This window comes from Neovison vison, chromosome 2 (assembly GCF_020171115.1).
Source record: "Neovison vison isolate M4711 chromosome 2, ASM_NN_V1, whole genome shotgun sequence".
NCBI lineage: Eukaryota > Metazoa > Chordata > Mammalia > Carnivora > Mustelidae > Neogale > Neogale vison.
In genome coordinates, this window is record NC_058092.1 from 20,492,899 (window position 1) to 20,619,519 (window position 126,621).

Below are 126,621 nucleotides of genomic sequence, written 5' to 3' on the forward strand. Positions count from 1 at the left end.
TCCTTCCTCCAAACCCCTCTTCAAGTTAATGAGCCCCCTCGCTGGGCTATAATCACCTCCCTAAACTCCCATTTCCTTCATGGGTTGTCCCTCCCAACCCCCACCAATTCCTGGGCACACAAGCTTTCATTCCTTCTCTCCCCATTTCAAGTAGAGCCCTAGTCCCTTCCACTGAATTCCCCCTCCTGCCCCTTTCCTCACAGAAACTCCTCTGGGCACCCTCCCCCTACGGAGCCTTCAGAGCACCGCCCCCCCCAACCTGCCCCAACCTGGACAGTGACCCCAAGCTGCTTCTGCTTCCTCAGCAGTGCCGAACACACTTATTTTCTCCCTGTAGGCGATTCAGGGGCTGAAAACAAGCTTCTGTCACCTCCTGCACTGGTTTCTTCCATGCCACCTACTCCAACCAGCCTCCGCTGGGCCCCAAAGTGACCTTGCCAAAGCCCTCTCCCTGTCCTTTCCCCTCTGCACAAAGTGCAGACCTACCTACTGTGGTGGCCACCTGCCCCACCGCCCCCACCCCCAGGTCTTTGCACATGCTGTTTACTCCTCTGGGAACAAAGATCCCCTTCCCGACTCTTACTGGGTCTTACTGCTCCCTGCCTCCCCTTGCAACAGCATACTGGATTGTGGCCTTGAGCTTGTGTTGTTGTCTTTGCCTCACCAGGGAGTGTGGTGACAATGTTTTCATCTGAGAGTTGGGGACACACAGAGGGGACTTGGGGGATGGATAAGCCTCACATTCGGCACAGAGGCTGTGGTTTTGGGGGATTGTTTTACCTGCCCCATCTGAATCCTCAGACATCCTCTCTCAGGTATGGGTCCCCAGAAGCTGGGGGTGTGTGTCCCTCAGAGGGTTCCTCAGGGTCTCCCTGATCTTCAGTGGGGAGACAGAGAGCCACAGTCACCAGGGGATCTATGGGAAAAGCTTCTTGCTAAAGACCAGGCAGCCCAAAGTGGGCATGAATTTGATTAAGGGCAGCCAAGACCTCCCAAAGTCAGGGAGTGGGGAACAATTTAGCCTTTCCAGGTCCACCAGAAATAGGCACAGGATTGAGTTTTCTTTATACATAGTTTACAAATGCTGGGAGGAAACAGACCCAGCATTTGGGGTTCAGGGTAAGAACGGGGAAGGCAGAAATATTGGGGTTACTGGCCTAGTCAAACTCTGGAATTTGCACAGGCAGAAACAGGTACATCAGGTGTGCTGAGGCAAAATGGGGGCCTGGAGGCCAAAGGACCTGGGGTGAATGAGAGATAAACAGGGGGTACTCCAGTCCTTGTGGGAAAAGGGGCTCCCCCATAAGAGTTCTTGGGCTTAGGAAGGCATGAGCATCTCAAAGACAGGTGTCCCTGAACCAGAGGAGAACTGTAGGGCCCAGAAGCTGGGATGACACAGTACAAATGAAAGGGCTGGAGTCGGGGGTGGGAGGTTGGGGGAACCAGATGGTGGGTATTAGAGAGGGCACGGATTGCATGGAGCACTGGGTGTGGTGCAAAAACAATGAATACTGTTACGTTGAAAAAAAAAATTAAAAAAAAAAAAGAAAAAGAAAAAAGAAAGGGCTGGAGTCAAGAGACCTGGGATCTGGGATGGAATGAGAGGGTCCAGAAGCAAAGAAACTTCGAGACCTGATTTATAACAGGGATCCCTCCAGGAGAGGACACATAGGACTTGAGGGGAGAAGGGGAGAAGAGGGGTCTAAGAGGCCGGCATTCCCGTACTTGTGGGATCCTGGGGCATGGGACACAACATGGGTTTCAGAATCAGGGGAGACCCAGGACCAAGACAGGGTTTAGGAGGCAGAATCCCTGGGTCTGGGACCTAAAGCATGGGCAGGGGCCGAGAAGCCCTGGGGTGCAGGCTGGGGATCCCCTTGTGGCAGGGGAGACCCAGGGCCTGGGCTGTAATCTGGGAGGGGTCTGGTACCCTCCAATGCAAAGCTGACTCAGATCTCTGGCAGAAGGTGGGAACACATGAAGGGGTATTTCAACTCTGGGGAGCCAGTGTCTGGTGACAAAACCCAACCATGCCTTCCATTCCATCCACCCTTCACTCACCCCCTCACCCCCTTTCACAAGACACGAGGTGGTTTTTTTTTTTTTTTTTTTTTTTTTTGCTTTTTTTCATTTCTTTTTAATACAAACTTGGATCTTTGGGTGTGTCCTGCCAAAACAGAAAACAACAACAACAACAGAAGAGAAAACCCAAAAGAGTGAAAAATAAGAAAGAAAGGGAAAAAAAAAAAGCTCCCGCAAGAGGTTCTGCCCCTCCCCCCCACCATGCGAATTTGCACACCACGGGACCACAGCAGGTTTACAGAATGCAATATACAATCCACGATTTATAATAAAACAGTATATACAATAAATAGGATATTGTTCATTTTTGTCAAACGACCTGTAGATAAATGTCTCAGTGCATACTTGCAGGGGCTCTGGACACCTCGGGGGGGCCCCCGCTCGCAACCTCTTGCACACGCTCGCGCGCTCTCTCGCTCTCTCTCTTTTTTTTTTTGTCTTTTTCTAAAACTGTGTTTTGTTTTTAAGTTTTGTACATTTTTAAAAAGTATTTACAATTGCTGGTTTTGTGCAGAAAGGGCTCACCTTCGGCTTCTGCGTGGAGGAGATGGGCGGGAAGGGGTGGGGGTGGAGATGGTAGTGCAAGGGGGACAGGTGGGGTGGGGGGGGGAGGTGGAGGGGCAAGCGCTCCTGCCAGAGGACAATGCGGACGCTGGGAGGGATCTTGGCGTTGGTTTTCTGAAAGCTGCAAAGAAACACAAAAGAAGAAGCAGAAGTCAGTGGTGGGCACAGACACTGAGCTCTAAGAACAGGGAGGCTAAGAGTGGGACCCCCACTCAGTTCCTACCAGGATTCTGGGAGAAGCTAATCACACTGTTCCTTCTCCCAGAGCACTCCAAATAGCCCCTCGTGAGACAATGGACTGTTCCTGGTCTTCTCTGAACTCAGTTTCCCCATTTTTTTTTTTTTAAAGATTTTATTTATTTATTTGACAGAGATCACAAGTAGGCAGAGAGGCAGGCAGAGAGAGAGAGGAGGAAGCAGGCTCCCCGCTGAGCAGAGAGCCCGACGCGGGACTCGATCCCAGGACCCTGAGATCATGACCTGAGCCGAAGGCAGCGGCTTAACCACTGAGCCACCCAGGCGCCCCTCAGTTTCCCCATTTGTAAAACAGGTCTGTATCCACAGCCTGCCTCCCTGAGAGGTAAAGGAGGCTCCTGGAGAGAGGTTGGGTTTCCAGGCAGCACAATCTGCCAGAGACTTGGGCTCTTGAGTCAGACACAGCTGAGTTCGAATGCCAGCACCACCCCTGGACAGCTCTAGGATGCTGGGCAAGTCAGTGAATCTCCATGAGCCTCAGTTTACTCATCTGTAACGAGTTGATAATCAAACTATCCCATAGGTTTGTTGGGAGGATTCAGAGGCTTAAGATGGCTTAAGCCTGGTACAGGAAACATAAGAAATGATGCTGATTATACACCATTATTATTTTCCTGGGGCCTGAGCCAGCTAGGTGCCCCAAGCCTCGGTTTCCTCATATAACAATGAGTTTAGTACTTCCTGCAAGCTAGGCTATTTGAGGAATGACACAGTGGGGAGCAAAGGGCTTGAGCACAGACAGGTATGAACTGCACACCTGTGCACTTTCATTTCTTCTAATTCCAGCCCTTTCCCTGTGCCCTCCAATGCCGTTTGGTTCCTTCCAAAGGCAAGGTGACCGGGATGTTTGTCTGAATAAAGGAATAAAGAAATGGCCCAACACAATACCATCTGTGTTTGGCTGCTGAGGCTCAGAAACTTCCAAGCTCCCAGACCCTACAGTCACCAGATGCTGGAGCTCTGAAGTACCCCTTCTCCAGGCTTTGCAGAGGCTAGTGGGAAGATGCCCAGAGGGACAGCGATGGACTCCATTATTCTCAAGACCCTGTCCCTGCACTCGGTGAGTGACCAGCCCACCAGAATTAAGGGGTGGGGGGAGCTACAACTGCCTTCTAACACCCCCTAGCAGAACACCCCCCCTCCCCCACGCCTGCAGGAAGCAGGCGGCCACAGAAAGCCTTTCCTCTCTTGTCCTTTCTTGGCTCCCCTTCCCAACAGGGCCACATTTAAATTCTGCTCAGCCTCAGCTGCTGTCTGCTGGGCAGTCAGCCCTGGGGAAGACTTTTGTCCTGAGGCTGGACTTGCCAGGACTCCCCCCACCCCCGACCCAAGGCCAGGGGAACCAGGTGGGCTCCCAATAGGTAGAGGCAGCCCCCATCCCAGTCTATCAGCCCAGGTGGCAAGCAGAGGCTGGAGGGAGCGAGGGAGCAGAGGATGGGGGAAGGGGTGCGCCTCTTAGGGTGCAGTTGTATCAGAACCAGGGCAAATGGTGGAAAAGCAGCTCTTGGGGCCAGGGGTGCCAATAGGATGGACAGTCCTCCAGTTTGGGTGATAAGCAGACAACCTGGAGCCATAAGGAGGGTATCCATTAGGGCCAGGACGACTGTATCTGGGGAATGTGTTCAGCCAGGGCGGCGGGGGGGGGGTGCGGGCGGGGGTGCGGGCTGGAGGCCTTTTCTGTAGGGCAGCTTTACTTCGGCTGAAGAACAGCTGCCAAGCTAAGGAACCTCTGCTGGGGCGACAGGTAGAGTGTGCCTGGGTGACAAGTGAGGGGGAGATTCAGGACCGGCTGCCCCAAACCACTCAGCAAGTGGACTATACTAAGCCCCAGCCTTCCCTGCTCCCCAGAAGGGCCCCGGGGCAGGCTGGGAGCCTCTGCACAAATCCCTGTCGCCCCCGCCCCCTCCGGCCCTTAGCCACTGCCAGTGACCCTCTCCAAGCCAGGTCTCCATGGTGATCTCAGCCCAGCAGGCAGCTCCTGCCAGAACTGTTCCCGCGGTGCCTGTGGCCAGGCAGCAGGGAGGCTTTTTCGCCCTCTGCTCAGCCCTCCCTGTCTCACCTTCCTCCTCCCCCTGCCCTCCCCACCTTTCAGGACTTGGCCAGCATCGGGGGATCGTGGGGATGAGGGCTGAGGAGAGAAACAAGTCCAGAGGGTCCTGAGCCTGGAGAAGGGAGGATGCCCCGTAGCCCCGCGAGACCCTGACCTCACTGGGTTCAACTCCACAAAACAGAACTAAGGCTGTGGTGCCAGGTGAGGCCCTGCGCTGGGCACTGGGGACACAGCAGAGGAGGCAGATCTGGCCCCTGCCCTTGAGGGGCTCATGGAGTCTAGAGGGAAGCAAAGCAGACCCCAGAGCTGGGAGTCCCAAGGCAGAGAGATGGGGGCAGTGCCAAGGGATGTCCGGAGGGCTCCAGGAGCACCAAGCAGGGCACCTAACCCTGCCTTGGCAGGAGGAACTCTTGCTTTTCAGGCCACTGTTGAGCACGGTGCCCAGCACACGCTGGGGTCGAGACGGTGCTGACTGAATGCCAGAGTGATGACCGCTCTAAGTCTGAGCGGCGCAGCATGGTCCAGCTCAGGTCTTGCACACCTCCAGGATGCCTCCTAAGGCCACCCTGTTACCATAGCTACTGGTGCACTTCTCATTCCCTTCCACGCTCCTCCAGGGCAGAGACCTGTATGCGGTACCTCTCTATCCCCAGTGCCAGCCTGAGCCTGGAGCCCCAGGACACCAGCCATTGTTCCTGAGACTTAACCTTTTAGTGCCTCTATAATCGAGGACTGCAGAGCCACATTCTACAGAGTCCTCAGGGCCCAGCAGTTTTACTGGCTGAGGTGTCGAGGTGGGAAGCGGTCTCTGCCCGTCAGGAGGGGCTGGCACTGGGAGCATCAGGGGCTAGCTGAGCAGGCACTCGCAGTGCTCAGTTCACGTATAAATCAGGCCGTCCACGGAGAGCAGCTCTCCCCCAAGAAGGCGCACACATCCGTGCACTCATTTCAGCGACCAGCAGACATGTATTCACGCCCACTGACTGCCAGGCCAGGAGCTATGGTCTCACTTCCACCTGCGGATCTCTGCCCTCCAGAAAGGGGTCTAACACAAACAAGGCAGTAGAGCAGAAGGCAGAGAGAACGCGTGAGCGTCTGAGCCGGGTGTGCTGTGTCACCTAGGGCAAGTCCTCTCCCTCTCTGGGATTCAGTCTTTAAGTGAAGTAGGGGGCTGAACAGGTCATGGGGGAGCTAAGGAAAACAGGGAACACGCACAGGAGTGAGCAACCAGACTAAAGGAGCCGATGATGTGGTGAGGACATTCCTGGGAAGGGCTGTCATGGATGCATAAAGGGCTGGAGATTAAGTGGGCCTGGGAAAGATCCTGGAGCGCTTCTTGGAGGAGGTGACATGTGAATGAAAGATAGGAACTGACAGGTGGGAGATGGATGGTGGGCAGGAAAGGGAGAGCCCAGACCAGGGAAAGCTAGGGACAAGGCACAGGGCACACTGGGGTAAAGAAAGCTCCCTCCTAATTCCACATTCTAGGGCTGGAAAGGGATGGTATGTGAGGAGGAGGTCAGGGCAGAAAAGGAAGAGCAGAATATCTGGACTACCAGGCTAGTGGCTGGGCCCTTACTTTGTAGGCAAGGAGACTGGAGGGGCGGGGTGGGGGGGGAGGGGATGCAGTCGACAGATGGGAAGCAATGGAGGCACAGGAGAAAACGGGCTGGAATCCATTCATCCAGTAAATATCTGGGGGACTCCAGACACCATGCGTCCAGAAATGTTGAAGAACAAGCACTCTGGGGGCCACAATGAGGGGAACAGATGGGGGCTGGGGGCAGGTGTCAGGGCAGCAACACGGCAGCCACTGGATGACTGACCCAGGACTACAGTTCTGAAGCCTTAAACTTGTTCAAGACCCACTTTCTTTTTTCACTTTCTTCTTTTTTTTAAAAAAATTAAATGGGCAGGGCACTTGGGTGGTTCAGTGGGTTGAGCCTCTCCCTTTGGCTCAGGTCATGATCCCAAGATTCTGGGATGGAGTAGCGCATCGGGCTCTCTGCTCAGCAGGGAGCCTGCTTCCCCCCTCTCTCTCTGCCTGCTGCTCTGCCTACTTGTGTTCTCTCTCTCTGTTAAATAAATAAATAAAATCTTGAGAAAAAAAAAAAAAAGGCTCAGGGCACCTGGGTGGCTCAGTGGGTTGGGCCTCTGCCTTCGGCTCGGGTGGTGATCTCAGGGTCGTGGGCTCGAGTCCCGCGTCGGGCTCTCTGCTTAGCAGGGAGCCTGCTTCCCCCCTCTCTTTCTGCCTGTCTCTCTGCCTACTTGTGATCTCTCTCTGTCAAATAAATAAATAAAATACTTAAAAATAAAATAAAATAGGGGTGCCTGGGTGGCTCAGTGGGTTAAAGCCTCTGCCTTCAGCTCGGGTCATGATCCCAGGGTCCTAGGATGGAGTAGTGCATTGGGCTCTCTGCTCAGCAGGGAGCCTGCTTCCCTTCCTCTTTCTCTGCCCGCCTCTCTGCCTACTTGTGATCTCTCTCTCTGTTACATGAATAAAAATAAATAAAATAAAATAAAATAAAATAAAATAGGCTCTACATCCAGCATGGGGCTTGAACTCATAACCCAGAGATCAACAACCGAGCTGAGATCAAGAATCGGAAACTTAACCGACTGAGCTTCCCAGGGGCCCCCAAGACTCATTTTCTGATTTTCTGGCTCCAGGAAGCTTTTGCAGCTTGCCCTGCTCATGGTTCAAGGTGGTGGGGGTTCCTGGAATTCCCAGGGGGCCCATTTCAGACCCTGTGCTGGAGAATGATGCTTCCACGGAGACTTTCAGTGGACACCTGTTGACAGCCCCTGAACTCCACAAGGGCAGGACACCGCTGGTCACGTTCAGTGGTCTCCCCAGCAGCAGATATAGTGCCTGGCCTGGGGCAGGTGGCTGGTGTTCATGTGTGTTGAGCACAGACTTAACCTACTTCATCCTGCCCTCTAGCACAGAGGGCACTACAGCAGCAAAAGTGATGGCGACAAAGATGGCAAGTCCGCCAAGATATAACCATGGCGTGTTTACAAAGACACGAGGCACCGAGAGAAGGACCTGCGTGGGAAGGGCTTCTGGCTGACCGGGGTCATGTAGAGGTCTGGGTCCTGCTGCCCATCAGGCTTTAGGTCCCTTGGCAGGGGGCGGGGTGTGTATGTATTGGTGACTTACCTTGCCTCGGGGCCCCCCAGGGAGGAATCAGCCCAGTTGCTAAGGCCAAAAACTAGGTGGTGATTCAGAGCCTCCCACCAAAGGACCCACACCCACGTGAGACACAAAATCCTTCCCAAGAGACAACAGGGACAGCAGGTGAAGGAGGCTGGCTACCCACAGAGTCCTGAGCGAGGAGGAAAGGGTCAGAGGTGTGTATGAGTCACACAGACTGGGTGACAGAATTCAGCTGGTGGGAGGCATTCGTTCACCCATGTACCATCCACTGACTATGTGCTTACTGTGTGCCAGGGACCGGGCTTCATGGGTAATCTCATTAATTCTCACTAGAGACACAGCAAGGTGATGTGACTCACCGGGTCACGTAACTGGTAAGGGATGGAACCAGGCCCTGCACAAACGCTGCTCTGTGCCTCCGGCATGCTCCTCGCTGGCCCCCTCCATTTCCAGGGCCTCACTCCCTTGGGCTCTTCCGGGTCCACAGGGATGTCGGGAGATGGGAGAGGAGGAGTGTGAGAGAGTATGTTCACAGGGAGATTGTATTTCCAGGAAATGAAGGCTCAGAACAAGAAGGCTTGGCCTGAAAATGGCCGCAGGAGAGGCAAGACATAGGATGGGAGGGAGGACGACCTCAGAGTGTGAAGAGAAGCCCACAAGAGGCAGGGCAGGGATGGCTGACCCCTGACGTGAGGGCTCCTTGCTTAGAGCCAGAGGCAAGATCAAGTGACCTCTTGAGGCTTCAAGACGCAGAGAGACAAAGCCCGGAGCAACTGGGGCCTGGCCCAGGTCCGGGCATGCCTGCTGACCCTGGTTGGCCGGAGGCCTTGGAAACTGCTTCCTGCTCTGGTTGGGCCCCAGGCTGGTGTAACCTTGGAGGACCTGTGACATTTCTCTTGGCCTCAGGTCCATGCCTGAGAGGGAATAAGGCGGAGAGGGGGACTCAAAAGATTCCTGAGCACCTTGGAGGGCCCTTCCCAATGGCACAGGGTGTGGTAGGGCTGACTTCAGCTATGAGGGCCCAATGTGGAGTCAGTCTCCCTAGCTGGGTTTTCCAGGGTCTGGAGAGGTCTACGCTGGGACCCCAGCACTCCCCGCCCTCTTCCTCTTCCATCTGTTCTACCAGCTCAGCTCCCAGACCAAGGGGGTCCCACATTCTCCATTCTGGCTCCCCTGAGCTTTCCTCTTCTAATTCATAGTGGGGTGTGACCCTCCCCTTGCCCTTTCCCTTCAAGTCTCTGTCCATCCAAATCTTGCCTATTCAAAGCTGAGCTTAAATGCAGCGTCTTCCACAGAACCTCAAAATCCGCTTAAAATGTCAGACCCGGGGCACCTGGGTGGCTCATTTAGTTGGGCAACTGCCTTTGGCTCAGGTCATGATCCAAAAGTCCCGGGATTGACTCCTGCATTGGGCTCCCTTCTCGGCGGGGGGTCTGCTTCTCCCTCTGACCCTCCCCCCATGCTTTCTCTCTCGCTTTCAAATAAATAAAATCTTAAAAAATAAGATAAAATGTCAGACCCTGAAACATTTGAGTGTCCAACCAAAGTGTCATTTTGCAGATGGGGAATTAGTAGGTGTGGGGTGTTGGGAGAGTGGTATGGCAGGGTACCCAGGTTCTGGGTGGGAGGGGCATTACTGGGTTCGAATCCCGACTCCACCAGACTAACTGTGGATCCCCTGGGCAAGCTTCCCAGCTGCACCCACTTCCTCAACTCTCTGATGGGGTGACAAGGGACGGGCACTACTGTTTCCAGCCTGCCATGAAGGCTTAGTGGGGCAGTGTTGCATGAAGGGCCCAGCACAGACGTAGGTCCCTTTTCTCACCAAAAACTCTTGAGAGATGACCTGTGACCTGAACACCCACCTTCCTGGTACACAAACTTTGTTTCTCCCTGCCTTTGGGCACCTGCCACTTGCCACCAGCTGTTTTCCGGTTCTTTGTGTACCTGTTTTATCTTCCCCGGGTGGATGCTGAACTCTTGAGGACAGGACCGTGTCTGCTTTGTCTCCTCTGTGCCTGGCATCAGGACAGGCAGCAAAAGGCTCAAGATGTGGGGCGGAGCTGAACCCATGCTTCTCCAGTGCCCCACATCCGAATGCTCACTGCCTGCTGGCGAACGAGGTCTCCCTCCTTCAGCCCTTGCTCTGGGGCAGGGGGGGTGGTGTATGTGTGGGTATGGGGGTTAGCCTTCTAGCTGATAACTTCAGTGGCTCCCCACTGGGTTTGGAATATAGTTCAAACTCCTTCCGGTGCCTTGCCCACATGATCTGACCCTGCCTGCTTTGCCTGCTCACTCAGTGAGTAATTACTATCCTCTTATCGGTTCCTCAAGGTTGAGCTCCTTCCTGCCCCCTGCTTCACCCGCTGCTGTTCCCTCTGCCCAGAATGCCCTTCCCACTCCCTGTCTAGCCGGTGTCCCTTCATCCTTCAGGCGTCGACTTCAGGATCTGGTCAGCCTGCTGCAGGCTCCCGAAATCTCCTCGCAGTCCTTCCTATGATAATCCTTACCAAATGCTTTGTGTCAGCCTACATACTGTCTTTCTCTCTCAACTGAAAGCCCTCTGAGGACCAGGACTTCGTCTGTGGTGCTAAGTGGGGTGTCCCCAATGCCTGCTTCGTGGCAGGGGCTGGACAGATGTCTCCAGAACTGAATGCATCAGTCTGAGGACAGCACTATCAACTCCCAGCCCTGAGTGGGGAGCGTGGCCAGAATGTGGGGCTGGATGGCATCCCAGTTCCTCCTGTGTTCAGGCCTCACTGGATGGTTCCATTATGTATCTCACTGAGCTGTGACCTGCTCAAACACCCAGCCCCCACACTCGTTTTATTTTCCCATCCAGAGCCCAGGAGGAACGGTTTTTGGATTATTTCACATTTCTGGATTATCCACGAGACATCTCCCCTCCAGTGAGGAGGATCAAGAGTTTGACATTTTAAACCCTAAGCAGCTTCTCCCTGGCCTGCTTCAGCTCTGCAGCTCTGCGGCTTGCAGTGAGGCGCATGGGGAATGGAAGGCCATTTTAATCTTGGCCTGGCTTCATTAGGAGGAAAATATGCTGCCAAAAAAAAAAAGAAAAAGTTTGGTCCACTGTCCATGCCACGCAGAATTGCAAAACCTACGAGATTATCAAAGCCAAATTTCTTGAACAGATGGGGAAACAGAGGCCCAGGGCCGGAGGGAGTAAAAGTGTGGTCAAGGACACGAAGCATGTTGATGGCCAATTGGGGAATGGTCCTTCCCTAGGCCTCCTGATTCCCACGTGCTGCCCCTGGCCACCTTCAGGCACCAAGGGACCTGGGGTCAGGCAGAAAGGGGATAATAAGTTTCCACTGACACAACTTCAGGACCTGGAGTCACCCTGGCCTTGAATGGCCTCCCCAGCACAGGGATGGGACTTTCCAGGAGCCCTGCTGTTCCTTCTCCAGGAAGAGGCTCTCCCAAGAGGCTGCGGTGGCAGCAGCGGTGGAGGGCGAAGGGCTCAGACAGGCCCCTAGGCCACTTCCCCAGCACCCACCACATCCAGGGCAATTCTGTCCAAACAGAACTGTCCAGACAGTGGGATCTGATAGGCCAGTTGTGGCTGTGTTTCCTGGAGCACCTTGTGCTTTGAAAAAATGATTCTTCTGACCTTGTCCCTTTTAACCCATTTTGGGGGTGTTTCCCCTCCTTTATTTTCCATTTCTGAAAACAAAACCTTGAGAATACTAAAACTTTGACTCTACCTCATGAGGACACCATGCCTGATAAACACAGGATCAAAACATCCAGCAAAATTTAACTGAACACTTGGAAAAGCATTTGGCTGTAGGAAAGGTAGACTGGCTTTTCTTAGGCGGCAGGAACTATCCAGCCTGGGGATAGAGCCGCTGGGTGGGTGGGGGCTGGTCAGGCACAAGCAGGACCTCAGCCTCCCTTGTCCACCTCCGGATCCCCATCCCACTTGCCTCCGACCACTGTGAGCCCCGCCTCGGGTCAGAGACAGTGAAAAATAATCTTTGGGTGGGCCCCGAAGGAGACCAGGAAAGACACTTCAGACCATTTTGTAAAGCCCTTGCAGAGTGTAACCAAGATATAGTGACCATACCCTCAGCCTGGCCCTGGCCAGGCACCCTGAAGTAAATGCGGCTCCTAGAGAAACTAGCTAGCCAGGCTGGGTCAGCACCCTGGGTGGGCCCTGGAGGCCAATTATCCACCCTGCTTCATTCACTCTTCACTCATCTCCCATGGGGCCATGCAAATGCCCTCCCTCACAAGAGGTCATGGGGTGAGTGTTTCCAGGGATTCAGGTAGCACCTGCCCAGGACCTAGCACAGGCAAGGGAAATAAATATTTGATGAACTGAACCAGATGGCCCCATCCAACCATCTCAGTGACTGAATGTCTGAGTGGGTTCCCCACCTGAGCACCCCACCTCTTCCCGAAGACTGCCCCAACATCTAATCCCAGGCGCCTTCCTGAATCCCAACTTCCTCTTGTTGGGGTGCCCGATCTTGTCCTTAAATCCTTCCTGCTCATTTCTGTACCCCTTCCCCTTGCCGGAGCCCTAATGTCCTCATCGCCGCCCCCCCCGCCCTGCCCCAACACACCTACCCAGGCCTCTCCCCACTCTACCCACACCCCCAGACTCACCCAGGAACAAAACCTCGAGGTCCAGTCGGCATTTCAGTTGGCACTACAGGGAGGTGACGGTGAATGTGTCCTCGGGGTGAGGTTCCGCCATGGGCCCCAGGAAGCCGCTCTTGGGGCCCCCACCCAGGCCGGGATGCGCCTGCGGCATGAAGCCTGGATACCTGTAGGCGGTATCCTGCAGGGGCAGCAGCGAGTCCCTCGGCACAGGGGACAGGGTCAAGTCACTAAGGAGCGGGCAGCCATAGCCAGCGGCGGCGGCAGGGCCACGGGGCGGGCCAGGCGGCCGGGCCATCTCCAGTGGCTCCTTGTCGGCCTTGGGTGTGGCTGGCGGACTAGCCAGGTGTGGGGCACTGAGGCACGCGGCCTCCGTCCTGCCCAGGAAGTCAGCCAGCAGCCCCGTACCCACCTTCCCTTCATAGGGTGGGCTGCGGGCAGCTGAGCCTGGCGGGTACCAGTAAGCTGTGCCCTTGCAGCTGGGGGAGTCGTAGTGGGGCTGGCCCAGTGGCAGGTCCCGGCAGCTAAGGTGGGCCTGGGCAGCAGCCGCGTGGCCCAGACTGGCCCCCTGGAGCCCATGCTTGAGGGGCTCACAGGCAGCCAGCTTTGTGGGTGGCGGCCGCAGCTCTTCCTTGAAGCCCAGTGTGGGTGAGCAAGTGGGTGAGTACGCCTTCTGCAGACCAGCGTCAAACACCGTGGGTGGGTGCGCCAGAGGTGGGAAATGCTTGCCATCTAGGTCAGGGGCACCCAGGCTGGGCGAGTCGCAGTGGAAGCCTTGGCCGAAGGTGCCGTCAGAAGGAGTGGATGGGTTCATGGAGTAGGGTCCCATGAAGTCACAAGGGTCTCGCTCACCCACACCGAAGGCCCGCGACTGGGAGGGCAGTGGCGACATGCTACTGTCCCCACTGTAGTAGTCCAGGCCGAGGTCTGGGCTGTCCTGGAACAGGGGGTTGACGGGCTGTGGCTTGGGGATAAACTTGGCTTTGGCGGCCGCCCCGCCCCGCTCCTTCTTAGCTGAGCAGGCCCCACCACCCCGTCCACCCCGCGGCTGCCGGGGCCCGGTGCTCCGTTTGGATGGATAGCCTGAGGCAGTGGCCGAGGCAGAGGACGGGAAGCCCAGGTGTGAGGCCTCGAATAGGTCCACCTTCTTCCGCCGTCCACGGCCCGGCTTTGAGCTGCTCTGGAAGAGGACGCTCTGGTTCCAGTTGTAGCCGGGGGCAGAGGATGCCTCGTTCCAGTCCATCATCAGTTTCTCCAGGCTGGACAGGCTTGACTGGCCCTCGCTGCTCGAGGCCTCGCTGTTGGCACGCCGGAAACCGCCGCCGACGGGCTGATTGAACTGGGTGCTGTCGGAGGATGATTCCGAGAAGGTCTCGGACACAGCCGTCTGCTGCTTCACCTTCTGCGGCGTGTAGTTGGAGATGTCCAGGATCACGTTGGGCTCGCTGACATGGCAGTCGAAACCAGGATTGTAGAGCTGACTGAAGGCCTCTGAGGCCCAGTCCAGGCCTCCATAGCCCTGCCGGAAAGGCCACTGAGAAGCCCCCGCAAACTGCCGACAGTTTTCAGGCGAGGGCTGGAAGGAGGACGAGGAGGAGGAGGCGGCAGAGGCAGCAGAGGTGGCCGAGGCCGTGGTGCCCTTGGGTACCATGTAGCCGCCGGGAGAGACGGTGCTGGCCCGGCTGTCACAGCGCAGGGGTGTGGGGGCGGACCCGGAGAAGGGGGCCCCCTCAGAGCTGTTGAAGAAGGAGGCCTTGCCGGGTGGCAGGCAAGGGCCACCCGTGGGCGCTGGGGCGTAGCCGGCGCTGTGGGCGCTGCTGGGAGAGGCAGGCAGGCTATTGCCGCTGCCGTAGGCGAAGCTGCAGTCCTTGCTGTTAGCACAGTCCTGGCCCGTGAAGGGCTTCGCTGGGGCGAAAACGCTCTGTCCGGCCCCATAGCCACCGTACTGAGGTGGGTAGGTGGTGGCGGGCGGGTGGGCGGTAGGCGAGCGGGCCACGGCTGACGGCGGGGGAGCCAGCTTCGGGAAGGTCTCGGCTGCCCGGCAGTCTGAAGTGGCTGGAGTGATTCCGTAGCTCGCTGCCCGGCCTGGCGGGAAGGTCTGGCGAGCGGGCAGGACGGGCTGGAAGGAGGGGTCTGCACCGGCCCCGCCGCTGCCCACGGCCACCGGGCTGGCCTTGGCCCCCCGGCTGGGGAAGGTGGCCAGGCCCCGCTGGGCCGGAAGGGTGCTGGTGGGGGGCCCTGCGTAGGCGCCTGATGCCTTCCGGGACTCGGGACGAGAGGCTGAGAGGGCGAAGTCTAAGAGGTCGGAGGAGTCATCCGAATCGAGCAGTGAGCGGAAGTAGCCGGTGAAGAGGTTCTGGCGCTCCTGGCTGAGCTCAGTCTGGCCCGCGGGCGCGCTGGTACCGTAGTAGCTGCCGCGGCCCGAGGCCCCACTCTCAAGCCCAGTGGAGGCAAAGGCCTGGGCCTCGGTCCCCTGGAACCCACAGTTTCGGCCAGCTTGCCCGCCTGGGTGCCCATGGTGAGGGGCCCAGCCACCACCCTTGTCCCCGGCCCATTCAGCGCCGGCCTCCCCAAAGCCTGGGCCACTAGGCACCTGCTCTGGGAACAGAGTCCCATTCTTCCGGGACCGCCGTTTGCGTTTTGGCTTCCCGGTCATGGCGTCCACCTCCCCTCGGCCCCTTTTGCGTGGGTGCCCCAATTCGGTGAGGCTGGGACCCCCAACACCAGCAGCTGCCACCGCCACCACTTTCTTTTTCTTGCCAATGCCCTCAAAGAAGTCACTGAAGGAGCATCGGGCCGCCTTGGCAGCGTGGCCCCCGCCCCGGCCACCGAAACCGCCTGCTTTACCGCCCCGCCGTCGGAAGCCCTGCACCCGGTGCAGGAAGTGGGAGATGCTCTGCGTGTCAGGTGCCTGGTGTACCGACTCAGGCTCGCTGGGTGTCCAGCAGCGGGGGGGTGAGCACCGCCCAGCGCACTGGCTCTGGCGGTTCAGGAAGGCCAGCTTGGCGAGCACGTCGGAGTACTCAGCCTTACTGTCATTGGCGTCTGCTGCATATGACGGCTGGGGGGAGGCCAGCTTCTGCTTCCGCCGCCGCCGTTTCTTCACCTCCGGCATGGCCATGGTGGCCGCAGCCACGGTGGCCGCTTCCGCTGCGACCACTGCTGGCTCCTTGGGCTTGCCGGGACCCAGCAGCAGGTTCTTCGGAGGGCGGCCGCGCTTCCGCTTAAGAATAATGGGCATCTCCCCAGGGGGGAAGACCACCACCACGTTCCGTCCATTGTTCTTCATCTTCAGCAGTGGGGTAGGCTCCGCGGATACACGCAGGCCCAGCTCCTTGCCCTCTACGCTCAGACTGCTGCTCAAAGAGGACACCTTGTATGTGGTCTTGTTCCGCCGCCCCAGCGACACGGGGATTTTGGCCATCTTCACCACCATGCGCCGCACGCCCCGGCACTTCCCTCTGCGGGCGGGGACCATGGGAGTCTGGGAAGATTCTGGCTCCAGCTCTGGGACCGGGGCCGGGCCTGGCAGGGCGGGAGGTGGTGGAGGCGGTGGTGGCGGGGGCTCAGCCAAGGCGGCCGCCAGCCCCGTGGGCATAGGCAGGGGTAGCAGGCGGCCCTCCGGTCCGGCATCAGCCTTGCGCCCCCGTCCAGCTTTCCGCCGGCGACACAGGATCTTTGGCCTATCAGTGCGCCGCAAGGCGTACTTGGGGTGACCCTCAGGCCCGTGGGGGCCATGGGGTGAACACAAGTCCAGGCGCAAGGGCTCACCCAACGGGCAGGGCCCCAGGGGCTGCTGAGGCTCCAGACGGCGGCCAGGGACGTCAAGCAACTTGGGCAGCGGGTCGAGTGCCTGAGGGTCGAGCAGCTGCGACTCCAGGGAGTCGGGCAGGGTATCCAGGGCCTGGAGCGCCAGGCCTGGTAGCCCCAGAGGATCAGCAAGGGGTTGCAGGGGTGGCAGCTCCAAAGCTTCCCCAAGTGGCTCTAGTGCCTGTGGGTCCAGGAAGCGGGGCTGGGGGTCCAGGAGCTGAGGCTCTGGCTCAGGAGATGGTGGCTCAAGGGCCTGGGCCTCCAGCAGCTGGGCCTCGGGGCAAGTGAGGGAGGCCAGCTCGCTGAGGATGTCGGCGTCAGCGAGTTCCGAGTAATCAGGGCCGTCTGGCTCAGGCTCTGGGGGCAGCCCGGTGGCCGCGGCTGTGGCTCCGGGACTGTGGCCTTGGCCAGGCTGGGGGCTGTCCCTAGGCTCGGGCTCAGGCTCATACAGGGGGTGGCTGGGCCTCTCTGACTTGGCGTGGGGGGCAGCCCGCTCCTCGGGGCTGCGGATGCTGTTGGCCAGGCTGGGTGAGGAGAAGAAGCTGTACTGAAGGTCACCGGGGGGTGGGGCAGGGGGGCGGCTGAGTCTGAGGCCACCACAGTCCAGGTGAACACCACTGTGCTGCAGGTCCTGGGAGAGCCGTGTCAGATCCTTCATGATGTCAATCAACCGCACTACTGGACGCAGCTTCACCCGCCCGTTGTCCCAGCGCCGTCGGGAGCTGTTGCTGTCTCCCGCGGGGGTGGGGCAGCGGGCCTGGGAGACTGGGCGGGCTGCCCTCGGGGGCAGCGGGTCGTCCCCCTTGGCAAGGACTGGTGGGCGCCGGGTGCTGGGGTCCCGGCGTGGGGGTGGGCGTGGGTTCTCGGAGAAGGTGTGGGCGAAGGCCTTGTCGGGTGGGCTGGCAGGGGGCCGGGTGGGAAGCAAGGGCCGTGGGGTGGGGGGGCCGCCGGGGTAGTACTTGGGCTCCCGGAGGTAGTCAGGAGAGCTGCACACGGCACTGGAAGTCACCACCAGGCCCTGGGGCTTCACACGCATCCTGACCTTGTCCTCCGCGGGCCGCCGGGCGGGGCCGGGGCTGACATGAGGGTGCGAGAAGCCGGGACCAGGACCTGTGGGGCAGGACGGGCAAGAAGGCCCTCACGGAATGCCCAAGACCTCGGCTTCCTACAGCCTCAGGGAGGCCCTGCCACCCCTCCTGGGAGTCCCCTCAAGCCCTGTTCCCCGCTTTGACTCCCAGCCTTTTCCCGAACCACCGCATGCACCAGGAACCCCTCAGGGGCCCCAGTTCCACTTGTCGGAAGCTCACCCTCTTCTAGACCCTGGCTATGGGCTCAGAGAGAAGAGGATGCCTGCCTGGTCGAGGGAAGGCCATCAGCAGGCTGGGGTGACCACTCCATCCAGATCAAACTTAAGGAGAAGGCCAAGAAATCCTACCCAGGGCATGACCTTTTCCCTCTTACCCACCCACCACCTGCCCCCCACCTCCATTTCAGAAGCCTGGCCACTCACCCTCGGCTCTGCCGCCTGGGCTGTCACACTGGAGATCTCTGTGGGCGACAAGACAGGAAACAGGGGATCTGAATTGTCAGGTGGCCACAGCCTAACCATTCGTGCCCACTGGCCTGATCTCCTCCACACACCACCCCCAGCTCCCTGGTGCTCCCTCCAGGGCACGCACCCTGCTGACCTGGGAGAGAGAGGGCCCCCGTGCCTGGGGGCTCCGCCCGTTGCTGGCTGTCAGCCGGGGGTGCTGTGGAGCAACTTCGGCCTGAGCCCAGGCCTCGGGGTGTGGACAGCGCCTGGAAAGGACCATCGCAGCTCAGGTTTAGTGAGCACCTACTGCGCGCCAGGCGCTGGGCTGGAAGCTGTCCAGGCATCGTTTCACTTAATTCTTCATACAAATCCTGTGAGGTAGGGGCTATTAATAACCCCATCTTGCAGATGAAGAAATGGAGGCTCAGAGATGAAGGAACAGCATTCATTCATATACTCATTACTTATGGAGTGCCTACTTTGCACAAAGACCGGGTAGACAGACAGTGATCAGATAATCATAAATGATTTAATTATTAGTGGGATAAGAGCTGTAAAGAAAAAGTGAAGAGTGCCTCAGGTCAGAGGTGTGACAATCATACCAGGGAGTCAACAACAACAAAAGCTCACACACTTTGGGGACACTTTCTCTACTGCCAAACAGTGGGCTAATAAGCACTTTATGTGGATTATCTCATCTAAGCCCCCTGCAAACCTGAGATCAGTAGGATTACCATTCCCACCTTCACAGAGGAGGAAACCAGCCTCTGGAAGGCAGTGAGTCCCACGAAGGCAAGGATTTCTATCTGTTCACTTCTGTGTGTATCTCCCAACACCGTGACCCGCGTGTGGCCCATAAGGGTGCTTCAGGAAGTATGAACTGTTTCTTATGAATGAATGAATGAGGTGCGGAGAGCAATCAGCCCTGCCTTTTTCCCTGGTGGTTCTCTCTCATTCTTCTCAAGATCCAAAGGTGGGACCCAAGAAGGGTGTGGAGAGAGGGTGAGGGACAAGCACGTGGAAAGGGAAGTTCTCTGCCCCTCTCCCACCTTTATCAGAGAGGCCCTCTCTGACTCCCCTCACCGTCCCCCGCCCACCATCGCACCTCTGGCCACAGTCTGGCCCTTGCTGCGAACTCTCAGAGGCCTCTCTACTTCCCTTTCACACTATCTATCACAATTGCAACCAACTACTTGTATGACTGGCTTTTCGGCGAGTCTCCCCCACAGAATGTGGGCCCTTCGTGGGCAGGCCCTGTGTCTGTCTTGTTTACCACTGTATCCTCTGACCCCAGGGCCTGGGCTTTGGATGCTACATAAATATTTACTGACTAACTCCCTGAGCTGGTCAGGGCAGAGCTGGGATTTCAATCTAGGCATGTCTGACTCCCAAGGGAGCCTGGGGACTTGGGGCCCTGACCACGGGGAGGGTCTGAAAGCTTGACCCCGATCACTTCTTAGTGTTTGGCTCTGACATGACCCCCGGGGTCAACCCCCACCCCCACCCCCACCACACACACATGCAGACTCCCACCAGCTGCTCAGGAAGACCATGGAGCCGATTTGGGGACAAGATGGTGTGGAAAGGAACGCTCTTCCACTCTCCTGTGGTGGGCAGTGCTTTGCAACCTACAAAGCACTTCCACACATGTGACCCACTGAATCTCCCCAGCATCCCAGGAGGCAGGGCCGATTATCCCCATGGAGGCTCGGAGTGCTGGGTGTGGGACTTGCCTGAAGTCACATAGCTGCAAAGTGGCAGGATTCCTAAATCTGCCCCAAGCCCAAAGCCTGCTTCCCCTGCCAGCTCTGCAACTCTCCCTCTGCCACCTCTGAAGGCGCTGCTCCTAGAGCCGAGGTTTAATTTAAGGCTGGGAGGAACCTTAAAATCGCCAAGCCATTTGGCTTCCAAACCCTGGGCCTGGGGGAGCTGTGTAACATTCCAGATACCCAGGCCCTCGTCCAGGGGAGTCTGACTCACAGATCTAAAGGGACATCTGGGAATCTGTACTTTAAATTAGCTTCCTCATGGGTATCAGGTTCTGGTGCCACCTTGTGCTCTTCCCATTTTACAGATGAGGAAACTGAGATCCAAAGAGGGAAGGGCCTTTGCCCAAGGTCACAAAACGGCCTGGGGAGAGTCCATCGGTTGCTTATCCAGACAGAACATCCCTCTGACCACTGTCCCTTTTCACTCTGCAGTTCCCAGGACTCGGTTGCCCCTCACTGTCCTGCCTGCTCCATCACTCAGGGTCTTGCTCTTGCCCAGGGCCAGGCTGTAGGCTGTAGGCTGCAGACTGGCTCCTCCCAGGCCAGGCTCTCACCCACTGCTCTTACAAGAAGGACTGTGAGTAACAGGCTCATGAAGGAGGGAACAGGCGCAGACCCTGGCCCCTCCAAGTCCCATTTCCAAAGGTATGGTTGACCTGGTATGGTTGACCCGTGGCTCCCGAGAGCCTTTGCGATGCCTCCCTTCCTGAGGGTGGGGCTCACCAAGCCTCCCTGCTCTGGAGACCTCCCACTTGGGGCCCTGAGGGTGTGATCTTGGCAGAAGGGAAAACCTCCTCTCCAGTGGTTGCTTCTGTTCCACCCCCCCCCCTTGAAGACCTTTGGGCATGTCCTCCCGCCAGACCTCCTGACTCTGTCCACTGCCCTCTCCAGCAGCCTCCAGGATCTGAGGGAAGCGGCTGGCTCCCCTCCCCACCACACCCAGGCAGCCATTTTCTTGGACCCCTCCCAAGGGCACCACCTATGCCATGTCTGTGAACAAAGTCAAAAGGGTCCTTCTGTCTGACAGTGTGCTTCTGGGTCAGTGTGTCTGAGTCTGCCATGGGGACACCAACCGCCTGGGAGGGGGCTGGGGGCCCCAACCTGCTGTGCACAGTGCCGGGAAGCGCCAGCCCACATCCTTGAGTCCCCAGCCCCACCCTCCCCCGCTGCGGCTGTGACCACCCCACCCCTTCCCCAGCCCGCCTCCCCCTCCCCCACCCACAGCCTCCCCAGGGGAGCCAGGCTGCCAGCCCCAGCTCTCACTTCCGGCCTCATGACCCTCTCTCCAGCCGGCACACTCCTCCCCCCACACCATTTCCCTCCCAGCCTGGATTCAAGGCCCAGGGATGTCCTCAAAGGAAAAACAGTGTATCAAAGGGGCTATTACTACTGCTGTGAGCCCTCCCCTGTCACATCCCTTTGGAGCCTTTATCCCCCAGGATCTGCAGCACCCCTCTCAATCTCCTTCTGCCCCCTTCCACCCACCCACTAGTGCCCAAAAGTCTACCAAAGAGGACACTGATGAAAATAATTAACAGCAGCTGTCACTTACTTGGTATTTAAACAGAGGCACAGAGAGGTTAAGTGATGCCCTTGAAGACAAACAGCCAGGACTTGGAAGAGCCCAAGTCTAAATTTGGGTTTAACTCCTCCGGTGAAAACTTTTTCACCGTCCAGAGAGTCAGCTGCCTCCCTTGCAGCCTCCTCCAACAGTCCCAACCCTCATCACCCGTTCTAATTTTTGACTTCTAATTTACCCCTTCCCAGCTTCTTCATCCCCTCCCACCTCAGTCATCCAAACGCACTACCCTCCCTCACCACTAGGTGTCCCCTTAGAGCCACCGATGCCCCCAAGGGGAAGCAAGTCCTGCCTGGCCTCCTAGAGTCATCAGGCCCCCCCCACCCCACGGTATAGCACACCCCACCCCACCCTACCCCAGCCACACAGAGCTCCTTTGTGCAGCCCTCGCCCACCCCCTTCCTGCCCAGAGCGGGGCACCTGGCAAGCAGGTCTTCCTTAGACCCGCCCCTTGCCAGCCCCCTGCCCTGGGTGCCAGGTGTAGCGGGCACCACTGCCAGCTCTGGCTGAACCTGAGGGTCACCCTGCCGGGCGGCCCTCCCTTCCTCCCTCCGAGGTCACCCAGGGACTGCGCTTCCCGCCCTGCTCCACCCCCATCTCCTCCTGCCCTTGGCCCTTCCAGACTCCTGTCCTAGTCTTTCCTTCTGTCTCCCGGAGGACTCCCTCCTCCAGCCCCACCAGGCCCTCCCCACAGCCTCTCACCCCCGCCCACCTCCTTCCCCCGAGAGCTCCTCGTCCCGCCCCCCCTTCCCCCGCCCAGGTCTGAAGAACTCCTCCTCCTGGAAAGTTGAAGCTGGAAAGGAAGTGACTTCAGCGATTTGGCCACAAGGCTGGGCACTGCTGAGCCCAGCTCTGCTGAAGGCCTGCCCAGCCCACCTCCAAAGCACAAATGGATCCACACACACACACATACCACCCGCAAGTGTGCGCCCAGAACCCTGAACGCGAGCTTCCCGGGTGACATGCGGAGAGATCCCATGTGCACACTCCACACCGACAGAGTGTGCCCACATATCACCCCAGTGTGTTCAGATTCCTGGTTACACACCTATTCAGTGTGCACTAGCGCCCTGCACACATATACCATCTAGTGTGGCCCCCACCACTCTCCAGGACTCTCACACCTACCCAGGACACACTCTGAATCCTGCACTCAACACTCCCCTGTAGTTCCCTCAAATGTCCCCCAGCCCAGTGCACTTACGTAACTCCTGCATACGGAACCCTGTGTACCTAAAGACAGAGCCCTACACACACCGGCTCACTCACAAGCCTGAGGGCTCGCACACACGATGCCCTGTGCATTTACAGTTGGGTACACAGAGCCCTGCATCCTTCCATAGCCACACCTCCCACCCTTACCATCCCAGGAGGCCCCACCCCTAGACCTCAGGCCCCAGGAATGCTCTTTTGGAGGCTGGGTGGAGTCCCCAAGCAGGCTGGGCTCTAGGGAGCTTCCTGGAGCCTGCAGGCTCCCTGTGTCAGTTCAGGGAGTTGCCTCTGCAGGGCAGGGCAGCCCCACCTGGCCTCTGGAGCCTGGGTGGGCTGATCAGGGCTGGGAACTGGGAGGCAGGTCCTAACCCCCACCCCACCTCGTAAGGATGACCTAGCCTACCCGAATTACCCAGGTCCTCTTGGTACCTCACCTTGGCCTCCCAGCTCTCTGCTTCCAGACTCCAGCAGACAGGGGTCCTGGGGCGGGGGGGGGGTGGTCAGCAGCACACATCAGGTACTCTGGTTTCTATCTCTGCCCTGAGTTCTGGTCACTGTCACAACCCTTTTCTCTTCCCAGTTCTCTCAGGTCAATGAGGTGCTGGGAAGAGTCCCCAGACTAGGAGGCAGGACTCCGGGGGACTTGCCGCATAATCCATGGGCCTCAGTTCCCCTTTCTGGATAATGGGGAGTTTTGAATAAGTGGGGTTAATATATTGACTCTATAATGGGTGACTTTTTGGCCTAAGCCGGGGGTAGGGGATTCCTGCTAAGACTGAAAAGTCAGTCTCCCTGACCCTTACTTTCTGGGAGTGGCCCAGGCACAGAACTGGCTTCCCCGTACACTGTTACCTGAACAGGCTGTGTAGACAAGGTCTGGCTCAGCAGGAAAGGCCGGTCTTTGTCAGCGATCCCACGGTGGTCTCTGAGGCAGCCTGAGAGTTGCCCCGAAACCGGGGCCCTCTGCACGCACTTAGCTGGGCAGGCTCTGGGGTCCAGGCCGATGGGTAGACAGGTAGGCAAGCTCCCATCTGCGGAAGCAAACACAACACCCAGGCATAAGCGTGGACACAGGAGGAGCCAGATAAAGGGACCAGGAGGCTAGCATGGCTGGGGTCCAGTCTTGCAGAAAATGAAATCACCTGCCACCTCATGTCACTGGGGAACTGCACGCCTATTGACACCCCAGGTGCCTGGGGGAAGCAGTATCTTTGTACATGTATGTAGGTACATGCATGAACCTGAACACACATGCATGGGAGCCAGACAGTCCTTGGCTCAACCCTCAGCGTATGATCTTGGGCAAGTCAGTTCACCTCTCTGGCTCAGTTTTCTCATCTATAAAGTGGGGAAATATTATGAATTGAGGAGGCATGATTTGGGGAAATCATATACGCTAACAGCTTATTCAGAATGCAGGTGTGAGAACTGCTGTTTGAAGACATGGTAAATGCAGATTTCCAGGTGGGGTATACAGGCTGCTGGCCTTCACTCTCCTCCACGGGCAACTGGTTAGGCCTCTTGTTTTCTTTAATAACCATGGCCCTTCTCACCCGCCTCCTGCTTCCTGCACATTTGTCTGCCTCCCTGGGGTCTGCACTAGAGCCCAGAGGGGGTCTGCGAACCAGGCTTCATGGACTGCTTCGGGTTCCGGCTGCCTGGGAATTTGTATGTGTGGCAGAGAGCATTCCTGTCTGGGTAAATACACCTGTATGTGGGCTCCTGGGTCTATGCAGCCTTCTGTGCATTTCTAAATGTGCATGTGTCCATGTGTGTTTAAGAATGTACACACATGGGATCCTATGTTTGCTCAGTATGGCACATGTGGTTACCTGTGTATGTGTGTGTGTGTGAGAGAGAAGAGGTGATGTGTACCCGGGTTCAGCATCTTCAGTTATACGTGTGGCTGTGTTTATCTGGGTCTATTCAGCTCTGTGTGTGTATGGCCAGCTGAGCCTGTGTCTGCACATCTGTGAGGCCACGGGAGCGTGTGTCAGCCCCTCTGGAGTCACCCCGACCCCAACTGTGGTGTGTGTCTGCATGTGTACATGCTCCGCCCCTCTCTCTGCATCTCGCAGTGTCAGGAGCTAAACCGGCTTCTGCCTGTCTCCGAGCTCTCTGGCTGCGTTGTGGTGGTGGTGGGGGTGCATGTGGCTGATCCTCTGCTGTCCCTGCAGGTTTCCCATCTCGAGGCCTGTGACTGCCGGCACTGGTGTCACTGTGGATCAGTGTTACCTCCTGCCTACCTCTGCCTGTTTTCTGGGCTTTCAGGGTCACGGCTGACAGTGTGAATGGTCATGGTGTTCCCGTGGGTCAGTTCTGCTGGGGGTCACCGTGTGCCCGTGAGTGGGTCCTTGTATGCGTGTGTTGTATGCCCTCATCACTCAGGGCCTATGTGTCAGTGGGTCCTTGGGCCATGTCCCTGTGTCTGCACCACAACAGCGACGTGTCAGTGTCAACATGTGCGAGGGGGTCTGTGTGCCACGGTGTGCCTGGCAGTACAGCGGAGACTCAGTGTTTGTGAGGTGCCTTTGTGTACCTCCTCGGTCCGTGTGCATGTGTGCGCGTGTGCATCGCATGCGAGAGACCCTTTGTGAAACAGTGTGTGTCTGTGTCACTGTTTGTGTGCCTGCTTCCCTCCTCCCTCCCTATCTCCTGCGTGCTCTCTCTCTCTCTCTCTCTCTGTAGGAGCCAGACAACTCCCCAAGCCTGGATTAGGGACAATTTATCCACAGGCAGAGAAGGAGAATTCCAACCTGCCAGAGCCTCCCTCCTCTGATCCATCCCCCCTTTCCCGTGGTTGGGTGGGCACAGAAATGCAGCCCGGCAGCTCCCAAGCCCTCAGGGAGCCCCCACCTCTGCAGTTCCCCAGGGGCCCAGGAGGGCGGAAAAGATGGAAATCTGGGTGGCCCCAGAGCCCTCCAGTGGGGGTGGACTGGCTGCCCCCCATCCAGGCCCCCAGAGCTCAGTGCATCTTGGCCCTGTTTTCCTACATATGGTGGTGGTGGTGGGGGGGGGGGGAGTCTGCATGGGGTCTGGCTGGCCCTGTGGGCTGGAGGGACCTCAGGAGCAAAGCTGCTCCCAGCCCCTCCACAACCTGATACTCCCCAACTGATAAACGCCAGCTTCCCCACCACCCCCGAAATGGGAATAACTGGGGAACTTGCAACTGTGCCCGCATAGGCTGGGGGGAGATGCTGGGAGTGGGGGTAGTGTGGTGGGGGGGAATGCAGCAAAGGGGGGCACAGGGGGGCTGAGCTGGGACTAAGGCTCCCTTCACGGTGCTCCAGGCGCAAGGCAGAATCACATGTTTCCCATTAGCTGCTCTGGCCTCCTTGTTCAGGGGGTGTTGGCTGGGGGAGATTTGTTCTGGTTGCAGACACCAGCCGAGACCACACAAGAGAGAGAGAGAGAGAGAGAGAGAGAAGGCAAGGGAGGGGGAGAGAGAGAGAGAGAAAGAGAGGGAGAGGAAGAGGTTGAAGCCCAGAGGGAGAGGAAGAGACACAGAGACACACAGAGGGAGAGAAGGTGAGACAGAGAGACATGAGAGACAGAGATAGGCAGTGACAGACAGAAACCGTGAGACAGGCAGGCAAGAACACAAAAGCAGAGAGGCAGAGTCTAGTGATGGGGAGGGGCTCACAGGGGTTGGGGGGCAGGGAGGTGGAGAGGCAGGTGGAGAGGCTGGTCAGAGGCTCAGAGTGTGAGTCAGAGACTCAGAGGGACCAAAAGGGGAGAGCAGCACGGGGCCCAGGGGCAGGAGGGCGACAGGGACGAGGCGTGGGGTGCATCTGGGAGAGGGGCTGGGTGAGGGCACAGAGATGGCCCCGGCGGCGCTGTGAGGGCAGGGGGAGTGGACGCTGTGAGCCGGCCGGGCGGGGGCGGCCAGCGAGCCCGGAGCCTCCCGCCTCCTGACCCTCGAGCCTCGGCGAGATAACAGGCCGAATAGTGCTGACTTGCGGTTCAGAAATCCAATATCCTCCGCGGCGCACTAATCGACTACCTGAGCTCCCGGCCCGCGCCGAGCTGCCCCGATTAATCCTGCGGCTCCACAGCCTTAATTAGTTTAACAGTTTCAGGGGCAGAAGAGGCAGGGACCGGGGTCCCCCCACGCTTGCAGGGACATGGATGGACCCCCATACCAACGCTGGCGGGTACCCTGCCACCCCAGTCACACCTGCTTCTGCCCCAGAGGCCCCTTGCCACATGGCCTGAAGAGCACTGGGTCCTCTTCCTTTCGGGAAACAGTCCCAAAGGTTGGCACCTGGGGCAGAAAGAAGGTCATGGGGGGACTCAGACACCCCCTCACACCCCTTCTGCTCCGGCCACCAACCCAGCACACTTGTCCCTGTGCTCAGGGCTCTGAATGCTTCCCCTGTCTGCTTTTGAGGGCCCTGCGGCCTGCATGGGAAGGCCCCGCCAACAGCGGGCCCCATACCACTGGGCAACATGTTGTCTCTTTAGGGTGAGAGACGAGCTCCCAAGTTACTGACAATCTCCCAACAGCATGAGAGAATCACACATGTCACTCCCCACAACAGCAGGAGAGGGACACGTGGTGACATCTCACACATCCCCAACAGTCAGAGACAGGCATGTGGGGTGGTGACTACCCTCCTAACGGGATGAGCTAAGCACGTAACCTGTCACTTCCCCCAAAGCGTGAGATGGGCACATCTGATACCCCCAGACAACAAGAGACAGGGACACACGTTGTCACCCTCACCTCAGTGTAACAGACACATGGCCAGGCACTCCCACACCCGCTAATGGATGTGAAATGTGGAGAACCTGTCTCTCACACACACACAGACAAGCCTCATCTTTCAGGTATGAGGAAGGGACAGCCCCCCACCCCCATGCCCACCACCCAATGTGAGTCAGCGACACCACCTCAGCCCTTCCCCGGGGGTCTTCCCTTCAGACCACCAGATGGGCACACAACATACCCCCTGACTGCTTCAGACAGGTGACCCCCCCCAACCCGACCATGGCTCCTCCATCGCTGGTGACAGCCAGTGTGATGCTGTCCTCTGCCTGCAGAGGCGTCACAGCTCACAGGGCATGAATGTCACCCCGGCACTGCCAGAGCCGGGCACAGCCGCATGTTGCCCCAGCGACAAACACCACTGGCCCCAGGAGGAGGTGGAGGCGCACAGGGCTCTGGGCGCGACCTTGGTCCCTGGACACCAGGAGGGGAGGTGCTGTGGCTTCCCTCCTGGGTAACTTGTGCTACCTGGTGCTGGGGGAGAGAGGGAGGGAAGCAAGTGGCCCTGGGGCATGCAGACGACCTGGAAACACCAGCTCTCCACGCTGCCACCCCTTCCCCATTTCTAAGTGAATGTGGTTGTTCTCCAGGGAGGGGGCAGAAGGAATGGCAGAGGGAGGGCTGCTGTTGGGGCTTGAGGAGCTGTTCTCAGAAATGGGTGGCAGGGAGGCAGACTGGGGGGTGCAGTTACCATGACCTCAGGCGCCAGGACAGAGAGGGGGTGTGATGACAGCTTCAGACCTGCACTGGTCCTTAGGAAGGCCCCCTCTCCAAATTCAGGCCACAGAGCCTGACAAGGAGGCCAAAGTCCAGGGCCATGACTCACCCAGGGAATAGGCCCAGCCTGCTGGCCAGAGATCGAGGAAGGCCAGGAGCCAAGGGGCCTGGGTTCAAGTCTGAGCTCCTCCCAGGCCAAGCTGAGTGACCTTGAAGCAGCTCAGTCTCTATGGCTTATGGGGAGGGGGAAGGGGCAGTGGTGAGGGGAGGGCCAGAAAGAAGCTGGGTCTGGAGCCCGCAGGCAGAGCCCTGGTAACCATGGGAAGGACCTCGACTGGACCCACCGTTTCCTCACAAGGAACTTCAGCTTCCTGTACCTCAGTTTCCTCAGCTGGAAAGTGGGAATGATGTCAACCTCACAAGACAATGTGATATGAAGTGGGCAGGTGCTCAAAAAATAGGAGCTTCTTACTGAGGAGGGGAAAACAGAGAGGGCGAGAGACTCGTCCAAGCCACAGAGCAAGTTAGTATCTGCTGAACTCGCCCTCTAGCTTTGGGTTTCCCACCTGAACTGCTTCCGCAAGACTCCTTGGAGATCAGTAATAAGTTGAGGGCGGGGGGGGGGGCAAAGGGAGGATTTTGGGGTGTTGGTTACAGAGCTGCCCTCCTCTCCTGTGAAGACCAAGTGAACTGAATGGGAGTTTCCCATGCATCCTAACCTTCACCCCAAACCCCACTTGGTTCATCTTCAAACTCTAGAGCAGAGGGCCAGCTCAGGGAGGGAGGCAGCCCAAAACCCAGGCCTCCATGACCAAGGCCTGTATCTGGTGTTTAGAAGGTTGGGGGTATCTGGGATATCAGTTTTCAGAGCCCGCCCATCTTACAGGAGTCCAGAGAGGGACAGGCCTAGCCTGAGGTCACACAGCATGACAGCAGCAGAGCCCAGAGCCCTGGCCAGGGACAGTCTCAGAGCAGAGTCCCTCTAGCCCCTGGGGATGGCTGGAGCTGGGGAGCCCTGGGGGACTGAGCGAAACGTGGCGACAGATGGCCTGCCGAGGCAGCGGCGATCTGGGCGGCTGGCAGGCATGCTCGCTCCCGCGCAGGGAAGCGGCTAATTTTAGCTGAGGCCTCGATGCCAGCTTTGTTCCCCCCACCCACCCACCGAGGGGGCCCAGCATGCCTTGCGTGCAACCCGCCTCCCCCAGGCACCCCTACTCCCCCGCCGGCCCCTTGGTGAGTAGTGCCCAGACCCCAGGGTCCTAGAACTGTCTGCCTGACCAGGTCTCATCACACCCAGAGGCAAGGGCTAGGCCCTGGAGACCTGGCACCCCCACCCCAGGGCCTGTTTCTCATGACTCCAAGTTCATTCCTTGAAGAGGGTGGCAGGGAGGAGAGCTAGATAGAGGCCACTACCCAGACTGAGAGGGAGGGCCTGACAGAGGGTCTGGTACTTCTGGGGAGTGGGGGGCAAGGGGAGGTGGGGCACTGTCCACCACTCTATACTTAAGGGGACGAGACCCATATTCTACCCCTGCCCCAGACAGACTCTTCTGTGCTGGAGTCACCCCTGGTGTTGGTAAGCAAGGGGCAGCAGTCCTTCCCTGTTCTGCATAACTTTTAACTGTTCCAGGAACTCAAAGTACTTTAAAGTCAGAGATAGAGCAAGGCACCCTTGTGCCACTGGGGGAAACTGAGGTACAGTCAGAGACAGTCATCAATGTAGCAGGGGAGAAGACCAATCCCAGGGATCTGTGAGACCCAGACATGCTCTTCTTTGGGTTCTTACAGCGAGGGGGCTTCTTGGGCCAGCTCAGCCCCTAAAACTACCTTCTGCCCTGACCTGGGCTCCTAGAAGGTAGACTAGATGGTTGGAATCTGCATTCTAAAACCCCAGAAAGGAGGGCTGGCACTCTTGGCTTCTGGCACCCCACTTCCTGTAGGTTCTATGGCCTTAGAACCTTCCCTTCCCATCTCAGATTCAACTACAGGTGCCAGATGGGGTGCCAGCACATCTGGCCCCTATCTGAAAAGGGAATCCTTTGGGGAGACTCTGGAGGGCCCCCAACCCTGTTCCAAACCCAGAGCCATGGGGAAATCACCAAATGGAAAACAGAGGAAGACAACTTGAAAGAAATCTATGTATTTAAAGAGAGTCAGAAGAGAAAGAGAGGGAGGGCAAAGGGAAGGCGCGGAATCCGATTCAGGAAGAGAGAGAGGAAGAATGTGGGGGGCAAGAGACAGAGCAGAATGGGGCTTAAAGAGAAGGAGATGGGGAGGGAGGGGATGAGAGAGAGAGAGAGAGGAGGGAGAGAGGACAGGATGCTGGAGGAAGGAACACAGCAAAAGGGACTCAGAAGAGAGGGACAGAGGAGGAAGAAAAAGACAAAGACAGAGAGAGACCAGCAGGATGAGGCAGAGACAAAGACAGAGAGAGAGAGAGAGCAAGATCCACACAGAGGGGAAGAGATGGAGAAGGAGCCTGCCACAGACAGGGCAAGGCACAGAGAACTAAGGACACCACAGGGAGCTGGAGACAGACAGGGACTGACACACCCAGAGACCAAGAGAGACAGTCGGAGAGGGTGAGACACACTCAGAGAATGGGGCGGGAGGAAGGGGGAGACACGAAGTGATAGAGTGTGTGGGAAGGGGTGGGGGGGGCAGCACAGAGTGAGCAGGGAGGGGGCACAAAGAGGGGGGAGATGTCGTCGCCAGAGCTGGAGGGTGGGGGACAGAGGACAGAAATGGAATGTGGGTCTGGGCATGAGGCTCACAGATGCATCGGCTCCGGTTTCAGCTGGGGCAGTTGGCTGCTGGGGGGGCGCTGGGGGGGGGAGAAAGAGCAGAGCTGGTGAAGGAGGGGGGCCTGTTGCCATGGTTGCGGGCACGGCAGGGGCACAGCCGGCAGGGGCATAGCCGGCTGGCACTTGGAGTTCTGGGCATGGTAGGGGGCTGACTGAGGGGAAGGGGGGGGCGATGAAGAAGCTTCACCCTGCCCTCGGGGCTCTACCAGGAAGAAAGTTTCCAGAGACAGGATGGGAGATGTTGGCACTGAGAAGGGCTCTGGGCCCCGCTCAACCCCATGGAGGCTGGGGGGTGGGGGGGGTGGGTACCACTCCACAGGTCGCCTGTGGGTCTCCCAGGTTTCCCCCCATGCCGCAGGCTAGCCCCTGGGGACCCTCCAGCTCCATCCCCTCCAGTCTAGCTGAAGCTCCCGCATGCTGCTGCTGCTGTTTTTGCTTGCAGGGGAGCAGCAAGATTGTGAATTCAGGATCTGTAATCCTAACGCAGAGCCCAGGCCTACCGGGCTCCAGTTGCCAAGGCGACGGAGGGTCAGAGGGCAGCGCGGGGCGCCCGCTCCTCCAAGTCAGAATCCCAATTGTTAAAGCCCAAGAATAAACAGCTGAAGCGGCCGTGGGGGGGCTGGGAGGGGGGCTGAGGTCTGCATCAGCTCAGTGTGGTGTTGTCAAGCGAGATGTCACTAATTGTCTGAAGGAACGGGCTGAGGCAGCTCTTAACTGCTTCTGTGCCACCGGAGACACCTTGGCTGCCTGGCTCCATCCCCCGGGCCTCCCAGCATTCCGCTGGGCCAGGCTGGTGCTGGGAGTGCTGGCCCAGCGTAATCTCTGCCTCTCCTGCATTGAACCCCCACATACCCTGGCTCCCAGCAACTCCTCTTTGCCCAACTTGGAACCTCCCACCTGCCAGCTAAATCCTTATGTCCCAGAACCAGTACCCCCCAATTACTGGGCCCACAAAACAGCCCAGAACTGCCCGTTTGGCCGTGAAAGCCATCCCAGCTCCCCCAGCATCTCCACCTCTGCCTCCCAGAAGTCAGGGGTTCTGGTATGGATCGCAGAAAAGGACAGACTTCAGGGCCCTTCTGATCTTCGGCGGCTAGGCAAAGGCCTTCCTAGAGGAAAAAGGTCTGTAGCATCTTTCTGTGCAACTCCTGACTCAGGCACACACCAGAACCAAAAACCTGAATGGGGCCAGGAAACCCCATTTCCAGTGTTGGTTGGTCTACCTGCTTGCTGTGTGACTTCTGGGTACTCTCCCTCTGGAGCCTCGTCCATCTTCCAGCACCAAACATCTGGTAGCGCCTATTCTGAGCCAGGCTGTGTCTGCAACCCGTGCCCAGAGGAACTCCCCATCCGGTGGGTGGGAAAGGCTCTTATACAAAGTGGAAAACAATCTGAGATCCATCAGGTAAGGTATTCCAGGAAAAATACGGAGCAGTCTGGTACACAGTGAGCTGTCCGGTGGACTGCAGCTAGCTAGGAGCAGTAGTGTACTAGCAGCCCTTTATTACAGAGGGTCACTAAAAGGGTGTAGGTAACAGGAAAAAGGCGGGGGGCAGGATTCTGGAAGGCTTTCCTGAAGAAAGTGGTACCTGGTTAAGATTTGGACAGGTGAGCAAGAAGGTAGAATGCTCCAGAAGAGAGATCTTGTGAGGTCCTTGAAGGGGAGCTGAGCTCTAAGGTCTCAGGGTCGCCAGTTGAGCCCCTTCCAGGGCACGAAGGAGGTGGCCTTCTGTGGTCTCCCTGCCCGCAAGGGGGCCCTGCCTCCTCCTCCTCCTCCTCCACCCACTGCGCCTCGGGATAGCAGGAGATTGGCTCCTGGGGGCGGGGCACCGTGGGCAGGGCTCCCAGGGATTGGTAGTACCTGGAGTGATGTCACGAGGGGCGGTGCCAGGGCTTCGGGCACTCCCCTTGCCTCAGGTCCCAGACCCCTAACCCCAGGCCGGAAGCACAGACCCCAGGAGGGGGCGCTCAGGCCACCTGGCCGCCTCCCCCCCCATCAGGTGGCGGGTGGGGCTGGGGCGCTGTCCGTGGGCGGGGAGCTGGGCGCGGAAACAGGGGATCCCCCAGAGAGGGCCCAGCCCAGCCCCGGGCTGCCTGCGTACAAAAGGCGACTTGTTCTTTCTTGGGATGCCTGCGTCTTCTCAAACATACCTACGGCCACACTCCGGGGACAGCTACACCCACACATTGCTACACAAAGCCTGCAGGGGTGGGGACAGAGGGGCCCTTGCCAGCCCAAGGGGTCAGCTTTAAGAACGTTGCCCTTGCCCCAACCACCGTTTGCCACAGGCTCAACACCGTTCATCTCACCCTATCCCACCCCAAGTGACCTGGATACTCCCACAGCCTCACATGCAGCTCTAGAGACACTGATGCAGTCACATTCTCACAATTACCCCCTCCCTCAGACCATCTGTAGCTCACCAACTCCTTCCAGCCAGAGTCAGACCTCCAGCTTCAGCAGGGTCACCGCATCATGTGTGACCTTAGCACACAATGAAACCCATTAAGGTTCCTTTTTACTGAGCACTTATTCTGTGCCAATCCTTTTAATTACCCTTTGTGGGGAATGGTATTAGTCTCATTTTATGGGTGGGGAAACTGAGGTTTATGTTAACTAGCTCACCTAGGGCAGAAGGATTTGAACCCAAGTCAAACTTGACTTCAGAGCCCCTGTTCTTCTCGGTATTGTTTCTGCCAATCATCACACCACCTCACACTCTTACACACACACCCCCCAAAACCACAGAGGGCAAACCCATCTCAGAGTCAAGGTGTAATTCCCCACCCCAATTACATGTCAATGTCACCGGCTAGGATCAGGCAGTTTCTCTCACTCCTCAGACAGTGTATGTGTGCTGAGGGGAAAGAGTGTCCTATCTCTTAAGCTTCTCATCTCCAGGGCTGGCCGTCAGTCATTATAAATGGGGCACCAAGTAGAGCAGGGCCAGAACAGGCTCCCTCTAACCTTTCCAGCAGGCTCACCTCCACCTCCCCTGACCCCAGGATGACAAAGCACTGCCAGACTGGCTGGGGCACCAGGCCTGCAGCTCTCCCTGACCCCTTGGGCCATGATCTTCCCTTACCCCCAACCCCTGCTGGGAACAAGTCGAAACAAACTCCTTCCTGGGGATGTCAAAGCACCTTTCCTGGGGGAGGCGGCTCTGTGATCCCCTGAGCCTGGCTAGGGAGAAGGATCAGGTTACTCTTGCCCCAGCTGTGCTTGGACTCCTTGGGGCTGACCTTTCACCTCATCCAGGCCAGGACCCAAAGGGGACCAGAGTACAGCCCTCACCTCCTGTTAACCCTCTGCATTCCTTATCTTTTCATGGGAGGGGGTGGGGAATCTGCCAGGACCCAGAGGGTCTCAGGAAACCCAGCTAAGCATGCCAACCTTGCCCCACCCTCCCATCCTGGGGTCCAGTTTCCCAGAGGGCTTGACAGAATGCTCCTCCCTGCCCCCTGCCCAAGCTGCCCAGCCCTGGCAGGATCAGATACCTCCCTCAGCCTAAGCAGCTGAAAATGACCTGGGCTATTTTCGCTCTGGGATCGCGTTGCAAACTCCCCCTTGAGCTGGCAGCTTCCCACATCCCTCCAGACCATTGCCCCTTACTCCTCATCCCTAACCCGGAGCCATTGACTTAGAGAACAGGAGGACTTTTAAAGACCACAGGCTTAAGCCCCTCCGATGGGGAGACTGAGGCCATGGGGGAGTCAGTCACAGGGCTGGGCAGAGAACCAGGCTTCCTGGGGCTCCGCCCAGGTCTCTTTCTACTGTCTAGCACAGCCTGCTCTGTACCCTAGATCTCAGAGCCTCTGACCCAGCCAAACACCCAGCCGACCTCCTCCAAGCCCCGGAAAGTCACACTGGAGGCTACCCACAAGTCTCTGGGCTGCCCTGCATGTCAGAAACCGCTTCTGTCACACTCTTCTCTTTGTTTAGAACTGGGACCAGGTCTGTACCTGTATCACAGCTATGTGGATCATGGGAATGTTTTGGCAGGTGCAAACAGGGAAGACAGACAGGGAGACTGAGGCCTAGAGGAACGGGAGGTAGAGTCAGGCTTCTTGAGGTTTATATTGCAAACACTTCCATGTTCTCAGCAGCCCCCTGCTCAAGCTTCTTGGTACCCCCCTTTTCCACTCCTACCAACCCAGCCCCCTCCAGGCCCCTGCCCCCCCCCAAGCCCCAGTCCTCCTGGGCAGGAATGTGACTGGTCAGGTCTGAGCTGACCACACGAGTGGCTATAAGGCGACAGACCCCCCATCCTCCCATCCCCCAAGCCTGGGGGAGCTCACATACCAAGGCAAGATGGGGGGGGGGCCTGCGCAGCTGCTTTAACCCTTTACAGCCAGGCTTTCAGGGTGAAAAGAGAGGTAACTTTTCTTGTAATGGCCACTCCCATTTGAGTGCTGCGGGGCAGTACAGGGGTGGGGGTCATGCAAGCAGAACTGACTTCACTGAGGAGGTGGAATGAGGGATTTGCCCTTCTAGTCCCCGGTAAGAAAAATTATCCTTTGCCACCCCAACTGTTTAATCTCATCTCCCATGACATTTGGAAAAACAGTCAAGAGCTGGTGCTGAGGAGAGAGAAGGAAAGAACAAATCACGAACCCCAACCTCAGGAGCCCCTAGTCTGATGGGAGAAATATAACCCTGCCCTGGGGAGTCTGATGGGGGAGACTAGGCACAGAGGTTGGGACAAAGAGCTGTGAGCCGAGCAGGGAAGAGCACGTCGCTGTGCAGAAGTGGGAGGAAGCCAGGGCAGGAGCAGAACGAGCCAGGTGGGGTCAGATCAGGCAGGCTTCCCGGAGGCCCCTCGGCCAACACCCCTCCCCCCAGGCTCTGGAATCTCGGGGGTCAGGGCTGAGGGACAGCCCCGCCCCCTGCTCCCCTCGGGCTCAGGAATTCCACCAGCCAAGGGGGGGGGCAGCTGCTTCGGCCTCAGTCCAAGTTGGCTCCCACTGGACCGGGAACTGCAGCTCCTCCTCGGCCCCCCACCCCCACCCAAGCCCCTGGGCTGGCCCCCAGCCCCCTCCCCTCCCCCTCCCTGGCTGGCACCGTAAGTGCCAGGCGCTGGCAGAAAACAAACCCGCCGGGGTGGGTTTGCAGGGAGCGGGGTAACCTTGACACAGTTGCGGCAGTCGCTAATGGCAGACACACACTCCGCCTGTTCTGGGGGGACTGTTGCCGTTGCTAGGAAACCGGCAGCCGCGTGAATGGAAATGGGTCAGTAAACCTGGGGAGAGATAGTGTGACACTCGAACCACTGCAGCTGCTCCAGCCCACACCGAAATCCCTCCTCTTCAATATTTATCACTCCCGCCTGGGCCCTCAGCTCCTGCCAGACCCTGCACCAGCCTGGCCCTCAGGCCCCCCCAAGGCTCAACAGGGAGGAGGGAGGAGAGAACAGATGGGGGGGTTGCTTATCCGCTCCTTGGGGGGGCCCCCCAGGCGGGATGGAACTGGTTCTGGAGATTGAACAGGAAACAGAGTCTAATCCTGCGGCAGGGAAGGGGTTAAAAGGTCAATTCACGCCTGTTCCTGACTTAGGCACCGTGGTAAAATTACTGCAAGTGTGAGCAGGCTAGCAACCGCCTGCTTGCCTACCTGCGGAGGCACTGATTAAGACAGGAGACCTCCCTCCCCAAGAGATGGAGGGGGAAGAGGCACCCAAAACAGCGCCAGGATTCGCTTGCAGCTTGAAAACACCTTCCCTTACAGCCAGGTAATCTCCCTAATGTAGCCCAAGCTTTCTAACAGCTAGAGCCGATGCCTCTAGCACAATCTGATAAGCACCCCAAATGGACACGGGCTGCCTATTGCCGTACAATAAATACCATCCTGTGCACACACACCCCTCCAACAGCCAGACACTCACTGTTCAGGAAACCTTGACAACACCCCTGCATGAACAGCCCCCCCCCATACAACAGGACAACTGCGATTCAGAACAGTGCAGTTCAGCTCAACACCTACAAACAAGCCGACAAACCCAGGCACAGGCAGAACAGTCAGATTGTGCCCAACCTTCCCAGTCAGGCTGGGAAGTTAGGCCTGTCCTAACCCAAAGCCTGGCTTCTCTGGTTCATCTATGTTTCTTCCTTTCCCGTTGCCAGCTTTCTTGTCTTGTTCGCTGCCCCCCACCCCATATACTGCCCCTGCAGTTGCTTTTCTGGCCACACCATCCCACAAGCTAGCTGCCCTGAGGACCGCAAGCCTCCCCTCACCCCACCCACCCCCAAAATCCCTGGAGGCTGACTGGTCACTGACACACACATTCCCTTCCCCTAGAAGCAAGCAGTCTCACAGCCTGCGCTGACACAAGCTCTTATTCTTGGGCCTTTCTACTGACAACAGGGACCCTGGGAATCTGCAGCACCACTCACTTGGGTGATATGCCCCCTCCACCCACCACAATCTCGGCCAGTGTCCCTGAATGGTGTGTCTGGGGAAGGGAGGCTCTCCAGTCTTCTAGAGGTGGGGATACCTCCACAGGAATCTCCCATCTGACTCGGTTCTGTGTGCTCCTATCTCCTAGGATACATCAGTCAACACAGTCTCGGAGCCTGTCAGAGCTGGAAGGGGCCTCAGGGAGTCACTAATCCAGCCTTCCCTGCTATGCAGGAGGAAACCAGGGCCCAGAGAAGGGAAGCAGCTGCCCAAAGTCACACAGCCTCCTTGTGGCTTCCAGTCCCTTTCTCTTCTGCAGTCCCTCACTGAGAGTTCTCTAAGGGCTGGAGAGAAACTATAGGGATACAGGCAGCCCTAGAGGGCTTCCCTGAGGCAGAGGGAGGTGGGGCTGGATTCAATGGGAGAGAGTCTACAGTCCTAAAGGTGAGTTTCTGAGAACTGACCAGCCGTGCATTCAGAGGCAGGCACCTGGCAGCCCTGGAATCTGGGCCACAAAATTTGCTCGAATCTGGACTATGCCAAATGATCTGATGGACACTCATCCCTACCCCACCCCCTAGCCCAGGCTCCCCCTCTCGTCCCCTCCACCAAGCTGAGACCCAAACCAGCTGCCAAACCAAAGGTAAAGGAAGACTGACCTGTTCTCCATACCTGGCCTTCAAGGTACATTCTAAGGACTCGCTGCCTTTTATTATTTAAATAAATCTCTGCCAGGAAGCCTGGGATGCTTGGGAAAGAGGTGTCCTGCGAGGTAGCTTTTATGTCAACTCCATTTTGCAGAAAAGCAAATCGAGGCTCACAGAGGTGGGGCAGTTTGCTCAAGTTCACACAGACAACAAATGGAGCCTTGAGTTCCTTCCAGTACATAAGGAAGGCCAATCCAACAGGAAACAGGGAGAACTGGGGGGGGGGGCATGAAGGGGAGGGAAGAGTGGGAGTTGACACAGGCCCAGTCCCAGGCCCAGGCTCAGGCCCAGGCCCAACATCCTGGGCTGAGGGGGGAGCCAACAGGGATCTGAATTTGAATATCTGGGCTCCACCTGCACCCCCTCTAGCAGAGGTGGAGTGAAAGGTCAGCACAGAGATGGGAGGGAGCAGAAAGAAGAATTCCACCAGGCTTTCAACCTGCCTAGGCCATACCCTAGGGAGCCAGGCCAGGGGCTGCCCAAGCTTCCCCCAGCCCAGAGCTCTTTTCCAGGCCCCACCCCCACCCCTTAGGAACAGCAGGAGTATTGTGAGACCAGGCCCCCTCTGCTGGCCTCAGTTTTTCCATCTGTACTAAGAGCTCACCAAGCAGGAAGGACTTCTAAGGGCCCTTCCAGCTTTAACAGAGTTTAGTGACCTGTCCTAGTTTTCAGTTCCCAACACACATTCAGAGGTCTCTCCCCTAGTATGGAGCTAGCTGAGAACGTTAACTACGTGCTCAATGAATAAATGAACACAATGAAACCAACATCTTTCCATCCTCCTCAGCCTTACTGAGAGCCACTACCTACCTTGGGAAGCCAAATTTCGCAGGGCTGTTAGAGGGGAAGGGGATTCAAAGACTTAAGGGCTCTGAATGAGGCGGTGTTACACAGGTGCCATTTATTTCCTGTCCTCACTCTGTGCAGACACTATGGTAATTTGCTTTAAACATTGTGCAACTTTAAGCTCCATAACAAGGCCACAGCCTACCTACTATTATCTAGTTTTTCAGATGAGCAAAGGGACTAAGGAGTGAAGGGACTAGCTCAAGGTCACACTGCCAGTGTGCTCTAAGGCTTTTGTTGAACATGGTGAGGGTGTGATGGGCTGGGGCGAGAAATGGAAGCTGAACAGGGACCCTTGGCAAAGGGAGAGGTAGTCCACCCCAGGCGAGGGAGATGCCTGAGTTGCCAAAAGGCTCAACAGTTTGCAGAGGCCAAATGGTACTGGAACTAGCAAAGTGTGGGAAAGCATCCCCTCCCCTCCCCCACAAAGGGCAAGGTAGACCTCCTTCCCTCCCCCTATTCACAGTGCCAAGAGTGAGCCCTCAGAGGTCACTTACCTACTCCCCTGGATCTCAGGGTTCCTCTAAAAGGAACCCCCTCCCTCCCGGGAGCCCTTTTCTGGACTTCAGGACCTGCAAGGTGCAGATCCGCCCCCAAAGAAGGCTGCCGCCAACGTCCAGAAAACAGTCCAGGATTTTTCCGGCACGTCCGCCCCCCACCGGCTCCGCGGCTGCCGGGGGTGAGGGCCGTGAGGGGGGGTTGTTGAGAGAGGACGGCCTCGCCTCCCTCCTAGAAGCCCTGGGGCGCCTCTTGCTCAAGCAGGGAGGCTCTGGTCCGCAAGCCCAGCCGTTCTCGGGCCCGAACGGTCCGCCTCCGAGTTTTCCCGCCGCCGCCGCCGCCTCTGCCTCTCAGGCTACCTGGCAGGCCTGCGCTGCCCCCTGATCCCTGCCACCCCCCCTCCTAGATGAGGCCGCGGAGCTTCTGACTCCTGGAGGAGGTGACGGGCCGAGAGGGAAACCAGGCGGCTGGGGGAGGGGCGTTGCCTGCACCTGGCCCCTCTCCGCCGCCCAGGCCGGGAGGGGCGGGACTGGACCCCCGCCAGACCCGAAACGAGCGGCAGGGGGAGGGGAGGTGTGCAGCCCTCCACTCCCGCGGCCGGGGGGCGGGTAAGAAGATCTCCCCCCACCACAGTCCTGGCCGCGGAGGCGCCCCCTAGGGTCGGGCTACGAGGCGCCCCTTCCCGAGCCGCGCGCTCAGCCCGCTCCCCCGGCCGGCCGCGCTCTCCAGCTGCAGGAAATTCCAGAAGCTCTCCATCATCCCGGCGCAGCGCGCAGTCCGGGCTGCCAAGGCTCCCCGAAGGAGAGCCACATGCCGGCCGGCCGCGCGGCCCGCCCTCGCCACCCCCCCCACCCCAACCCGGCGAGGCAGCCACGTCGGGCCGGGCGGGGGCCGGGCCGGCCGCCCCTTCCCGCGCCCCGGGCCCGGCGGAATGCGTGGCAGCCCCGGCCGGGGGCTATTTTGAGCGGGAGGGGAGCGGCCCAACCTCGGTGTTTTCGGCTTTTTCCTGGCCCCCGGCCCGCCCTCCGCCAGCCCGGGCCCTCGGCTGCCCGCGGAGTGGGAGGGGGGGTCACGTGGCAGGGGGGAAGAGGAGGGCCGCCGCGATCCGGCTCGGGCTCCGGCCCCGGTCCAGGCCCGGGAGGCGCCCGGCGGCAGTCGGGACCTGCGCTCTCGGCCCGGGCGGAGCGGCGGGATTATTAATAGCGCGCTTGGCTCTGGCGGCGGCTGCGGGGCGCCCGCTACCTGTACGCCCCTCCTCGGACGAGCACTGACAGCCTGGGCACTCCCGCCCCAGCGGCGGACTCAGGCCTCACTGGATAGCGCCACTGTGCCCCAGTGGCCAATCACCGGCCTCGATTTCCTTACCTGTAAATTGGGGATGTGCCACCTGGCTTTATATAGTGGAACCAAATAAGGATTTTGCTTGCTGTGTGCCTCTCTTTGGGCAAAACGCCTTCCCTTTTGGGAGCCTCCGTTTTTCCATTTATAAAATGAGGGGGTCGGAGAGAACTCTTTCCAGGGCAAGAATCCCTTACATCTGAATAATGCATTTTCACTTACAACCCGATTGAACTTGTCAATTACCAATAGTAATAGCCAACACTGAGCACTTGCCCTGTATGGGTTAACTCACTTGAAGATAAGGTTCCCATAAAGTAGGTAATATTCCCTTTTCCTGATGTAGAAACTGAGGCCCAGGAAGGTTAAGTGATCTACCAAAGGTCCAATGGAAGGGGCCAGAGTCAGATAAACTTAGGCTCCAGAGTCTGAGTTAACTACTGAACTACAGTGCCCTAAGACAAGCAGGACAAACCCTGCCCCTTCTTAGAGTGGAGGAAACTGAGGCTCAGAGTGTCATTTGCCCAAAGATACCTCTGGCCAGTTAGTGGCAAAGGTGAGCATCCAACACAGATCTTCCAATTCCTAGTTTAACACCCCACTGCAGCCCTCCGAATCTGCTCAGCTTCTGCCCTGGGGCAGCTAGCAGGGTTCCCAGGATGGAGTCCTAGAAATGAGCTCACAGGCACTATCCCCATGGCCGCAAAGCTATGTCCAGGGCCCTAGGAATCACCCTTTGTTCCCAAGGGACTGACCCAGGCTTCTGGGCCCAGAGGGTTCACCAATCCACCAAACTCTAGACTTAGCCTAGCCTTAGAGCCATGGAGGTGGAGGAGCTAGGGATGAAGGGAGATGGCATGGAGGGGTAACAGCCTGCGACAGAGCATGGAGTTGCTTCCTGCCCCCACTCAACCTCCAGCAAGGAAGCACAAAGGCTGGCAGGCCCCCCACTCCGCCCCGGAAACCTGGCAGTTTATTTCTGTCTCTGGGCCCCCTGTTTCCACAGAGCCAGTCCAGGAAGGCTGGCAGCAGCTGGCTTGGAGGGGTGGAGCTCCTGCTCCCTCAAGGGTCCAGCTGCTACCCTGCCCCACCCCCACCTGCCAGGCCAGACCAGACTCCAGATTCAGAGGTGACACTGGGATGAGGGAAGGAAAAGCTGGAGGCCACTTGGTCAGGACCACAAAGGAGGGATCCCCCCCAACTCCCAATCCAGCAAAAGATGCTCTCCCAGGGTGAGCTAGCCAACACCCAGTTCTGTAGAACCTTATAAGAGTATAACCTCTGGTGTGTCCAACTCTATTTACTCCAGATCATTCTGGCAGATGATTCCTCTGGATCATGGTCCCAAAGAAAAGCCCATTTCTAAACCTGTGCTGCCCAATATGGTAGAAACTAACTATTGAGCACTGGGAACGTGGCTAATTGGAATTAAGATGTGCCATAAGCACAGAATATGCATCAGGTTTTGAAGTCTGAAATATGGAAAAAAAAAAAAAAGTAAAATATCTCAATACTTTAAATAATGATTATATGTATTAAAGTGGTAATATTTTGGATATACTGGGTTGCTACATTATTAACATCAATTCACTTATTTCTTTTTACTTTATTTAATGTGGCCACTAGAAAATTTAGATTACATACATGGCTCCCATTACATTTCTATTGGACAGTGTTGTTCTAGATCCTATGGTACTCTGGCTTAGGGCCAAGACTTTGCCTGCTCTAGATCAGTATCTGTGTGGCTTTAGCTCACCCACTTCCCTATATTCAGACCACAACCTTATGTGTTGGTCTAAATCTCACCACCCCACACCACTCCACCCCAGTCTTTTGTGAATCTAGGCTCCACCAGAGATTATGGCTTAGTTTGTTTCAAACCACTCTCTATTACTAATTTCTTGTTCACCAATTCCTAACCTCTAGATCCCATCAAGACCGTGGATCTCTCTTCCATGTTAACCAGGCTGACAGTCTGACACCACAACCTTATTTGCTTAGATTGCTATCTAGTAAGATTGAAGATCAAGATACCCTTAGGAAGAATGGGGTTCTAGAGTAAGGGTTGGCAAACTATGGCCCGAGAGCCAAATCCAACCTGCTGTCTGTTTTATAATTCAAGTCTGATGGGAACACAGCCATACTCATCCATTTATGCATTGTCTATGACTGCTTTCAAAGTACAATAACAGAGCTCAGTACTCATGACTAAGACCCAATGGTCTACAAAGCCTAAATTTTTTTTTTTTACTATCTCTTTACAGAAGTTTTGCCAACCTCTGTTCTAAATGACCAACAAGTCCAACCCACCAGAAATCTAGATTCCAGCCTAAGACCATGATCTAGTCTAATCTAGATCCCTTCCTCCTTAGAGGATACTGCTGACCAGGGTCTAAACCAGAGCCTGACATGCACCACATGCTGTCTGGGTCCCAGATTCCACTCTGATCTCAGGAGATGGCCCGGGTTACTCTTTTCTGGGATGGAAAGGGTGTCTCCACTTCTGAAGTGCCCTACAGGGATCAAAGCCCATTTGAGAATGGGGAGGGAGGGATGATTCCAGAGACAGCACAGGAGGCTGTGTCCAAGAGTTAGTAGTAAGCCCTCCTCTGCCAAGGGGGCAGAGCAGAATCTCACCTAGAAGACAGAGCAGGTCACTTAGTGGGGGTCATGTGGGACAGATACCAATCTGCCAGCAGCTAGACAAGGGGGCTTTAAATGGAGTCTTCATCTCTAGCTCCACACCCCCAACCACCTGATGCTTATCACGTCAGGTCTGAATGGCACCACTACACCCGTTTTCCACCATTCACCTCTAGCTCTGCTTTTCCACAGCTTTCTCTGAAAGTCCTCTCACATCCACACCTCCTTGCCACGTCCCCTTCTTCCATCCTAGAATCCCAGCCTTCGTTTTAGTAGTGAAGATCTTGGGCTCTCGCACTGACAGACCCAGGCTTCAACTCCAGTTTTGGCTTGGGGCAAGTCACTCTACCTCTCTAGGCTTCCTTAGTTTCCCCATCTGTAAAGCAGAATAATAATAATGGTACCTACCTACCTCACAGGGTTGTTGAATGGACTTAACAAGATCATGATGTGTATCACTTTGCCCAGCCCCTGGCCTGTAATAAGCATTTAATGCTAGTTGCTATTTTTATTACTCCCGATCATCTAGTTTGGTTCCATGGACGGACTTTGGCAGGTTTGTAAAACCTCACAGAATTTTAGCCGAAATTTGTTTTTGTATTTTTCTGAAGAGAAGGCCCATCGTCTTCTCAAAATGGATCCTTAGCTCAAATGTTGAGGAGAAAAAGGGGTCTTCAGTTCAATCCAAATGGGGAAACAAGGGCACACAGATGGAAAAGGACTAACCGAGGGCCCCTCAGAAAGTGAGGCAGATCTCGGAAGGTTATTGGTCAGGAATTTGTCTCCTGGGCTCCTCTCCCACTAGTCCAAGCTGTCTCTCCGATCTGACCTTGCCATATCTCGCCCGCTCAGCTGTGACAGTCCCCCAGTGGGCTCCCCACCTCCAAAATGCCTCCACTGAGCCCCCTCCACCTTGTGCCACATTCAGCTGCCTCAGTCTCCTTCTCATGACACAATGTCCCTGCTCCCAAACCTGTAATGGCTCCCTACTGCTGCCAAGGCCCTTTGCCTGACACTCAAGAGCCCCCACAGCCCGCCCTGGCCCCCACCAACCTCTTCCTCGCTGTGGCCTCTTGTCCGGTCAGTGGAGCTGACTTCTTCCTCCCCTCTCTCCCCCTCCCCACGGTCTCCATACCACCCACATGCTCACTCCGTTCTGGACGGCTTCTGCCCCTTTGCTCAATCACACAGTGTCTCAGGCCCAGCCGGCTGCCCCCGCTCTGCCCTCAGGGTTGCCCCTGGGTCCAGCCACGCTCTGAACTCACCCTGATCAGGCCATGCTGGGGTATGCTGACCGCAGCTCTGGCTCCGGGAAGCAGGCCTCTCTGCTGCTATATCCTCCCCTTCTCCCGTTAGGCCTTCTGTCCTCTAGACTTTTGGGAATAACACTCCCTTGTCGCTGGAGTCCTAGGGAGTCAGCACTGTCCTCGGAGTTATGACTCCTGGGTCTGATTCCCCTCTTTAAGCCTCAACATCCTCATCTATAAAATGGGGACAGCAATATCTATATCTTGAGTGATTCTCATGAAGGAAAAATGCCTTATAGACTGGAAGATACTTTTTCTTTTTTTTTTTTTTAATTTTAAAGATTTTATTTATTTATTTGACAGAGAGAGATCACAAGTAGGCAGAGAGGCAGGCAGAAAGAGAGAGAGAGGAGGAAGCAGGCTCCCTGCTGAGCAGAGAGCCCGATGCGGGACTCGATCCCAGGACCCTGAGATCATGACCCGAGCCGAAGGCAGTGGCTTAACCCACTGAGCCACCCAGGCGCCCTGGAAGGTACTTTTTCTATTAAAACCTGCTGCATGATGGGGTGCCTGGTTGGCTCAGTGGGTTAAGCCTCTGCCTTTGGCTGGGGTCGTGATCCCAGGGTCCTGGGATCAAGCCCCAAGCTGGGCTCTCTGCTCATCAGGGAGCCTGCTTCCTCCTCTCTCTCTGCCTACTTGTGATCTCTGTGAAATAAATAAATAAAATCTTTAAAAAACAAAACAAAACAAAAACCTGCTGCATGAATAATACTAACAATAACCTCCATTTATGAGTTTACTTAAAACTGCAATCACCCTGCAACTCTGGCCCTCCCCAAGCCCTTTCCCGGTTTCATTTTTCTCTGTGACACTTAGCAACATCTCACACACCATGCATTTTACTTCTTTCTGGGTTAACTGTTTCACCCTCTAAATGTCAGCTCCTTGAGGGCAGGGTTACTACCTTGTTCTCTGTTTACTCTACTTTGTTCTCTGCTGTGTGCCCTAGAAAAGTACCCGACACTAAGTGTGCACTTGGTAGTTCAGGAATCAATGAATGAACGAATGAATGAATGGAGAACTCCCTGCGTGCCAGGCACTGTGCTAACCACTTCTCATGGGTCTTTCCATCTTAGATGGGTACTTTCATGAGTCCTCATTCTGAAAAATGAGACCTCAAGTGACTTGCTCTGATCACATGGTAGGAAGCAGCCTGGCTAGGACTGGACTCCAGAGCCTGCCCTCTAGATCACTCTGCTCTATTTCCTGTTCAGATGGGGGCTTATTTCTACTTCTGTATTAGCTAAGCCTCTTGAATCTGTCACTCTCCCTCTGCCCCTGAGGCCACCAGTCCTCCCAACCCTTATTCTGACCTCTCTTAGCCATTTCCTCCACTTCTTAGCCCTAAGCCAAGCTGCTCGTTCTCACCTCAGGAGCTTTGCTGATACAGTGTGCTCCACCTGGACTGAGGGGCTCCCCACCTCTGTCCACTGTGCTCATTTCTCGAGACCTACATCTTCCGGTCTTGACTTGCTCCCTTCCCTGAGCTCATACCTTTTTTATTGCTGGGAAAAACCACTGGGGGAGCAAACGCTGACTTGGTCCATTCCCTCACTGTTTCCTGAATTTGGAGGCCTCGCTCACTTCTGTCTCCCTCCTGGTGAGGTCTCTCCCCCCTTCCACTGCTAGATCACTGCCCCCACTCCACACCATCTCTTAAGCAGGTTTATAGCTTTGTAATTAAGATCCTGGCTTCTGAGTCTCTCAGTCTCCAGCCCTAGCCCTTTCTAGCTGTGTTCCTCTAGGCAGGTCTGTATGCCTCTTTGAACCTGTTTCCAATCTGCAAAATGGGGACAATACAAGTACCTGCCTTAGGAGCTAATGTGCCTGGCATATAGTAAGCGCTCAATAATAAGTCAGCCTGTTGCTACTTCTACAGCATTTTACTGTGTCACTCATCCCCTCTAAAAGCCTCAGCCTCCTCTCTGAACAAGCCGCCCTTAATATAATGAGGATACTAGTAAGATTGCTAACATGTACTGACCACTTATTATTTGCTATGAGTAGCAGTACGCTTGCCACATAGCGGGTGCTCACTATTGCTTACTGAATAAATGAATTAACTAGTTTAATACTCACAACACCCAACAGGGGGGCCACTATTATAATACCCATTTTACAGACAAGGAAATCAAGGTCCAGACAGGGTAAGCGACTCAGCATCTCTGGGATTTAAACCCAAGCGGCCTGACTCCAAAGGTGAGATGCTCATGGCCTTCCTCACCCTCACTGTTCCTGTCCTGATCTGCTCCAAGGGCAGCCCTGGGACGGGGTGGAGCGGCGGGGAGAGGCCCCTTCCTTCTCCAGAGGTGGGACCTGAGCATCTAGATGGGATGTTCACTGAGCCCCTGCTCCTGAGCTCAAACCCTTCACACTTCATCTCATGTGAGCCTCATCAAATCCTAGAGTCAGTGCCATGACACTTCCCCTGGACAAACAGGGTAACCGAGGCTCAGAAAGGAGTCAAGTAACTAAGATTACATGGGGATTCAAAGCTCAAAACTCTTTTCCTCTGCATCACATTTTGTGATGTTTTTCTCCTGTTGTCTTATACAACTGCTGGTAACTGTTCAGACACACCTCTCTTGTTTTTCCAGTCGGGAGGCAAGCTCTCTGAGGGCGCCATCTGAGGTCCACCTTCAGTGCCCTCCCCCCACCACCTTCACTGCCCTCCCCCCACCCCAGCCAGCACTGCAGCAGGTGATCCAGGCCCCACGGAAGGTTTTCCAGTAGCTGATCTGCACCTCCTAGCCAGGCCCACCCTGACGCTCTGACTGCTTCCTCCCATGGAACAGGTCTTAGCAGATTTGGGGTTGGTGAGAGTGGGGCCAGATCTCCCTTTCAACTGAGGCACCAGGCTCCCCCAAGATTCCACATCTTTGGGGAATTCAGGGCTCCTATCTCCCACCTACAGCATGAAGAGGGTAGGATATATGGTAGCTCAGAACAAGGACTCTGGATCTCTGTGTTCCAAGTTCAAAGGCTGTCAACAAGGTACGAGCTGTGGGACTTTGGGCAAGTTACTTAACCTTTCTAAGCCTCGGTTTTCTGATATGCAAGATGAAGATGATAATAACAGGGCTACTAGCTGATTAAATGAGCATCTATTTCTAAAGCTAGAAAAGTGCCTGGAATATGGTAAATGGGTTCCACCTAGCCACGAAAGGATCCCCCTGGTAGGGTACAGTGAGAGTGACAAAGCAAACCTCAGTTCCAAACAGAAAACTGAAGACACACAGGAAAATGGAAGCTGGACCTCATACCTCAGGAAGCCCCTTGTGGCTAGGACCCATTCCTCCTCTCCCCACAGCGTCCAAAGTCAGAGGACACCAGTTACCGGTCCTAATACCCCTACCCTAATCCCAAGCCACTTCCCGTCCCCTCCCTCCAACTGTTAACTTTCTGTGCAGCCAGATAGATTATAGCCAGAATCCAGGCCCTGCCTCTCTTAGTTGCTGTGTGACCTTGGGTAAATCACTTAGCCTTTCTGAACCTCACTTCCTCATCTCTGTAGGGGATCATCCTCCTTTAGAGAGTCCATTCTAGAGATTAACCAATAATCGGAAACGTGCCAAGGATGTGTTCACAGGTGGGTGGACATGCCAGCATCCTACAGGCCTGACCACACAGATGGGTATGCTGTGTGGGCACTGGAGTGGGTGAGGGGGCTGCCGTTAAAGCAGATCCCCTCTTTGAAAGTTTCCCCAACCAGCCCCTAAGTACAGCATGGGTTGCAAGCCAAGCTCCCTATCCTTTAAACCACCACCCTATGACATTAAAATCTATTTGCTGGGGAGGTGGGGGAGGGAGGCAGGGGCCTTGTGCCAGGCCTCTCTTCACCAAGTTACTGCACAGGGAGCCCTGGAGCCATCCGGGGGAGAGGGGAGGGAGGAGTAGGAGGGACCACAAGTGAGGGAGGGTGGGGAGGGCCCTTTGGAGGAGACCCAGGGAGAGTGGAGAAGACCCTTGGGTTGAGAAGGGCAAAGGGGAACAGGGACAGGCCCCCAGGGCTCTCCCTCTCCCCCATGACTAAGTCAGCAGTTACCTGGCCTGGCCTTCTACCCCTCCGAAAAGGAAGAGGAGCCAGAGGCAGCAAGTTAGGATAGACGATTACCCGCCGTTAATTAATTAAAATAAACAGCAAATTAAATACAGCAAAATTAAAATAGCACAGGAAATTAATTCTCTACCAGCCCCACCTCACAGGTAAGATGCTTAAAGGGCCCCTTGCAGCTAGGATCCAGGGCAGCTGCGGGGGCGGGGGGGGCTGGTCACCAGAACATGCCTAATACCACAACTTCTGGTGACCCCAGGTATCAATGGTGGAACCCACAGGCATTTATGTGCCTCCACCAGCCTGAGAAGGGCCTCCTGGCTCCTCAACCCCAGGGGATTCCAAGCCCTAGGCCGCATTCCTGAATTCCAGCCCTGCTCCTCCCTTAGTGAGCAGGAAGGGTCCTGACACCCCTTGGGCCAGGGCCTGGGCATTGTGCCCTCCTGGGCATATGGCCCACATCTACCACTGCGTGGGTCAGGGCAGAAGGGAAGAGGGACCTTGGACTTCTCTTCTAGGTTACCTCTGGGACTTGGAGTCAGACCCTGGCAAAAATGCCCCTCTTTTCATGCTAAACTCCTGGGTCTCTGACTCAGAAGGCCTCAAATCTGTCTCTGGGGAACCCCTCAATTTGCTCCTTTCTTTTGCTCCAAATGCTCAGGAAAAAAGCACTGCTGGGGCCCAGAATCCCGGGCCAGAAGATGTCCTGCAAAGATGGCTAGACCAACCCTTGGGACGTCATACCAGGATCCTCTCCTGTATAGCACTGATCACCTGATCACATAGATGGGGACACTGAGACCAAAGAGGGCAAGGCATTTGTCTGAGCAACAGCTTAGCAGCAGCACCTGGAGGGAGTCTCTCATGGGCCCATTCCACGTCACCACCACAGATCAACCCCATGCTGACCACCCCAGCCTGGCCACCAAGGCCCCTCCTCTACGATTCCACCCCAAGACTCCCCAATCTTGTGTCTCCCACAGGGGCCGGATTAGACTCCTTGGTTTGCCCTCGGGCTGTTGTCCACATGGTCCCGAAGCTCTCCCTCCACCTCCACCTGCCCAAGTTCAACCGGCCTCTTCAGGGTCTGGCTCAATGCCAGTGCCGCCATGAACCACCCAGACCCTGCCAGGTGCTGCCTCGTCCTTCTTTAATCTTCCAGGGTGCTTTGCCTTCCCCCCCTTGCTCAGCTCTCTCCTGTCTCCCGTGGTTCTCAGGTGTGTGAGCTGCCCAGAGTCACAGACCACACCTCTGGGCCCTTGCACAGTACTAGGATGCAGTAGGTGCTCACGAAATCACCTCTTCATTCGATGTCCCCCGTGTCCCATGGATACTGACAATAGTGGTTCTCACCGACTGGGCATTTACTACCCAGGAGCCCGGCTCCCGTTCTGTCCCATCCTCACCTGATGGGCCTAACTTAGAGGCTGTGGGACCTTCCCAAGGTCACAGCTCTAGAATTGGGACATCACCGGTCCTTGCTCCTAAATGAGTCTCTTTTCCCATCCCATTTGCCTTCTCTAGATCAGACCAGCATCATCTCCTATCTGGACTCCTCAAGCCTCTCAACTAGCCTCCCTGCCTCCCATCTATCCCCACCTTGTCTTGGCTCTAAAGTCTTCCCATGAGTCACCGTGGCCCACTAGATGAGATCCAAACCTGTGAGCAAGGCATCTGAAGTCTGGGACACCCGGCTTCTGCTCTCTATGCATCTTCTCCTCTCGTCTCAACACTGCCCCTGTGCTCCTGCCATACCGTACCTTGATTTACTTCCAGGCTTTGCATATGATGTTCCCTCTGTCTGGAACACTTTGCCCCTCCTTCTCCTGTGAATTCCTACACATCCCTCAACATACAAGACCAAGGGTTACCTTAAAAATCTCATCAGGTGAGATAAGCAACAAACAAACCGGTCACAAAATTGAGAACTCTATGCGGGAAGGACCTGTGTCCCCTGGGTCCCCAGTGCTTAACCAATAATCAGGGCCCAATCAGCACCGTTGACTGAATGCTCCGTGTATATTTGTTGGCTAAAGAGAGCAATGACAGAAGAACACAAGGCCGCAGTGTCCGGGGCTGGAGGTGGAGGAGAAGGGACTGAGGCCAGAAAGGCCAAGGACGTGGTGGAGAACAGTGACAAATACTGTCAGGGGCTGTTCTGCGGCAGAGCTACACTCTTGGCAGAGGGAGTGTTTGTGAGAGACAGAGGAAGGAAAGCGATGGTGTGAGGGAGGCTCTGAAAGTGTGTGTGCGCGCGCGCACGCATGTGAGAAAGTGGTGAGGATGTGTGTCGGGGAGTGTGTGCGTGTGTGTGCTGCATTTGTGAATGAGTCTGTGAGGGAGAAGGTGAGGATGTAAAGGAGTGCCCGTATGTGGGCTTGGGTGGGGGGGTTCATGGAGAAGAAGGCGAGGGCACACAGGAAGGAGAGAGCCCGCGTGTTGGATTGGTGGGTCTGAGTGAGAACAGGTGAGGGTGTGTGTCGTGAGGGTTGTGGGTGTAGGTGCTCAAGGCGGTGCATGTGTGCTCGGGGTGGGGGGCGGGGAGTGGCTGAGAGAGACAACCAGCAAGAAGGGGACTACTGGGGGGCGGTGCGAGTGAGAAACGCTGTGTGGGCAGGGGGGTGCGGCGCTAAGCCTGTGCGAGGGCAGACGGCGGGCCTGTATGTGTCCAACAGGCAGGGCAGGGCAGAGATGCTGGAGCGCCACTGAGGGTGTGGCTGCCGTGGCCTCGACCACGGGCCCTGTGCCAGAGTTGGGGGGGCTGGCCCTGGGCCCAGGGTGGGGGGCTCCGACTGAGAGATTCCTCAGAGTTCTCCCCGGAGCCACAGGCGCCAGATTACCATGTCCCCGGGCAAGGAGGTCGAGGAGGCCCAGATGTGCGTGCTCCTTACATCTGTCCACAGCTAAACCTCTGGGCATTTATTTGTCTTTGTCTGTGTCCGGGTGTGCACGCCTGTGCCTGTGTGCGCACCGCCGGCTGTGTGTCTGTGCCTGTCTTTGTCTCTGTATGTATCTGGGCCTTTGTCTCAGTGTGTGTGGCTGTTGGTCTCTGCCTGTCCGCATGACTGTGTCTGGGTTTGTGTGTGTCTAAGTTTATCTGTGTCTACAGGGCACTGGGCGTCCTTGGCCTGTGCCTGTCCCTGTCCCAGTAGGGCTGCAAGCATCCCCCTGGGCAGCCTGTTTGGAGCTGTGGGTCTGTGTGGCCTCGGTGTGAGGGAATGTTGTGCTTCTGAGGCTGTGGGTCTAGAGCTAAGTGTGAGTGTCTGCTTGTGACTCTGTGTGTGAGACTCTGCTGTGTGTTGTATTATGGAAATGTTTATCTGTGCCTGTGGGATGTGCGTTAGTAAGACCAAGGATATGTGTGTGTGTGTGTGTGTGTGTGTGTGTGTTGGGTGTGAGGGTGTGAGGGGTTTGTCACAGACTGGTGAGCAAGTTAATCTCAGACTCCGTGACACGTGGAATAAAATCACGCTCCCATAATGGGATCATTCGTCTTCCTGTCCAAGGAGAGAACCAACTCTTCACCCTCCGCCCTGGGGGAGCCAGTGGGGCCAGGGCCAGGCTCGGCCCCCATCCAGGCCCCCTCTGGCTTTGGCACCCCACCCCCACCTCTCCTCAGCCGCACCAGGCCCATTCTGCCTCCGGAGTGCCCTGGTGCCCATTGCGGGCTGGGCTGGGCTGGGCTCCAGGACATGTGACGGAGAGCCTTAGAGGCCTGTCCTGGGCCCCCCCAGCCCCACCCACTACCAAGGAGAGTCCAGCCCCAAATGGGAGGGGGGAAATGCAGGAAGGAATCTTTGGGCCCCTCCTCCTCCCGGAGGGGAGGGATGAGCTGCAGGCCCAGCCCGGGATTTTCCATCTCTCAGCAACAAGATTCCTGGTGAGCAGGCTGCGGGGTTTGGCAGGCCGCCTGCTGGAGACCCGCCCTCACCCGCCAGGACGCCTGGGTCCCCAGGGCCAGGCAGCAGTGGGTTCCCTGGGGAGCCAGGAAGGCCCCAGAACTCCAGTTTAATGCTGCCCAGGCCTGTGGGAAAGCCGACACTTCCAGCCACCCCCCAACCAAGATGGCTCTCCAAGCTCCTAGGCAAACCAACCCCCTTAATCTACACCCCCCACCTTGGGCCTCCCCCTAGCCAAAGCCTTTGCTTCAGAAAACCATCACAGGCCAGCTACCCGGCACCACCCACTTCCCACCTGAACCTCAGCACACGCCCAGACTGGGTTCTAGACCTCACCTCTGGGTTTGAGGGCTCCCAAGGCCAGGGCTGTGCTTCTCATCTCAGACTGGGGCTTCTGAGGACAGGGCCTTGTGTCCTGCAGCTGCAAAATCCCTCTTGGTCTTAATGTTCCTTCCTGATTGAGCGGACAGGCACCAAGAGAGGGTTTAAAACTCAAGACTGGGGAAACTGAGGCATTGAAGCCCTCTGCCCTATCTGCCACTATGAATCTGAGGGCCAAATCCAGTAGCCTGGACACGCAAGGTCTTAATCCTGCCCAATCCTGCAACTCTTTCTTCCCTGTCAGAGGTACCTACGACTCCAGGAAGGGCTGCACATCAGTTGGAGGGTAAAGGGAATGGGAAGGTGGAGTCCCTCAAGCCCCAGTCTTGGATGCACAGCTGGAGAGCAGGTTTGGTAAGAGATTAAGGTCGAGGAGGAGGAGAACTGAGTTGCTCCAAGATTTACGAGCCTAATTCTTCTCTCTTAAATTCCCCTCCAAGCCCCCAGCCCCAGCCTGGTCCCTCCAGGGTCATCATGCTGTGGCCCCAGGCCAATGTCAGGGTCCTAATCCATCCATCAGCTGTTGCCAGGGAGTTTCCACCCCAATGGGTTCCAAAGGGAGGGGCTCAACTGACACTGTGGACCCAGACTGATGGGGAGGGGGCATGGCCCTAAAGACGCAGCCAAGGAGACGCAGCTCCTAGGAGCTGGGGGCTCACAAGCTCCAGGGCAGAAGCTAAGGCTGGTGGGTGGGGCCCAGGAGGAGGCCGTCTCCCCGCCAAGCACCACACCCTGCCCTGCCCTTTCAAGCGGCGGGGGAGACCTGGGATCCCACGCGGCCCTCTAGCGCACCTAGTGTGTGACCTTGGGCGGTTGCTGCTCCTCTCCAGGCCTTGGTCTCCCCATCGCACAGGGCAGGAAGTGGCTCATATATCCCAGGTGTCCCCTCTTCAGCTCAGCTCTCTCAGCATTTAGCCCTGCCCTCTCTCCAGTCCAGAATCTGGGCCACATGGGGTGACACTGAGGCAGGTAGGTACCTGGCAGAGCCCTCCAAAGCCTCCCAAGACAGACCCGATGATCTTATGGTGAGTACCCCTCCAGCACACATCTGTTTTCCAGAAGTGCAAAACTGAGGCCCTGAAAGAGGGTCTGAGTCTGGACTAAAACCTGAGTTTTCTTGGTGGGGTGGTTAAGGGCATGTTCTGGGGACAGACAGAAAGACCAGAATTAAAATTCCAGCTGTAACAGAAACTGTGTTAAAAGTCCCTTGCCTTCTCTCAGCCTCAGTTTGTGCATCTGTAGAATGGGTAATGGGGCCTCCCTCCTGTAACTGGTCGAGCCGAAAAGAGAACAGGCACCTAGGGTTTGGTGCTGGGGAGGAAATGCTTGAACGATGGGAGCTTTCCTGTCATGGTAGCACTAACACGAACCCAAGCAGCCTCAAGGGAGGTGAGGAGGGGTCCCAACCTGGCTGGAGAATGAGCCATCCTCCAGCCAGATTGGGACCCCCCAGGGCCTCAGCTCAGGAGGGCCAGCCAAATTCCTGGAAGCCCCCAGCTGTCTCCCCTATTTGTTAAAGGCCTCTCATTAGTGAGCCTGGGCACCTGCCCCTCCACACGTAATAAGCCTCATTAGTATCTTAGCCCCAAGCTCTGCGCCCAGAGTCTATGTGTGTGCACACGCACGAGGGCGGGGGGCTCCAACAGGCCACCAGCCAGGAGACGGCATCCTCGCCAACCACACCCCCTGCCTGTCATCAGCAGGGCCCGTCACCACCCAGCTTGTCACCTGCCTGCCTCGCACCCGCACCACCTGTCACCCACCCAGCTCGTCACCCACCCAGCCCATCACCTGCACCACCTGTCACCCACCCGGCCTGTCACCAAAGCCGCCTGACAGGCATCTGGGTGGGGGACAGGAGATGGGGAGGAGAAGACCACAGGGGTGTGGAGCTGGGGGCCCCAGAGACCCTGTAGGACCCCCACTTCAGCTCGGCATCCTGCAGCATCGCCATGGCAACCTCTCAGCCGCAACCACTTTCCCAAACATCCCCCGCCCACCCCCCCCAGGCCCTGCTCTTAGCTGAGCTGAGGCTGAGAAGAGCCTGAGTGACAGCAGAATGGGGCGGGAAGGAGGGGTTCATCAGCTGGCTGGCCTTGGCCATCCTTCCCTCTCTGGCCTTGGTGACTCCATCTGCAAAATGGAGGAGCCAGAATGGGTGAGGCTCCGTTAGAGCAGGCCTGCCCTTCCCAGCCTGGATTGGCTGAGCCAGCTACCAGCTAACCTGTGAGGGCTGGGGGTGGGACAAAAGGACAGGGCTTTCTGGGTTCTTCCACATTCCTTGCCCCCCACCCCCACCCCACAACCCCAGCCCAGAGAGGCTGGGCCTCTGGCCCAAACTCACACAGCGAAAGAGGAGGAGCAGGCTGGAAGGGAGAGGGGCTCTGCCACAGGCCTGCCAGCTGGAGACGCCACACTGGGTGACCCAAGGTGACCGGGGGCTGAGCTGGCCCCCACCTCTGAGCTGCATTATTTATAATACCCGGAGCTTGGAGCTGAGCAACAGCTGCGGCACTGCCCCTCCAGGGGGCACATGCCACAGCGGAATGGAGGAGACAAGGTGCCTCCTCCGGGAAGGCCCCCGGGGTCCTTGGCGCCCTCCGCAGCTGGCTAGGGCAGGGGCTGAGGTGGGAACGGGGCTACTGCTCCATCCTTCCCCTCCCTGGCCCCTCTCCCCTCCACTCCTCCAGGCAGGCGGCGATAGGATTACTTCTGCATGACTGCCCGCTCCACGGGGTTCCAGAGACCCTCCTGCCTGCAGCAATCTTTAAAATTCCTCCAGCCCAACCTCGCTCCCTTTCTCCCTGCAGTGAATGCTTCAGCATCTACCGCAGTGTGCCTGCCACTGCCACCACCAAGCGGGCTGGGGGCCAGGTCCCTTGCACCTGTGGGCAAAGGCGGACTGGTCCTCAGAGTGTATGTAGCCCGGTGACCCTCTGGTCACCCTCCGAACCCTGAGAGCTCAGGCCCTGGCCCCTCCGGCCCCCAGTGCTGGTCTAGCCCCACAAAGCACGGCTCAAACTGGGGTTAGGCATCACAGTGGCACCAAGGTGGAGGGGCACAGATGTGCGAACACACCTGCTGGGTCTTGGTATGCCAGCCCGTGTCCTCTGCTGCTGGAACCGAGAGGCCCCCTCTCTGCTCCCACCTCTCCCACCTGCTCCCACCTCTCCGCTCTGACCCCCGCTCTGCCTCACCGATCTCGGCTACCCCTGGGGTAGGCAGACAGCTGGGCCGGGCCAGAGTCTGTGGCTCCCCAGGGCAAAGAAACAGGCAGGAGATCGATCCACTGAATTTTTTAAGGCTCTAATGGAGCCGGCATCCCAGGACTTGGGGCCTGGGACACAGGCGGTATCTTGGGGACCCCTCCCTCAGTAATGCAGTGGCTTCCTCTTTCAGATCTTGGGGGCTGGGGGAAACTTTCTCCGAGCCTTCTCCCAGCAAGAAAAGGCATGAGGGGCCCCTGGGAAAGAGATGGGATGTGGGGGGCTGCAAGCAATACCCAGAGCCGCCCCCCCCAATCTTCCCAGCCCTAATGCAGGCAGAAGCAGCTCAGCCTCTAAATCACTCCCCTCACGCTGCCCTCTGAGGCGGATTCTGTGCATCTGTAATTAGGGGGTGGAACAGATGGTGGAGATTCCGTTTAAAATCATGCATCTAGTAAAGTAACCTTCACTGTCGGAACTGACTCCCAGGGAGACCAAGTCCCGAAGCCCAGATTGGGGGGGGGGGGAGCATGTCAAGCCAACATCTCACCCATCTCTCTCCCTGAAGCCCCAGGCCCAATGTCCCTCTCAGGTAAGCCCGGGTTGGGGGGCAGGCTGGCAAGCACCTGAGAATGTGCAGGCCGGGGTAAATCCCCCTACACACCCCCCCAGCATACATGCCAGAGCCGGGGCAGGGCTGGGTACTCAGAGTTCTTGGCTGAGAGACCAGGGTGACCAGGTGCCAAGAGCCCCCAAAGAGGCCCCAAACCCCCAAAGCCCAGGCCAGGATGCCCAGAGCACAGGGTCTTGGGTGGGGCAGCTCTGAACCAGATGCACAGCCTCACTGTCCAGGAATGAAAAGCCTGGGGTAGGGAGAGGGGCAGAGATGCCTCCCCAGGCAGAGGAGGCTCTGGGAAGTGGGGAGGACTGGAGAGCAGAGAGGGAGAGACAGCTACAAGAGCAAGCAAGTGTGTGTGCAGGGCTGGCTGAGGCTGTCTGGGAGGGTGTGTGTGGTGGGGAGGGGGGCCTGGACAAGATGTGGGGTGGGGGAGCTGTGATGGAGAGTGCTCTGGGCGGGGAGGGGTGCTGGCATGTGCAGGGTTGGGGGTGAGAGCTACAGAGGAACTGACCTGGGGTATGTTGGGGGGCGGGGGTAGGACAGAGCTGCGAGGTATGGGGCTGTCCCTGGGCCCTGAGATGGCCAAGGAAAGGACTGGACCTGGGGCTTGCTGGAGACATACAGGGGACAGCCTGTTGAAGTGCTGGGTCTATGGGAGAGTGTTCGTGTGTGTGCAGGTGTGTGTGCATGCACGTGCCTGGGAAGGTATGAGAAGCTGGGGGGACATCATCTGTTTAGAAGTGAAGCAGAACCAAAGCTATGTCTGTGTTCAAGGTATGTGGCGGGGCTGAAGAGGGTGTTCTTGTTTGAGTGGGTGTTGAGCAGGCAGTGTGCGTGTGTGGTGAGCAGGGGAGGCTGTGTGTCCAGAAAGGTGTAGGGGTTGGTTGGTGTGTTCCGGGAGGTGCGGGGCTGCAGCTGGGAGAAACGCTAGGGCTGTAGGGAGAGTCTGAGTGTGCGTCTGGTGAGGTGTCGGGGAAAGTTCGAGTATGGGGAAGGTGTTAGGGCTGCTCTGGGGTCCTGTGTGTATCCAGGGAGGTGGGGGGGCTCAAGAGGGAGTTAATAAATGTGTGTCTGTATGTGCTGGGTGTATGCTGGGGATCCTAAGAATGTGGGTTTGGGTTCATGACTAGGGCTGTAACTGTGTGTGTGTGGGGGAAGGTGTGTGGTGGTTGTGTGTTTGGGGCATGCTGGGGCCAGGTGTGCATATGGGGCAGTGGGGTGTCGGAAGGGTGGATATGTGTGGAAGTGTTTGTAGCTGGAACAGTCGTGTGTTTAGGGGTGTTGGAGCGGTAAGCAGAGGAGGGGCAGCTGGATATTCAGGTGTTGGGGGCTACAGTTGGGCCCCTGTGCTTACACACGAGATAGGGCTCAGGATGAGGATAGGTGCCCCTCTGGGGAGATGACAGGCAGAGTCCTAGCCTCTGCTCAGGGGCCGCCTGCTGGAACCCCTCTTTGGTGGGGGAGGGTGCCTGCCCACCCCCAGACCCTGAGAGGGGGTGTGGAGAACGGGGAAGGGGGGTTCGTCCATCTGTCTCAGCCTGCGCCCAGGCCAGAGGAGCAGAGCCGCCTCCTCGCTCCCTGGGGGGCAGCAGCGGATCTCAACCCACCCATCTGCCTTCAGATGGTTGAGGCAGGAGCTTCCACAAAGCTGCCTGGAGGGCATCACTGTGTTTGAAGAGGCCCAGGCTGGGGGCTGGGGGGAACTGCACAGCAAACAGTCCTCATGGAGGCTCCTTTGAAAACCACTGACGCCAGGAGAGAGGAAGAGGGAGGACAGGGGCGGGTATGTCTGTCCTTGTGCGTCTGTGTGGGTCAGTGCCCAACTGTGAGCCTCAGAGCCCCTTCGCGTGTGTTCGTGCGGACGGCCTCTGTTCCAGCAGCATCCTGGCCTCGGAAAACAGCCCTCCAAGCCTGGCTGCAAGCTCGCAGCCTCACCCAGGCAGCTACCCCCTCCACACACACACACGCACACACGCGCACACTGCCTACACCCACACGCAACCCCCCCCCACACCTTCACATCTGCGTGACACTGCACCCTCACACACATGCAGCTCGCCCCCAGGGCCCTGTACCTGTGCGTCCACACACTCACGACACCCCCCCACTCTGCAGACCCAGGTGGCAGCACACACCTGTGACAGGCACACACGTCAGCACACACATGCCTGATGAGCAGCCATCGCACACACCCCCACACGCTCCACGCACCTTGGATCTCCCCGTCACGCCCATGTCCCACCTCACACACGATCATCTCTTCCTCACACCCGCCGTCACAGGCACCCGCCGTCACAGGCACCCGCCACGCGGTACCCGGACATACATGCACATGTCTGCAGGCGGTGCACACACGCAGCCTCCCCAGCGCTCAGAGAGTGTCTCTCCCGTCACTCAGCCCACCAGCCAAGTCCTGAGGAAGGCTCCCGCTCGCCGAGACGGCCCCCCAGCCTCCCCCCACTGCCGGCTGGAAAGGAGCGGGAGGGCACGCCACCCTCACCCTGACACCTGGGACCACTGAGCTTCACCTCCAGGCAGAGCCCTCCCTCTGCTCTGGCGTGACCGCCACTGTCTGGGTGAAGGTGTGACTGTGTGCATGCATGTGTCAGCACGTCCTGGGACCCCGTGACGAGGCATGCGTGTCACTGCCTTTAGGGATGAGGAAGCATAGGTATGCGTTCCCCAGTTACACTGTGAGATGAGGGATGAATGTGAGGGTAGAGATTCACGTCACAGTGTGTGTGTGTGTGTGTGTGTGTGTGTGTGTGTGTAGGCCTGTGCGGACAGGTATGAAGATGGGAGTGCATTTACACAAGGAGACACCCAGTGAGTGATGAGTGTGATATTTTCTGACACAAGTGATATGTCCATCTTGGAGCAGGGGTCAGGGCTGGGAAAACTGCTCTGAGTAACTCCCTCCCCTACAAAGAGTGCAGGGAGGAGGGGGTCTCTCTGCATGCTTCTCCCTCTCTTGTTCTCTCTCTTTCTCTCTGACCTCTTTAGCAGCTGGAAACTGAGCCGGGGGTGGAAGGAATGGAGACTTGGCTGGCCCAAGGGTTTGGGGAGGGAAGCAGGAGAAAACACCTTCCAGATTCTCATCAAATCCCTGTTTGTGGTCTGTAGCCTCAAGCCTCTCCGCCTCTCCTCTCTCTCTTTCTCTGTGTCTGGGTTTCCCCTTTCTTTATCTCTTCCTGTCTCTCACCCTCTCCCTGAGTCTCTCCTCCTCCTATCTCAGTCACCTTGTCTCCCTTCTGGGATCTCCGTGTCTCCATGTCTCAGTCTCTCTGTCTGTTTCTCTCTCCCCAGGCTCTTCCATTTTTCTGACTCCTCCTCTCTCTGCCAGCACCTCTGTCTGTCCGTCTCTCCCTGTCCTGGTCCATCTGTCCGTCTCTCTCCGTCTGCCTGTGCGTGGGTGTCTCTGTCCATCTGTTCCACCACCCATCTGTCTGGTTGTCTGTGTTAGTCCTTCTAAGGGTGCCCACTCGCTCCCCAAGGTACCCTCCCCCAGGTCAGCAAAGGCCTCTCCTGGCTCAGGGGGTGGGGGGGTGCGTGATGCAGAGCTGCAGCTTCTGGAAGCTTCAGTAGCAGCTGGGCTGAGCTGGGAGTTCGGGGCCAGCCAGCTGCAGAAGCGGCCCCTCCTCTGGGCTCCCAGGCCAAGGACCCCAGAGCAGAAAGAGGAGAGAAAGCAAGGCCTCCCTGCAGCTGAGTCTGTGCATGGGTAGGTAAGGGGGGAGGCAAGGGGCCTCACTTCAACAACACCCGCCCCCCAAAGCTAGGCCTTGCAGGAGAGGGATCTTCAGTGCCCACCTTCCTTATCCCCTAGCCAATGGCAGAGATTCTGGGATCCGGGAAGGAGGGGATGGGGGGGTGCCAGGATAAGGGAGAGGGAAAGGGCTAAGAGCTCACAGTTTCTTGTCAGCTGGGTGGGAGGGGGTCCTTCTCTCCTCCCTTCCAGGCAGTCCCTGGGGATGTCTCTAGTTCTCTTTCCAGCTCTAGGTATGTGGAGCTCCCACAGGGGCCATTCCTGCCTCCCAGTTTCTCTAGAGCCTCTGACCCATAGGGATTTGGGTGGGGGGGATATAAGAATATCTCCCCCATCCCCAAGTGGAGGTTGGTTCTGGACATGTGGGGACCTTGATCCTGTCTAGGCATTCGCCATCCTGAGAGGCCCCATGCAGCCCACCTACCACTGCCAGGCCAGCACCTCATCCTCTCTCTCTCCCTCTCTCCCTCTCTCCCTCTCTCTCTCTCTCTCTCTCTCTCACACACACACACACACACACGCACATGCACGCACAGAGCAAACCCTAGCACACATGGCCTGCCACCCCCACTCTCCCACCCAGCAACTCAGACGACTCAAGAAGCAGCCCCACCCCAGAGACATGTGCCCTGCCCTGTGCTGGTGGCAGGCTCCAAGAGGACCTCCAGCACCCAGCCAGGAGCTATGTGACATCCCTCAGTACCCTCCCAGTCTGCTCTGTGCCCCCACTCTCTCCGAAAACAGTCCAAATCCCACAATCCCACAACAGATGGGGAAACTGAGGAAGGGATGGGAGGTCACAGTTATTCCTCCTGAGACCCTGGTGTGGAATCACAGAGAAAGGGACGCTGACCTACCATGAGCAAAGTCCATACTGGCTGTTCCCGCTGCACAGCCCTACCGCTGGGCCAGGGCCAGAGGCTGGCTCCCTCCCTCTAGAGCTCTCCTTGCCCCCGGCTGGGCCCCCTCCCTTTCTGAGCTTCTGAGCAGTCCTCCCTGCCCTCTCCCTCCCAGCCCTGGCTCTCTCATCCTCAGCTCTTGGAAGCCTGACTCACTGTTTCCCCTCCTCTCTCCCCTCCCTCCCTCTCTCTCCCGGCAGCGGCGCCTCCCCCTCCCCTGGGGGGACTCTGGCCACAAGGGTGCCCGCCTGCTCCTCTCTCCAGGCTCCAGGCCCCCTCTGCACCCAGGAGGCCCCCTGCAGCTGTCCTTATTCTCTAACTACAGACTGCTAGAGTGCAAAGAGCCTAGGTCCCAGGCCTGGCATTGCCAAGTATCTGTGACCCTGGGCAAATGAGTCCCTTCCCCCTAGACTGGGATTTCTCCTGTCAAACAATGTGTGAGGGGGTCCAATGGGACGATACCCCTGGCATCTCTGGGACTCTAATGTTCCCCGCCTTTAAAATCCCAGGTGCCTCTTGGCATGGAGCACACACAACCTGTGGGCACCTACCTGCCTCAGGACCCGCCCCCCAGTCCAAAGAACAGCTCTGCTCTGTTCCCAGACTTTTGGAGAAGGCAGAAGGGAGATGCTACCCTGGGGCAGGACCATTAGACAAGTGACTCCTGGAATCCCCTTGGATCCCTATTCTCCCTCCTCCTGTGGGCATCTTTCCCTCTCTAGTCCACCTGTCCTCCTCCTTCTTCCCAGAGACATTTGCTTGTCTCTCCTCCAAAAACAATGCCTGCTCATTCCAGGCTGTAGGGTAGCGAATGGCACATGCCTAGGGCCTTCTTGGTCCCCTGGGCCCCACCTCCAGGGGCTGTGATCCTGGTTCTTCCCCTCTACTGTTTGCTCTCTCACTCCCTCATCACTGGCTTCTGCCACCATCTTTCCCTTTCTCTACCTGGCACGTGGCTGTCTGGGTCTCTCCTCCCCTCTCCTCGGTCCCCTAGCTCTCTCCCTGGAGGGGCCCATCTCCTGGCATTAGCAACAATGTTATCCGTGCTCCCTCCTGCATTCCCCATCCTGGCTCCCCCCTCTTCGGAGCTGTCCCAAGAGACCCAGGGGGCCCAGAGACAGAGCTGGTTTCCATCCCATAATAGTGAGTCTGCTTGACCTCACTCAACCAGACCAGAAGTGTCTGGGCATCTGGTATGAAGGCATAGCACAGCACCCTCTGGTCTGAGTGACTGGCATGAGACACAGAGCTCTGTATTCCACAAACAAACAAAAAAGTTGGTCGGGGTCGGCGGGGGGGCGAGGGGGACTTAGGGGGTATGAAGGGAAATGAAGGAGATCAGGTTAGCCATGAGAAAGCCCCTAGCCAATGGGAAACAGAAGCCAAGTGGAGGGAGTGGCTCAAAGTCAATGCTCCAGACTGATCTGAGAACCAGCAGTGTCCCTCTAGGGCTCTGCCAGTACAGAGCAGCAGCTCCCCCCGACCCCCCACCCCCCCAAGTTTCCAGCCAGGGACATTTGGCTCCTCAAGCCTGGAATACAGCTACAACCTCAGGTGGAGATCCCACCCCTTAATCTCCTGTAGGGTTCAAGTCCAACCTCCCAACAGTAGACCTCCACTTTAGCTCAGCAGGGGGTCCAAAAGCCTCCCTGCCAAGATCTAAGCAGGTGGAATGGGGTTATCAGAGCCCCCCCAACCCCCAAGCCCCCCTCACCAAAGTCCCACTCAAGGTCTGGGAAGCAATGCAAAACAACCCTGTAACGTGCATACCCCCAAACTGAGAAGCTATGCTGTCCACCCACAGCATCTGGGGGTGCTGGGGCTCCCTGCCCCCCGACCCTGTTCCAGACCCCCCAGGCCAGCAACCGTAATAAACAGCAAGCTCTTTTTCTTTATGACACCAAATTTCTCCAAGCCCAACAGCTCCTTCCATCACTACCTCAGCCATAGATCACATTAAAAACTCACAGAGGGCAACTTAAACACATCACATTTGTTTCTCTCTATATTATTTCAAAAGTAACGGCATTAAAAATGGATTTTACTACAGAAAATAAATATCAGCACGTGGGCCGGGAGCCCAAGCAGGAGGAGGGAGCCCACCAGGAGAACGTCCCCAAGGGTTTGGGCACAGCTTAGGTACTGACCAAGGAGATGGCTGAGGCCAGACAACACCCTGGGGCCTGGGGCGGGTTGGGGGGGGGACGTCTGGGGAGGGGGGAGGACCCGCCCACCCAGGCACCTGCCCCAGTGCCAGACCAAGAAGGACAAGAGTCACTGGTTTGGACTGGTGCCCACTGGTCCCCCTAAGCTCATACCCTCACTGATCTATGCAAACCTCAGAAGGGTGGGAGCTCTGGGGCAAGAAGTTCACCAGTCTCTGGGGGTTATTCCAACTATTGACACAGCAGGAGAAAAAAAATGAATTCAACTTACTATCCAGTTTGATTTTCCATTGCTATAAAAATAAATATACATCTGCTCAAAGGAGGGAGATGGCAAGCGGCACGCACATGCCACCTGGGGGGTCCCCCCACAGCTCACCACCACAACCCAGCCTGCCCCCCTCCACATCAGGGGTGGGGGGGGGAATGGACAGACTGGTAATCTTTCACTTGAAAGCCCCAGCTCACACAGCTACACACACACACACACACACACACACGCGGGGCCACACGGAACAGGAACAAGCCAACAATAGAAACACCCCAAATACTCCTGGCAGGACTCTGCCCAGGCCCGGGCACATGCCCCCGCCCCGCCAGCAGCAGCAGCAGCAGCAGCAGCAGCGGACAGAATGTGGCCACCCTGACCCGGAGGCAAAGCTTGTCCTCACACCCTGAGCTCTGCCCAGGGAGCTGGGGCCAAGTCCCGCCTGACACCAACTGGTCCGGCGGGAAACGCCTGCCCAGCCAGACAGGCACAGGCCCCCCAAGGGTCCCTCCTTGTGCTCAGGGACCAGGCTGGTGCAGCCTGGCCCTGCCTCCCAGGGTGACGCCTGGGCCCAAATTCAGCTGGCCCTGCCAGTCAGGCACTGGTGCAGAACCGAGGGCACCAGGCTCAGCCCCTCCCAGCCCAGCCCCAGGGCCCCCAAGCTAGGAGGGAGGGGGGACTCCCCACCCCTCCACATCTGGCCCTGGCCCCCAGGGTCTGCGGTAGAGAATTCCCGCCCCCGCTTCTCTCTCTCTCTCCCTCCTCCTGCTCTGTGCCCGCTGCCCGCCTCAGGGACAGCCCCAGCTCCCGCCTCCGGCCAGCAAGGCCCACATCCTTCCTCCCTCAGCTGGCCCCTTCGCCTGGCAGGAGGCTGGGGGGGTCAGGCTGCTAGGGAACCCCTCCAGCTCCCATTAGTCCTCATCCCCAGCCCCCAAACTCTGGGTCGCTGTCCCTTTTCCTGTAGAACAGGAAACAAGGTTATTTCCTAGACTCCGAGCCAGCCCCCTGCCCCTCTGGCTCTGCCCGGGGACCAGGACCCAGCAGGAGAAGGCGCCCTTAGCCAAAAGGCATAGGGATTCAGCAATTCACCCCCAGCTCCCGGCCCAGGGGGCTGACAGCTGTCACTCAGCACCCCACCCCCTGGGGAAGAGGGGGCCCAATTCAATCTGAGCCCCAGAGGAAACGCATTGATAGGCGATTATTTATTTATTTATGCAAAAGTGAGCCGACTTTGTTCGCCAGGTAACCGGGCACGCGGCCCAACCCCTCCGGCCCTGGCCACCCCCAAATCCCTCCTCCGCCCCACACCCCCTCCGGGTCATTAGGTCCCCGCCCCTCAACTCCCAGAGCACCAGCGGAACCTTGGGATTTGGGGTTTGGAGGGGAGGGGCTCCTCCCTCCGCAGTCTCCCCCTTTCCCAGCGCCGTTCCTAAAATCCAGCCTTGTTCTCCGCTCCCACGGTCCCCCCTTCATTCTCTCCCCCCCCCACCACATTCTCAGCAAGCTGGAGAGCAAATTGCAGTTTTAAATCCAAAGACCGAGGGAGGAGGAAGGAGGAGGGGGCGCGCGGCAGCGCTGGGCGCGCACCTCGCCCCCGAGCCGGGGGAGCTGCGGGGCGGCCAGGAAACCCGAGAACCCCCCCTCCCCGCCCCCCCTTCTCGTCCACCTCCCCCTCCCCCTTCCCGGCGCTGCCTGCCAGGCTTCGAGCCGAGCCCAGCCGAGCCGCGGGCCCCGGTGGAAACAAAGACCGATCGCACCGCGGGCACCGCAGCCACCGGGTCCCGCGGACCGGACCGGGGCGCGCGGAGGGGGCGCGGGCCCCCCCCCCCGGTGCGCTGCACAAAAGAGCCGGGCCGGCCGGTCCCCAGCGGGGTCTAGGGCTCGGGAGGAGGCGCCACTCACCGGAGTGCTGGGCTGCCGGCTCCGTGGGTCCGAGCCAGGCGAGGGGCTTCGGGGGGCGTCAGTCTTCCGGCGGCGGCAGCGACGCGGGCGCCCGACTGCTGGGGAGAGGAGTCGTGGAGGAGCCCTGAGCCGCCCGCCGTTGCTGACAGCATGGCTCGCGTCTCGGCTCACATTCTCCGCCGCTAACTCCGCTGGACACGGCCCCCCGCTCCCGCGGCGCCCCCCCCACCTCGATCACTCCTTCGCTCTCTGCGCCCCCCTCGCTCCCCCCGCCGCGCACACACTCTCACAGCCCTGGACACCCCCGCCCCCACCCCCCCATTGCAAACCTGGGAGGGAACGCGCCCCGCGTAGTCCTCCTCCTGCTCCTCCTCCTCCGCCCTCCTCCCTCCCGCTCTCTGGCTGTCTGTCTGTCTCTCTCACTGTCTCTATCTCTCGCTCTCTCTGCCTTTCTCTGCTTTCCGAGCTGGGTGGGAAAAGGAAATGAGGACAGAAAGCAGACGCTGGCTTTGGGTGGTGGTAGCTGGATTCCCTCTCTCCCTCCCTCCTCCTCCTCCCCTCCCTCCTCCTGCCTTCTGCTCTCTCCGCTGCGAGCGGGGCTGAGCGCAGCCTGGCGGGTGGCTCGCTCTGCCCGCCCGCCCGCCCGCCCGCCTGTCTGTCTGTCTGGTCTGCCTCGCTCGCTCCCTCCCTCCGTCTCTCGCCCTCGCCCTGCCTGCCTGCCTCTCTCCGTCTCCGCCGCCGCCGCCGCTGCCTCTGCGAGCTCGCCTTACCTTCGCCGCTCACCATCCGGAACCCCAGGGGGGAGCGCGCGCGCGGCACGCCGGGACTTGTAGTCCCCACCCCGGCCGCTCGGCGTGCGGGGCGGGCGGGGCAGAGCCGCTGCCCCGACGGCGCGGCCGGGAGCCCGCGGGTACTGAGCGCGGGCCCTTCGTCCGGGAGAGGGGCACGTCCTCCGTTTACCAAGGGTGCTGGTTCTCCCGAAGGACCAGGGGTGTTTCCCCTGTTCCTTGTTCCCTGCGGGGGGGCTCTGGCTTGAGCGGAGGTTGCGGGTGGGAGCGAAGGGGCGGGGTCTGAGGATGGAATGAGTCGAATAGGGAATCAAGGGATTAGCCAAAGGGTCTGCGACTTTCTGGGGCGCCCCAATTAAATGATAGACGAAGAAGAGAGAGGGGAGGACCGGCTTTCCGAGTCTGGGGACATTCTCCCTTCCTGAAAGGTTTCCTACTGAGTAAAGCACGACGTTTTGACGTGAGCGCTGCTCCAGAAATCTCAAAGCCCCACCACCGCTTCCTCCTCATTCAGGGACCCCGGTCCCAAGCTCTGACCTCCGGGTTTAGCCCCTCCAACTCTTAGTTTTCCTAGAAGTCCAAGGGTGACCAGAGCACAGAGGTCCTGGCTAATCCACAAACAGCACCCCTCCCCCTTCCTGAATCCGACTGAGCATTTTGGTTGGGTCTGGAAGCAAGATTGGGATTCAACAGTTCAGAGCTCCTGCTGCGGCCTGGGGGCTGGGCTCAGCACTTTCACCTACCTCCTCTTCAGGTCACATCTGTTATCCAGCCCCTAGCTCCAGCCCCCCTGCCTGGCCTATCCCCACAGATGGGAATGTGCCGTTCCTGGGCCTGGTTACCAAGGGGGAAGTGGCTGGACAGCCCAGGAAGGGAAACTGCTGTTGCTTCTGCTGCGATTTGCTGGACACAGCAGGGCCCCTCCGTCCACAAAGACCCAGTGAAATGGTGCGACTGTCATTTCCATTTTAAGATGAGGGGAGCTAGGCCCAGTTTCCCTCATTTGGGAGCTGGACTGGGGGCAGTCTGATCCCAAACCCCACTGCTTAATCTCTGGGCCATAGCAGGGGATTGTGACTCCCAGGTCTCTGACCTTCATTCCCAGCATCCGTGTGTCCTCCCTTGGTACTTCAGTTCAACAGATGTTAACGGAAATATGCAGGGCTCACAGAGGACACCCACCGGGACACCAAGAGGAACAATGCAGGGTCACTGTCCTGTCTCTAGTATCTACCAACATCATCCCTGACTAGTGTTCTGCTAGTCCCGTTTCCTCTGTGTGTCTGACATTCCTTGGCCCTGTGTCTGCTGGCTTTGTCTGTCTTGTCCTGCCCCTCCATCTAAAGTTCTTCCACAAGGGCCTTTGTTCTTGGGCCACCTGTTTCTGACTCCTCCTTTGGCCCTGCAGGTGATGGCCAGAGTATGACAAAGGCAAGTGGTGACATTTCTCCAACTACAACTCCCCTGTCACCACCTTCCCTACACCTCTCCCCGTCCCAAGCACCTCCTTTAAAGACAGTCTGAAACCCCAAAGGGCAAAAGAAGAGGGTTCTGGGGAGCACTCTCTCTCGGCCCTTTGATGGAGACAGGGCTAGGAGGGCAGCAGCAATGAGAGAGATCTAGGGTTCTAAACAGTGTAAACAGTCCACCTGTTTATCTGGCATCAGGGGGTTGGCATGGCCAGCTGGAGAGACCCCCACTGGGAAGCAGTTCCTTTTTGTAGGAAAACCGTGGGTTCAGAGATTTCTTCATTGAATGGGAAGTATTATAAGATCAGATATTAATGAAAGCAGTGGTTTCAGTTGTTAGGGGCACTTTTGGGTCCAAAGCCTGAAACTAAAGTTATTGCAAAAAAGGAGGCATCTTGCTCTAGCTGGTACCCTATGGGAGACACTTTAACATCGGGAGGGTGGAAGAGGTTCCCCTTTCTCCCCACCCCACACACCCCGGTCCTCACCTCATGACATGCATGCTTAGTCCTTAGACTTTGCCCCAGAGCATGGAGATCCTACCTAGTCTGATCCAAGTTTTGGGAGGAAGCTGGGTGTTTTAGGGAAAATGGGAAGCCCCAGGTAGATTGAGATGAAGAGGAATTTGGGAAACTCCCAAGAGGGGAGAGATTTAGTGATGAGGCGCAGAGGGCAAGACCAGCTGGGTGGACCGTGGCACCTAGAATGAGAGAGTAAGAGAAGTTAGGTTGGGTTTTCCAAGGACGTGCCTTCCATCCAGGCTGTCTCAGCTGGACAGGGTGGCTACTATTGACCTCTAAGGTACTGAGCATCGTGGGACACCAGGCATTACCGGATTTCCCCCGTCATTTAGAGGCTGGTCTTTCTCTTGGAGCTTCTCTAAATTATGTCGGGTTGTGGGAGGTTGGGGGGGGCGGTCTTCCCAAACTCCGGCAGATTCTTCCCGTGGGCTGCTGCTGCCACCTAGTGTCGAATTTCCGCATCTGCTCCGGTAGCTGCAATCGAAAAGGGGGCTACCCAGTCCTCAGAAATAGCGTCAGAGTCCCCACAGGCTGGGCTCGGGAGCTCTAAGCTCCCCCAGAAGGCAGACTTGAAGGAGAAGACCTGCTGTTCCCGGAGAGCCTGCATCTTCACCTTTCCGAGTCTCACAATACTCCTACGTGTAAAATAGAGGAGTAATCCCTTCTCTGTCTTACAAGGCAGGGCTGTGGAGATTTACTGAGCAAGGATATGAGAGCACTTTGAAAACTGGCAAGGGCGAGCTGAGGGACTGAGTCATGAGAATAACAATGACAATAACTGAGAGGTCACAGCAGCCTGCAGCCAGGTCCTTGGGGCTCATGGAAAAGGCAGAGGGAAGTGTGAGCCTTGGGTGGGCATGGGCACTGCCTTCCCCGATTACAGAAATTCTAGGGCCAGCCCCACTCTTGGAGCTCACCTCAGGGGAGGTGTGGTTTGCTAGAGAGTGGTTCAGCCCAGTCCACAGAAGGAGAAACTGAGGCTGAGAGAAGTTGAGGGACTCTTCTAAGCCTCTGAGCTACTGATCCAGGAATCAAGAGACCCAATGGACTAGAGCCTTTAGGGCCTCGGTCTTCCCTTCCTCAGGATGGGAACAGCTCAGAGCTGGGGCCCTAGAGATCCTGGAAGCAGGAAGCCCCTCCTCATAATGGTACAGTGGGAACTAAGGCCCCCAGGCCCCCATTATCCCTCCTCCTGGGCTAGCCTCCCCCACCCCCCATGTCCTCCCACATTCCTCCAGGCAACAGGAAACCCCAGCTGCAGCCCAGACTTCAAACAGCTCCTCCCTCTGGGCAAGGGGTGTGGGAGGAGAGGCCAGAGGCCAGAGGGCAAAGGTCAGCTTTGTTCCTGCTGGAGGTGGTGAAGGATGGGGGTGGGAGGGGGGATGGGTCCACAGAAGGGGGCAGGGTAGGACCCTTGACAGCCACACTGCGTGTGTGTGAGTGTGTGTGTGTGTGTGTGTGAGAGAGAGAGAGAGAGAGAGAGAGAGTGTGTGTGTATGCGCGAGAGAATTCCTGGGTCTGTCAGGGTATGGTATGTGTGGTTCTCACTGTCAGGCTGTGTCTGGAGGTAATTGTATGTCCTTGGTTTCTTTTGGGCTCATGGACCTGAGTTATGCATCTGAGTGTGTATTACTATGGATTTGTTTGTCTGTGGGTGCTCAGCCTGGGATCCCACAGACGTGTCTGGAGGTCACATCACATGTATCGATATGTATGGTTCACAGACCTGCTCAAAGCTATGCATCCTTCTATTAGTGGGATCTGGTGTGGTTCTTTGTATCACAAGGTATATACCTGTCCTACCTCTTTTCCTCCCATTCCTCCTCTGCACTGGTCACCAGAGGGTTCATTCTGAAAAATGAATCTGACTTTGTTACTCCTTTGCTCAAAATCCTGTGGCTTCCCATTATCCACGGCCTAGAGTCCTAACCCGAATGCATGGCAGACATGCCCCATGGTAACCTACCCGGTTATCTTCATCTTTAGCCAGTAATGCCCCTCAAATTTTACGCTCCAGTCACACCTACCTAATTGTAACTCCCTGCGTGGTCCCCTCTGAGCTCAACTTAATTCTGTCAAGTCTAGAATGTCCTTCTCTTCCTTCTTTACCAAGCAAACTTTTACTCCCTTTGCAAGTTTCTGGTGAAGCAACACCTCCACTGAGAAGACTTCCTGACTTCCTCCTGTCCAGCTGAATTAGGACCCGACCCTTTTCTCCTACAAACCCTTTATCGTCATTTTCAGCCTGTGCCTGTCCTATTCTCCTCGCTACCATTAAGAGAGCAGGGAGTTCCAAAAGGGACCCAGTCTTCCCCTCCCAGGGGAAAGTTTCCATGAGTTCTGGCTGTAGTACCCATAATGGACACTAGAGGGGGTATGGACATCACTGTAGGACGGTCCAGGAACTGATGCGTGCGTGCCTGTATGCGTGTGTGTGTGTGTGTGTGTGTGTGTGTGCGCGTAAAATGGGGAGTGGGAGAGAACTACTGGAGTAGATAGATAGTAGGTAGTAGGTCCACCGAGCTCAGTACCAAAACAATAGGATTCAATATAGGTACCCCCAATAAGTCCTGGCCACCACCCAGATTTCTTCTGTGACTTTTCTCCATGACTCAGGGGCCATACCCCTTGGATTTCTGACCCTTCTGCCTTTTGCCTCTGACCTTCCAACCTTCTTCCATGCCTCATCTGCACCCTCAATCCTCCCATACATAATTATTTGCACTTGCCTGACTTGGCCTTGCTCTACCATATCTCTGAGCACTTGCACATGCTGTTCCCCTCATGTGAGATGATCTCACCCTCTGGCTGCTTCATTGGGCAGACTTTTCTTTCACATCCTCCAAGAAGTCTCCCTTGGCCTCCAGAATGACCTTGCCCCTAAGTGTTGTAATCATTTACTGCTCTGCCTCCTGGTCAGGACTAGCTTACAGGAGACATCAGTAAATGTGTGCAAAGTTACTAAATGACTTGGTTCTTTTATGAATATAACCTTCGGCATATATGGGGCTGCTCCAGACTCATCTGCACTATGCCCTCCCCGAACTTGACTCTAGGTTGTTATTATATGTTTCCATGCTGCTCCATTAAATAAGAGACTATGACACAGTGTGATTGCATGAGACTTTGAAGTGCAAGGGTTCAAATTCTGACTCTGCCATCCAGCTGTGTGACCTTGGGCAAATGTTGAAGCCTCTCAGAGTCTTCATTTCCTCTTTTGTACAATGGGAATAATCACATTTCTGCACAGCCTCGTAGTGGGTATCAAATTAGATGATGCCTGTGAAACACCCAACATTCATCAATTAGGTATCCTCCTCCCCCACCACGAACTTGGAAATAAAATTGCCCTCTGAGTCTTAAGCCAGTAAAACCCACACAGCATCACAGAGGAGAAGAGCCAGGTGGGGGAGTGAATGAGGCGAGAGATGGTTTTGTAAATGACTAAAGAGTTTTGTGAACGGTGGAAACCACAATCAAGGTGACCCGCCTGTAATCTCAGGGAGGCAGGGCCAGGATGTGATTGAAATTGAGAAAACAGAGGTCTAATCAATTGCATTGTGCTCTATCAGAAGGGAACAGAAGGATGCACAGAAAAGGGGGTGCAAGGGAGAATTCATTTGGCTGCACTAGAGGGAGGGTAGGGAACCAGTAGAAACAGGGATTCCAAGCTCAGTGGGCTCTGGTCTCTTCTGCGGAGCACTGAGGGTCAACTCCAAGAGGCTCACTATTCTGCTGGGCCTTCATTTAAACCAAATAGGTGTCCAGGTACAAGGTATAGCCCCGTTGGACAGGCAAGAATATTCTGGTCCCAGGAGAAAGAGCAGTAGGGATTAAGCACACTGATTTTGGAGTCAGAGGGCCTAGTTCAAGCCCCTGCCCCTACTACTTAAAACTATTTACTTCACTGTGCCTCAGTTTCCTTCCTAGTAGAATGAAGATACAACAGCCTTCTCCTCATGGATTTCTGTGAAGTTTCAATGGTCCCAAGCGCTTAGCAGGATGCCCAGCAGAGAATACGTAATCTGTAAGTGGTAGTGACAGAGAGGGCGAACAGGAGTTGAACATTTTATTGCCATTTCACAGAGGAGGAAACTGAGGCATGGAGAGATTAATAACCTTCCCCAAGTCACACAAGGAGCGAGTGGTGGAGGCAAGTTTCGCACCAGGCCTGCAGCTCCAGGGCGGGGCTCTGATCTGCTTACCCCGTGGAGGCGGACACATTTGACTTCTGGCTTGTGTGTCAGGCTCCTGTGAGTTTAGTCAGCCAGAGACAGGCTCTTGGGAAGCCATGGACCCTGAGTTCGAGGGTGCAAAGCTAAGGATCCCACCCCTGGAATCACCCCTCTCAGCAGCCTCTTGGCCTCTCTCTTACTGGTCCCATACAGGGATCCCCAAGACAGCTCAGTACGGGGAACTCAACCTGCATTGGCCACATTTTCCCCTTTCCTTAGGATACTCAACGTGGGGGCATTTCCAGGGAACCTTTCTAAAAACGTGTAGAGGGGGAAGGATCCTCCAAATATCTACCTGGGATAGATCAGATCTCTTCCCAAAGCCCAGAGTCTAGAAAGATCGTGGGTCTTGGTGTGAGACCTAGGTTCACGTCCCAGCTCAGTCCCATGCACCTGTGTGGCCTTGGTACACCATGTAACCCCAGAGCCTCAGCTTCCTCATCTGTCAATGGGGGCTAGTCATAGAACCAGACTCAGAACTGGATTAAATGAAAAGATGGATGTAAACACATTCTGGCATGCAGTGCTTAATAAGTGAGTTATTATTATTCCTTTTTCTCCCCATCCTGGCTGTGAACTCCTCCAGGACAGAGACAGGTCTGGGGTCCTGCCTAGCAAAGGGACCTTCCCAGAGTTAATGCTTAGTAATTGTCTGCCAGTTGCAGCAGTGACTCCTAGCTCCCAGACTCTTCCCCACCCCCAGCCCTGTCCATTCCCTTCAGAAGTCAGCAGTCCACGACCTCCTGATGGGACAGGTGGGAACCCTTATTCCTGTTCCTTTTGTTTCCACCTGGAGGCTCATCAGTGGCCAGAGTCTCTCACAGCAGCAGCAAGGACATGGGACAATTCTTCATTGCTCAGGTGCCTGGCAAGTTGTTTAGTACCCCCAATCCCTGTCTCACTACATGCCAATAGGAGCCCCCAGTCCTTGTGACCCAACCTTCAATCCTCTCCAAAACCCTCTAGGAGTCAGAGTTGCCTGGAGTGAAATCCAATGAGCTAGACTAGCTCTCAGATCTCTCTCCCTGCCCCGCCCTTCTGTCCTTTTCTTGGCGAGCTGCAGGGAGTCCACTGTGGTCTTCTCCACTGCCCCTGTAAAGAGAGGCCTAATAGGTTCTGCTCTTGTGCCAGTGATGAAGGATGTATCTGCTGAAATCAAGTAGGGAATTAACAAACCCACGGCACACAGTCTGAAAGCCACTTCAGTAACGAAGGGGACATTTTGAGCTCCAGTTGCCTATCTTCTGCATCCATCTCTCAACCTGTCCTAAACTCACATGGGGACAAGCCTCAGGACTTCCGGGTACCCCCAAACACAGTGTGAGTTCCCTGTGTTCAGTAGTCATTAGGGCACGCTCTCACCTCCCCCTCCTCCCAGCAGCCAGAGCAATCACACTCATCTTCCTCTGGCCACCGGTCCCTCTAACAGAAGGGATTTTCATGGCTCAAGGATTCATATTGTCACTTTTCTTATTTACAAAAAGCAATAAACACACACGTGATTCAGAGAGGCGGTGGGTCCTCAGCAAGCCTCTCCCTCACCCTGGGCTTGGACCCCAGACCCAGACCACAGCATCCACCCATCAAGAAAGGGATCCAGCAAAAACCTTCCCTGTCTTTGCAACTTACAGACGCAAGAGAACTGACTAGGAAGTGAACTCAGGGTGGGATGATACGGTAAAAAAGCAGGGATAGGAGGTGAGTGATGGAAAGGATATACAATTTTATAAATAACTAGACAAAGTCTGAGCATTTCTTTTGGGGGAGAGGTGGGAAGAGAGTCTAGAGGTAGGAGCCTAAGTGGGAAGGGGAGAAATAGTGCTTGGGGCCAGAGTCAGGGATGATCTCTAAGCCTGAAATGGCCCCATCTTTAAAAAGAGTGGGGTGCCCTAGGTGATGTCAGAGCAACCTGCTTGTTCTGACATGCTAGGATCCTATAGGGTTCTAAGCCTGGGGGCTTTGGGACCAGAGCCCTGGGGACTGGAAGGGATTGGTGGGCACCCCAGAAAAGTGGTGAATGCCCAAACAGGCTATGTCTGATCCCCAGGCTGGTACTGGGGTTCTGTGGAGGTGAAGTAGTCCTCAAGGAAGGACTGCAGGTACTCAAAGGTGGGCCTCTCCTCTGGGTCCAGACGCCAGGTCTGCTCCATGACTTCGTACAGGGATGCTGGGCAGCCTGGGGGGCAAGGCATGTGGTAGCCATGCTCCACCTGTTCCAACACTTCCCGGTTATTCATGCCTGGAGGGAGAGGCTCTGTCAATCAGGGGGCCTAGCCCCTTCCACAGAGGCAACCAAGAGGAAACTGTCCCCATGACCGCCCACTCTTCTCCACCTCCCCACCCCAGCAAACCTGGGTAGGGTACTCGGCCCTTGCTGATGAGTTCAGTGAGCAGGATCCCAAAGGACCACACATCTGACTTGATGGTGAATCTGCCAAAGAGAGCAGCCTCCGGGGCTGTCCACTTGATGGGGAACTTGGCCCCTGGAGAGATTGGGAGAGAAGGGGGAGTCATCGAGGAGGTCCCTGGAACAGCTGGATTAAGAGAATGGCATGGTGAGGTGCCTGGCTGGCTCCGTCAGAAGAGCTTCTGACTTTTGATCTTGGTGTTGTGAGTTCGAGCCCCATGTGGGCTGTAGAGATTACTGAAATAAATAAACTTTCAAAACTCACGACCCTGAAATCAAGAGTTGCATGCTCTTCCAACCGAGCCAGTGAGGTGCCCCTGCCAGGCACTGTTTTAAAGTGATTTACAGGCATTAACTCATTTAACCTCACAAAAAAACAAAATCCCGGCGAGGTAGATACTATTATTATCCTCATTGTACAGATCTGGAAAAGGAAGCACTGACTAGTTAAGTGACTTGCCCAGATCACATAGCTTTGAAGTGTTCACATTCACTCCCAGACATTCTGGCTACAGAGTTCACACCATTACACTCCACAGTCTTTCCCTTGAGAATTACGGTAGTGCCTGGTGTATACTAGGTGCTTGATAAATATCTGTTGACTTCCTTTTCTCTGAATATTTTCATTTTAGTTATGAGAAAAAACAGCTCACAGAGGTCAGGTGACTTGCCCAAGGCCACTTGGCTAGTAAGTAGAGGAGCAGAGATTCAAACTTTAGAGTTGCCTCCCTCTTCTACTACATCAGGATGGGAGAATCCCTGATGTTCTGGGAGTGGAGGGAATGGTTCCTGAATATGTGGGGCCCCATGACAGCCCCTTAGTGTGCCAGGGAGCTCTTGGAAGGTGAGGTGAGGCACGGCACCTTGCTGGGGGTTGTACTCATCATCCTCAATGAGGCGGGCCAGCCCGAAGTCAGCAATCTTGCACACCAGCCGTTCCCCAACAAGGATGTTGGCTGCCCTCAGGTCGCGGTGGATGTAGTTCATGCGTTCCATGTAGGCCATGCCCTCAGCCACCTAGCGGGGGGGCCAAGTTATGGAGAAATGGGAACAGAAACATGGCTTGTCTGAAAGATCACCTGAAAACCCCACTTCCCAGATGAGGAGACTGAGACTCAGAGACGGGCAGTACCCCGCCTCAGGTCGCACAGATGATTCAGTGGATGGGGCTGTATGTACTTCCCGGGGTAGGGCAGGTGTTTGAGGGCGCACGGATTTGTAGAGGTTAATAGGAGAACAGTCTGAAATAAAGGTTGCTGTCCCAGTTTACCTGGGCTGCCATGTCCACCAACTGGGGCAGTGTCAAATCCTGGCCTTCCCGGTCCTTAAGGAACTCCAGCAAGCTACCTGAGGAAAGGAACTCAGAAATATCAGCAAGAGAAAAAAGAAAAAGAAAAAAAGAAATACCAGCAAGACCACCCTCAGCTCCAGGCCCGCCTTCCCTCGCTTGGCTCCGCCCCACCTAGTTCGCATCTCACAGCGTGGCCCCGCCCCCTGTTCCCCACCCTCTCACTTAGACCCGCCCCCACTAGGAGTCAACCAGCTCCCTCAGCCCCGCACAGATCTCGCTCAGGACTAGCTCCCACAGGCACCCAGACTGCCTACAGCTCGTTTCTTCTCCTCCGTCCCCCTAGATACGCCCCACTCAGACTGCGCCCCAGATCCTTCCTCATCACAGATTCGATCTTCATTCGTCCAAGCCCCACCCACCAGCGGAGGCCCACCACCCCACGACCGAGGCTCCGCCCCCAGCCCCCCTTATCTAAACTTGGACCCGCCACCCACTACCAGGGCTAACTTGATTTCGCTCATCCCGGCCTCTTTCTCCGACTCTTGCTCAAAGTCTCCGGTCCCATCACAGGTAGCCCCTCAGGTCCCTCCCCTCCCCCCGCCCCCGGCACCCGTCTGAACTTCGCCCCAAGTCCCGCCCCCCAGACTCCGCCTCCTCACCCCGCCCCTCACCGTGGCACATGAATTCGGTCACGATGTAGATGGGTTCCTCCGACACCACGGCGTACAGCTGCACCAGCTTGTCGTGCCTCAGCATCTTCATGATCTGCGCCTCCGCCAGGAAGGCCTTCGGGGACATGGTTCCCGGCTTCAGGGTCTTCACCGCCACCTTCGTGCTGCCGTTCCACATGCCTGCCATGTGGTCGCGGCTCGTCAGCACCGGCTCCCTGATGTCCCAAGCCCTCGCCCTGCCCCCGGGACCTCCGTACCCAGCCACACGTCCCCGAAGCAGCCGGTGCCCAGCCGGCGCTCGAGCGCGATGGAGCTGCGGCTGATCTCCCAAGCGTCCTTGGCCAGGCCTATTGTCTGCGGCTTCATGGTGGTGCAGGCCACTGTGAGCAGGTGGCATAGCCCGTCGTTCACCTCTGGGAGCAGGAGTGGGGGGGGGGTGTTGAAGGTCACAGGCAGGCCAGGACGCCCCACACATTCCTCATCCCACCCCAGGTACCGCCCCCCCTTTCCCAATCAGTGGAGAGGAACTAGGCCACAGGTGAGGTTGCAGGTTGGGGCAGAAGGCCACCTGACCCACTGAGTAGGTGACCGTGTTGGTGCCCAGGGAAGGAAGTGGCCCCAAGAGGGAGAGATGATCCCTGCAGGGTTTGGTTTCCTTCCTACAGGAGGTAGGAAGCTGGGTGGGATTCTGACAGGTACAAATGGAGTTGGGGATTCGAGACCGAGGTGTGGACATGAGGCCCTCACCCTTCCAGGGACCTCACCTTTGTTGTAACTAACCGAAGCAGAAACCCGGGCATCGATTCTCAGCTTCCTCTCAACCCTAAACCCCATCCTCCAAGTCAGGTCTACTTGGCGTCCTGCTCAGCTAGACAGTAGGGGGCGCCCTTCGGCCGGGGACAGCCTTACACCTGTTTCCTCTGGAATCCTACGGAGCAGGATCCTGGGCTGGGAACCCAAACACTTGGGCTCCCGTTCAGCCCCCAGCCACTACCGCTTTGGGAGCTCCTTTCCTTCTCTGGGCCTAATTCTCAGCGGATTGGCTCGGGGACCCAAAGCACACACCAGCCCGGGAAGCCAGCCCTCACCAATGTAGTGCTGCACCAGCTCCTGCACGGAGTCGAACTGGGCCCGTGTGGTGATGTAGTAGCCACCGGTATCCAGCTTGCGGACTTTGTAATGCTTCACATGGTCGCCTCTAGCCTGGTCCCAATCCCGGATGGACAGGGAGTAGCCACCTGTGGGCAAGGGTCGCCTTCAAGTCGGCTTTCCTCCTTGCTCTCCATCTTGGAGCTTGAGAGGCCCCAGTAGGATGGCCACACCCCCTGGAACCCAGACCCAGTCTATCTCTGCCCTCCACCCCAGTCCAGTTCTGGGCCCAGGCCCTGACCCAAGCCCCTCACCGCGGCTTCTAGCCCCACCCTAACAACTGGGCCTCCCAGTTGCCCTTTCCCAGGCCCCCACCTTTGGTAGTCTCACTCTCACGAATAAGAAAGGCCCCTCGGGGGTTCCCAGGGGAGAGCAGCTGCCTCTCTGCATCCTTCCTCCCGATCTTTCCAAAGTACCACCTGTTGGGAAGGGTCAGCAAAAGTCAGAGACACCCAGTTCAACCCCCAACTCCGCCTCCTGCAGAAAAACACCTAACTAGCCAAGATTCAATTTCCTCACTGGTTAAACGGGGCTCCTACACCTGATTCGTATCCTGGTCAGGAGAAGCAGAGAGACAGGAAATGTGGGATCCTGGGCTCCAAGTACGTGACCAGTAAATGTTAGGCTCCTCCTCTTTGCTCTCTGGGTTTCTGTTCAACTAAAACTGCTAAGACCCCAGTCACTAGTGACCTCCTCAGGGTGCTACCAGTTCCTTAACGCATCTCACGATTGCTCCCCTGTGGGCTCAACTTTGCAGAGGCGGAACTTGAGGCTCAGAGAGGGGAAGTGGCCTTCTTGCAGGACTGGTTGATGAGGTCTACCTGAAATTCTCTACTGCCAAGTCTAGTTCGTTTCCCACCACCCAGGCAATCTCTCAGATCCTTCTTCCCACATCCACCCCCAACCCCCAAACCTTTTCCTCCTGTGACTTCCAGACAACAGTCTTTGCTGCTTCTTTCCCCCTGTTGCTGACTGCTCCTGCCTGGCTCTGACTGCTGCTTTTCCTCCACTCTCTGAAATCTGGATGTTCTTAGAAGGCTAGACTTCAAGTTCAGGTGGCAAGCATTCCTGTTCTGTCTCGGATATTCTTCCGGGACTGAACTGTAGCCTTAAATCCACTGTGAAAGTACCCCAAGGGGAATTGAAGGGGATCCACAAGTATCATAGCAGACTCAGATGTCCTTTGATTATAAATCGGCCAGTATGGGGCACCTGGGTGGATCAGTGGCTTAAGGTTAAGTGTCTGCCTTTGACTCACGTCATGATCTGGAGGGTCCTGGGATAGAGCCATGTGTCCCATGTGTTGGGCTTCCTGCTCATTGAGGAGTCTGCTTCTCCCTCTCTCTCTGCCCCTCCTTCCCTCCAACACCCCCCACGCATGCATGTGTACATTCTTCCCCTCCCTGCTCTTCCTCATCTTGCGTGTGCGCATGTGCACATGTGCTCATGCTCTCTCTCTTTCTCAAATAAATAGATAAAATCTTTAAAATAAATAAATAAGCCAGTCCACACCTAGGTACTAGGCACAGTTTGGGGAACAGGGAAGGCACTGGCAAGTGGCGTGTCCAGGCGATGAGGAAGGATGGGGAAGGAAGAACTGTTGAAGGACTGTGCAAATGCCACACGCTCTCAAGTTTTTTCAAAGGCCTGACCCCACCCATAATACTCTTGATAGTAGTTACTTCCTTAATAATTAACTTAATAATAGCAGTACTTATTTTCTGTCATGTGCTGCTTTAATACATGTTATATTCATTTAGTTCTTTTTTTAAAAAAACATTATTTATTTATTTGACAGAGAGAGAAGTACAAGCAGAGGGAGCAGTGGAGGGAGAAGGAGAAGCAGACTCCCTTCTGAGCAGGAACCCACCAAGCAGGACTTGATCCCAGGACTCCAGGATCATGACCTGAGCCGAAGGCAGATGCTTAACCGACTGAGCCACCCAGGCGCCCCAGTATTTATTCAGTTCTGACAACAAGGTTGTGAGGAAGGTCCTATTATTAAGCCCCACTAGACAGATGAGGAAATGGAGATTACTAGTGGTTAAGCAACTTGCCCAAGGCCACACGCTCTTAAGCTGTGTTGCCAGAATAGGAACACAAGTTGTCTGCTCGAGGGCCTGCACTCTTAACCACAACACTGCTCTTAGGCGTGACACTGCACGGAGTGCCTCTCAGGGCTTCGTGATACTGCCTCTAAGCTGTGGATGCAAGCATGAACCCCCAATACCTCCCACTTTCTGCATCTTCACCCCTTCCCTCCCCCATGACTCCTACCACTTTCCTCAGATGAAGGCCTTTGGGCTCAGGACCCCAACCACTCCCCTCTGCTCAGGGACACCTCTCCCCTACCAACAGTCCCTTCCCCACCCCCCACAGCCTTTCCATCCCACCAACCTCTACATATACCCCCATTTCTTCCTCCCCCACCCAAAACTTTTCTAAGCCCTAACTTGCCACCAACATTCTGCTCTATCTCTCACCTTCCCTTCACTTGAAAAAGCACTTCACACTTGGGTCTCCACTTCCTCACCTCCTAAACCCCCCGCCCCCACCCCCGCCCCAGGCTCTGCTGTCTGGCCCCCACCCCCACTTCACACTGAGAGATCTCTCACCAAGGTCACCCCCATTGCCAAATCCAGTGGCAGCCTCTAACACTCCCTTTCGTGTTTCCTGCAACCTCTCCTCCACCCTCTTGGCTGTTCTGACTTGGCTTGGCCTGATTTTTCAACAGCAACTTCTCCTTCAAGGCAGCTTTCTCCAAAGTTGGGTCCTAGGGCCAATCTCTCTCTCGTTCTCCTCCCCATCCTTCACCCTCCCACGCAGCTTTGTCACCTCCGCTCTGAAGAATACCCAGGGGTTCCCTCTGCAAGAGCCATAGCAAACAAAGAGCCTTAGTGCCAACTACGAAAAGATGCCCCTTCCTCTGGGCTAATTCAGCGGCCTAGCCTGGCCTGGGTCTGGCACCTCTCATACAAAGCACAGCTGAGGGGCGCCTGGGTGGCTCAGTGGTTTAAAGCCTCTGCTTTCAACTCAGGTCATGATCCCAGAGTCCTGGGATTGAGCCCCACATCAGGTTCTCCACTCAGTGGGGAGCCTGCTCCGCCACCCCCCACCCCGCCTGCCTCTCTGCCTACTTGTGATCTCTGTCAAATAAATAAATAAAATCTTAAAAACAAAAACAAAAACAAAGCACAGCCGAATCCTATTGTTGGCAGTCTTCCACCAGGGTGTTACTCTCTGCGAACCTTAACCCAACAAGTCCCCCCAGCAGAACCCAGACACCTATACCTGCTCATACATTCCCCACTTTAGCAAATGACACCATCGCCCACTCGGTTCCTCAGGAAGACTTTGGGTCACCCTTGATTTCCTCCCACTCCCCAAACGCAATGGCAAATTAGTCACCAAGTTCTGGTGTCTCCCACTCTGCAGGCTCTCCAATCTTTTCTTTTCCCATACATGTATACATATATGCACACAGATTTAAAAAAAGGTTTTTATGAGCCCTCGTTTTCTCATCTGTAAAATGGGACAACAATAATATCGATATTGCAACTAGGAAAATTAAATGACTAAAGGTACGTAAAGTCCCTGTTGTCATATCTTAGGTTATAATGGTACACTATGAATGATAATTTCCTGTCTCATTACAGGATTAATTCTTTCCCCCCCGCCAAGATTTGATTGATTTATTTATTCGAGAGATGGCAAGCAAGAGAGAGCACGCACAGGTGTGTGTGTGGGGGGAAGGGGTAGAGGGAGAGAGACAAGCAGACTCCATTCAGCTGTAGCCAGATGCAGGGCTCTGTCCCAGGACCCTGAGATCATGACCTGAGCCAAAATCAAGAGTCAGATGCTGGGCCCCTGGGTGACTCAGTCTGTTGGGTGTCTGACTCTTGGTTTCAGCTAGGGTCGTGGTCTTGGGGTCATGGGATCTGGCTCTGAGCTCAGTAGGAAGTTTGTTCTCTCACTCTCCCTCTCCTTCTGCCCCTCCTCCTGCTCGTGCTCTCTTTCCCTCTTTCTAAAAGAAATAAATGTGGGGCGCCTGGGTGGCTCAGTGAGTTAAGGCTCTGCCTTCGTCTCAGGTCATGATCCCAGGGTCCTGGGATCGAGCCCCGCATTGGGTTCTCTGCTTAGCATGGAGACTGCTTTCCTTCCTCTCAAAAATGAATAAATAAATAAAACAAAACAAAATAAATAAGTGAGTTTTTTAAAAAAATAAATAAATAAAAGGGTGTCTGGGTGGCTCAGTTGGTTGAGCGATGGCCTTTGGCTCGGGTCATGATCCTGGAGTCCCAGGATCATCAGGCTCTCTGCTCAGCGGGGAGTCTGCTGCTCCCCTGAACCTCTCTCTTCTCATGCTCTCTCTCTCTCTCAAATAAATAAATAAAGCCTTAAAAAAAAAAGTTGGATGCTTAACCAACTGAGCCACCCAGGTGCCCCTTTAACAGAGTTAATTCTAAGTAATATCCCCTTGTGTTTGTTTAGGGTTTTACAGTTTTTTAAAGCTCGTATGCTGTTGTTATCACTGACAGTCAATATGTATAATGCTTACCAAGTGCCCTCAGACTATCTGGGTTCAAATACAAACTCCACCGACTTACTAGCCATGTGAACTCAGGAAGAATATTTAACATTTCTGTGCCTCACTTGCTTCATTCATAAAGCAGGATAATATTAGTTCCTCACTCTGCTAATACACAGAAAGCCCTTTGAATCGTGCCCAGAACATAGAACATGGTACATAAATATTATTTACTCTCATAAACGTCATTATTCTCTTCCCTTATTCTCACAATGACTTCACAGAAATATAGGTAAGAAGATAGGCTCAGAGTGGGGCTGTGACCCAGATGTGTCTTTGGATGCCAGGTTCCCATCCTGTCCATAGGGATAGCCACCTCCTACCCCCTACTCACTCTTCAGCCTGGATAGAATCCACAGGGGCCACGTAGTTGCTGGGAATATAGCCAGTTTGTCCGGAGCTGAGAGAACGAGCTTCCCACCAGTCACCCTCACTGCAGACACAGGACACAGGGCATCAGTGGCAGCCCAGCCCCCTGGAGCACCCTGGAGCCTGGCAGGGGCATGCGAAGGCTCAGGAGAAGACTAGCCCTGCCAGCCCCTCACCTTGGACAGCCCCCCCTTCCCCCCCGCCGCCCCGGGCTCTTGTCTGTTCTGCTCTCAGCCACTGAAACTACCTCAGGAGACTTTTCCCTGCAGAAGCAACATGTCTGGGGATGTGTGGGCCTCCTGGCTTTTGTCTTTGGCTCCTTAGCTGGGCTGGGGTTTGAGTGGGCAGTGGACAGGTAACTCAATCACTTCCCCGCTGAAATCCTCCCTTACCCTTAAGGACAATATATTTCCTCTGGATAAAATCCAAATTCTTCAATATGGCTTAAAAAGCTCTATAGAATCTGTTTCCCCTGCCTCTGTAGTTTCTGCTCTGTCCATTCTACACCTCATACTTTATGATCCACCAAGATCAAACCACTTGGTGGTTTCCAGAAGTTATCATTTATTCTCGTGTTCTCTCATTCTCTCTTCCTCTTTTCTCGCCTCTTCCTTCGACACCTATTCATTTTTCTAGTCTCCCCTTAGAAATCACCTCCTCCAGGAAGCCTGCCTTGATCACTAGCCTCAAGACCGTATTTAGTGTTCCTTTTGGGCCCATAGGTCCTCATGCTCCTCCTACATAGTAGTGATTACTCAGAGTTGTTCTTGTCATATATCTGTGTCCCCAACTAGGCTGCTTTCTGAGGGACCAGGCAGGATTCCTCTCTGGGTCCTGCTCCCAGCCCCGGCCACATCCTGAGCCAGGTGGCCTGGTTACTTACGTGTTGTTCAGGATGTGGAACTTCTCACCCTTGGTGAAGGGGAGGTCATCCTCTGTCCGGGCCTCATAGTCATACAGGGCGACGAATAGGGTCACCCCAGTCCCTGCAGAGTCAGGGCTACTCAGCAGAGTAGGGCATGGGATGCGGGCTCCAAGGGGCCTGCACCCCCCAGAGTCCTGTTCCCCAACCAAGCTCTGTGCCTCCCCATGGCTGCAGCGCCTGGTCCCCAAAAGCCTTTGGAGTCCAGTGGATTTCTGATTTGAGCTTCACAGCTTGGCCTCCCATGGATTCAGACACATGCCTTCCAGACCATCCCTCCCACCCTGGGGAGCTCCTATCACCCATTCCTCCTCTTCCCCACCAAGACTCCCTGCTTGGGCCTGTCATCAGGGGCCCTCTCTCAGATGGGAACAGAGCTGTCTTCCCCTCAGACTGGGATTTCCGAGTTAGGGCTGTACTTTCTTCCTCAGACCGTGCTCTAAAAGCAGGGCAGTGTCTCCCACATCATACTCGAGCGTCCTAACGATGCCTCCCTTTCCCCCAGGTTCCCCCAGGGGCCAGATAGAGCTTGCCTCCAGCCCACTAGACTCACCTGAGATGCCCCTGATGGTGCTCCCATCGAGAAAGGCGGGGCTGGTGGACTGAGTGGAGAAGTTGTAGTTGGGGATATGGGCAAAGGAGGACACGGTCCGGGCCTGAGTCGGGTCAGGGCCATAGCGGTCCGTGGCCCCACTGCCCCTGAAGTCACTTTCCAGGCCAACATCCTCCTTGAGCCCTGGCTCCAACTTCTTGCAGAACACACAGCCCATTCCAGGTGCCCTGCTATAGAATGGGGTATGCCTCACACTGGGGCCCCTGCCAGATAAGCCCCCTGCCCGTGTACACACGCATACATGCGTGCACACGCACACTCACATGGGTGTGGAGTTTCCCCTCTGGGGTCCGCCCTGGTGAAGGGTAAAGGTGAGGTAAGGCTACCTTTGGGTCTACGTCCCAGCTGCTGTCATAGGTTTGCAGACAGACTGTATACCCTTAGTGCGCTTTGGGCTGCTTTGGGCTGCTGCCGTGTTTATCGATCGATTTTTGCCTCCTCTTGCTTCAGTACATCGTGTTTTTGTGACTTCTTCAGGGTGCTTGGATATGCTTGTCTCTTTGTGTGTCTCTAAGTATTTGTGAGCTCCCCGTGGATATGTCTATGCGTGTGCAGCCTCTTTTTTTTTTTTTCGTGTGCAGCCTCTTGTGAATGTTTGCGTGTCTATGTGAGTATATGGGTGTGGGTGCATGTCTCTGGGCATGCGATGGCTCTGTGTGTGTTCATGTCTTCTGAGTGTGTACGTGCATATGCTGTTTCTGTGCAAGCGCGTATGTGTGTTCCTCTGTATGCATGTGTGTCTATCAGGTGGTCTGTGTGAGTAGGTGCCTCTGTGTCCATGTGAATGACAACGTGAATAGTCCTGTGTGGGAGTGTATGTGCCTCCGTGTGTGTGTATGTGTGTGTGTGTATGCAGGTCTGTGTATGGGAGTATGTGTGAATGTCTCTGTGATGTGTGTGTCCGGGTCTCGAGACAGGTTTGTGTGTGAGTGTGTGTGAGGCTCTGTGTGTCTGCACCTGGAGATTCCCTGCAGAGGGGGATCAAGGCCATTTCCTGTTGTGGGTCCAGCCTCTGGCCTCTCAAGCTGCCTCTTTGTGGCTCCCCCATCTGTTACCTAGCAACAGGGCTCTTGGAGGAGGAGGGGGCTGGGATGAGTTGTGGGGCTCAGGAAGGCCACCCCACCCCTTTTCCTGACCCCTTTTCCAAAGCCCTCAGTTCTCCCCTCCCCGCTCACCCTCAGGCCCCTACTGCTGGGTCAGCAGGGCTGCGGCATGGTCCTCGGGAGGGGCCAGAGACCTGAGGGCGAGAGAGAAGGACATGGAAGGGGAAGGCTCTGCCAAGGCTCCTGCAAAACAGCTGCCAGCTTCTGCCCTCTTCAGGAAGCCAGGCCTGGGCTCTGTCCCAGCATGACTTCTGCCTCCGCTTTCCTTCCCACCGCCCCTGGCGAACTTACACATCCACCCTCACACGTGACACACCACCCACACCAACCCTTTCACACTCATAGCCACCTGACACACCAGCTCACCAACACGCACACACACCAGCACAGAGTCACACACCAACACCCACAGTGGACACTTGAGTGAGTGTGCTCACCAACAACACCAACACACTAACACAACTGAACTCTCACGCGAGGCCAAGCTCTGACGCACGAATACACACGCGCACGCATGTGCAGGCACACAGGCTACCTCTCAGGGTGACAGACGCCTCCTCAGATACTTAACTGTTTGTGTCAGACCCACCGCTTTTGTTGGATTTCTATCACACCGTGCTCAGCTCCCTCCCAGGCCCCCCCGTCACTGCAGGCCACCTCTGCTCCCACCCTGGGCTCCGTGATCCCCAGCGGTGCCAGGGTCACACCTGGTGGCAAGGTGAAGGTGGACCTACCTCCACAGCTCGCTCCTATCCCCACATCAGGGAAAGGCCCAGGTCAGAAGCCAGAGCCACCAGGATTCCTTGGGGAGCCCCCCTACATGAGCCGAGACTTTCCCAAAAGCTACATCCTCTGAGCCACAGGACAGGCAGGTCATTGAGCAAGGGCTCCCCACGCCCCACCAGAAACTCTGTCATTGCAACACTCAGAGAGGAACTGCCGGGGAGAGGGTTTCTTAAGCTGTGAGAGAAATGGAGAGTAGTAGGGCGGGGCCAACCCAGTGAACCCTGACTTCCCCCAGAGGGGCTGAGGACCCTTGTGACAAGTGCCCCCTCCTTGCCTTTCCTGACCCCCAAGTCCAGTTCCCTTATGGACATCCTCCTCCCCTTCTCTCTGTGTCCTGCTCCTCCTACTGCATATGCTCGCTCACCTCTTCCAGGAAGCCTTCCTAGCTCTACCGGATCCAGCCGCCTCGCCAATGACTCTGTCACATCGGTGTCCTAATCTTTCCTCTCCACCCGCCAGCCCCTTTCACTCTTCACTGTAACTGTTCTCCGGTGTGTGTAGGGGAGTGACACCCATCTGGCGAACTGCGAGGCCGGCTGTGGTGAGAACTAAAATAGCCTATGTTCACTAAGCCATTGCTGAGATCTTCACCTCAGAACCCCTCCCCTGGGGTGCAGCCACTGTGTCTGAAAGGCCCCAGGACACTGAGGGCTGGTCAGGGCCAGAGAGAGGATCTAAGTGGAGATGGGGGCATCCAGGGTCCAGGGAAGGAAGGGATTTCAGGCGCTGAGGGGACAGATGGGTGTAAGAAGAAAACAAAGGTTACAGGGTGAGAATGAGGTCTTCTCACAGGAAGACAGTAACCCATCGCAAATGGCTCCCTGGGCCTACACCCAGATCCACACAGCCTTCCTGACACGTTCTTGGACGCACCTCACAGAGACTCTGAGCTCCTTTATACCCGGACATCTTCGAGGATAGCCACATCCCCCTCACAGACACCCCCGGCCCTCACCCACTCATACGCATAGGTGCACAGGCACACACTGCACACGCCTTTCCACGAGAACAGCACAGACAGGATTTATGGCTCTCATGAGGGGCTGACCACAGCACTAAACACTTGACATACGTTATTGCATTTTATTCTCATCACGACACTCTGACGTATGACTATTATTGATAAGGCAACTGAGGCATGGCGAGCTTGAGAGACCACGTGAGGTCGCACACGTGATGAATCCTAACATTTGGCTCCAGAACCTGAGCCACTTCTCTCCATCGCCTGGTCACAGAAACAGATAATGACAGCCATTCCTGCCAGCATGCACAGAGGCACAGAACCCCCAGAGGGACACACAGAGATATACAGAGTCCTCTCCCAAGTCATAGACCCATACAGAGCACCTCCGAAAAGAGACACGGATTTTTTTTTTTTTTTTTTTGGAGACACGGAGTACAACCTCTTGGGTCCCCACATAGATACAAGGTTGCCACTTCCAGAAACACTCAGATAAATATCACCACAACATTTTTATTTTTTTTAATTCTTTTTTTAAAGTAGGCTGTAGGCTCAATGTGGGGCTCGAACTCACAACCCAGAGATCAAGAGTCACATGATCCACTGACAGAGCCAGTCAGGCGCCCCTCCCCACCCCCATTTTTAAGTCAGTCTAACAGGAGTCCCACATGCTGCATGCCTGGAATGGGTTTAGGGTGTCGGTGGAGGGGGGGGGCTGTGTACAAATTGTGAGCCTCTGAGAAGGAGGTAGAGGTCTCTGCGGGCTGAGGTAGAGCCCTGACAGGGTGGACAGTGTGAGGAACAGGCAGTGGGGACCGGCTCTCGGGACGTGGTACTCCTCGACCTGCTGGGGACTGAAGTCCGGGGCTGGGCATGGCTCTCTGGGCACCGGTATGCTAACGGGATTGGGGGGGGTGTGGGGTGAGGGAGTGGGGCACAGGGTCTGGCATCCGCATGGTCCAAGACATTGGTGGGGGGGCACGCTGGATGTGACCACACTCACCCGGCTTTGTCAGAGGAAAGAAAGAGATGGGAGAAACGGAGAAAGAGAAGACAGAGAGAGAGAGAGACGGAGACTGAGAGAAACAGAGAGAAAAGAAAAACACAGTATGGTGTGCTGGCATACTGACTCTCAAAGGAAAAAAAAGGCCCTGACTTGTAGCATTTGCTGATTTCCGTTGTATAAATATTCCCACCATGGCTGATTTCAAGTAACCGAGGTGACTTCTTGAGCGCAGGGCTGGGGAAAGGTTCATGCAATCAGCTCCGAGCCCGGGCTCACAGGCTCCAGCAGCTCACTGCCAGGAAGGAATAAAAAGAAAGAGACAAAAAAAAAAAAAAAAAAAAAGAAAGAAAGAGACAAACAGAGAGACAGAAACGAGAAATAGAAAGACAACAGAGAGACACAGACCGAAAAAGAGAAAGGTAGAAATTAAGAGAAACTCGGGGAACCAAAGAGTCAAAGGCAGAGGAGAGAAGGCAGAAGAAGCAGGTTGGGTTCTCTGTGCTCAGGCATCAGCAGACAGACAGCCCCCAGGACTCTCCCTCCTCGCCCACCTCGGATCCTAAGCGGTGCCACCAACTCTGCCGAGAGTCATTTGACTTCCTAGAAGTCTGGGTGGCAATAACTATTGGTCTAAAAATTTCTAATTTATTAAATACTTACCCAGTGCCTGGCATTGTGCCAAGCAATTCCCACATATGATCTCATTAATAACCCTAGGAAGGAGCTTTCATAACTACACTTCTTTTACAGATAAGCAAACTGAGTCGCAGAGATGTTAAGTAACTTCCCCAAGATCACACAGCAAGTAAGGGGAGGCAAAAATGCAACACCAAGCCATTCTAAGCACAGTTCTATTTTGTAGCCCTAGTAGAAGCAATAATGTGTGTCCCTTCAAGGGCACCTACAACGTGCCAGGCCCTATGCTACCTACTCTCAGTCCTCAGTGCAGCCCACAGAGGCAAAGCCATGAGCATTCTGGTCACTGTAGGGACTTGGGCCTCTCAAACACCTGGTTGATGGGAGTTAGTTTCCAGAGCCTCATCTGTATCAAAATCAGGTTGCAGGTATTTATTTGAGCTGAGGTCCACCCCTGGACCAGGGTGCTCCTGCCTTCAACATCTCTATCTGTGTGTCCCTTCCCAGCCCTATTCTTTTACTTTTTTTTTTTTTTTACCTACTGAGTCACCCAGGCGCCCACTTTTTTTTTTTTTTCTTTTTTAAGTAAGCTCTCTGCCCCACGTAGGACTTGAACTCATGACTCCTGGATCAAGTGCTCTACTGACTGAGCCAGCCGGGCGTCCCTGTTCTTTATATTACATTATTAGCCTGGGACCCTGGATGAAGGCTATCAGCTCTCCAAGCCTCAGTTTTTGCATCTGTACCTTCTGTTGTGGGGAAGGCTTGAAAGACGTGCCTCTGGCCCCGTGTGCAGTGGCCAAGTGAGTCTGAAAACCATAAGCGACAAAGCTAGAATGCGCCCCCCCCCCCCATTTATCAGTTCGCCTCCCTCTGGTGTGTAGAGGGGAAAGTGACTTGCTCAAAGTCAGACAGCCCCACAGGGGATTCAAAGCCAGGCCCATTAATTCAGGTCCAGAGTTCAGTTCACACTGTGGCTGTGTTCTTCAGAGCCTGCGCAGGAGGTCACGCTGTCCCCGACGAGTTTACGTCATATTTCCAGCCCATGGCCAAGGGAACGTACCTCCCCTGCCATACGGCAGCTGGCCACTCGGCAGGGAGCCTGCTTCAGACCTAGCCCTGCTCCAGAACATAGAGCCCCAGGCCCACCCACCCTTTCTTGAGGTCCCCGCTTCCCGAAGCCGCATCAGGGCTTTAATGTAGACACAGGACGTCCTGTTCCCCCCAACCCCTGCCAAGTATCTGTGGGACCTGGAGACAGATTTAAGCTTAATTCTCCATGGCCTGACAACTAGTTGGAGACATTGGGGAAGTCAGTTCACGTCTCTGAGCTGTAGTTTCTTTGCCTAGCAAATAGGAATATAAATCTCCACCTCAGGGGGCTGCTTCTGAGCATCAAATGTGAAAGCACCAGGCACACAGCTGGTGCTCAGCAAACTTTCACTTCTACTCCTTTCCCTTGAGGAAGGCCCCTCCAAGGCCCAGGGAGGGGGAGCAGCAGGGCCGGGGAGGGGGGGGACGGAGGGGGGAGAAAAAGAAGTTCCCAGGGTGAGGTGGGAGGGCTGAGCTGGTTCAGTCGCTTGGGGGATTTCAAGAAAGAGGGAACTGGGACTTTGGGCAGCAGCAGGAAACCACCGTCCTGCAAGAGTTCCGGCTACTCTTCAGGGCTCCGGGGTAGCCAGGGGGCAGGGCACAAGTCTCAGCCTGGCTATGCCCCATCCCCTCTATGAGGCTTCCATCGCTCACCCATAGAGGCCCTCCGCCCCTCCCTGAACTCCAGTGTCTCTTACTAACCCCCAACCCTTTCACAAAAGCCTCATCTCTCATTGAGCCTCTAACTATCTCACGCCATTCTCTCGGGAGGCCTTACAACACCTCACCCCAACACCCAAGGCCTAAGAAGACATACCCCTGACTCTGACTCTACCACTTGTTGGGCCCGATGTGGTGGGGGCATGTGAGAGAGGGGCCCTAGCTCTATCCCCCATGTGATCCCAAAGGTGTCAGCTGAATTTTCTCCACTTGAGGTCTGCTTGGTGCACAAAGGGACCTGGCTTCTTCTTCCCCTGCTCTGGGGTCCCTCTACCCAGCCTCCCAAGGTCTAGCCACTTCCTTTGGCCACAGTAGCTCCAGGTGGCTAGAGAACACTCAAACACCCACACATACACTCACAGGCTCGTGCTCATTCACTCAAAACCCAAACCATACTCACACTCTGACCGCCCACTCACAGCTTCAGGCCGACTGGGTTCGTGCCGCCCATGAACTCCACATCTCCCACAATTCATCAGTCAGCGGTCCCCTATCCAGAAGGCTACAAGGGGTCTAGCAGGGATGAGGAGGGAACACAGGCCTCAGCTCTGGCTACTTCTTTCATCACATCAGGGACAAGATGCTCTGGATTCCGAATCCCTGCTTCTGGCCCCATCAGTCCTTGACTGCTGAACCTCGCTCTTCCTATCCGTGAAGTGAGAACAGAGCCCTGCTCTCCCATTACACCACAGATGCAAGGATACCAAAAGACTCAGGGATCACTGGGGGTGGTACCATAAGGGTTGGGGACAGACCTCAAACCTGCTGACTTCCCCAGTATGGGACTTCAACAGATCCACAAACATTTATTTACTAGATGTCACTTGTGTGCTGGTCCTGGAGGCCCTGACAGGCTTTCTGTAACCCCTCCACGAGAAGGTGAAGGAAAGCATTACGCCTAGGTCAGGAATAACTCTTAACCCCTCCAAGACACTCTGCAAAAACAGCTTTCTAAAGCACCTAATTCTGGGGATTCGGGGAGGGGGCGGGGGATGGGGCCTGAGTAGGGACAAAGGTGATTTCCCCCCATAATTCAATTGAGGAAAATGAGGCCCAGAGAAGCCCTGTAACTTGTCTAAAATCACACAGCAATCAAGGGCCCGGTCTGGCTAAGCCCCTGCGACTGCAGATCCTCGCCCCAGGACGCCTGAACACTGAGCTTCACTGCCTTACTCCTCTGCGCAGAAACCTGCCCCTGACTGAGGATCCAAAATGCGGGCGGAGGGGTATCAAGGGGGCTGCGTAGGCAACGCGTCTAACAGCAGCGAAGCGGGGCTCTGTCTCTCCACCCTCTGGTTGCTACGGAGACAGCCTCTCCGGGCAACTGCGGTCAAAAGCAGGATTTCCGTCGGGGCTGCCAGCAATTCCCGGATCCCATGGGGAACGTGGACCGAGACCGCCCCCGGAGGCGGGAAGGGGGCACCCAGAGAGGCCCATCCCTGCTGAGGGCGGGGACTTCCCCAGGAAGCCGGGACCCACGCCTCTAGCGCCTTGGAGGAGTCCCCTCGCCATCCGGGACCCGCCCACCAGTGCGGGCGCAGGAGAGTGGGGGGGGCTGCAATCTTGGCAGCCTCCGAGCCCCACCAGGCTACGGGCTTCACCCTCGACTTCTGCTGATTTGGGATAGGGGGACTTCTCGGATTCCCGGAATCGTGCCCCACATTCTGCATCCTCCAGAAATGGTTCTCCTTGACCTCCTCCAGCAAACGCCCTCACCTGGTCTCCCAGCACATCCCCCCCACCAACACACACACCTAGTTCCCCTCTTCCAGAACGCTCAGCTTCTCCCCGGAGCCTCACTTTCAAGGTCCCCTCAATTTATTCCCCAATCCCCTTGGGAGGATCTCCTTAGTCCCTCTCCCCTGACTCAGACCCCTTCCCAAATTCTATTAATTTCACTCTACAGGCTCCATAGCTCAGGGGTTAGAGCACTGGTCTTGTAATTTCACTCTACAGGTTCCCTCCGTTTCCCTACCATTTTCCCTACCAGACCTTTTTAGGGGGTCTCTTTGATCTACTTTCCTCATATTCCTTCAGCCCCCCCTCCCCAGATTTTATCCGTCTCCTTCTCCAGCTTTCCTCAGTTTCCCTCCTGAGGTCCTTTTCGGGGGTGAGGTCCCTCCTCCTCCAGTTCAGCCTTCCTCCCCGCACCCCCCCCCCAACCAGCCGTCCCACCGGGGCGCCCGCGGGCAGGAGGCGGAGCACCGCGCTGCCCGTCCAGCCCCACCTGACGGCCGCCTACCTGGTCCCTGGGGAGGCCGCCTCGGACGGACCCCAGGCGAGCCGGCCGGGTTCCCAGCAGCTCCGAGTGCAGACGTTGTGGGGGACGGGGTGGGGGTGGGGGTAACTGGGGAGCTGCCCGCCTCTGACCGCCGCCCGCTCTGGGCCGGGAGGAGGAAGCCGCCTCGGACTTCTCTTATTGAAGCCCTGCGGCGGCGACGGCGGCGGCGGCAGCGGTGGCGGCGGCGGGGAGGACTCGCAGTCACGCCCCAGCCCTAAGCCGGCTGCCCCAGGCGGGGAGGGGCCCTCAGATCCCAAGCCCGCCCGCCCCCACTGCCAGCCTTCCCCCGGGTGATGGGGGGAGGGGGGTTTGGCACTCCCAGCCCTCTCCCTGCACCCCAGCTCCTCCCCGCAGACCAAAGGCCCCAGCACAGCCTTTCTAAAGGCCCCCTCCCAAGGGGCAGGTTCCTCAGCCCCAGAAGCACCTGCTGTTTTAGACTTATTCGATTTCAGATTAAGAAGGAACTTTTCTCTGTTACTGAAGCCCACCCCACCCCATTTTCGCAGCTGGGAAAACTGAGGACCAGATGCGGACAGGTCTTACCCAAGTTCTCCCGCCCTTTGACTTCAGATCGCTGTCGCCAGAGCCACTGCGGATCGGATCACCTTGCCTCGTCTCCCTCAGGAGCAGGACAAGTGGGGGCACAGGACTGTAGGAAGGTGGGGAGCAGCGGGGGATCCTTCTCTCAGGAGACTGCTTTTCAGAGGAATCGGCCCTCAGGCCACACTGAGGAAGGGGAAGACTGTCAACCTCCCCCTCCAGCCACACCCAAGATTTAGAGAAACTGAGTGTCATCGTCTAGCACAGTTCCCAGTCTATGTGACTAGGAGGGATCCCTGATCACCACCCCCCACCATACCTGGGGTTCAATCTCACTTCCCATCACCGTTCCTTCCTCACCTTTAAACCAAGGACCAGGAGAATCTCTCCTCCTCTGGGGAGGAGGAGATGTGTGTGTGGGAGGGCTGTTTGGTGAAGAAGTATGTGTATTGCGATATGAGGGGAAGGCAGGGAGGGTGTGTGAGCACAGATGTGTGTGTGTGTGTGTGTGTGTGTATGTGTGTGTGTGTGTGTGATTGTAGGCAATGAAATCGATGACTGCAATTTTGTAATCAACAACTGACTGGGACATATTTTGCAGGCACCTGTGTTTCTATGTATGAGCAGGGATGTGTGTGTGTGTATGTGAGCGTGTGTGTGCATGCACGCTCAGGTATGTCCCGATGTGACTGTGGGATGTAGATAAGAATGCTCTTCCCTTAGAAAAATGGAAGGAGGGATGGGGAGGAAGATGCTGGGTACGACGTAAAGGTGCAGGGACTTGGGAATGGTGCTTCCATGTTAGCTGAGCAGCATCGAAGCCATCAGCAAACACTCCCTAACTGGCTATTGGTCCACATTTCAATTAACAAACAAACAAATATTTATCATTGTCTGCCAGGTTCCAGGCTTAGGGGACACAGAGATTAATGAGACTGATCCCTGTCCCTAAGGGATCCCCCAATTTACCAGGCTCTCTCTGTCATCCTTCAAGTTCTGGCTTCTCAAGAGGCCTTTCCTGACTGTCACCCCTATCCCCGGTGGAGTACTCAGCACCTTCTACACGGTGACTCCTGGGTTTTCCTTGAGGGCAAGGACTGACTGGTTCTTGTCAATGCTCCTAGTACCCAGAGTAGTACTGACACAGAGTAGCGTGCGGTCTCTGGTTGTAGGAATGCATGAATCAATCAAGGAACAAAGGAACTAACGGATGAACAAATGAAAGCCCAATGAAAAGATAAATAATTGAAGGTAAGAGGTAAAGAATGAATGAAAAAATTAAAGAATCAGTGACTGAATAAGCAAATGAATGGAAGAACAAAATTATTTATACTTTTTTTTTTAAGATTTTATTTATTTATCTATTTAAGAGAAAGGGTGAGTGAGAGAGAAAGCACGCAGGGAGCCCGACTCGGGACTTGACCCAAGACCCTGAGATCATGACCTGAGCCAAAGGCAGACTGAGCCAACCAGGTGGCTTTTGAAATACAAATTGCACCATGTAAGTTCCTCACTCAAAATTCTCCAATGGCTTACCTCCCAGTTCGCTTGGAATAAATAAACATAAAATAAAATGCAATAATAAGGGGCGCCTGGGTGGCTCAGTGGGTTCAGTGCCTGAATTCAGCCCGGGTCATGATCTCAAGGTTCTGGGATCAAGCCCTGCATATGGCTCTCTGGTCAGCGGGGAGCTTGCTTCAGCCCGCCTGCCTCTCTGCCTACTGTGATCTCTCTCTCTGCCAAATAAATAAATAAATAATTTTTAAAAAGATTTTATTTATTTATTTGACAGAGAGAAATCACAAGTAGACAGAGAGGCAGGCAGAGAGAGAGGGAAGCAGGCTCCCTGCTGAGCAGAGAGCCCGATGCGGGACTCGATCCCAGGACTCTGAGATCATGACCTGAGCCGAAGGCAGCGGCTTAACCCACTGAGTCACCCAGGCGCCCCAATAAATAAAATTTTTAAAAAATGCAATAATAATAAAAAACAGTAAAATTCAAGTGCCTTGTCATGGCCTCTTGGGCCTTGTGTACCTTGTCCCTGTCTCCCTCTCCAGCCCCACCTGGGCCATCTTTCTCCTCAGCTACACTGGAATTTTTCCTAGTTCCCAGAAAAACATTGAATTTTTGCCTCAGGGCCTTCTCACATGCTGTTCCTTCTTCCTAGAACACACTTTTCCTTGCCTTTCACAGTACCGGCTCCTGTCTGTCTTTGATCTGAAGAATGACCTCCTCAGAGAAGCCTTCCCTGACCACCCAATCTAAAAGGTCCCCACATTCTTGCTCTCGGCGCCTAGTTTGTCTCTTTTGTGGCAGTTGTCACAATCTAAAAGGCTGTATTTCTCAGCTCGTTGTTTATTGTCTATGAACCTCTTGATTAGATCAGGACTCTGACCTCAAGAGATGCTTGGCATTACTCAGGGCAGACAGGCAGAGTCTAGAACCCTCATTCATCCATTCAGCATAAACTGGTGGTTAGGGACATACTCTGGGCCCAGACTGCCTGGTTTGTAGACCAGCTCTGCCTCTCCTAGCTCTATGACCTTGAACAAATTACTTTACCTTTCTGCGCTTCAGTATCTCCATCTATACACTGGAGATACTAGTAGACTCTATCTTATAGGGATCCTGGGGAAAATCAAGGAGCTGTTAGACTAGCGCTTGGTACATAGCAAGAGCCATAGAAGTGTTTGTTGTCATTTATTCAAACATTCCATCAAACCTCAGACCTTTCCTGTGACTTCCTTGTGCCAGGCTGGGGGCTGGGGTCTCAAATAGGAATCAGGCTCTAATCCTTGTCATCTAGGTGGCACAGGAGGCTGGTAGGCACTGGATAAAGAGGCCATAGGAGGGGCCTGTTGAAATCTCCCCCTATCCTTCTAGCCCCCTCACTCACATTTTCCACTGGAACAATTCTGAAAACTCGTACCACAACCAAATACCAAAGTCCAGCAAACCTGCGGAGACCTGCCATCCATTTCCCATCTAGCCATCACTGTCCTCCTATTCTTGCTTCTGTGTTCAAGCAGCCTAGATTCTGTTGTCGGTCCTTATATCCTCCTTGGCAAAGAGCATGCCCTGGTCTGCCTCCCTCCCCTTCCCTTGTTCTTGCCTGGAAGTCCCCAAGCCTGTAGCAAGCCAACTACCCACCTTCCCTGGGGCTGGAGGAGAAAAGCACTTACCAGGCAGACAGGGTCACACCTCCCAGCCTCAAAAGGACATGAACCAGACCCCACAATCCTCCAGTGGGTTTCCCAGTAAGCTGGCCCTATTGGTCTGCCCAGAGAACCAGTTCTCATCCTTCCTTCTCCCTCCCCACTACCACTCACAAATGCCCTCACCTTTTGAGTACTTCCCACCTTCTGAAACCCACTCTCAATCATCCATCTCTCCCTTTCCACAGAATTATTCTTACAGTATACAAATAGATTCAAGAATTTCCCATTTAAAAAGAAGAAAAACCAAAAACCTTCCCTTAGAGAATTAAGCATTTATCCTGCCTTCTTAGGAGGAACTGCATGCAGTTCATTCCTAGTTGATGAGGGAAAGCTTTTCTTTGCAGAAAAATGCCAACTAATACACTAGAAGGAATGTGAGAACTAGAAAAGCCCCATTTGCAGCCCCAGTTAGATAATCAATTTAGGCAAGAATCATCAATGATGTGCGAGTGAGCTTGGGCAGCCATGACAAAATACCATGGGCTGGCTGGCTCACACAATGTATTTCTTCCAGTTAGGGAGGCTAGAAGTCCCACATCTAGGTCTGGTGGGACTGGTTTCTGGCCAGAGCTTTCTTCCCAGCTTTTGGACAGCCGCCCCCCTGATGCATTCTTACATGGCAGAGAGAAGGTGAATTCTCTCTCTCTCTCTCTCTTTTTTAAGAAAAGCATTTTTGTTATTTTTTTAAAGATTTTGTTCATTTTAGAGAGAGAGAGAGTGCACACCCACATTCGTGTGCGAGCGGGAGGCATAGACAGGGAGGGAGAGGGATGAACAGACTCCACACGCTCGATCTCACGGGCTCAATCTCGTGCCCTGAGACCATGACCCTGAGACCACACCCCAAGTGGAAATCAAGAGTCCGTTGCTCCACCAACTGGCCACCCAGGCGCCCCAGAAAGTGGACTCTTCGGCGTCTCTTCTTAGAAGGACCCCAGTCCAATAGGATTACAGCCCCACTGTTATGACTTCATTTAACTTTAATTATTTCTGTACATGCCCTATCTTCAAACGCATTCACACTGGGGGTTAACACTTCAACATATGAATTCTGGGGAAACACAGTTCAGTGCACAGTAGATGCCGAAAATACCAGGTGAAAGGTTTTAATTTTTTTTTAAGACTCTATTTGAGAGAGGTAGAGAGAGAGCACAAGCAGGCAGAGCAGCAGGCAGAGGGAGAGGGAGAAGCAGGCTCCCCGCTGAGCAGGGAACCCGATGCGGGTTTCACTCCCAGGACCCCACGATCATGACTCGAGCCAAGGTAGACGGCCAACCGACTGAGCCACCCAGGTGCCACCAGGTGAAAGGTTTTAAAGAACAGAATGTTCACACGGTGCTGAAGGAGCCCCCGCAGCTGATCCTGTATTTACAAACAGGACCTTTCCGGGGCACCCGGGTGGCTCAGTGGGTTAAATCCTCTGCCTTCGGCTAGGGTCATGATCCCAGGGTCCTGGGATCGAGCCCCATGTCGGGCTCTCTGCTCAGCAGAGAATCTGCTTCCCCTCCCCTCTCTCTCTGCCTGCCTCTCTGCCTACTTGTGATCTCTGTCTGTCAAATAAATAAATAAATTCTTTAAAACAAACAAACAAACAAACAAACGGGACCTTTCCTATTTAGTGGGGACATTCAGTGGACACCTCATAAATGGAATCAGCTGGCACTGTGTGCCTCCTCACATGATGACTGTTAAAGTTTGCATCATCACCATGATGATGGTGCTTAATCTAAAAGCAATCAAGGGGTCAACAAACCATGGGTCCTATGCAACTGCAACCCTCTGCCTGTTTCTGTGCATCCCCTGAGCTAAGAATGGCTTTTACATTTTTAAAAAGATTTTATTTATTTATCTGAGAGAGAGAGAGAGAATGAGAAAAAGAGAGCATTAGTGGAGAAAGGCGAGTGGGAGAACCAGACTCCCTGTTGAGCAGGGAGCCCAATGTTTGACTTGATCCTGGACTCCAGGATCATGACCTGAGCCAAAGGCAGCCGCTTAACCAACTGAGCCACCCAGGCACCAGGCTTTTACATTTTTAAGTGGTTCCAAAAGACCAAAGGAAGAGGGATGCCTGGCTCAGTTGGTTAAGCGTCAGACTCTTGATTGCAGCTCAGGTCATGATCTCAGGGACCTGGGATCAAGCCCCACATTGGGCTCTGTGCTCAGCTCAGCTCAGAGTCTGCCTACACCTCTCCTTCTGCTGCTCCCCTTCCCCTGTTCCCCACCCCGTGCTCACTTGCTTTCTCTCGCTCTTTCTCAAACAAATAAATAAACAAAATATTTTTAAAAAAATCAAAGGAAGAATAATACAGCATGACATATGATAATTAGGGTAAATCCAAATTTCACTATCCATAAGTAAAAACTTATTTCGAAGCATAGCCATGCTCCAGCAGCATATGTATTGTATGTGTCTGCTTTCATGTTATAATGAGGGTCAAATAGTTGGAACAGAGGCTGTATGATCCACAAAGCCAAAAATATTTAGTTGGCTTTATAGGAAGCTTGCCAACCCTTGTTCTTGACCTAACTTCCAGGTATAAGAGATACAGAGCTTAGAGGATTAAGGTAAACCACACTGTGAGGGGAACTTCAGACCCATCTACAGTACGGAATATTCTTTCTTTCTTTCTTTCTTTCTTTTTTTTCCCCGTTTTTAAGATTTTAACTGACCGCAAGAGAGCACAAGCAGGGGGAGAAGCAGAGGGAGAGGGAGAGGGAGAAGCAGACTCCCCGCTGATCAGGGAGCCCAATGCCGGGCTCAATCCCAGCACTCTGGGATCATGACCTGAGCCACAGCCGAAGACAGACACTTAACCCACTGAGCCACCCAGGCACCCCTATAGTATGGAATATTCTATAAGACAACTGTCCTGGTCACTTAAGAAAGAAAGAAAGAAAGAAGGAAAGAAAGAAAGAAAGAAAGAGAAAGAAAGGATGGGGGTAACCATTCTAAACTGAAAGAGACCGAGACCAAAGAGACATCACCACCAAGCATAGTGTGTGAACCCTGGTTAGATATTTTTGGAGAAAAACCCACTATCGCAGGTAGTGGTCGATGTGTTTTCTTCTCTCTCTCTCCTAGATTGCCCCCTCCACTAAGGCAGGGATTTTGTCTCCAGATCTACCCGGCACCTAGGAAGCGCCTGACACCAAGTAGGTGCTTGATAGATACTGGTTGAAAACAGGAATGAAAGAAGAAGTCAGTTTTGCTTAAGGGACAGGGATGACCTCTCAGAGGAGACAGAGTCCGAGTGGGTTCGGAAGGACGAATAGGGGACTGCTCAGAGGCGAAACTTCTGATAGAGTCCCCCTGCGCAGTGGCGGGGCTGACTCTCATTCCGGGCGCCCAGAGACAAGCAGAACTCTGACAAGTCGGGGGAGGCTCAGGCCAGTGCTTTCAGCTCAAGAGCAGGAAGAACTCCAATCAGTGGTCAGAACAGCTCAGCAACAGAATGGTTGCTCTCAAGAGGCGCCAGAGGGAGCAAGCTGAGACCCACATGTGGGCGGTGGGCCTCCAAGATGCTGCACACCACCACCAAACCTTTGCACCAAGGTGCCCCCCATTTGGGGGCCTCTCTCCTCTTTTTTTTTTTTTTTTTTGCTCAAGATCGCAGTCCTGGCAGGGGCGATTTTCTCCCAACTGGGAACCTTGAGCCCTTCCTGTCTGCACCAATAGGGGGCGTTCTGCACGCTTGGCCTTTTATGGGCAGGAAAACCTCCACCTGGTGAAATGGCAGGGCCTCTCACAGGCTGTATGACTTTGAGAAAGTGTCTGCCTGTCTCTGGGCTTCTGTTTCCTGATTTTTTTTTTTTTTTTGAAGATTTTATTTCTTCAGGGGCGCCTGGGTGGCTCAGTGGGTTAAGTCGCTGCCTTCGGCTCAGGTCATGATCTCAGAGTCCTGGCATCGAGCCCCGCATCGGGCTCTCTGCTCAGCGGGGAGTCTGCTTCCTCCCCTCTCTCTGCCTGCCTCTCTGCCTGCTTGTAATCTCTGTCTGTCACATAAATAAATAAAATCTTTAAAAAAAAAAAAAAAGATTTTATTTCTTCATTTGACAGAGATACAGCAAGAGAACCACCCCTGACTGGCTCCTGATGGCTGTTTGTATATCTGGTAAAGGTGCTTTCAAAGCCCTCATTTGTTTTACTCCCCATCCTGGAGGAAAGCTGTTACTGTTCTGGTTTTATTGATGTAGAAGCTAAAGCCTAGAATTAAGTCACTTGCCTCAGATAACACAGCTGGTAACTCATGGGGCCTGAACAAACTTCACTGCCTTTGACCAGGAAGGAGGTCAGAGCATCACCAGGCCCCCAATAGCCATTACCACCCACCACCCACCACCCACCCCCTTGGCCCTGTGCTGTGTGGACATGAGCCCTGTCTCTTCCTGGGGGTCTGGCAGAGGACTTCAGCCAGTACTTTCTCTGTTCCCCAGGAGTCTCCAATTATATACAGGCCAAGAGGACCAGATGGGCTTCAAGCAAAGACGTCTGGAGATTGAAGAGGTCTCATTGGGCGCCTTGTTCCTCTGTATCCTTGTACAGATCAGGAAACTGGGGCGCCTGGGTGGCTCCATGGTTAAACCTTCGGCTCAGCTCATGATCCCAAGGTTCCTGCTCAGCGGGAATCCTGCTTCTCCCTCTCCCCCTCACCCTGCTTGTGTTCCCTCACTCTTTTTTTTTTTTCTTTTTAAAGATTTTTTAGTTTTTTATTTGACAGGTAGAGAGCACACGTAGGCAGAAGAAGAGGGAGAGGCAGGATCCTCGCTGAGCAGAGAGCCCGATGAGGGGCTCGATCCCAGGACCCTGAGACCATGACCTGAGCCGAAAGCAAGGGCTTTAACCCACTGAGCCACCCAGGCGCGCCTTATTTTTAATTTTTAAAAGATTTTATTTCTTTATTTGAGAGAGAGAGAGAGAGAGCACAAGCAGGGTGAGGGACAAAGGGAGAAGACGACTCCTGGCTAGCAGGGAGCCTGTGAGGCATGATCCCGGGGCTCAGTCCTGGCGGTCCTGGGGCTCCGGCTTCATGACCTGAGCCAAAGGCAGACACTTAGCTAACTGAGTGAACCAGGCGCCCCTGATCAAGAGTTTTAGAATCTCTCCCCCAACCACTCCTTACCCTGGTCCATCTGTCCTCATACGCTGATTGATGCAGGGAGAAATCATAAACACTTTCTGTCTATGTCTAAAGCATAGCTGGCCCATAGTAGACACTGATATATCTGTTAAATGAAAGATTCATTCCATAACCACTACCTCACTTGAGCCTTGAAGCAAACTGAGAAAGGGCAAGATAGTGGTTTTCTGCTGTAAGGGTGAAGCCACTGCAGCTGAGAAAGGGAAAGTGACTTGTCACACGGAAGAGCCGGGTTTGGAACCAGGTTCCTTCGCCTTGCAGAATCCAGCATTGAGATCCCATGCCATGCAGCCCTCCGGGGTCAGGCACTTGCCAGGCTCTGCCTGGACTACCCTCACAGAAGGGCTATCCAGTGGGTGACACTTGGACAAGTCCAAGAGCTCAGCTCTGCTCCTTGATGGCCCGGAGGCTTTGCTCCTTGGACAGAAAGGCAGCTTGCCTTGGCTTAGCTGGCCTTTTATCAACCATGGAGGCACAGGACAGGTGTCCCAGAGCAGGTCAAGCAAGGGGGAAACTGGCAGAGTGCTGGGGCTGGCTGAGCCTGTGGGACTGCCTCTGGACAGCTGCCCCAGCAAGGGGACTCATGACAAGTTGACTTGGCAGGTCGGGGGTATGCCACCCCAGGGCCTGGGTGCTCCCAACCTTTGGGGACTACTATCGTGTTTTTGGTTAGTGGGGCGCTCTTAGGCTGGGGGTTGGGGGTGGGTTTATAGAGGAGGGCAGTGAGATCATCTCCAAGATTTCTCCCACCAGGGGTGTTGACACTCCCCTACCCTGATGTCCAGGAGCCATTTGAGGCCCGGGAAGACAGGAGAACCAGCAAGGAGCCAGATCAAGTTCTTTTTTTTTTTAAAGATTATTTATTTATTTATTTGACAGAGAGAGAGAAATCACAAGCAAAGCAGAGAGGCAGGCAGAGAGGGCAGGGGAAGCAGGCTCCCTGCTGAGCAGAGAGCCCGATGCAGGACTCAATTCCAGGACTCTGGGATCATGACCTGAGCCGAAGGCAGAGGCTTAACCCACTGAGCCACCCAGGCGCCCCCAGATCAAGTTCTTGGTGTGCTCTGGGCAGGCCTTGGAATCTCTCTTTCCCTGGGGGCAGGACAGAACATTTCAGAGGTGTTAGGTATCCAAGTGGGGCTGGAGTGTTCCTGAAAGGGCAGCAAGATTTTCACAGGGTTGGGGGGGCTGAAGGGATGGAGAACTCTAATAAGAGGGAGGGCTAGAGTATTAAAGTGGGGTGCAGAATATTATGTGTGTTGGTATGTTTTGGGGGACTGGGAAAGACAGTCGGAGCACACATTTTAAGGTTGAGTTGGAGGGCAATGCTCTTGGGTCCCCTCCTTCTTTGGTAGCTCTGTGCTAACACTCAATCAACTTTGCTGCCCACCCCCCCACCAAAAAAAAAAAGTTAAGCTGGAGCATCGCATCAGTGTCTGAAGTATGTCAGAGATAATGGGGTATTGTGTAGTGGGGGTTACAGAATGTCACGGAGGGCTGGGTTGTTTCACAAGGTGATAGAATATTGTGGGGATTGGGGAAGACCTGGAGTATCTCAGAGGGAGGCTGGAATATTATGGAGAGGGCTAAAATCCCCTGGGAGAAGCTGGATTATTTGAGGGAGTAGGAGTTCTTCAGAAGGGGTAGAGTCTTTTGTGGGAGAGGGGGTTAGGATATCTAAGAGGTGAGTGAGAACAGAGTTGGGGATGGTGTGGGGCCCGGAGGCTGCCAGGGGAGCCCCCCTTAGCTGTGAATCTGCAGTCCAGATTCTAGGGGTGTCCCCGGGAGTCCAGTCTCATGATCGCTCCTGTCTCCTCCCAGGGGAGGTTATCACCTCCAGTTCAGTCATAAGCAGCCCTTAGCAATGGGCTACAATGAGATGCTGGTGACCGTGGCCTGGGGAGCCAACATCCGCCATTGCCTCCAAGTCAATGGCACCAAGGAGAAGCCAGTCCCAGTGCAGAATCCTGCCTGAGTTCTGCGGCTTCCATTAAGGGTCAGGCCAACCTGACCATTCCTCTGCCTCTGAGTAAGACTCCCTTTCCCTTTTCAGCAACCTTCTCCCAAGAGTGGGGTTCCCAGTTGAAGTAGGGAGCACTGATGGCTACAGACCCCTCTGGTTTCAGGAGTCTCTTTGCAGTCTGCCTACAGTTCATTCTGCACTGATGCGGGCAGAGTTGCTGGTTTGCTCACTCTGGGAGCCCTGTTGGGGGGTGTGGGAGCCTATCTGTCTCAGTGATCCTGCAGCTTGTGAGATCGGAGGCCCTTAGGGGCCAGGAGGGCTCAGTGCTGGCAAGGATGTTCATAGGCAGGGGGGAAGAACATGTGCCAACTCTGGGTGGCCTCCGGCCCTCAGAGAACAATTCCCGTTTGTTCTGCCAGGAACGGCTTTAGCGACCTGTTGGGCTCTCACTTCACCAAGTATCAGCGGGACTCTGGCAACTTCTTCAACCGCTGTACACGTGACACGTTCCACCTTGCAACAGGTAAGGGGCCCCGGCTCACTTAACACAGGACAGAGCCCCATACACCCTCCTGGCCAGAGCAGCAACATTTCTACCTTCTGTGTCCATACCCCAGCCACAGATGCTGTGCAATGAGGTGGCACAAGGCTGTGGTTTCTCACCCGTTGCCAGCCTGAGGCCGCTATCTCCCCTCTCTGAATGTGCTATGTCCCCATCAAACTAAAGATTATCCTCTCATCCCCCAGCAGACTCCCTGGGAGGGGAAAGCTGTTGGGGTGGGGGTGGGGAGCTTCCTGTAGTCCTCCAGGCCTTATCAGTATGGGAATAAAGAACATAAATACTGTCTCTGACACAGCCTGGTCAGCCTGGCCTGGCGTATGGTCAGGCCTGGAGTCCCCGCCAGAGGAAGGAAGGGAAGAGGGGATCACCTTTTATTGAGCACCTACTGTGTATCAGGCCCTATTCTAGACATTCTACATGCATTATCTCCCTGTGAGGTAGACTTGCTCTTCCTTTTATAGGGATAGGGGAACTGAGGCCCGAGAGCTCCAGACACTTGCTCAAGGTCACACAGCTAGTGAATGAGTAAAAAAGAGCTGGGTTTTGGTTAAGGGTCTACCTGAACTGACTAACACCGTCTTCTCTCCATAACCCTGATGTGGGTCACTGGACAAATCCTCATTCCTCCATCTGTTGGCTAAGTGGCCTTGAAAAAATTGCTTAAAATCCAGAAGCCCCAGTCTCCTGGTCTGTAAAATGGGTATATTAATAAAATCTATGTAATATGATGAACAGAGATGATGCATGTGAAGTGCTTGTTGTATTGTATTAGTGTGCAGAATAAATGTTAGGCAATGTCCACATTTGAAACATGGGAGAGACATAACCCCGCCACCAGTTTCAAGAAAGGGATGCAGCTCTGCCCTGGGATCCCCTAGTCTGAAGGAGAGACTATGTACGGTGGCAGAAATCATTCCGCATCTGAGTTCATCAAGGGAAGGGAGAGGCATTAAGGAAGGGACCACTAGCCCACAGCCCCACTTTGCCCCCAAAGTACTGTACCCTGTTGCTTGGGGTTTATTTTATAAATATTGTTTCTATGTCAGCCTTTTCCTCTGGACCCTTAAGAGGCTGGCCCAGAGCTGGCATCTCTCAGTACTGATTATGTTGAAAATAACTTGTTTATTAAGTATTTAGAATGAGCCAAGTATTATCCTAAGGGCTTTTTGTACATTTGTGCATTTGCTCATTTGATCTTCATAATGACCACGTTTGGGACTGTTATTCCCATTTTACAGACAGGAAAGTGAGGATAGGGAAGGTAAGAGGTGGGTGTCTAGCATGTAGTTAGTTCTCCATGTACTCTGAAAGCCTGAATGAATGGATGAATACATTAAGAAGGGGTAGGTGGAAGCAAGGAGGTCAAGGTCACAGGTATCCATCTCTCCCCTCATCCAGCTTTATTAACAGCCACAACTGTGCCCATCACACCTTGTGCTTGGCCCCCAATTACCTGATGGACACCGTCCTAGAGAGCTGGCAGCTCTGTGGGGCCTGCTGACATCCTCTGAGCTGAATAAAGGAGAAATCTTTCCTGCCAAGCATCTGGCTGGTGTGGCTCGGCTTGAGAACCTGACCTGGAAATTCCATGGTGGGGGCCCATCTCCAAGTCTCTGACAACCAATAAAGAATACAGGAAAACATGGCCCAGCTGCTCTCTCAGAGGTTCTAAGGAACTAGGAGGAAATTCATTGTTTATTTCAGCAAGAAAGATTTCAGTAAGACTGCAGAAGGGACTTACTGACAGAGCAGGGAACAAGCCTGGACTTCCTTACTAGAGTTAGAAAATGACACCGTGGTCCCTGTGGTGGGCTCCACAGGCTAAGTCCTGGGAAAGAAGGGAGCCAGAATGAGGCTGAACCATAGTCCCAAGTTCCTGCACAGGGGACTACTGTCTAATGAAAGAGGCATATCACACCTCTAGGTCAACAGCCAACTGTGAAGTTACTGGAGAGGAGAGTTGGGGGATAAGGGGGTTCTGAGAGAAGGAGCTCATGTGGTCACATGGGAGGTACTCCTGAGGTGCGGGGTGGGTCACAAGAGCATGAAGATGTCCAAGGCAAGTGAAGGGAGTAAAAGGGGACCCTCTGCTGGATACCAGGCACCATGCTCAACACTTTACATGTGGTGTGTCATTTCACCCAGCCGCCCGACAAATATTTATTGAATGGGCCAGGCTCTGTGCTAGGCTACAGCTGTGAACAAAGCAGACACAGTCATAGTCCCTCTCCTCCTAGAACTTAGAAGGGGAAGAGACGATCAACACAAGCCTAATATCAAGGATGATGTGTGCTTTGAAGAAAAGTAAAACGGGGAAGGAGATAGAGCAAGGTGGCAACTGGGAGTCAGGACTCTTTAAAAAAATAAAGATGGGGCGCCTGGGTGGCTCAGGTCATGATCTCGGGGTCCTGGGATCGAGTCCCGTGTTGGACTCTCTCCTCAGCAGGGAGCCTGCTTCCCCCTCTCTCTCTGCCTGCCTCTCTGCCTACTTGTGATTTCTCTCTCTGTGTGTCAAATAAATAAATAAAATCTTAAAAAAAAAGATTAACTCATTTAATTCTCATAACTCAACCGTATGAGGTAAATACTATTAGCCCTACTTTACAGATGAAGAAACTAGGGCACAGAGAGGTTAAATTATTACCCAAGATTGCACAGCTTTCTAAGTAGCCATGTTAGTTTTCTAGGGTTGCCATAACAAATTAGCACCAACCAGATGGCTTCAAACAGAATTTGTTCTCTCATAGTTCTGGAGGCTAGAAGTCCAAAACTGAGATGTCAACAGGGTTCATTCTTTTTTTTTTCCCCGCAAGTATTTTATTATTTATTTGAGAGAGAGAGAATAAAAGAGAGTGCAAGTAGGGGAATGGAAGAGGGAGAGGGCAAAGCTGATTCCTGGCCGAGCAGGGGCTCCATCGCAGGACCCTGGGATCATGACCTGAGCCAAAGGCAGACGCCCAACTGACTGAGCCACCCAGGTGTCCCTATTTATTTTTTTTAAGTAAGCTCTACATCCACTATGGGGCTTGAACTCCTGATTATACCCATTGAGCCAGCCCAGGCACTGCATACCTTCCTTTTTAAAGATATTTATTTATTTATTTATTTACAGATATTTACAGATATTATTTACTATCCCTGCTCATAAGCAGGGATAGGGACAGAGGGAGAAGAAGAGAGAGAATCTTAAGAAAACTCCTTGGGGAGAGTGGGGGAGGGCTTGATCCCATAACCCATGAAATCAAGACCTGAGCTGAAATCGAGAGTCAGTTGCTTGGGTCCTGGGTGGCTCAGTTGGTTAAGTGACTGCCTTGGGCTCAGATTATGATCCTAGAGTCCTGGGATCGAGTCCCACATTTGGGCTCCCTGATTGGCAGGGAGTAAGCTTCTCCCACTGACCTCTCTCATTCATGTTCTCTCTCACTCATTCAAATAAATAAAAAGTAAAAAAAAAAAAAAAAAAGAGTCAGTTGCTCAACCAACTGAACTCCCCAGGCATTTCACTTTTTTTTTTCTTTTTTTTTTTTCAGATTTTATTTATTTATTTGACAGAGAGAGATCACAAGTAGGCAGAGAGGCAGGCATGGAGAGAGGCGGAAGCAGGCTCCCGGTTGAGCAGAGAGGACACTGGGATCATGATCTGGGCTGAAGGCTGGGGCTTAACTCACTGAGCCACCCAGGAGCTCCTGGCACCTCACTTTTTAAACTGAATGTCCATTAAAGAAGTTTCTTGGGGAGTCTGGGGGGCTCAGTCAAATGACTGACTGACTCTTGATTTCAGCTCAGGTGGTGATCTCGGGTCATGAAATTTGAGCTCCTCATTGGGTTCCACACTCAGCAGGGAGACTGCTTGAGGATTCTCTTCCTGTGCCCCTCCTGCCACTCATGTGCTCTCTCTCTCTCTCAAATGCATGAATTAAAAAAGAAGAAGAAGAACTTTCCCTATCAGGACATACAGATCTCTCTCATTCTTTTTCATAGCTGTATAGTGTCTCATTTAAAGGTGGGCTGTCCTCTACCTAACCTAACCCCTTACTAATGGACAATTGGGTTATTTTGGGTCTTTTGCTGTTGCTAATAGTGCTGCAGAGAATAACATCATACAAACTTCATTTCTCACCTGTGCAAGCATATATGAAGGAGAAATTTCCAGAACCAGGATATCTGGATGCATTGAGAATTTTGATATGTTTTTGCCAAAATGCCCTTTTGGGGGCCTGTACCAATATATATTCCCGTGTGCGAGAGTCGTCTAGGACGGCATGCACGAGAATGTGATTTCCTCACAGAAGGAGCTGCAGACTATGTTATTAAACTTTAGCATCTTACGCCAGAGTGATAGGAAATGGTACCTCAGTGGTTTCCCTGATTTTCGTTTCTCCTGAGTTTGAGCTTCTTTCCGTATGTTGAGAAGCCATTTGTATTTACCTTTCTGCGAACTGTCAATTCATATCCTGTGCCTATTTCTATTAGGTTGTTGGTCCTTTTAATGATTTTCCAGAAATGCTTTATAAATTAGATGATCCTTTGTCTGCGATCTGAGTTGCAGATATATTCCTCTAGTTTGTCATTTGTCTTGTGACTTGATTGGAGTGTTTTACCTGCAAAGGTTTTGGTTTGTACCTACTTGATTTTAATCAAACTTTTTAAAAAAATATATCTGAGAGAGAGAGAGAGAGAGGGCACGAGCAGGGGACGGGGAGGGAGGAAGGAGAGGGAGAAGCAGACTCCTCATTGAGCTGGGAGCCCGACGCGGGACTCGATTCCAGGACCCTGAGATCATGACTTGAGCTGAAGGCAGAGGCTTCACCTACTGAGACAGCCAGGGGCCCTAATCAAACTTTTTTTGATGGCTTTTTGGGTTTGAGTCATGGTTAGACTTTTCCCACTCTAAGATTATAGATTCTCCAATGTGTTCCTCTCATTCTTTTTTTTTTTTTTTTAAGATTTTATTTATTTATTTGTCATAGAGAGGGATCACAAGTAGGCAGAGTGGCAGGTGGCAGGGGGGTGGGGAAGCAGGCTCCCCACTGAGCAGAGAGCCCGATGTGGGGCTCAATCCCAGGACCCTGAGATCACAACCCGAGCCGAAGGCAGAGGCTTAACCCACTGAGCCACAAGGTGCCCTGTTCCTCCCATTCTTCCACTAGTGCTTTATGGTTTTGTTTTGGTTTTTTAAAATATTTAAATATTTGATCCCTTTAGAGCTTATCTTTAGTGAGGTACTCGATATGACGTACAGATCTAATTTTTTTCCCCACTTGGCTACCTAGTTGTCTTTTTTTTTTTTTAAGATTTTATTTATTATTTGAGAGAGAGAGATTGAATGAGTGAGAGGAGGGGCAGAGGGAGAATCAGACTACCTGTGGGGCAGAGAGCCCAACGCGGGGCTCCATCCAGGACCTGAGCCCAAGGCAGACACTTAACCGACCGAGCCACCCAGGTGCCCAGCTACCTACTGGTCTTAACACTGTTTATTAGAAAATTAAAAAACAACAACAATAACAACAACAAAAACCCCACTGTTTATTAGAATCCATTCTCCACTTTGAGATGCTGCATTTATCAAATATTAAGTAACTGTACATTGAATCTATTTCTGGACAGTCTATTTCAGTCCATTCATCTGCTTGTCTCCTGCACCCAAATCAAGTTGTTTTAATTATTGACCCTTTAAATATGATCTATAGTAGTGAAGTTAGTCTTGTCCTCTCTGCCCCCGTCCCATGCAGTTTCCTGGTATTCTCCACCCCCCCCTTTTTTTTCTTCTCCGAGAGTGGTGAACCTTAAGGAGATCTCATGGGACTTATACTCTGTAAGGAAACACACAATAAACAATAATTACATGTCACTTGGTAGTGGAAGAAAAACAATAAAGCAGATAAAAGGACCAAAGGCGAGTAGGGAGTCCCATTTAGTCAGGCAGCCAGGGAAGGCCCCCGGAAGGGGTGGCTACACCTGAGTGAAGGGATGGAGGCCACACGGATACCTGGCAGAAGACTCTAGTAGCAGGACCAGGGACAAATGCAAAGGCCCGAGCCTTTGCTTGGGCACGCTTGGCATGCTGAAAACAACAAGGCAGCCAGTGCAGCTGGAATGGAGAGCTCAGACGGGAGAGTGGGAGGTGATGAGGTAGATCAGGCAGGCCTTGCAGGTCGCAGCAAGGACTCTGGCTCTTCCTTGGAGATGGGGAGCTGTGGGAGGGGACGGAGCAACCTAGTAACGGGTTCTGACCTCCCTTTTTACAGGCTGCAGCGTGGAGAACAGACTGTGCAGGTGAGGGCTGCAGCAGGGAGGTCAACAGGATTTGGGCTGGGTGAGTGGATTGTAACTCAGTTTCCTTGTCCGTCTCCCCCACTGAACTGTGAGCTTTACAAGGACAGGCAGTGATCTATGCACCAAGCAGGCATGGATAAACATTTGTGGGAGGAAGAAGGGAGGGAGGATAGACTGGAGCAGGCAGGAGACGCAGGTTCCCCTGGGGAATGGCCCTGCAAAGGCCACACAGACTGTAGAGGGAGCAGATGTGATAACAGAGCTGGCTCCCTAGCAGAGATGAAGGCTGAAAGGGGCTGAAGTGGTGGTGCCCACCCAACCCAGGATGGGTGACCCCTCCCCCGCCCCCAGTAAGGACAGGCTGTGTGCAGTTTAGGCTGGAGCTTTGCTACCACAGGGACCCTGGAGAGGGTCTCTGTTCCTCAAGGATGGAGGGTTCAGGGGTGAGGTAGTCTGGGAGAGAGAGCAGCTTTTCTGAATTCCGGCACACTGAGGCCTTGGGAAGGGATAATTTGTCCTCTTTACAGATGGTAAATTGAAGACTGAGGCTCCAAGAAGGAAAGGAACTCATCCAAGGTAACATAGCAAATAAACGGCCGAGCCCAGTTTCAGGGACTTGGTATCTATAAGAAGCTCCTTGGCCACTGCCTACTGGCCTGGTCTGGGTCTGGGTCTCTCTGCAGTTTTGGGAAATGACCCGGTGCAGAAGGAAGAGAGGACTCCTGACATTCAGCCAGCCCTTAGCTGCTGCCCAGGCACCGCTGCTGATGCCCCAGTGGGGGTAGGACCCAGCTATGGGGAAGAGGAGAATGAGACCCTTCAGGACTTCATGATGCTTTGAGCAGAATGGGCCTGGCAGGGCAGGTTTATATAAGAGGCACCAAGCTAAAGGGCAGAGTAAAGAGGTTGGGCTTTGAAGTACAGCTTGGCTTTGCCACTATCTTGCTGTGTGATTTTAGGTAAATAGCATCTATCCAGAAGCCTCAGTTTGTGCATCTGTAAAATGAGAACAGCATCTTTTCCCTACAGGGCTGGCATGGGTTGAATGAGGCAATAGGAGTCCAGTGCTGCCTGAAAACACTTCCTTTCTGGCCTTCCCCACCCAGATTAGGGTGCTGACATCCTGCCCCCTGCTCCTGGGTGAAAAGGAACATGAGTTGTGTCTCAAGTCCCAGGCCTACAAGTGAATCCAGGCTATGGAGAATCTGGCCAGTGCTGGTGCCTATTAGGGTCAGGTGAGCTGCATGAGCCCCCAGGACAGGTGAGTGGACCCTGCTCTGCACCAAGTACCTCAAAGTACTTGCTCACTCTGGGCCTCAGTTCCAGGGAATTTTTTTTTTTTCATTTTTTTCAAAGATTTATTTATTTATTTATTTGACAGAGATTACAAGTAGGCAGAGAGGCAGGAAGGGGTGGGGGAAGCAGGCTCCCCGCAGAGCAGAGAGCCGGATGTGGGGCTTGATCCCAGGACCCCAGGATCCTGACCAGAGCCAAAGGCAGAGGCTTTAACCCACTGAGCCACCCAGGTGCCCCAATTCCAGGGAATCTCTTGAGCACTGGTTGGGGATTGGCAGGCCTTCTAATGGGCAGATGGAGTAGGTTGATTCAATAGTAGTGAGCTTCCTGTCTCTGAGGTATGTAAACAGATACTACACAAGCCCTGGGCAAGGATTCACTCATCAACAGACATTAAATAGTGGCAAGAAAGAGGGTACAAGATATGGGAGGGGATTAAGAAGTCAAGGACTGCTAAACTGAGTTCTGAAGGACCCATATGAGTTGAAGTAGGGAAGAGAAGAGTGTTTAGGTCTGAGAGAACAGGAGGTATAAGGCCTGGAGGCAAAAGAGAGCCCTTCATTTTCAAGGAACTCAAAGTTTAGCATGGCAGAAGGGCAGAAAGCAAAGGCCAGTGACTGAGTTGGGTGAGGTCTGAAGTTACCAGCAGTCATCTAAAAGGGGATCCATCTTAGAGGTCAGGATCCACCCTGCCCCATGATGGTCAAGGATGAGGAGTGAGCCAGGTGGGAGGATGGGGCAGGGAGGGAACCCTCTGTGGAAACACCTGGAGGAAAGGAAAGAGTTGAAAGCAGCTCACTCTGCATAGAGTCTGGCTGGGAGAGAGGACAGGGAGTGTGGCTGAGACTAGAGATCCAGGGCCCGGTGGGGTCTTGCTGAGTAGCCTGAGGGCCACTGGGAGTCACCAAAGGGTTTTACACAGTGGAAGTGTGTGTGTTTGGTGGTGCTGGTGGGGGTAGTGATCCAATCCCAGTAAACATATTGAGGAAGGGTATCTGGGATGCCCTTTAAAGTCCCTGCAGACCCTAAGACCGAGCAGAAGCTCTGGGGAGTCCAGCTCTCTTAGGCACAACCCCATTAGAGGCATCTCAGGGAGGATGAGGAAGTTCATTTGTCAGAGGAACCTGAGAGAAGTCAAGTGACACCTGGAGGTGGTGTCTCGTCTCAGCTCATCACTATGATTCAGTGAGTCAGTAAGTCTTAGCTCTCAGAACGTAGGGGCTGGAAGGACAATTCTCCCGTCATAAGATGGAGAAGTGAGGCCCCTGGACATAGATGAAGTGAAATTGCTCCAGACTCAGAGAACATCAGCGGCAGGGTCCGGTCAGGGAGCGGGAAACTAGTATCTGCTGAGGACCTAGTACGTGCCAGTCCAGTGCTAGGCACTGTTACATCACATTATTTAATGCAGTACCGCTTCGTTCCGCAAAGCAGCTGACTCGGGTGCAGATGGCAGGACTCTCGTTCCGGCTCATTTCGGAGGTAGGGCTGGAAACCAGGTCTGCGGACTCCTAGTCCTGCAGCACTTTCGAGTCTACCTTTAATGTAGGGGGGACGGAGGCGGGGCATGTGCAGCAGAGTGAGGGGGAGGATGCGGCTCTGTCTCTGGGACTTTCCTCTCTGAGATCAGAGACCCGAAATAGTTGCGCTCCAGTGGGCGCCCCGAAGCTTGGCCACACTTTCTCAGCCCCGCCCGCTGCGGGGAGCGGTCTAGACACAGCGCGCTTCACCTCCGCCGTCCCATCTCTCCGGAGCACGGCGTGAGCCTCGCCGAACGCTCGGTGCGCCGTGAACGTGCCCCGGGGTATCCGGGCGCGCTGAAGCTGCTGCCGCGGCGCCAGGGCCCGGCTGCCGACCCCGGGGAACACATCGCAGCACACCTCCGCCTCTCCTCTCCCAGCGCAGCTGCTCCGACGGCCGCGGCGCTGAGCGTGTCCGCCGCCGCCCGGCGCTCCCCAATTAGGAAGCAGAGGCGGACTCCGGGCACGCCTCCCTATGACGTCACGCAGCCGTCCAGGAAGCCCCGCCCAGTGGCCTCCCCAGGGAAAGGCCTTGGTGCGGGGGGAAGTGGAGGCAAGCTCTTCAAGGGTGGAAATAACTCCCGGGTGAGTCACACACATTATACCTGCCCTGAGAAATAGAGGCAGAGTGAATAGTCTCCTAATTTTAAAATGTACTAATTCACTCAGTTGTTCTTCATCCATCCATCCATCTGTCTGTCCATCCATCTGGACCATGCACTCAACAATAGCTCTTGGACACCTTCTGTGTGTGCCAGGAGCTGAGCTGGGTGCTAGTGATAAATAACGATGAACCCTGTGCTTGTGCTCAGGGAGCTCGGATTCTAGTGAGGAAGTCTGACAGTAACAAATGCTTACACCCATCATGCTTTTATTACAATCATGATCCGTTCTAGGAACATAAGGTACAGGCTGCTGGGATAACGGAGTGTTTAATTTAGATTGGGGGCTTGGGTCTCTGGAGAAGTTCTGTTCGAGCTGACTCCTGAGGCAACAAAAGTGTTGTAGGCTGTGGGAAGAGCTTGTGGAGAGGCATTGAGGTTGGCACGCACTTGGAAGGTTCTGGAAAGGATAAAGAGGCCAGTATGGCTGGAAAAGAGTTGGGGGAGGGAAAGCAAGGTGAGGTAAGACTCTGGAGCTTTGGAGGAGCAGATTATTCAAGACCTTGAAGACAAGAGTAAGGGAGTAGAATTTTAAGTGTGATGGGCAGCTCCAGGGGGCCTTTGAGCTGGAAGCAGGGGGTCATTTTGTTTTGCTTTAAGATCTTACTGGCTCTGTGTGGAGAATAGACAAGAGTGGACACAGGGAGACCCATTAGGAAGACCTTGTAGGTGACCTCCAGGACTGAGGGTAGTGTGCTAGATGATTGGGGGCAGGGGGGATCATGTTGGTGGAGAGCCGTGTGCGGACTCAAGAAATAATCAGAAGATAGGATCTACAGGCTGGCTGGTTGCTGGATTGAGTGTGGAGGGATGGGTGGGACCAAGAGAGATTAAGATTAAGTACTTTTATTGGACAATTATTTGTAGAGTCCTCTCTAGGTGCCAAGTACTGTTCTGGAGAGGCTGTCAAGATTTCAAATCCTGGTCCTATCACTTGCTGGCTGTTTACCTTAGGGAACTCATTTAACCTCTCTCTGCCTTGATCTCTTCTTTTAAAAAGCAAGGATCGGGGTGCCTGGGTGGCTCAGTGGGTTAAGCCTCTGCCTTGGGCTCAGGTCATAATCTCTGGGTCCTGGGATCGACTCCCGAGTCAGGCCCTCTGCTCACAGGGAGCCTGCTTCCTCCTCTCTCTCTCTCTGCCTGCCTCTCTGCCTACTTGTGACCTCTAGCCTGTTAAATAAATAAATAAAATATTAAAAAAGCGAAAAAAAAAAAAAAAGCAAGGATCCTAATAACACCCAAGAGGATTGTTGTCAGGATTAAATGAGTTAATATATGTAAAACCCTGGATCTGGAAGTCAGGGACTGGGCTCTCAGACTTAGCACTTGGACTTGGCTGTTTGGGACAAAGTGCTTGGGTCTGCTTCTTGGAGTAACCAAGGCTCCATTTCTTGAGCCTGCCCTTAACCTGACTGTCTTCTCTGTGGCTTCATAGCACATGAGAAAGGGGTGACCCGCCCTGTCTGCACTGTTTGCTCCACGGAAACCTCAGATGGAAGGGAAATAGAAAGCTGTTCTGGACCTCTCCATGGGGCCTTGTTGGGGCCCTTTTCTTTTCCCCCTAAGCCAGGAAACCCATACTCCCTACTCTTCTGCCCCTCCCCCATAGCCATCTGTTTAAAGGAAGTGGCTCTTTAGCTCTTCACAGGAAGCCACAGGCCTCCTTGGCCTCAGCTCCCTCCTGTTACTGCTGGCCCAGGCCCCCTTCAAGGTTGAATCCGGGGATACCCTATACCTGGCATCACTCTCTGCGGCCTAGCCAAGGAGAAGTGTGTGTGGTGTGTTCTTCTCCTTTCCTTTAGATCTTCGTGGCTCCAGTCTAAATGCACAGTCTGGAGGCCTGGAGGTGAGACCTGATTCTAGAGGGTCCTGAATGCTGTGCTGGGGAGCTTGGACATCCCAGCATTGCGGGGCTGAGGGCCTGCAATGCAAGGGAGAGGAGGAGCAGACATCCTCAGGACTGACCACTTCCGTGAGCTTCAGGAGCTCCTACTGCAGAGCAGGGGCAGGGTCTGATTCATTTTGGTCTTCAGCATCTGCGGTGGGGTCTGCCACAGGGAGCGCGGATGGTAGGGGTGGAGCTGCTCAAGGATGATGCCAGCGGAGGGAGATTCAGGGCGGGGTTATACTGCCACCTGGTGGCCATAGCTTCACATAGCGCCCTGGGGCGCCGAGAGGTCTACCCTGAGAGGGAGTGAGTGAGCAGACTTTCAAGGGTCTGGGGGCCAGGGAGGCCCTTAAAGAATAAAAGAAATCCCCACGTGAAGGGATTTTATTAAAGAGAAAAACGCCTCTCACTTGAGTCCTTGGGAAAGACAATCTAGGTCTAGGTGAAAGTCCAACTCCTCCCCTCTTCCATTTCATAGACTAGGACACTGAGGTCCAGAGAGAAATGATGAGGACAGAGGACCTCAGTGTTGTTTTCCATCAAGTCAGTCACACAGATGGGATCTATTTTGGGACTTGCCTTAGGGTGTGGTCTCAGAGTGAGGAACTGCCCTGCTGGTTTCTAGTCACTCTCATTTGTGACCAAACATGGCCTCTCTTTGCACCATCACCCACCTTAGTCACCAAAGTTGGCACCACAAGGTGGCTTTTGGCAGCTTCTAAAAATAAAATCCACTCTCAAAGGGCTGGGATCAGACAAGACTGAGAGGATTCTGGAGCGTGTGCTTCAGGCTCAGCAGTTTTAGGGCAGGAAGTACCTCAGAGACCATAATATCCAAGCCCCCATGTTTTAACAACAAGGAAGCTATGGCTCAGAGAAGGCAGAGAAGGGAACTTGCCAGAGGCACCACCTTCTTTCTGGGCCAGGACTCAGCTTTCTGTCTCTCTGAAGGCCATTGCCAAGGAGGTGGCTCAAAGTGCATTAGCATCTCCGACTTGTTGCATTAGTGAATTCTGGTTTGTGTTCATCTTTCTGCCTCACACTTTGTTGACATGATGATTGTGGCCCATGATGGCTCACAGGGGTCTAGGGTGGGTGAAAGGAGAGGGGGCAAGGAGGTGATGACAGGGAGGGAGGGAGAAGGGGGTCCTAGATACATGGTGGGGGGTCCTAGTTTGTGCCCTGTGGTCTCCAAGGAGGTAGGAACTGGGTCTCTTCCACCATGATGTTCCCAGCAGCTGGCACAGTGCCTGACACAGGCCAGGTGCTCAGTGAATGTCTGCAGGAGGGAAGCAAGGAGCTATCCTGCTTGGATCCAAGGGATCCTGTGGTAAGAAGAGAGTCCCCTTGGGGCGCTTGGGTGGCTCAGTGGGTTAAAGTCTCTGCCTTTGGCTCAGGTCATGATCCCAGGGTCTTGGGATCCAGCCCCAAGTCAGGCTCTCTGCTCAGCAGGGAGACTGCTTCCTCCTCTCTCTGTGCCTGCCTCTCTGCCTACTTGTGATCTCTGTCAAATAAATAAATTAATTAAATCCTTAAAAAAAATAGAAAGAAGACAAGTGTCCCCTTAAAGATGGGTTGTTTTCAGTGCCATCAGTCTGAGAAGTGCTGAGGCTTCAGTCTGAAATTCTGGGGACAGAGCTGTCTGTCGCTCTCTGGCTTTGAAGATGTTCAAGGGAATAAGATGCCAAGGTAAGTGGCGCCGGGGTGGCTCTGTGGGTTAAAGCTTCCAACTCACAGTTTCAGCTCGGGTCATGATCTCGGGGTCCTGGGATCAAGCCCTGAGTCAGACTCCATGATCACCATGGGGTCTGCTTAAAATTCTCTTCTTCTGCCCCTCCTTTCTCTCTTTCTCTCTCTCATTCTCCCTCTCTCTCTCTCTGGCAAATAAATAAGAGGTTTTATTTATTTATTTATGTATTTATAAATAAAACCTCTTATTTATTTGCCAGAGAGAGAGCGAGAGCGAGAGAGAGCGAGTGCACAAGCAGGGGAAACGGCAGGTGGACCCCACGGAGGAGGCATTCTGAATAAATCAATCAATCTTAAATAAATAAATAAATAAATCTTTTTTTTTTTTTAAGATTTTATTTATTTATTTGACAGACAGAGATCAGAAGCCGGCAGAGAGAGAGAGAGGAGAAAGCAGGCTCCCAGCTGAGCAGAGAGCCCCAATGCGGGGCTCAATCCCAGGACCCTGGAATCATGACCTGAGCCAAAGGCAGAGGCTTTAACCCACTGAGCCACCCAGGTGCCTCATAAATAAATAAATCTTAAAAAAAAAAAAAAAAAAGATGCTGGGGCACCTGGGGGCCTTAGTCGGTTAAGCGTCCTAGGTCAAGCCCAGGGGTCCTGGGATGAAGCCCCACATCTGCATCCATGCTCCCTGATCAGTGGGGAGCCTGCTTCTCCTGCTCCATCTGCCACTCCTCCTGCTTGTGTTCTTGCGCTCTCTCGCTCTCACTCTCTTTCAAATAAATAAATAAATGGAGTCTTTAAAAAAAAATGTCAAATGAATAAGTGAGGGGGCTTATGCTCCTGGGACAGGGTGCCCACCTTGAGGAGAGAAGAAGAACAGGGTCTGTGAGCTCTGGAAAGCAAACCCTGACTGTGAAGTCACATGATCCAGTCCCTGGTTGTTCTTCGGCTTTTTCCTCTCTGCTTTATCCCTTCATCTTACAGAGGAGGAAACTGACTCTCATGAAGTGATAGAACTGGTATTAGGTCTGTAGGACTCCAGAGGAAATTCCTAAACTATGCTCCAGGGCCTTGTTTGAAAAACCCAGCCTCATCTATGCTGGAGAACGCTAAGAGGTTAAAGGCCTCTTTACTCCAGTAAAGGATTTACTCGGGTTTACTGGGTTTACTTGGACCAGTGTTAAAGGGGGTTGAGCTTCCCCATCCTCAGGCCTACATGGTAGTGACAGTGGGTGTTACCGAGGGTCCCTGAAGGAAGGAACAAGAGGTCTGGTCATCCTTCCCATGAATACTGGGGGAGGTGAAGGGACAGGTACCTGGAAGAAGACTGGCCTCAGGTTCAATTCTGCCCACATATATGAGCACCTACTGTGTGCCAGGCCTAGGCTAGGCAGTGGGGAGGAGCGACAAATTAGAGGCAATGCCCTCCCTGAAGGTGTTGAGGGATATACACTGTGTCTCTGGGATGACAAACCCAGCTTGTCTAAACTGGGGTGTAGGCCTCGAGGAGCAGAGTGTGATGCCTGAGACTCCCCCTCCCTCTGTAGGCAGAAGTCCACTCTCGGCCCCTCTGTGGATGGCCCTAGCCAAGACAGGACTCTGCTGAGGCCCTGTATGGTGAGTATCAGGTCAGGGGACTCAGCCCGGCTTTTGTTCTTGGACACAAGCCCTGGAGAGTGTGTGAGGAGCAGGTGGTGTCTCTCCCTCCTACACGCCTCTTCCTCAGGCAGTGTTTCTCTGGGGCCTGGGGCAAGTCAGCTGAGGCACATGATGGCCAGCTACAGAGATGGTGTCAGATCTGGGGACAGGAGCAGGCAGGAGGGGACCTCTTACCCATCCTCCCACACACATCAGTAACTAGAGAAGAATTTCTGGATTATAAGTGGGGTGAGGCAGGGCGGAGGAGGCCTGAACACAGCTGTGGTGGCCCTTTTGTGACCAGCTTTTGTGGTTCACACATGACCACTTCCCAGGGATGCAGAGGGAGGCTGGTCTGGTCTGGAGACTGGTATGCCCACTGAGGTGCTGGCACCAGGCCTGTCTTCACAGTGCCATTTGATTTCTGGGAACTCTAGGCTCCCCAGCTCCGCCCTCAACCTGGGTTCAGTCACCCTGGTTCACCTGGACAGGCCTTGCTAACTTTGGATCTCGCCAAAGGTTTGGGATGGACTTTTCTTTCCATTCAGAGGGTATAAAGGCTCCAGATGCCAACTGTCCACTTGGTCCCCAGAGTTCTCAGAGGGAAAGAGACCTGGCTGAGCCGAGCCCTCAAAAAGCTGCTGTTCCCTGGCCTTAGAGTCTCCATCTAAGGGAGAGCGCTCTGTGCTTCCTCAGAAAATGGAGATCAGGCTTCTCCATCTCTGCCTAATCAGAAAAGTAGCTGGAAGGTTCTCCCACTGAGAACAGACTGAGCTCTGCCTCCCCAGGCACCCTGTGAAATCGAGCCCGAGTGCTCTCGCTGTGGCAGAAGACTCTGCTGGGAAGGAATCCCAGAGGAGAGGCTGTCTCAGCTGGGTTATGAGCTTCGGAAGGACATTTGAGGCAGAGAGAACAGCACGTGCTGAGGCCCAGAGACAAAACCACCTGGTTGCGTTCCAGGAAGCTGTGGTTGGCTGCAGGGGAGAAGGGGTGGAAGGTGTGTGGAGAAGGCAAATCGGGGGCAGATCTTGTTGGGCTTCTCACAGCAAGGGTGACTCACAGAAGGGCAAAATTTGTTTTTATTTTAAGATTTTATTTATTTATTTGAGACATAGAGTAAGGGAGAGCACACAAATAAGGGGAATGGCAGAGGGAGGGGGAGAAGCAGGCTCCCCACCAAGCAGGAGCCTGATGTGGGACTCAATCCCAGGACCCTGGGATCATGACTCGAGCCAAAGGCAGAATCTGAACCGGCTGAGCCACCCCAGTGCCCCAGGGCAAAGCGTTTTGTTTTCTTTCTTTCTTTCTTTCTTTCTTTTTTTTTTTTAGAATTTATTTATTTATTTGACAGACCGAGATCACAAGTAGGCAAGAGAGGCAGGCAGAGAGAGAGGGGGAAGCAGGCTCTCTGCTAAGCAGAGAGCCGGACACGGAGCTCGATCCCAGGACCCTGAGATCATGACCTGAGCAGAAGGCAGAGGCTCCCAGGTGCCCCGGCAAAATGTTTTCTGATCGAATTTTACTCCGTCACAGAGGAGTGTGACAGAGAAAGCTCTGGACTACCGCTGGAAGGAGTGGGTGGGTTCCCGACTGCTGCAGGCTACTCCTCTTCCTCCACCTCCTCCTCGCTGTTTTCCAGGTGTCTGTGGACGATGTAGCCCAGAAAGGCACCAATCTTGCCCATGAGGGCACTGCCACCACTGGCCCCTGGGAAGCAAACATCACCAGGTCACTTGGGGCCCAGGCACCAGACCTGGGAATCCAAATGCCAGGAGACCATTAGTGAAGTCCAACTTCTTCGTTTCCAGTTCTAGAAACAGGGGCCCCGAGCCCGGACAGGACTTTCGCAAAGTGAATCCTAGTTCCCCCTTGACTTGCCATCTCAAATCAGAGATATGTTTCAGAGATGGAAAATACACAAATAACAACTCATTCTCTTCACATCTGCAGTGAGCACACTGTGTTATTAATAATGCTAACAACAGCCACCTCAGTGGTGACCTCCCTGTGGGGACCGGGGGTTCACTAGTAAGGGATTTCATCCTCCTGGCAAGCCTGTGGCATGTACAAGCATCTTAGAGCAGCACAGGGCTGTTCCTAGCTTTGCCCACACCCTTCACCTCCCACTGCTGGGGTGTGGCCTGATCTGTGTCTTCTCTTCCCTCCTGAGAAGGACTCTATTCTCTTTTGGGCTGGTTCTTTGAGCTTTTGTCATCCAGAATTGAGAGCAGATGGAAGATTCAGGAAGGCAGAGGGGAGTCTGCCAGGGGCAACTTTTCTCTAGGATTTTGGAGGCCTCCGAGAGTGAGTGAGAGAAAGAAAAAGAAAGAGCAAGCAGCGAATGCATTTTTTTTTTAAATTAAAAATTAAAAAAAAATTTTTTTCAGTATAATCTCTGCATTCAACATGGGGCTTGAACTCACAACCCAGAGATCAAAAGTCACATGCTCTACCAACTGAACCAGCCAGGCACCCCTCTCCACCACCTTTCTTTGCCAATCTGGTTCCCTGATTGAGCAGATTCATAAAATGTTATATTGAGGATGGTCATCCCTGTTAACAGATGAGGAAACTGAGGTTTGTTGTGACTTGGCCAAAGCATCAGTGAGGCACCTGGCCTTCGTGGTTAAAAGCGAGGTACAAGACGAGGTTCGAATCCTGGCTCTGGTGCTAATTCATTGGGAGAACTAAAGTAAATTATTCAGTCCCTCGGTGCCTCAGTTTCCCCACTGCAGGATGGCGATTGTAAGAACACCCGACTGTTAGAATTACCGGGCTCTGGCATCCCCGCAGGAGGGCCCCGCGCCCCACTCACCGAGGCTCTGCAGCGTGGCCACCAGCCCCCCGGCGGGCACACCGCCCCCGTTCGCCACCGCAGACCAGCTCATCAGGGAGGCGGCCACCGAGTTGGCGGCAATGCCGGAGCTCAGGAAGCCCAGCGCGGGCAGCCCTGCCGCCAGGAGGCCTGGAGGAAGAAGAGGTGATGAGAGAGCGCCCGCGGCAGGGGTGCGCCCCACCTTCCCGAGCTTTGCGCCCTCCGGACGCACCTCCTCCGACAGCCATGCAGGTTAGCGCGCCCCAGAACCCGGAGCCTCCGCCTTCCGAATCTTCCTTTTCCCGTTGTCGTTTGCCTATCGGGAGGGGACAAGGTGGAGTGGGGAGCAGGATTCCCTACTCTGTGCCGGATGCTCAAAACCACCCCCATCCTTCCATTTCGGGGAGCCTCCCTTAAGGGAAGAGACCTCCCCCGAGGCGCCGTGCCTGGCGCAGAACTGGCACCGAGATACCTTTCGATGGAACGGAGGAATTGACAGGTGGGGATTCGAATCTGGGACCCTGGCTACAGCGACCCGGAGCTGGCCATCGCAATGGCCCTTCTCGTCTGGGAACCAAGGATCCTGAGACTCTCTGCCGGGCTCTGAAACTCTGTGGGCTTCTTCATCCCACAGCCCTCCCAGGTGCGGGGACCCTTACCTGCCTCCACCCTGCAGCAGGCGCAGAGCAGCAGGTAGCACAGAAAGAGCGATACCGCCTCTTGCCGCATGGTGGCGCCGCGTCAGTCTTTGTCACTGGCCCGGAGAAGGGGGAGAGGAAACAGATGGTCTCCAGAGCCCTTTTGGACCTGCTCGGTGGTTTCCCCGTCCTATTGGGGCGAATCCATAAAAAGCAGCGATTTGCTTTGGATTGAGCCCAGGACCCTCCTAAGGAGCCACGGGCTTTTAATCTCCTCGTGGCAACAACACAACAAACTGTACAGCCTAGACACACATTCAAGACTGTCAGATTTCAAACATTATAGCACAGAATAGGAAAATATACATGCCCCCCCACGCTCACCTCTAATGTGATCTTTGTCAGCTCAATGAATTTTCCTTCAATTAAAAACGAATAACCTCTCATATATTGAGGACTTAGCACTTTATGGCACAAGGTCATTTATACCCATAACAACCCCATGGGGCAGGTACCATTGTTCTCAACCATGTGTTATAGATAAGGAAGCTGAAACTGGGAGAGGTTAAGTAATATTCCTAAGACTGCCCAGTAGGAAGTGCCAGTTGCATTTAAACCCACAGTTGACTGATGCCCAAACCCATACTTTTTTTTTTTTTTTCCAAACCCATACTTTTAACAACCACTCCACGTAACTTCATCTATCCTCAAGATCCTACATTAAAAGGGGTTTGGACCTTAGATCCTACATTAGATCCTACATGTAGGACCTTAGATCCTACATTAAAAGGGGTTTCAGAAATCGTCTAATCCTTTGGGCAGGTAAGGTAGCTTGCTCTCCATTTTACAGATGACCAACTAAATCCAAAGAAGTGAAGTGCCAGGGTTAATTAAGGCCACAGATTGCTGAGTTGGTACCTATGACCTAAGTCTCATGCCTCTTAGGGTGTTGTACCCCAACCCCTTAAAAGCCCCCAACCTATCTCCTGGGACCAGTCCTAGCCCATGGCACTACAAGGGACCCAGGGGCATAGCTTCCCTGAGGAATGGGTGTCCTGGCTCTTCGGGCATGAGGCTCACAGGCAGGGAGCCTGATAGAGTTCGGCAGCTGGATATTCACACTTCCTAGCTTCTGGGTTTACCTTGGAGGGGGAAGAAGGTGAATCTTCCTTTCTTTCCCAGAGCCCGACGTTAGATGGGAACAGCAGTGAGGCAACAGCTCTCCACCTGAAGGCTGGCTTTTTATAATCACATTTGGACTGCCTCCTCCCCCAGGCAACCAACCAATCCCAGTCCAGGTTTCCATTTCCTGGCCTCATCCTCGGTTTTCTTTTTCCTTTTCCTCCAGCTCTGTTTGCTCAGTGATGGCATCTCTGCAATATCCACAGGCAGAAACATGTAATTGAAGCCAGGGACTTTCTGAATAGCTAAGAGTATTCAAAGCAGATCGTACTACAGTGGGATCCAAGACCCCGTTGGGCTTCATGAAGCCCAACCACTAGTTCCTCTTGGGATGCAGAAGCCTTTCACAATTCAGTTCATAATAATGCCTACCAATTTATCGAGCACTTTCTGCATAGCAGGGCCTATGTAAAATACCTTATGCACATGATCTCTTTCCTGTCCCACAACAGTCCAGCAAAATATCATCTATTGTTTATAATCTTCACTCTGCAGAGCAGATTAAAGCTTGTGGAAATGAAGTCATTCGATTGCATGTTTTCTCAGGCTGACTGCTTCCGGGTGATGGGTGTATGGTAAGACTGGCACAGGCCATGTGCATGAGGCCATTGGCACACATCATTTGTCATAAAATGGGTCCTCTGGTTCTGGTAATAGATTGAGAATTCTTTAGACCTTTGGATAGCAATGCTTGCAGAAGCACAATGGGTAAGAAATGCAATCCATGTTTGGAGTACACAGCAGTTCTAACAAGGATGAATCACTGCCTTCTCCAAAGTGGAAGGGGGCTGGTGTAACTGACCTGCCACTAGGTGGCTGGCCATTCTCCCGGACCTATGTTGTTAACTGCAGCCTACAGTTCCCTGCTGAGTTATTTCTTAGCAGTTGCTGGATTAACTTTGGTGAGAGGGAGCCCAAGTTCCGGGATCCATTCAAAGCGTCCGTCTTTGCCACCATGGCCATTTTTAAATTGATCTTTTGCAAAGTAGTAGAGTTGCTAAGTTCAGAACTTAGTTGACATCCACAATATGGGACATATGACCATCTGGCTGGACAGCCTCCAGCCACATTGTCTCTGCAGGATCATGTAATCCATTGGATTTAGGCTAAACTCCATCTATCACCTGGCCTCCGTTAGTCCCCACTCTAACCAGAAAGCGATGTTGGTATTTTGTGTCTATTGGTTTCTGTGTCAGGTCAGACTTCATGTCTTTAATAATCTTTTGAAAATTGTGAATATTCTTCTCTTTCTAATGCACAGTTACTCCAGCAAATGACAACAGATCCCTTTGGGAAAGGATAGGAGGAATATTTACTATATGTAACTATGGTATCACTCACTGCAGAATTGTTCCTTAATGGGGCATGACCTCTACTGCAGTCAAGGTGTTCCGTTCTGTGAACTTAGATCTCAGATCTGGATGAGGGACTGTGATTTTCCATTGTGGCAGCTAATGTCAGTCTTCCACTTATCAGCTCTTGATTTTTTAAAAAGGTTTTATTATTTATTTGACACAGAGAGAGAGAGAGCACAAGCAGGTGGAGTTTCAGGCAGAAGGAGAAGCAGGCTCTCCACTGAGCCGAGAGCCCCATGCAAGACTTGATACCAGGACCCTGGGATCACGACCTGAGGCAAAGGCAGACGCTTAACCAACTGAGCTACCCAGGTGTCTTTTGATTTTTTTTTTTTAATGATATAAAAGTTGAGAGAGGATACCTGGCAAGGAGCATGTGACTATTAGGCTTGGGGTTATAAGTTCAAGCTCCACGATAGATATAGAGATTACTTACAAATAAAATCTTTTAAGCTTTTTTGTAAAAAATATTTTATTTGAAAGAGAGAGTGCACTCATGAGAGTGGGGGGAAGGAGGGGCAGAAGGAGAGAATCTCAAGCTGACTTCATGCTGAGCATAGAGCCCAATGGGGGGCTTGATCTCACGACCCTGAGATCATGACCTGAGCTGAATCCAAGAGTTGCTTAACCAACTGAGTCAACCAGGCGCCCCCAAATAAAATCTTTTAAATCAATCAATCAATCAAAATTGAGAATTACCCAGTCAGCTGTCCTTCCATCCCATCTCCACAGTCAATTTGCCATAGATCCCTGCAGAGCAAGGCACCCTTATTGTCACTTTGGCCTTGCTACCCATGACAGTAATCAT

General features: G+C 54.7%; 3 protein-coding genes across 13 annotated transcripts; all 3 read right to left on the reverse strand.

The window, feature by feature from the left end:
* Positions 1–2,332: 2,332 nt before the first annotated feature.
* On the reverse strand, positions 2,333–66,222 carry AHDC1 (AT-hook DNA binding motif containing 1). Of its 5 annotated transcripts, none has more exons than XM_044237543.1 (7): positions 66,149–66,222; positions 65,820–65,917; positions 23,494–23,672; positions 18,236–18,347; positions 18,058–18,095; positions 12,744–17,657; positions 2,333–2,767 (listed from the first exon to the last, which is right to left on the reverse strand). In XM_044237543.1, the coding sequence occupies exon 6, from the start codon at positions 17,581–17,583 to the stop codon at positions 12,787–12,789; it is 4,797 nt and encodes a 1,598-aa protein (XP_044093478.1). In that variant the 5' UTR covers positions 17,584–17,657; positions 18,058–18,095; positions 18,236–18,347; positions 23,494–23,672; positions 65,820–65,917; positions 66,149–66,222; the 3' UTR covers positions 2,333–2,767; positions 12,744–12,786. The 5 variants fall into 5 exon arrangements, with proteins under 5 accessions (XP_044093478.1, XP_044093482.1, XP_044093479.1 ...); XM_044237547.1 differs by having other exon boundaries at positions 18,227–18,347; XM_044237544.1 differs by having other exon boundaries at positions 65,820–65,914; positions 66,149–66,209.
* Positions 66,223–74,531: 8,309 nt separating this feature from the next.
* On the reverse strand, positions 74,532–94,342 carry FGR (FGR proto-oncogene, Src family tyrosine kinase). Of its 6 annotated transcripts, none has more exons than XM_044237550.1 (13): positions 94,328–94,342; positions 86,018–86,079; positions 84,783–85,012; positions 84,191–84,293; positions 83,273–83,371; positions 78,666–78,769; positions 78,290–78,439; positions 77,459–77,614; positions 77,202–77,381; positions 76,510–76,586; positions 76,103–76,256; positions 75,184–75,315; positions 74,532–75,071 (listed from the first exon to the last, which is right to left on the reverse strand). In XM_044237550.1, exons 3-13 carry the CDS (start codon positions 84,997–84,999, stop codon positions 74,863–74,865), a joined length of 1,581 nt encoding a protein of 526 aa, XP_044093485.1. In that variant the 5' UTR covers positions 85,000–85,012; positions 86,018–86,079; positions 94,328–94,342; the 3' UTR covers positions 74,532–74,862. The 6 variants fall into 6 exon arrangements, with proteins under 6 accessions (XP_044093485.1, XP_044093483.1, XP_044093487.1 ...); XM_044237548.1 differs by lacking the exon at positions 94,328–94,342 and adding an exon at positions 93,971–94,141; XM_044237552.1 differs by lacking the exon at positions 94,328–94,342 and adding an exon at positions 93,389–93,405.
* Positions 94,343–121,252: 26,910 nt separating this feature from the next.
* IFI6 (interferon alpha inducible protein 6) lies at positions 121,253–124,495 on the reverse strand. Of its 2 annotated transcripts, none has more exons than XM_044236344.1 (5): positions 124,419–124,495; positions 123,298–123,466; positions 122,871–122,954; positions 122,639–122,788; positions 121,253–121,530 (listed from the first exon to the last, which is right to left on the reverse strand). In XM_044236344.1, the coding sequence occupies exons 2-5, from the start codon at positions 123,365–123,367 to the stop codon at positions 121,424–121,426; spliced, it is 411 nt and encodes a 136-aa protein (XP_044092279.1). In that variant the 5' UTR covers positions 123,368–123,466; positions 124,419–124,495; the 3' UTR covers positions 121,253–121,423. The 2 variants fall into 2 exon arrangements, with proteins under 2 accessions (XP_044092279.1, XP_044092280.1); XM_044236345.1 differs by having other exon boundaries at positions 123,298–123,392; positions 124,419–124,487.
* Positions 124,496–126,621: the final 2,126 nt, after the last annotated feature.

Bases quoted from the DNA above. Each gene is read 5' to 3' on its own strand.
- IFI6 (XM_044236344.1), bottom strand. From the start codon at position 123,367: ATGCGGCAAGAGGCGGTATCGCTCTTTCTGTGCTACCTGCTGCTCTGC. The intron at 122,955-123,297 runs GTAAGGGTCCCC...CCCTCCCGATAG, and splicing joins CTGCTGCAGGGTGGAGGCAG to GCAAACGACAACGGGAAAAG. The intron at 122,789-122,870 runs GTGCGTCCGGAG...TTCTTCCTCCAG, and splicing joins CTGCATGGCTGTCGGAGGAG to GCCTCCTGGCGGCAGGGCTG.
- AHDC1 (XM_044237543.1), bottom strand. From the start codon at position 17,583: ATGCGTGTGAAGCCCCAGGGCCTGGTGGTGACTTCCAGTGCCGTGTGC.
- FGR (XM_044237550.1), bottom strand. From the start codon at position 84,999: ATGGGCTGTGTGTTCTGCAAGAAGTTGGAGCCAGGGCTCAAGGAGGAT. The intron at 83,372-84,190 runs GTAAGTAACCAG...CTGTGTCTGCAG, and splicing joins TTCCACATCCTGAACAACAC to TGAGGGTGACTGGTGGGAAG. The intron at 78,770-83,272 runs GTGAGTAGGGGG...CCTTCCCAACAG, and splicing joins GATTCTATCCAGGCTGAAGA to GTGGTACTTTGGAAAGATCG.